The sequence below is a fragment of the Scleropages formosus genome, chromosome 15 (genome assembly GCF_900964775.1).
Source record: "Scleropages formosus chromosome 15, fSclFor1.1, whole genome shotgun sequence".
NCBI classification, from domain to species: Eukaryota; Metazoa; Chordata; class Actinopteri; order Osteoglossiformes; family Osteoglossidae; genus Scleropages; species Scleropages formosus.
In genome coordinates this window covers 13721051-13835550 of record NC_041820.1, presented here as the reverse complement: position 1 = coordinate 13835550, position 114500 = coordinate 13721051, and the positions used below count along the sequence as shown (strand labels likewise).

The 114500-nt window shown below is 43.4% G+C and overlaps 10 protein-coding genes across 13 annotated transcripts; 6 read left to right on the top strand and 4 right to left on the bottom strand.

Moving 5' to 3' along the window:
- The first annotated feature begins 3498 nt into the window (after positions 1-3498).
- Positions 3499-10764, top strand: plek2 (pleckstrin 2). Its single transcript, XM_018727334.1, has 9 exons — positions 3499-3843; positions 4837-5001; positions 5818-6005; positions 6813-6904; positions 7073-7260; positions 7383-7484; positions 7579-7662; positions 7756-7834; positions 7960-10764. The coding sequence occupies exons 1-9, from the start codon at positions 3790-3792 to the stop codon at positions 8085-8087; spliced, it is 1080 nt and encodes a 359-aa protein (XP_018582850.1). The 5' UTR covers positions 3499-3789; the 3' UTR covers positions 8088-10764.
- An 889-nt stretch (positions 10765-11653) lies between these two features.
- LOC108919603 (galectin-related protein A) lies at positions 11654-16847 on the bottom strand. The gene is made up of 4 exons (XM_018727718.1): positions 16751-16847; positions 16136-16224; positions 12217-12394; positions 11654-12131 (listed from the first exon to the last, which is right to left on the bottom strand). Exons 1-4 carry the CDS (start codon positions 16775-16777, stop codon positions 11988-11990), a joined length of 438 nt encoding a protein of 145 aa, XP_018583234.1. The 5' UTR covers positions 16778-16847; the 3' UTR covers positions 11654-11987.
- A 1203-nt stretch (positions 16848-18050) lies between these two features.
- zfyve26 (zinc finger, FYVE domain containing 26) lies at positions 18051-38100 on the top strand. The gene is made up of 41 exons (XM_018727712.2): positions 18051-18287; positions 19120-19386; positions 19533-19608; positions 19743-19826; positions 20058-20532; positions 21105-21229; positions 21448-21612; positions 21735-21823; positions 21933-22084; positions 22173-22382; positions 22522-23169; positions 23340-23501; positions 23729-23880; positions 23977-24190; positions 24279-24542; positions 24684-24803; positions 25336-25506; positions 25588-25824; positions 25898-26003; positions 26183-27042; positions 27338-27537; positions 27774-27878; positions 28004-28126; positions 29007-29183; positions 29547-29796; positions 30103-30198; positions 30342-30499; positions 31376-31512; positions 31629-31654; positions 31738-31874; positions 32426-32646; positions 33382-33529; positions 33852-34061; positions 34519-34734; positions 34973-35170; positions 35259-35464; positions 35658-35823; positions 35905-35964; positions 36143-36325; positions 36561-36611; positions 36867-38100. Exons 2-41 carry the CDS (start codon positions 19187-19189, stop codon positions 37077-37079), a joined length of 7791 nt encoding a protein of 2596 aa, XP_018583228.1. The 5' UTR covers positions 18051-18287; positions 19120-19186; the 3' UTR covers positions 37080-38100.
- A 1143-nt stretch (positions 38101-39243) lies between these two features.
- On the bottom strand, positions 39244-44404 carry rdh12 (retinol dehydrogenase 12). The gene is made up of 7 exons (XM_018727302.2): positions 44196-44404; positions 43094-43212; positions 42617-42772; positions 42122-42226; positions 41765-41974; positions 40250-40439; positions 39244-39781 (listed from the first exon to the last, which is right to left on the bottom strand). Exons 1-7 carry the CDS (start codon positions 44267-44269, stop codon positions 39679-39681), a joined length of 957 nt encoding a protein of 318 aa, XP_018582818.1. The 5' UTR covers positions 44270-44404; the 3' UTR covers positions 39244-39678.
- Positions 44405-44898: 494 nt separating this feature from the next.
- On the top strand, positions 44899-48444 carry vti1b (vesicle transport through interaction with t-SNAREs 1B). The gene is made up of 7 exons (XM_018727303.1): positions 44899-44983; positions 45212-45344; positions 45634-45692; positions 46287-46472; positions 47383-47556; positions 47996-48057; positions 48174-48444. Exons 2-7 carry the CDS (start codon positions 45248-45250, stop codon positions 48265-48267), a joined length of 672 nt encoding a protein of 223 aa, XP_018582819.1. The 5' UTR covers positions 44899-44983; positions 45212-45247; the 3' UTR covers positions 48268-48444.
- A 3892-nt stretch (positions 48445-52336) lies between these two features.
- Positions 52337-58923, bottom strand: arg2 (arginase 2). Its single transcript, XM_018727270.2, has 8 exons — positions 58492-58923; positions 58278-58350; positions 54543-54717; positions 54249-54408; positions 54014-54108; positions 53734-53838; positions 53338-53474; positions 52337-53047 (listed from the first exon to the last, which is right to left on the bottom strand). The coding sequence occupies exons 1-8, from the start codon at positions 58609-58611 to the stop codon at positions 52857-52859; spliced, it is 1056 nt and encodes a 351-aa protein (XP_018582786.2). The 5' UTR covers positions 58612-58923; the 3' UTR covers positions 52337-52856.
- A 3900-nt stretch (positions 58924-62823) lies between these two features.
- On the top strand, positions 62824-75122 carry rbm25a (RNA binding motif protein 25a). 3 transcript variants are annotated; one of them, XM_018727689.2, is made up of 19 exons: positions 62824-62970; positions 63468-63533; positions 64315-64436; positions 64642-64691; positions 65003-65173; positions 65910-65982; positions 66455-66615; positions 66753-66944; positions 67143-67226; positions 70324-70598; positions 70681-70792; positions 70915-71004; positions 71090-71163; positions 71836-71986; positions 72059-72461; positions 72608-72912; positions 73238-73336; positions 73647-73694; positions 73798-75122. In XM_018727689.2, exons 3-19 carry the CDS (start codon positions 64331-64333, stop codon positions 73888-73890), a joined length of 2487 nt encoding a protein of 828 aa, XP_018583205.1. In that variant the 5' UTR covers positions 62824-62970; positions 63468-63533; positions 64315-64330; the 3' UTR covers positions 73891-75122. The 3 variants fall into 3 exon arrangements, with proteins under 3 accessions (XP_018583205.1, XP_018583206.1, XP_018583204.1); XM_018727690.2 differs by lacking the exon at positions 63468-63533 and having other exon boundaries at positions 65910-65967; positions 73798-75121; XM_018727688.2 differs by lacking the exon at positions 63468-63533 and having other exon boundaries at positions 73798-75121.
- A 915-nt stretch (positions 75123-76037) lies between these two features.
- On the top strand, positions 76038-84846 carry slc39a9 (solute carrier family 39 member 9). 2 transcript variants are annotated; one of them, XM_029258780.1, is made up of 8 exons: positions 76038-76248; positions 76471-76671; positions 78102-78210; positions 78474-78677; positions 79178-79246; positions 79602-79687; positions 81357-81491; positions 82067-84846. In XM_029258780.1, the coding sequence occupies exons 2-8, from the start codon at positions 76576-76578 to the stop codon at positions 82298-82300; spliced, it is 933 nt and encodes a 310-aa protein (XP_029114613.1). In that variant the 5' UTR covers positions 76038-76248; positions 76471-76575; the 3' UTR covers positions 82301-84846. The 2 variants fall into 2 exon arrangements, with proteins under 2 accessions (XP_029114613.1, XP_018582816.1); XM_018727300.2 differs by having other exon boundaries at positions 76038-76671.
- A 1157-nt stretch (positions 84847-86003) lies between these two features.
- Positions 86004-93940, top strand: plekhd1 (pleckstrin homology domain containing, family D (with coiled-coil domains) member 1). Its single transcript, XM_018727505.2, has 13 exons — positions 86004-86155; positions 86682-86775; positions 87341-87430; positions 87685-87761; positions 87931-88022; positions 88294-88346; positions 88676-88770; positions 89258-89351; positions 89439-89617; positions 91735-91867; positions 92116-92260; positions 93239-93388; positions 93616-93940. Exons 1-13 carry the CDS (start codon positions 86004-86006, stop codon positions 93768-93770), a joined length of 1509 nt encoding a protein of 502 aa, XP_018583021.1. The 3' UTR covers positions 93771-93940.
- Positions 93941-94971: 1031 nt separating this feature from the next.
- ccdc177 (coiled-coil domain containing 177) lies at positions 94972-100905 on the bottom strand. Its single transcript, XM_018727488.2, has 3 exons — positions 100770-100905; positions 96967-100237; positions 94972-95433 (listed from the first exon to the last, which is right to left on the bottom strand). The coding sequence occupies exon 2, from the start codon at positions 100229-100231 to the stop codon at positions 97778-97780; it is 2454 nt and encodes an 817-aa protein (XP_018583004.1). The 5' UTR covers positions 100232-100237; positions 100770-100905; the 3' UTR covers positions 94972-95433; positions 96967-97777.
- Between the last annotated feature and the right edge of the window lie 13595 nt (positions 100906-114500).

The window sequence follows — 114500 nt, the reverse complement described above, 5'->3', positions numbered from 1 at the left end:
CACCCAGTTGAACACGTCACCCTAGTTTAACTGCAGCTTCTTTTGCTGCCCCCCCACATGGAGAATTTTACAATATCCAGAGACATCAAGTCAAAGGCAATCAATTCATCAAAAGCAAGCTTTGGAGACTTATGTCAAGATGTTTTAAGAAATCACTATTATCTTCCAAAACCACAAACATAAAAAGCTAAAGGGGTGACCGGACTTGGCAAGTGTGAAACATTTTATCATAATTTATTAACACTCAAGTCAACAGAATCCCAGAGGATTCACTTAGTGAGACGATGTATTTTCCAGAAGGGCAAAGCAATTAAATCAGGCTCATTGCACAGGTACAGATGCACATATGTGCATCAAAATACCTCTTGAGATACTGCAAGGAAAAAAATTTGTTCAATGCCATTATACCAAACAAACATACTTTTGCAGTCTTCCTTAAACTGCAGCCTCCCTGTCATGTGGTTTTCCATCTTCTGGGCAGCCTTAGACAGCATGCTTGTAGTCTGTCTGCACAGTTTGCACCCCTCCCTGGAGTCCCTTTGTGACAAGCTCACCTCTGCATTGGGCACAGCTGTTACACAGTAACATTTGTCTCCCTGAGTCTTTTTTTTTTTTTAATCAAAAGGAGATCAATGCACCCCCAGGTATCATGTGTCCAGGATCTGCATTCCTCTCCTGTTCTCTAAAGTAATAGCGAAAACAATGCAGAACAGTGTACATATGAGGTATTTTGCCGACATCACTTGCACCCTTCCTTCTGTGTACCTTTCATTACCTCGTTTCCTGTTTGTGATCGCCACATATTGTGGATTTCAGCAGAGCGCGGTTCAGTGGGTGCAAGCAAATGACTTGTTTCCATATTGTCAGACTTTCCAGGAGAAAAGCACTGTGGTCATTAGTGCTACATTTTAACTAGACAAAAGCTCAGGTCATGTGTTGCATCAGCAAAAAAAAAAAAAAAAAAAAAAAAAAAAAGCCATTGCTTTACACATTTCAGGCAGAGAGCAGTTTCATTTAACTGAATTACAGCTTTTTTTTTTTTTTTAAAAATTTCAGCTTTATTCTTTATAAATCTCAAAATCTAATACCCACAACTGATTTGGAGTTTTTATTTTAACATGGTTTAAAGTTACCAAAGCAATTCATCAGGACCAACCCCCAATTTAAAATTCAGGTATTTTGTTAGTCACAAAGTCTGCCCCTCAAGATATGAGGTCCACACAGGTGCAGCAAACACCTTGTGCTTGTTTTCACTCTGCAGGCACTTGGCTTCTAACAAGTTTGGGGGTAGAGCTCTGGTCACCAGATTTTATCCAACACTCATGTAGGCGCCTGACTGATATGAAGTGTCACTACAAGAAATGAAGGCAGGAGCACAGCAGTCCAGCAATGTTATTCTCTCCAAAGAACACAGGCCACTTTGTGCTCCCTGGGTTCTCTCACCACACACTTCTGCTGCTGCACAGCAGAGACTCGAACCCAGATTCCCTGTACAGGGCACAGGGAAATGTAATGAAAGCATAACTGCTGAGTGCATGTGCGCATGTTATTAACAAGGCTCTGTTTTAAAGAACTATGTCTGCATTGTGATGTTTTTGTACTGTAGGTTACACTGTTCCAACAGCTACACAGTCTGACCAACAGAATTCTTTTGCCAGAGCGCCCCCTACTGACAAAGATATTTTTAATATGGTGAAAGTGAAATTTAGTTACAAATGTCCACCAGAAGATGGCAGCATCGCAACAGGTTTGAGCCCTTACTGGGCCCACTAGTGTTTCGTTTTTTTGTCTTCAGAAAAACATTATTCCTATAGTTTTCTATCCGTTCATTGTTATATTAGCAGACTATAATATTTCGTATTGTGACAATATTTTGCTTTCTTAAACACGCATAAGAATCTCATCTCCATGATGCTGGTGTTAAAGATTTAATTGCCAGGGAAAAAAGATAGACAGCTTTAAGATTCCATATATATGATTGCTTCTAAACTGGCTCAGTATAGGGCGAAGTTTAAAGAGTTCAGCGTACACTGCCTCCTCAACATTCAAACAGGTGACTAGAAACCTGCCAGTTTTATTACGCAGTCACAATCCATAAAAGGCTTACAGATGTCCCTAAATTTACTCACTGCTAGACTAAAAATCTCATAATACTGGAGTCTTTTTCAGTTTTAAGCTGCAAAAACTGAACTGACTTTAAACGGAATAAAAATATGAAATACGCGCTCTCAACTCCTGTTCAATTCTGGTAGTTGATCATCTCAAAACCACGTGCAAAGTTTGACATTGTGACCGATTCTTGCTCAGATCATCCCACAGTCCTGCTCCGTTAGGCTGCGTTTAGCGACACCTACAGGCAAGGCGCGTCAAAACACGTATCCTCGGAAATCCGTTACCTGACCGGTCCCAATATACCTCATTATATTAGATACCTAAAGATATCCTTAAAAGCATATTTCAGTGTTTGAACCAGTCCACACTTTATTCTGAAAAGTGATTTTATACACCTTATTCCTTACGGGATGTAAGCCACACACACACACGAAGATCCAAAACATTTCCCCCCCCCCCCAGTTTATTTTAATTGGTTCTTCACTTAGTCTTGCTTTTTTGTTGTTGCCGAGAGCAAGCAAACAGTATTGACTTTGTCAGCCAATAGCTGACAGTCAAACCTGATGAAGCAGAACAGGCCTGTGGGAACAGATTAACTGAACTGGCTTCCACAGTCTCTACAGGTCCCTTGTGGTATGTGGTGCCTCATCTGTGAGAAAATGAGAAATGTTGCACGAGCCAAACCTGTAAATAATATAAGGGAGGTCTTTACTACTGAGACTGTAGCTAAAGAACAGGAGGTGGCAGAAGATGTTTGCATTATATTAACATAATGAACTGGTCAGTAATCAGGACTAAAGGGGAGGCTGAGAATATTTTAAGTTTAAAATTTTAACAATTCTAAGTTTAAAGAAAAAAAAAAAAAAAAAAAAAAGTCAGTCATTGTTTTGACAGACTTTTACAGAACCTAAGTCAGGAACAGCTATATTCTAGGGTTTGTTTTACTGATTGTTAAACATCATGACTTTGAATTCATGCAACATGTCATTTACAATGATTTCCATAAATGTTTTGGATTTCTCTTTTTTGAAAGAGTTTACAAGACTGAAAGTTGAAAATGAATCCAATACATAGTGATGAGTACAATGAGTAACCCTTATTGTGAAGGGCCTTGCTGTGAACTCCAGTCTCCTTACAACACGGGACTTAAACATGAAATTAAGTAAGTCAATGTTACACCTGTAATAACACAATGAGTCTCCCTCAGCACTTTCCAAATATCGTAATATTTAGCAGGTGTGGCCAATGTGCATTGATTGAGACGGCTAAATACGGGCTGTTTCAAAACAAGACCAGTATTGTCCAGCTCCGGATCACTCAGGTATGAGTAGATCATTACTCACTTCATACTAACCACCCACGCACGGGCTGCCCCTAATTTTTGTGGAAACAAAAAAAAAAATCCAAAGTTACTATTAATCTTGTTGGTGGATCATCTTTTGCCATCGCGTCAGCAGCTAGCTATTCCCTAGCTCTGTGAAATGTACCCGGATGTCACGGATCACACGCTGAAGGAATGAAGGTTCGGCAACCTGGAGCCCCGGGCTACGGAAGGAGGGAAGGTGGAGACGCGCGCGGCTTCGGGTGTCGCTGACGCACACACACAGGCTCCGGCTTTTCGCCCTCCTACAAATAGGAGATGGAGCGGCTTTTGGGCACCATAGGGTTCTGAGCGCCATGGAGAAGCAGCAGGATACGGCTATCATAAAGGAGGGCTTCCTCGTCAAGCGGGTGAGTAAACTTTACGTGGCGCGTTCAAGCCCACGGCTTCTCACACACACACTCGCGGTCACGCGCTTTGCGAGCGCTTGCGTTTAGCTGGACGAAGCTTCTTCCCAAGGAGGACCAGTATTATTATTGTAGCGCGATGGGCTCCGGGTCGGATGGATGCGGTGAAGAAGAAACTTCTTCCGTTTAGAATACGCGTACACGAGAGATGCGTTTTCCTTCATTCTACGGATTATTACCAGCCGCCCGCCCAAAAGGTGTCTGGGTCCACACGCTCTCCAACTCGACAGATAGGAAGTTCCTCCATTTCCGAGGAGGAAAATCCTTTACTCAATAGACTAAGCTGTCATGCCAATAATAAAATCTAAAACAAAAATTAAGACCACGTACTATAAAGACTGCATGACAAACCCTTTAAAACACACACAAAAAAAACCCCAAGGCTTAACCACAAATAATTTTTTAAAAAAAAAAAACACTTACAGGCAACTTCGAAAAGTCTCCTTGGACGTGAATATACGGCACTCAACCCGAGGACGTTTCTTACTGCCTACCACTGTCACCCCCTTATATTCCCTGTGAGTCCCCACAGCGGTTGAACACAATTCCATTTTACCCACAATTCAGCTGTTTACAATAAACCGATTTTTCCCGCTCAAACTCCCAGTAACGCGGGTCGTTACATTATTAATAACATTATTAAGCAGACGACTTCCTTATCCGTGCGCACTGTGGTCCCTCGTGCATTTGTGGAGCTGGGTATTTTACTGTAGTAACTGACTAGGAGTAACTTGATCAAGGATGTTACTTACAGCAATAATGGGATTGAAGCAGCAATCCTCTGGCTGTGAGGCAGCAGCTCCAAGCAGCGCACTACCTGTTGTAGCTGCTCTGGTTATCCTGGTTATTAGCATGATATGAATAAGTACTATTGTTCATATTATATTCACATGTTGTTATTGCTCGTGTAACGGTCTGCGGGCTGTTTCCACGCAGGGTCATGTGGTGCACAACTGGAAGGCCCGCTGGTTTGTGCTCCAGGCAGACAAACTGCTCTACTACAAGTACGAGGGCAGCAAGAAGGAGTCGAGCCAGCGAGGGGTGGTGGAGCTGAGCGGCAGCGTGGTCACCTGTCCCTACCTGGAGTACGAGAACAGACCTGTGAGTGACGCTCAGGGCTCCGTACTGTGCTCCTCCGTGTGCTCACCTTAGTACTACTACTACTAAAATGTGCTTTAACACCCCATGAGCGCTAGGCAACTGGACACTGCAGAATCTCCCTGTAATTGTACTTATCGTCTGTCTGCGAATGGCAGTCGAATATTTCAGTTAATGTATGCACAGCCCCGCATGATAGTGCGTGAACCCTACAGGAATGGTCATTTTATTAGTGTATAAAATATTTAAATAAACATTATAAGTCTAAATTTTAAACTTATAAAATGAATATATGGTTATGATTTACACACATTCTACTTGCCTAGTTCGCTTATTCACTTATTTTTGCACCTGCACTACTTCTGTTTTTCTAGTACGCGCACGAGTTCCGCTAAATTAACATGTGGAATTGGTCATTACACACCTGTTGTGTCACGTGAGAAAGACGGGTCTTGTTGAATAACCATTTTGTGGTAAAACTAAGGGACACATGTGGTATACATACTTTCAAGCAGCACTGCAGATCATAATTGATTATGCTGAGATTTTTTTTTGTTCTGCTGTTTGGATAAGAATGACTGCAGTGTGTGCTGGGTGTGTCGCTCCAGCTCTGTTCAGACAAGTCAGACATGAGTAGTTGCATTCTGAGCTCATAACTTACACATACATATGCCATACCCCCCCAGCCCCACCTCTGTTGTTGAGGACTGCCTATAAATTAGGTATCGTTTGCAGGCCTCGTGATGCTCTGTCTTGTCACTCTGCTCTGGGTTTGTACTTGATGGTGAGGCTGCCTGTGTCTTGTGTGCCACTTCTCAGCTGGTGCTGAAGCTGCAGACTCAGAACTCTGCTGAGTACTTCCTGGAGGCTTGCTCTCGAGAGGAGCGTGACGAGTGGGCTGCCGCCATTGCTGCTGCTGCGAAGGCGCTGGGTCCAGCTGATGCTCTAAACTCTACCGTCAGGTCCAGCGCCCCCAAGTCGCTGCAGCTCCACAATGTCAGCCTGAAGTGAGTGGTGGTCATTTCACATAATTCTCTGCATGGAATCACATGTGGTTTTCGCACTGTACCGATCCAAGGCCATCAGCAGGAAGAATTGTGTCCTTTTAGTGCAGAAATGGTACCGCCAGGCCTGTGTTTGGGAGCTCATGTTTGTCTACCGCTAACGTAACAACCAACAACCATGGGGTTCAGCAATGATTTCAACATCCTCGATAAGCATTTTCTTCTTTATATCATAACATATCCATTCAGATCCCCTGTCACCACAGTGGAATGCCCAAGAGGGTTGGGGAGCTACTGGTGCTAGCAACCCCGTGGCTTTATTTTCCACCCCTTGTTTGCAGTTGGGAGGTCTTTTGTTTTCCCTTCCTCAGCTGCCTGCTGGCATATTCAGATAGTAATGTTTGCCATCATAGAAAATGAACATCTGTATTGTACAATTCCTTTGTCTATTGTACCGCTCCTTGGAACTGTTTTCACTGCTCTGTGTCACACTGGTGAGAAGAGTGCTCTTTAAAAATATATTGGATTGAGTATTCTAGTGGTATTTCCCATTTTTGCTCCATAGAACAAAAGAGAATGATAGGTGATAATTTTTCTCTTTGTCAGTTATAAATATCATATTTCGTATTTATTGGAGGAACAACTGGAGGAACAAATTTGATCGTAAGGTGGTATTGTAATGTACCCCGGGAATTATGTATGGGCTATAGCACACCAGGTCTAATGGCATGTTAAGGCTCGGTCTACACTTTGCAAATCGGTCTGTGTTGCTGTGTATGTTATGCTGACTCTCTGGTATGGTCTTACCAGTCAGGTGGTGGACTCCATGTACGATGTTCACAATGGCATCAAGCTGACCACCCATTTGGAGCAGGGCAACTCCTACACGAATTGTTTTTCAGGTACCTTTTCCCATATTTTTTTTTTTTTTTGAGACTAGTGGAGTACATGCATTTATACGTTCAGGGTTTAAGATTACAAAGCAGACTATGAAGTGATGCAAATGTGAAGGTTATAAACCAGAGTGATGGCGATAACAATGGGTATGGTGGTGCGGGTGGGGTTTCCAGGTGCGGCAGTAGTGGACTGGCTGGTGTCCATGCAGCTAGTTCTGACTCGGGTGGAGGCAGTGACGCTGGCATCCGCGCTGCTGGAAGAGGGCTTCCTGCACCCGAGGGGTGTAAAGAGTGTGGAGGCTGTGCGCAGTGCAGGGCTTAGTGAGCAGTTTCTGGATGACTCTACTGCTCTCTACAGCTTTGTGAGTCTGCATGCGCTTCTGGTCCAGTTGGACGCTTCTTTTTTTTTTTTTTAACAAATAGAACTGAACAATGCTAAAGTTACACTCTTTTGACAATTTGCATTTGACATCCCTATCTGAAGGCAGAGATGTTTAAGAAGAGGGGCAGTGTGAAGAGAGAGACCTCCCTGTCTGCAGTAGAGATGAGTGGCAAGGTGCTGAAAAGGGGCTTCCTGCTTAAACAGGTGGGTTTGAGACCCTCTTTATCTTTGCTTCTCTGATATCGCCCTGCTCTGGTCTCCTTCATTCTGTATGGCTGCCTGTGTTCTGCACCTGCAGGGACACAAGAGGAAGAACTGGAAGGTGCGGCTGTTTGTACTTCGCTCTGATCCGCATTACCTGCACTACTACGATCCCAGCAGGGTAAGAGCCATGTCTCATGAAATTCCTCCCACGCTGCCTGCTACACTTGCGCCAGACCGTTCCACTTCCTGTCTGACCTCACATGTGTTGCAGGATGATATCAGCCCCGTGGGTGGTTTCTCCCTGCGTGGCTGCCTGGTGTCTGCGCTGGACGATAATGGCATTCCCTCAGGTGAGTCATGTCTGTGACTCAGGTGTCACCGCTGAATGTGCTTGCCCAGGAACAACAACAGGCTTAGTTAGGCTTATTTCAGGAACCAGAGGTTAACAATGTTTACAATTCCGCTTCTTCTCCAGGAGTGAAGGGAAAGGTGCAAGGCAACCTCTTCAAGATCATCACTCAAGAAGACACACACTATTTCATCCAGGCTCCAACTCGGCAGGAGAAGATGGAATGGATTGAGGCCATAAAGAGACTTACCTAATAGAAGATCAATGGATAGCAGTGATAGACCAGTTGAAGTGCAAGTGGCAGGAAGTGTGAGGACTAAAGGAGTAAATTAACAAGTACATGCATGTATCTTTTTAACGTGTTTACTAGGACATCTAGAGGCTAATCGGTTTCATTTACCAGTCTTTTCCATGCTGAGAATCACACTTTACTCGGTAATCCAGAAAAACTGAAAATCATTTATTTGGAATACCATTGTTATTGGAATTGGAATGCTTCGATACCCACACCTAACTAACCAAGGTCTTGGATAAGCAGTGTTTGCATTATACATTCTGTGAATGTATCTTTCAGAATTACAGATAAGTGAGAAATGTTGTCATGCAGTTTTTTTCTGTACTTAAAATGAGTTTCTATGCATTTCTAAGTTGGAGCTCAGTCCATAGAAGGATTTTTTGATTAGATGTGAAACCAAGACAGGACATCTTTTAGGTGCAAACATGCAGGTCTTCAGGGGAAGACAATCCACCATAAGCCCAGGCATGCCTCTTCCCAGCAAGCAGGGGAAGTGTACAGTGAGCCAGGATCAGTTAGAGATTATTGCTCTGAACTGCACTAGGCTAGAAAGGAGAAAATTTTATTATAAATTAATACTAACAACCTTATTTGTCCCTGCAGATCTGAAATACTTGCATATCTTTGATCTGAAAGTATTTATGCATGCTTCACTGTAAAGTGACATTATGTTGTTTATATTTTTTTCTTTTTAAGGCATTATTAATAAAGTGTATCTCGTAAAGCAGATTTCAGGGACATGTGAATCTATGTTGTTTTGCACAGACTGGAACTTGCAGATTTTGTACTTCTGACGTACGTGCCCAGGTACAGAGTTCTAATATCTTGTGAGAACATGAACATTATCAGTCAACCAAATTCTGGGGAACACAGTTTTGAAATATTTATTACCATTATTAAAACACCCTTTGCTTAGTGTTGTGCCCAATTCTTACAAGAGTGCACACGTACAAAACAGTAAAAACTTGAAAAAGAGAAGAGGGGAAAAGGGACATTTATTATTTCATGCACTAATGCTGGTGCCTGAGTTACTGGCTCAGTCTACAGGAGCAGGATAGAGGAAGGCAGCTGGCAGTGAGAACTGGGTGAACAGATCTAAGCTCCCACAATGCTTTGGGTCAGATTCTGCCTTTGACGGTACCCTGTTCAGATGGTGAACTTTCAAATATTTTTGGAAGTTTGAAAGCTTGCAAAATGGGTTCTGAGTTATAAAATACTAGAGAGTATTATCAAACAGTACCCAGAACAGGATGTAAACTGCATACTAATATGCATACTAATAATCACATTTCTAATAATGTGTATACTAATAACAACATTACCAGGTTTTACCTTTAGTTACCCTTTAACCCTATCTCATACAGCATGAAAATTTGCACAGAGATATGTGTCTCTGAGCACTTGGGTTTGCGAATATAAATAGGGCACATAGCAAAGCTACACGGACATTCTCTGAGTCTGCTTTACATTAATAGCCCAAAAACTCGTACCTTCCATTAGTTCCCACTTCTGTTTACCCCATGCTTTCTTCCTTCAGTAATTATAGTCGAGTGCAAAACTTTGGGCGCCCCTGGACAAGTTATGATTTGTTCATTTTCTAAGTGAAAAGTTAACCGCTGAAGGGAACGAACTACATATTTCTGCAACATTTAATGCACAGTTCTTATTTATTTGCTGAATTTAATAAAGTGGAGAAAAAAACACTGCGGCATATGCAAAAGTATGGGCACCCTATCAGTCTGTACTTAGCAACATGCTCTTTGGCAGAAATCACAGCCTTCGATCATTTCTTGTAGTTGTCTTAACAGTCTAACTATTCGTGCTTTAGGAATTTTCCCCTAATATTTTCTGTGCCACTGGCTGCCCCAGAACCTGAAAGCACAACAGATGAAACCCTGTGCTTAACAGGTGGCAAGGTGTTCTTTTCTTCAAGTGCTTCTTCTCTTTTCTCCAAACATACCTTTAGTGACTGTAACCAAAGAGTTAAATTTTTGTTTCATCATCAAAACACCTCTGATTTATCTTAGTGTTGTTATGCATGAGGTGACAGGGAAGGTTTCCTTCTAATGACTTTTCCATGAAATCATGAAATCATGTTTGTGCAAGCATCACTGCAGTGTTCTGATGCAACACTACTCTCATGCTGGATAAACCTTCCTGCAGGTCCTTTGCACTGACCCACGCATTTTGTTCCGCATACCTGATCAGTCTACGAGCAGTTCGATGAAAACATTTTCTGGTCTTCCAGATCTGACTAAAACAGTTTTCCTTAGCTTCCATTTTTTAATGACATTTCAGACAGTGGAAATAGAAGGCAGTAAGCATTTCGATATCTTTTTATCGCTTTTGTCTGCTTTGTAAGAATTAGGTATCTTTAATTAATCTTTATTTTCAGATTCAGAGTGAGCTGCTTTGAGGAGCCCATGGCTGTTGAGAGTAAACACAACACTCGGGACTTAGTCAGAGAATAGTCAGAGAATTTGTTACACTCTGGAATTGTCTTCACTTGACTTAGATTAAGGCCTAATGAGTCAATTAAGTTGTGAGACCTTATAAAAAATAACGGTGATGGATCAGCCGGAACAGTGCCCAAACTTTTGCATATGCCACATTTTCTGTTTTATTTTTCCAATCTGTTAAATTCAGGGTGCGGTGGCGCAGTGGCGCAGTGGGTTGGACCACAGTCCTCCTCTCCAGTGGGTCTGGGGTTCGAGTCCCGCTTGGGGTGCCTTGTGACGGACTGGCGTCCCGTCCTGGGTGTGTCCCCTCCCCCTCCGGCCTTACGCCCTGTGTTGCCGGGTTGGGCTCCGGTTCCCCGTGACCCCGTATGGGACAAGCGGTTCTGAAAATGTGTGTGTGTGTGTGTGTGTGTGTTAAATTCAGCAAATAATTAGTGATTGCACATTAAATCTGCAGAAATGTGTCACGTTTTAGTTTGTCCCCCGCAGAGATTGTCTTTTGATTTAAAAATTCAACGAAAAACATGATTTGGTCAGGGTTGCTCAAATTTTTGAGTACGACTGTGTGCCTAATTCTTGGGTGTCTGCACCCTCTCCCAGGAAGCATCAGTGGTACTGTACATACAATCTCTTAACAGAATTTCAGTGCCATTTTACAGTCATTTTTTTCACCATAGACCAAACAGTACCATGCAGAACAGTTAGGAATGGAGCATCGCTCACTGTAGGCAACTGTTATTGACTGACAAATCCATGTGAGATGTCAAAATACCAGCGATTCTGACTGAATTTACGTGGAGTTCCACACAGAAACAGAAATATGAATAGTATATGTTAAAATCTTATTTGCTCAACCAATGTTGAGAAATGGAACATATAAAAGAAAGTCTAACATGCATGGAAATACAATTTTGATTCTGTCAGATGGGTATATAATCATTAAAACCTAAAAACATTCCAGAAGATACCCAATATTTGTTATTGTAGCCAAAGATAGAAAATCTGTCATCTGTATTCTGGATTACTGTTCTGCAAATGTTAAGTTTATGCAAGAAAGGCAGTGCAAGCTGCCAAAGTTCTTGTGTAGGCAGAACAAGCAGTTTGTGATTAGAAATTCCCAGTACTAGATATATTTGGCAATACAGATTGATGGTACCCTGTTCTTTGTATTGTTTTCACAACTGTGATCTAACCCTCTACAAAACACAACTCTACTAAAGAAGGCACTTCACACCGTCAGATCAAAAAGCTGGAGTACCTAGAGCAACCAAAGTAAAAAAATGAACAGACTGGCAGGAACTCAGTAAAAAAGGATCATCTACTGTCAGATCCAGGAACCTGAAAAGCATCCATGAGAAATGTTGACTTGTCTTCAGCTAAACTTTTTAAAACTCTGCTTTTCAGGCCACCTTGGTCAACTGAAGGTCCCCACAGATACGCAGAGCAGTGAGAGATGCAAGCTGGAGCAGACGGTGAGTAAAGCCACAAAGGGGTTGACCGTCCACTAGGATTCGGAACTGCTGGTGCTCACAGACGATCTCCATCTGACACAGAGCAAGGAATGGTCACCATTGGAACAAAGGCAGGAGTAAAGACAGACCGCAGACATTTGCACATGCTTAAGAATACCTTGAAGGGCTCCCCAGCAGCAAAGGGGAAGTAGGACAAGGCATTTTCTGATGGGCCCCACTGTCCTGCCAGGCGCGCATTTCTTAAGACAGCTCGGTCTGGGAAACTCACAGTCACCTGCAAGCCGACGTCACCTTCAGCATCGTCCTGTGGTTGACAGCTCAGGGACACAACCATACTGCGGGAGAAAAGGAGAGGTCAGAAGAGCAAAAATATAATGCAGGAGGATCAAGTAAGAATTACTTGTAGTGCTAATGTTATTGTGTTGCTATCAAAATTAAGCATAGTTTTATTTATTCATGCATCAGGATATTTTGCTGAAATGATTTCTGTTAAGCAGTCCTACCAAGCATACACAAAACCTGAATCCCCCTTCTACTTGAACTGTCAGCCATGGTGGACCATATCAGTTTGGATAAACAAGGCCATAACCCTGAGTCTTGAATGTACAGCGCCTCACAAAAGACCCTTGACTGCTTCTCTGATGTTACTCTATCACAAAAAAGACATGGAAATTTTGTTCCCTCTGACATTTTGCTTCAAAACTCAACATTTAGTTTAAGATGACATTGTTTAAAAATGTTTTTAAGAAAAAACAAATATGCTGTATAGACATTCAATTCACACACAGTAATACTTGGTAGAGCAACTTTTGCTGCAATAACAGCTTTAAGTTTTTGTGGTAGGTATATACCAGCTTTGCACGGTATTCAGGAGTAATTTTGGCCCATTCTTAACAGATTTGCTTTTTCTTCAGGTTACTTGAATGACCTATGTGGACTGTAGTTTTTAAAAAGTGCCACAGATTCTTGATGAGATTGAGATCAGAACTTTGACTGGGCCCCTGTAGAACATTTGCCTTTTTGTTCTTGAGCAATTTCAATGTTGCTTTGGCTTTATGCTTCGGAATATTGCCCTAGTTAAGAGTAAACTTTCTCCCAGCCTTCAGTTTTTCAGCAGACTGAACCAGGTTCTCTTCCAGTATTTGTATACTAATATGCCCATTCATTCTTCCTTCTAGTTTTACAAGAGTCCCAGTCTATAGTGACGAAAAGCAGGTCCACTGCATGGTGCTGCCACCACCATACTTCTCTCTGGGGATGTTGTTTCTTGATGCATCAGCAGTGTTAAGTTTGAAGCTAAAAAACTCGATTTTGGTCTCATCTGGCAATAAAACCTTTTCCTACATCGCAGCAGGGTCACTCACGTGCTTTCTAACAAACTACACATGTGCTTTAAGACAGTACTTCGTCCCACCCTCCTATAGAGGCCAGTCTTATAAAAAGCTCTTTATATGGTTGATCGGTGCCCCTTCACTCCACTCAGCTACTGAACTCTTTAGCTCCTCTACAGTGATTGTTGGCCTCTCTGTGACTTTCTCACAAATCGCCTCCTTGTTTACTCAATGAGGCTGTGCGGCGTAATGTACCAAAGTTTTCACTTCCTCAGAACTAAGCCAATAATGCCCACTGTGATATTGAAGCACATATTGTCTGAACTGCTTGTCCCATACAGGGTCACGGGGAGCCAGAGCCTAACCTAGCAACACAGGGCATAAGGCTGGAGGGGGAGGGAACACAGCTAGGACTGGACGCCAGTCTGTCACAAGGCACCCCAAGTGGGACTCGAACCCCAGACCCCCCAGAGAGCAGGACCCAATTCAACCCACTGCACCCCCCAATATTGAAACACACACACACACACACACACACACACACACACACACACACACACACACACACACACACACACACACAGAACCGCTTGTCCCATACGGGGTCGCGGGGAACCAGAGCCTAACCCTGCAACACAGGGCGCAAGGGACACACCCAGGATGGGATGCCAGTCCATCGCAAGGCACCCCAAGCGGGACTCGAACCCCAGACCCACTGGAGAGCAGGACTGTGGTCCAACCCACTGCACCACCGCACCCCCATAATATTGAAACACTTGTATACAATTTTGTACCCTCTTACTGCTCTGTATTTGTAGTCTTGAACCCATCCATACATTAATTTTCTGAAAGTGCTTATCTTGAGAGGGTCATAGCAATCTCTTACCAAATTACATTTTTCTCTTTTCTCCCCTCTGCTCATAACACACACACACACACACACACACACACACACACACACACACACACACACACACACACACACATTTTCAGAACCGCTTGTCCCTTACGGGGTCACGGGGAACCGGAGCCTACCCGGCAACACAGGGCGTAAGGCCGGAGGGGGAGGGGACACACCCAGGACGGGACGCCAGTCCGTCGCAAGGCACCCCAAGTGGGACTCGAACCCCAGACCCACCGGACAGCAGGACTGCGGTCCAACCCACTGCGCCACCGCACCCCCTCCTGCTCATAACATTTAAAATCTTCCTGTGATTTGTAATGATAAAGTATGATAAATAAAATTAAAGAAAGTCAAATTTGCTTTTTCTAAACAAATTTTAAATTTATTCATGTAGAAGACAGTTTCCTCCAAAGTAGGTAATGAAGTAACTGGCATTTAGCTGACACCTCTGTTCAATGTGAAATCTGCTGCACCAAACTACCCGCAATCATTCACCCCTTTATACAGCAGCGCAACGTATCACACGCGCAGTGAGGGTAATTTTGAGTCATCAATTTATCTGAAACACGTATGTTTGGACTGTGGGAGGAAACCTATGTAAACACAGGGAGCACATGCAAACTCCACACAGAATGAGGCAAATTCAAACCCACCTTCAAACACACCACCCAGTAAGTGTGAGACACCAACACTACCCCCTGGGCATAGTGCTGCCCATCAAAGCCATTTACTGGGGTACAGGGGGTTAAAGCACATTGCACAGCCATGATTACACACCCGCTGCTCTTTGTTCATGCACAAGTACAACCGGCCTTGAATCTAGAAAACGACATTTCCACTATTACATAAAATCCTTAAAATCATTTACGTTTAATAATAATTTGGTTCGCAAGTGACATCATTAACATGGCAAAAAGTATAGTGAACTAATATTAATTACTAAAGCTGCATGTTTGAATGAGCATCAGTCTGACCTTATTAAAGAGGTATTCTCTAAAACGTACAGGAGTGAGATTTTTACAGAAACACATTCATCGTGGGCCCTCGACGGAACGCGTGAAAGCGCAGCTCAGCATTTCCTTGCGGAAAAAACACATGCGCAGCCAGGGAAGCGCTTGACAGGAGCGGTCTTCCAGCGAGCGCTATCTCCCGCCGCAGGACAAGTGCAGGACGAGAAGCAGGGCGCCGGGTGATGAGCTCTCAACAACATCCTTCAAAACAGCGCTTCTAAAATGTGTACACAGCCCTGTTTCACCAGCATCCCATACATGCGATGAACCTTATTTTGATCATTTGCGCTTCACCCATTCCGGACTCACGTAAACGCAGCAGACAATGGATGGGATGGGAATGGCCCGGGAAATACGGTGCCGTCTCAGTGTGTATCGTTCACAGTTTGAACACCGCCGGCGTTCAAAACGCCCTGAAAACAGAACAAGAACTTTGCACGAATAATACGTGATTAAAACTGGCGGTGATTATAACGCACGCATGTTTATTTTATTTCCGCTGACTGCTGTAGTCGATCATGTTCATATTGCCGTGCGGATTCTCACGCGGGTGAATAAAATACGAAGGAGACTGCGTGATTGCCGTGCGATATCTGGTGGTACGGGAGGGAACAAAGATGTCAAGACCGCTATCCATCCGAAGCACAGCATCTCTGAAAGAAAAGGGCCATCATGTGGTAAAGAACCCGACGATCATTCTGCCTGAAGATGCTCGGTCGGAGCTCGAAGCATGATTCAGCCGGCCCGGGTGAGACACAACAACCGCTCCCGGTACACAGTGAGCTCCAGTCCCGGGTGGGGTGAAGATGAAGCCCACAGGTGCCAACTCACCTCCTGGGCTGCTTCTTGAAAATACCCATGACGACCAGTCTCATTGTCGGCTTCAGTCCGCCTTTGATCTCCCCAACATACAGCTCTTCCTACACACAGGATCATCTGGATTAGTGCGTTTATTATCCCCGATACAATATATTCCATATTAAATCCGAAGTGAACTGTTAATATACCTTGTAATGAATAGAAAAGTATTGTCTTTGTCTGAATAATTTCAATAATTTAAGGTAGAAATTCGGACTGTAGGAAAATGTAGGCGGATCCTTAACCGTATTCTTTTATCAAAACGTACAGGGATTTTTTTTTTTTTTTTTGTTCCCAGCCCAGTTTAAATCTTGGAAGCCGCCTGTTGTTCATAGTGCCTGGCCTCCGCTCTATTTCTTTCAGCCAGATACGTTTTTATAAGCATACCTTTATATTATATCAGGGTTGCTATTAATATTTGATTGAAAATAACATATTAATATAAATACAATTTATCTATTTTCTCAAAATGAAACCATATCTGAAAGACGATGCCAGCGCAAATAAAGAAATAAATTACCATATTTAGTAATTCATGATTCAGCTGGGAGAAAATCAACAGAGAAGGCTGTAACATAAAACACTTACATTTAGAATCTTGTCGTTTTTTGCCATCTTCCTCTCTGGCACAGCTGTTTCTGGTATTAGGGGGTTTTGTGCCGCAGTAACAATGATAAAGCTTGGGAAAGCCTTTATCATCATTAGACACGAGTGGAGAAAGGACCAAACCCCGCCCCCGCAGCCTCGCCACACTAGTAACCATGGCAACAACGTACCGCACCGAGCCATCCCTTGTTTTTAGTACAGTTGGCGGTGCTGAACAATCAACGTACTCATTAAAACCCTTATACGGTAATGCATTTTTATGACTCTTATACGTATAATAGCAGGTAAACCGTTGTTTTAAATTCCCAGAGGGCTGTGTGTTACAGAGGCTACGGATTTAAATTTACACAACACTTCCTGTGGACCGTTAGCTGTTCTGCATAACTCCTCTGTCTCAGAAGAAACATGTTATGTATTTTACTGGTTTATTAAGAATATAATATAATATAATATAATATAATATAATAGGTTATTGTATTCCTACTATTTTTTAATTATTTCTTTCTTGTTAAAACTTTTTTTTGTGAATTCCATCTGGGAGAATTTAAACAATGAAAGCAGGGCAATAACTGGTGTTTAAGGGTATGGATTTGTAATCTGCAGATTGTTGGTTCAAGTCCTGGAAAGAATAAACATTCTGAGTGCTAAATAATGTACCTGCAGTTAAGGACAGCAAATCTGCAATCGAGCTGTTACTCTAAAATGTATTTTATGTACTTATTATTATGTACTTAGCATTTATTTAAAAGCTGAGAAATAACCGAGGGAGTTGTTGTCATTAAGATTACGCGGGGGTGGAGTGATTTTAACCAAAAGAGGACTTATGGACGAAGGACTTCACGGGTAGGGGATATAATATCGAAGTTCAGAACATCTCCTTATATGTGTAGGCCCACTGGCAATATAACAATAAAGGAAATAATCAGTTTCTTCTGGCCGCTGTGTCTGGTTTTAGAGTCTCAGGGGAAAGTAAATTTTAAGTCACCAAATTAGGAAAGACTCAGAATCCACAATTTGTGGAAACTCAAACTAATTATAACTGTGTGTGCCAAATACGTTCGGCGTCAAGAATCATTCGTAAATAAAGCACACGCCACTATCATTAAACACGCAGCCTGCTTCCTTCGATCATTTTAAACGTCATAAAACCCACAATAAACAAGAAACACTTCGGCATCCTCCGCTGCCACCAATGCAGCGCATTCCTCGTGACAACGCGACCTTTGACCTTCCTCCTGGCCGGTCAGCTGACCTGGTCACATGATCGCTCCGGCATGGCCAAACATGGGCGATAACAATTCGGAAGCGGAACGGAGCGCAGCGCCGCGGAGGGAGACAGGCAGCAAGAGACCGCACTCAGACCGAGGAGTGGAGTCGGCTGTACGTCCACCCGCTGCTGTTATTAGCACTCTATTAACACGAGTTCTCTAGAAGTGTCTCCCTAGGAAGACTTCTTGTCGGAACTGGTCTCTGGAGCTGACAGTAGGAAACCCTTAGAGTCTGGAACTGAACCGAACGGGTGTGATTTTCGTTTCGTTTCGCTTCGCTCCGCTCCGCTCCGCTCGGGCGGCGGTCGTTGTAATAATAATTGTAAATATGTAGCACTTTTTTTGGGCACCTTTTCTGTGCTTGTTGTTTACTGGAGCCATTGTGTTTGTACATGCCGGTGAACAGACTCCTCCCTGTCATTTGAAGGAAGTGTGGCAAGAGCAGTATTGATCTGGTAAACTAGTGCTTACTTGTGCTGTCTACACACACACACACACACACACACACACACACTTTCTGAACCGCTTGTCCCATACGAGGTCGCAGGGAACCAGAGCCTACCCGGCAACCCAGAGGGGGAGGGGACACACCCAGGACGGGACGCCAGTCCATTGCAAGGCACCCCAAGCGGAACTCGAACCCCAGACCCACCAGAGAGCAAGACCTGGTCTAACCCACTGCGCCACCGCGCCCCCTGTGTGCTGTCTAGATGGTTGCTATTATAATAATTATAATATGTTGATGCTTGCTTTGCTTTGAAAGTTAGGCTTGTTCACTAAGCTGTGCACAGTGATTTACCCTAATTATACAGTTGGGTACATGAGTGCTAGCTCCGCGAGCCGGGATTCTACACATCTTGCTCCACAGCTCTTGTCGGTCATGGTGCTGTAGTGTTGGGTCATGTCTTTCGTTTTACATGATGGCTGCACCTAAAAGATTATAACTCTCTTTTACTGCATATTTGTCCGCCCCAGTGCTTTCATACAGTGAGATTTTTGTTTGTTTTGTACTGTAATGTGATACTCTCTCCTCCTTATTGCTGTGCAGAATTAAATAATGGCATCGCTCATCTCCCGTTACAGGTTAATCATGTTAGGTGGCCTCCCCTCCATACCCCCAAACTGAAGCATTGAGCTCCGGTGAGCCGGGATGGATCGGCGGCTGGAAGCGATCGTGCACCCGTTTGGCCGTGAGGAGGAGAGCTCCGTGGAGCAGCTCTTCCGCTTCTTCGCTCTGTGTCTGCGGTGTGGAGAGTGGGAGCTGGCTCGCGCCTGCGTCCCTCAGCTCTGCCACACCCCAGGCCTGCAGAACATCCTGAAGGCCTTGGTCACCTGTCCATATGTGCTCAAGTGAGTTGGTGTTGTGAGAAAAGATGACTTGATGGTGTTCCAAATCTAAAATCAGCTTTGGCTGTTTGATTGATGATGATGATTATCATTATTTCATTATTATTATGATGATGATATATAGTTCTGAGGTCTGGTTCATGCTGTAGGTGGGAGACTGTAGGCAGCCCTCACCGGCTGGCCTGGCTGTGGCTGAAGGTTTCGGAGAGATGGGCCCATGAGGAGGTACAGGTCTGACACACGACTAATAACACGCGTGACATGTTTTCTTGTCTCTGTTTGCGCGACATACTTGCGTCCGCATTAACATACCCGCCTTGTCAGTTTAACGCGTCTTTGGCTCTCGCGCTCTTCTGCAGGTTGCCGCATCAGTCAAAGAACAGCTGGAGTTCTTCTTGCTTCTGGAAGAGCTGAGTGGAGAAGTTCCCGAAGCAGTGCTTAAGGTTTTTAAATTGTATTTTGAAACAAATGCATTTCTTGTGTTGGAATTTTTTTTTTTAAAGTAAAAATGAGGAAACCGTTAACAGTTATCCGTTTCCCGGTTCGTGCGGTTCATTGTTCTTTACAGTTCTCCATCTTTGAGTTTACAAAACCTTTTTGCACGTTTCATTGAACCGTGTGTTGTTTCGACCGGTTTGCGACTTCGTCGACTGTAAAGGGTCGTCTTTGTTCAGGAATTCCACCAGGCCGTCGTGGAGAGGAGGGGGTCCGCCTTGAGCCTGAGTGCACGTGCAGAGTTCTGCCTCAGAACCCTGCTGGAGAGCAGCAGGCCCAGACTAGCTCAAGCCCTGGCGCGCTTCCTGCAGGGCCGCCGATCTAGTGACGGCACGGGCGAGAGGGACCGTGTGCTGCAGGACATCTTCACCCGCTTTCTGCTGGAGAAACTGGCTCGGTCGCCGAGGCAGGAGGCCTGTGCGGAAACGCTGTACTCCGTCCTGGCCCTGATGCCTTGGGGGTCTGAGCTAGCTGGTGGGCAGGTGAACGACCTGTGCAAGGCCCTCTGGGGCGCCTGTGGAGGCATGCTGTGCGAGGAGCGGGTGCTGAGCTGCCTTATGCGACCCCGCTGCCATGCCCTCCTCTCTCTCTACTGCTCTATGGCCATACAGCTCCACAGAGACCAGCTGTTGAGGGATATACCAACATCGCAAGGTTAGACTCTGAAAATCACACACGTTACGCTGTAGATTTTACACATATTATCCTCAAATCCGTCCTGGTCTGTCCTCCTGTATACACCAACTTGGATATGGTCTTCTATACCAACGTAGATACCCTCTAAACATATACAGTACCTCTAATAGAGATTATAATGTAGACATGGGCATATGTAAAGTACACCATTGCGAGCAGTTTTATTAGTTGGTGGATCTTTAGTAAACTGTAACCGCATTGTTTCTCTCAGTATTTACTCCTGTAAGGTTTAGTCAGTGGTATTGCAAGTGTGCGTGTCTCTGAGCAGCATCTGTCTCTTTACACTTCTGCTTATGTGGTTGCTATCACTTCATCTTGTAGCTTGTCAGGAAATTTACATGTCAGCTGAGCCTCGCCACATTTAACGATGACAGAGCTTCATGCTTTTGGTGTGGTATTGATCGGTGCGATGGACACTTGTGTTTAGGTGTACAACCCGTTTTCCCTAAACGAATTCTCTTCCGGAAGTTTATATTATGTCCTCTTACTTCTTTCTCTGAGCTTGTAATTGTCAACGTACTCTGGTCCAGGGGACCTGTCTGAGGCAGGGAAGCTGATACCTGGGCTGTGTTGCCACCGCAATCGTGCATCAGCGTGGAAGGCGATCTTTTTCGAGTGTCTGAGCAGCGGCAGGCATTTCTTGGAGCAGGTCCTGGTAAGTGTTTGTGGTTGTAGAAGTGTACATTTCACCACTTAATGACACATTGTCATGATTTTGAGAAGAAGAAGAAGTGAGGGGGGGGAAAAATCCCTTGTCATCTGTTCCCTGTGACAAATGAAGTGGTGGCCTAATATTGTTTTTACTTTCATTTCAGGGAGGAACCTGTATGACTTATTTTTGTGTTTATCCCCCCCCCGTTCACCTTCATCTAGGTGACAGCGCTGGACCTGATTAGGAGGGAGGAGTTCTCCAGGCTGAAGGATCTGCTGACAGGAGAGTTTCAACCCTTGTCCCGCCTACTTCTCCTCCTAGGATGGACGCACTGCCAGAGTTTGGACTCGGCTCAAAAGCTGCTGGAGATACTTCACCATAGCCAGGTAACCTCCATCCCTTCACACAGACTCCACTCCCACAACTATGAGACCCATGATACTGTGTTCTCTGGTATCTTCTTTGACTTGGCAGTACCCCTCAGTGTTTAACTGTTTTTCCCCCCCAGGCTCTTGCCAATGACTCAGTCCTTAAAGAATCTGGAGACAATTTGTCTTCCCAATTAGGAGTGCTGGAATGGTGTGCAAAGACTAACCCGTGAGTAGGTTATCTTGCATAAATTTGTGCCCTTATACTTCCCAGTGTTACCATCTGTACACATTGTGACACCAACTCTATACTGTATGGTGTGTGTCTGTGCACATAGAGGGATCTCCACTGAAGCGATCCTGGGGCAGTTGCACACACTGGACAGTCATTCTGCCCTCTTCATCCTGCAGTCCCTTATGCCCTTAGCCCGGTTGAATGAAAGGAAAGTGCTGGACCTGCTGCTTGGCCTGGACCACTTGGCTCAGCCAGGTTAGATGTATACCTTCTCCTTGTTTGCCCTGCCTTCTGGAGGTGTTTGTACTTTGCTGTCCCAGTAATGAAAGTCCTTGTGTTCTAGGGGAAGCGGATGATACTGACACACCTAACCTGTCCGTGCGGAGGAATGTGGTTCTTTTCCAGGGTTTTTGTGCTATGAAGTACGCCTTGTATGCAATTTGTGTCAATGTCCACAAGTACTCTGCGTGCAAGGACTGTTCAGCCATAAAAAACTGCCAGGAGGCCCAGCTGAAGGTGTTGGACCAAGACCAGACTTCAACAACATCAGAAGGTATCTCTGCACATGATTCCTCTGTATCTCCATATCCTCCCTTTTAGCTGTTCTGCAATAAGTAGGTGAAGACTGCAGTGTACTCCTAGCCTCCTGTGAATAATTTCCCCATCCATTCTCTTGACCTTTTTTTCCCCAGGGTGCACTGCACTTTTCCAGCATTACCTGTCCGAGTGCCAGCTTTACCTGGAAGCTGTGCCGGTCTTATTTCGGCTGGAGCTCCTGGAGAACATATTCTCACTCCTCTTTTTGTCCAGTTCTGACTTTGTCCTCCAGGAAGTGGAAGCAGGGGAGGGAGGACCACTAGAGAAGGAATCACCAGTTGGGGGTAGTTTAGAGAAATGGGACAATGTTTCTATGCGACAGAAGAAGAAAGACTCTGAAGAAAGAATACAGGGAGCTAAAACTGAAGTGCACCATGCTGGGGAAAGGACCCAGCCACAACAACAGCCCAGAAAATACATGCCACCAGACCATAACAAAGATTACAAATGCGTGGACCTGGGACACTTTATCCAGGGGTTTAGAGGTTTCCTAGTGGACACAGTGGTCATGGAGGGCTTCCTGAAGCTTCTGAGGGAGAGCCTTGAGGGGATGTGTGTGGTGGGCCCGCGGACAGGGCAGGAGGATGGGAGAGCGTTGCCTGGGGAGGAGGAAATGGCTGAAAACCTTGGCTGCTCGGTGACGGTGGAGGCCTTCGGTGCACGCCTGCAAAGGCTCTCCAAGCGGATTGCCGAGGCACAGTGGAGGCTGCAGATCATCACCAGCAATTTTGGTAATAGCAGCGGTGAGTGATTGGTTTTCACTGAGAAAGTGCACATGTGGCTCATGAAGCTGAGACACAGGATGTTGTTTGTGTGTGTATGCTCATTCAAAAATATTTTGCAGCGATTTATTTTATGAATGTGGTTTGACAATAATATATGACACAGGATTTGTTGGCGATTTATGTCACAGGTGCAGATTGGCAAACCCGGCCCACAAAGGTGGCCAACCCAGTTCTGCCGCTGAAACGCAGCAGCAGTGGAAGGGTGAAGAGGAAGAAGACTAGGCGACATCGTACCGAGCGCCTCGTCTCAGCAGAGCAGCAGAATGGTGAAGTCAGCGCCAGCACGTCTGGTATGTGGGTTCCAAGGTGCCATTCTTGAGGTTTCCTCAGTGCTGGATGTAGATGCAGTGACTGCTCTGGGTCAGGTTCACCCAGGCTCATAATCTGTTGTACTGGCGTGGAGCTCCTGTGAACTGAAATGGTTTCTGAGATGTTTTGTTTGTTAAGCTGTGGTGTCTGCAGATATTGATGTGTTGAGACTATGGCCATTGTTTGTAATTGAATGCAATTGTGACAGATGGAGGGGGTGGAGCAGTGATCACCCCTGTAGATCAGGAGCAGAGCCCTTGTGGTGATCCTCACTGCTGGCTGGTGCCTGCCATGCTCTCACCCCCGGAGTCCCTGCTAATATCCTGTGTGCGGCGGGGGAACTTCCTGGAGGCTCACCAGGTAAGTGACTCTGCACGGGGCCTGTGGATGCAAAGGGTGGATCCATGACTCTTCAGTATTTTTCTTTCCTGAGCTGATGGCCTCCTCCCTCCTCAGGTATCCGTGATGTTTGGGCTGGAGGGCTCAGCCTGCTGTGGGGAGCTTGTGTTTATGGAGCGCTACCAGGAGGTACTGGAGGAGCTGAGCCGAGTAGAGCAAAAGATGGAGAACCAGACATCAGAAGGGTCCAGCACACCAAGCGTTGGGCGGAGGCGGCTGGGCAGCAGCGGGCGCTCAACGTTGCAGGCCATCGGGAGCGCTGCTGCAGCAGGTATTATGCCTCCCTGCCCATCTGCTGTGGACACCTACACGAAAAGAAACCCAATGCTCGAACATCTTGCCTGTCCTCTTATGTGCAGGTGTGGCCTTCTACTCCATCTCGGATGTGGCGGACAGGCTCCTCAGCACCCCTGGGCACCCGGTCCCCTCGCTGGAGGAGGACTACTGGTTGAACTTCAGGGTCCCAGATCCCTCTGGCCTGCTGCGTCCCCTGCTCGAGGAGTTGAGCCCCCCAGCCATGGCTACTTTTGACTTGGCTTGCTGCAACTGTCAGCTGTGGAAGACCTCACGGCAGCTGTTGGAGACTGCAGACCGCAGGCTGAACAGCACATTGGAAGGGCGAGGTGGCGTACAGATCTTGAATCTACTGTAACTGTCCTGTCTGCTTCTGTGTTTGACTTTAAAGTGTTCTGTTTGGGTTTGTCTTGTTCATTAGGGTATACCTGTGTCTGGCAGTTAAAGGCTTTTCTATGTTTCTCTTCCAGGAGTAAAAGTAGACTTCAAGTTGCCCCGTTCTGAAGGGATCAGGGGGTTCCCTGCAGTACTGCAGCACATCAGCAAGATCCTGAACCACACGGTCAACGCAAAGGGAGCAGCCAAGATGGGTAAATCTAGAACTGGCCTAAACTGTTGCCTCAGCACAATGAGTAGACCTGTTGAGCTCAGTAATTAAATCTCAATTTACAGACTAACTAAATAATATCTTCCAAACCATAAACGAATCACTAAATTTGTTGACTGTAATGATCAGTTTTATATAGTCTTATGGTGGACAGCTGGTAGCGTAGTGGTTAGTGCTACTGCCTTTGGACCTGAAGGTCGCAAGTTCAATTCCCCCACCTCCCGCTGTAGTATCCTTGAGCAAGGTACTTACCCTAAATTGCTCCAGTAAAAAATCACCCAGCTGTATAAATGGGTAAATGGTTGTAAGCATGTAATAATTCTGACCTTAACGTTGTAATTCACTTTGGAGAAAAGTGTCAGTTAAATGAATAAATGTGTAGTGGTGTAACTTAATACTACAGGTCTTAAGTTTTGGCAGCTGGAAGATTGGCTTTACAGACTGACCGCTTGTCAAACCTGAGAGAAATCAGAGGCAGGTGCCACAAAGCAGAGATACTATCTGTCTGCCTGCAGAGACAGCAAGTGAGGAGTGTGTGGATTCCAGCCCCTTTGGCTGCAGCGCTCAGGAAGTGCTGCTCTGCACCCATCCGACACTCGGCGAAGAAGCCATTGCCACACGGCTCAGCCTGGCCCAGCACTTGGAGCTCACCCTGCAAGTCCTGAGCTCCTCCACTGAGTCGGCAGGTCAGAAAGAGGCCATAGAAAGGGATGTGACTGAAGGGTGTGTGTAAGTGCTCTTCATCTAACGCACTTTCCCTGCTGCAGTGGACAGACGTGCCGGTGTGGGGCTTTTGGCAGCCCTGGTGGAACAGGCAAGTCTTCGGCCGTCTGAGCTGGACTCTCACCCTGTGCGCTCCCAGATGAAGCAGCTGCTCCGCTCTCTGGATCAGCTGTGTCCCTCTCAAGCTGGCGATGACCCTTCCAGGCCCGATTACATGCGCAGCTTCTTGGATTACATCAACACTTTTGCTGCGGTCCTGGTTCGAAGCCTGAGCTCAGAAGGTGAAGTACCCTTTTACAGACACTGGTGGTCTTCCCTGTCTGTGGACAGTACTGACCCTCTATGTCCCCACAGAACATGCAGGTGAAGTCAAACTGGGGAATCCTCTTCTGGTTTTACTGCAGCCTCCATCTCAACTGCTCTCTCATCTGCTCTTTGATCGCCAGGTGTCTCCTGTAAGGTATGCTGTACCCTCACCACTTGTACACCATTTACTGCCCATACTGTTATTCTGTGTTGTGTACATTTTTCTCTTCGTTTCCTGTCTTTAGTTCCTTTTGAAATCATCACATCTCTTCCTAACTATGTGCTGATTAGTCTGGATTATGTTCTCATCCTCCTTGTGCCTTTTCCCTGTAGGGTGTCATCTTTGTTGAAGCAGGAGGGTTTGGCACTGAATGTCCAGCAGGTGATCATCCAGCGTTGCTGCGAGGCACTCCCGGTGTGGAACACTGGCCAGGGTGTGCCAGCTGCATCTGGGACAAGGGTGGGGGGTCTCCTTGGGTTGAGTGGCATTGCAGATCTGCTACAGCAGTATGCCCAGGAGCACGCTCTCATGCTGGGCCTGCCGGGCTTGGGTACACAGATCCACTCTGACTCCGAGGTGTCCCCGGAGGAAATAACCACTCCAAGCTCGCTGACCACCTCTCCATCGTCTTCACCCCCATCATCATCCTCCTCATCCTCCAGTTCCAGCTCCTCCAGCTCTCTCCTCCTTACTCCCTCAGCCCTGTCCTTCCTCAAGTCCCGTTCCCCCTTGCTGGCCTCTCTGGCCTGCCTGAGTGCCTGCCGAGGCGGAGTGGCGAGGACCTCCATGGCTTGGCCTGGCCTCCCCTCCTATTTCCGTGGGGGGCGGAAGGAGGGGGTCCTGGATGTTGAGCAGCTCACCCGGGAGACGGAAGCCTTGCTGAAGGAGCTGCCTGTCTTGCAGGCCTATCTCCAGGCCATGGCCCAGCCTATTCTGGGGCCTTCGGGCAGTCTGGAGGAAAGTGGTGGGACGTCAACACTAAGTGCTGCCCTGTGCGGGAAGCTGCTGGCTGGCCTTCTGCTCTCTGGACTTCACCGAAGCGCTGCTCGAGCTGTGGTCACTGACGCCTTCCAACAGGCGCTGGCCACCCAAGATCTGGAACGTGCATTGAGCCTGCTGGAGCTGTATGGGCAGAACTGCAGCCAGGAGTGGGTGCTGCGGGACCAACTGCTGGCAAGTGCAGCCCTGGAAGGTTAGAAGGTGTTCTGTGCATTCCACTACCAAAGAATGGGTTTTCAGTAAAAGCCAGAGGCCTTGAAGTGTTAGCTTTTGTTTTTGTTGTAGTTAGTCTTTGTATTTAGTTTTGTCTTATTCAGACAGTAGGAGACACATCTGTTGGTCAAGCCACGGTCATCTACCGCTATTAGTTTAGCAGACTTAAACAATTGTGTACAAGTACAGGCAGCCACGGGGTCATTGCTACAAAGACTGACAACTGAAACACCCACGTATGTCTTTCCCCACTGTGACCTTTTGCTCTTACCCAGAAGGCAGAGGGAATTTGGAGCAGCTTTTCCGTTTGCGGGATGCCGATTTGCGAGCGCGTATGGCTCTCCGGGGCTTGGAGCTGTGGCCGCTTCCCTCCTGTCTTGAGCTTCTGCAGTTCTGTCTCAGTGATGGCAACACTGAGGAGTCCCTGAAGAGGGAGCTAGAGCTTAAGAAACAGGAGCTTCATATCTACCACAGAGTAAGCACTGCAATAGACTAACATAGTGTCCATGATGTACCCCTGCCTTATTTACTTTGCTTCCTGGTGTTGACTGACCCATAACGGATAAGCAGTTGTTGGATATAGATATGGTTCGTCATATCTCAAAGTCTCAAACTTCGGTGAATATTTGGTAGATTATTTCTTTTGGTTTATGGATTTGTTCTGAGTTATTCTTCACCCCCCCATTCTCTTATGGTTTGGGGTTTTGACAGATGCTGAATTTGCCACCACCGTTGCCATGGTCAACGTGGCAGGAGCTGAAGGTGGAATCTAGACGTGAGCCTGAGACAGTGTTCTACATGATGCTGGAGGCCAATGTGAGTTACATCAGTAGTCACCCTACCCCAGGCCTGATCTCCTTGGGCATCTGATCGTGATTCCCCGTAATAAGTAGTGCACAATGACATCTTTGTCTAATACTCTGGGTTTTCCTCTCGGACAGGAGTTTGAGCTGTGTGGGCAGTGGGTCCAGTTGTATCCTGTTTCTACAAAGCTGAGCCTGCAGCTGCAGACAAAACACTTGCTTTACCTGCTTGAAAGGGGGCAGATGGATGAGGCCTTCCAGGTGCTCAGTCTTTTTGTTTCTCACCTTGATAAACACACAGTCCTGTCTCACTTTGTGAGAGGGGAGTGGGTCAAGTCTGCAAAGGTAGCTCAGCTGTTTGTTAGCACCTCCTGTAAACATACTAGACAGTCATGAGTGTCTAGGTGTTCATTTTTGAAGATCTTCCAGTTGAAACTAGACTGTCTGATTCAACACCACATTATACAATATTTGAGTGTACACTGGTTTTTGTTACAGCCAAGTTACGCATTCTTAAAGATAACAAATTTCTTGTATTTAACCGTTTCCTTGCTTATCTGTTTTCTAAGATTTAGCTGTACCATCCAAGTGTACTCAGTTTGCATGTGTCAGTAAAACACTTTGAAACAAAATAGGAGTGTGGAACCGCCTTGATTCAACTCACCTCCACAGTGTTTATAGCATATGTTTTGACGTTCACGTATTCCAGTGATCAGTAACAAGATGATGAGCACTGGTTTTTGGGATGAATAAACAATATAATGAATGTCAGCAATTGGCATCAAATACCAGTTTTCCAAGACAGCACTGCTATTTTCAGTCATTTTAATTATGTGAAGGTATCCTGCTGTTATATTAAAATGTTACCGTGAATTTAATGTATTACGTCTGTCAGACTTTAACAATCTGATCTAACCAGAAAATTAAATAAGGAATAACTGTATTAAGCTTTTATTGATTGTCACGAGACAGGAATTTGTGTGCACTGCCAAGCTTTCCTGTTATTTCGAGAGATTTCACAGTTTGTGAAACATTTAAAAATAAATTCAGGTACTATGGTTAGAAAAAACAACACATACTCAAAACACTGAGCAATTTCCTTTCTTATGTTTGTGCTTTAGTGATAACTCTGTTTCCTCAGTTGCTGGAGAGCCTTGCGGGCTCTACTCTGGGCCTGGAGGTTTGTGAGCATGCATTGGACTGCCAGCCTGGACTGGCTGCCTGTCACTTTCTGGCCGATTACCTTACCCTGCACTTCGAAAGCCGTATGTCCCCTGCTCGGAGACGTCATATTCATGATCTCCATCTGGGCTCCAAGGTCAGAGGACACGGGTGATTGAGTTGTGGGTATGAACTTAGTCTTGGCTGAGGTGTAGATGGTGTACTGCCATATTTTCATGTGGTCACATGGAAAAACTTAGTTTAGCATAAGTCTCCCCCCCCCCCCCCCTTGAGTTTTTGCCTCCCCTTGGTTCTTTTACAACACCTGTGGTTGGACACAGTCTTGTTTCAGACCCAGCATGTAGTCATATGCCAGAACTGTAGTAGAGAAACTGGTATAGCCCAGATCCTGCTATTAGTTTACTTAATTTATCAACTGCTGTAAACTGCCACTGGCTTTGTTAGTACCGCCGAGCTCTCTCCATATATAAATATCTGTGAAATTGGCCCGCTCCTTCAGGTGCTTCTGACCCTCCCTCCAGCGGCTCGGGACGACTACTTCCCTCTGCTGTCAAACCCACTGCTAATGCTGGAGCAGATGCTGATGAACTTGAAGGTGGACTGGGCGGCGGTGGCAGTGCAGACACTGCGGGGCCTGCTGCTTGGCCAGGACTGCAGCTTTAGCCCTGCTGACATCGACGTGCTGCTGGCCAGCTATGCACGCAAAGCCTTGGATTTCCCCTACGCACCAAGGGAGAGAACTCGCTCTGGTATCAAACAGGGCCCCTAGCAACCTCAACAAAGCTCTGTAAAACATTTCTAGTGACTGTTAAAATCCAGACAGATGGAAATGTTTATTAATATAGTTTATTGTTAATATGCAGTTTATTCTTTTTTCCAAAGCAAAGTACATTTTTATTCCATTGTGCTTTTTTATTTGGAGCAGTTTAAAATACATGCTTTGGTTAAGAACCAGCAAGGTAGATCTTGAAGTCCTTACATTCTGCTTACCTGGTTTTATGAGGATATCTGTAAATGACAAGTGAAGTGACATTTTTCACCCTGATTCTCCATAGATTCTGTCATCAGCCTTCAGGATGCCCTCATGCAGTGTCCTGCCCAAGAGAGCTGCCCCCCCTCACCCAGAGCAGAGACCCCACCACCCACTACAGGTAAGATGGCACACACAGTGAGAACTCTCAGCTGCTGCAGACGGTATAACAGTATCACTACCTCAGCATGTTAGTATTTCTGTTATTTAACTTGCTGCTACATGTTGCTCTCATGCTACGACTGTGTATTCATAAAATTTAAGGCAGCACGCCTGTGCACACACCTTCAACTCAGAGTGGTCGCAAAGCCAGGACCTCTACCCAGTTCATACCTCCAGAGAAACCCCCAAGTCGAAAAGAGTGGATTCCAGACCACCATAAATCTGCCTGCATGGTCTGCCTTCGGGAAAGGTTCACCATGGTAAGACTCGGAATGTGGCTGAAGGAGAGACAGGGTGCATGTGAGACAGAAGTGTCAAATGACATAGTTGACATGCTGATACAGTACTGTGCAAAAGTCTTAGGCACAGTAGTGTATCACAAAAAATGTTATGGTTGGTGATGATGGTTATTTAATGTCTTCTGCATTAGTGTCAATGGGGAAAGAGCATATTTTAGATTTCCAAGCATTCCTTTTGCAAAAAGTTACAGTAAGGGTTTTGTATGTCAGTGGTGGAGCGGGTTTGGCCTGTACCGCTCTCTGGTGGGTCTGGGGTTTGAGTCCCGAGTGGGGTGCCTTGTGATGGACTGGCGTCCCATCCTGGGTGTGTCTCCTCCTCCTCCAGCCTTGCGCCCTATGTTGCCGGGTTAGGCTCTGGTTCGCCATGACCCCGTATGGGACAAGCGGTTCAGATGGTGTTTGTGTGTGTGTTTTGTGTGTCATTAAAGAAAGCACGCACAGACACACACTCTGAAACTGCTTATCCCAAGCAGGGTCGTGGTGAACCAGCCTAACCTGGCAACACAGGGCGCAAGGCTGGAGGGGGAGGGGACACACCCAGGACAGGATGCCAGTCCATCACAAGGCACCCCAAGCGGGACTCGACCCCCAGACCCGCCAGAGAGCGGGACCCGGCCAAGGCCACCGCATCCCCGCTCAGGACAAGCGGGTTGTTGACGATGGATGATTACTAAGCTTTGTAGGAAGTTTATTAATAAAGAGCGTTATTTTTGGAAGCATTCTCACTTTACAGCTTTTTTCCTCCAAGTGCCTAAAAATTTTGCACAGTACTGTAAGTCAGGGCACTGATGATATCATTCAGATGCTCACTATGGCTCCGTCTGTCCAAATCCCCAGTTCAACCGGCGACACCACTGCCGGCGCTGCGGGCGTCTTGTTTGTCAAGCGTGTTCCAGCCGGCGTATGCCAGTCGAGGGCTTCATGGAAGAGACCTCACGTATTTGTGACCAGTGCTACAGCTTTTTCCACCCAGTGTAAGACTGCCTCATGCTGATGTACCGTTACTCTTTGTTTGTTTTGTTTTTATGGCTGATCTTCAGGTTCTTTATTTAACTCGGTGATAATCAGCTTACTTTGCTTGTTTTTGCAGCAGTGAAGACCTGGAGCAAGCAGAAGGTAAGGATAGTGGTGCTCAAAGCTCTGGATCTCAGTGAGATGCGAGACCATCGTTGCTAACAATACCATCTTTGTTTCTCAAGTGGCTGGCAGTCCTGTGGCAAACGAGGGAGCTATAGATGGAGTCCTCCACATTCCTGAGGTCCCCGAGCGTCAGTTCCACCTCTCCCTGAACCCTGCTGATAACCAGCAGCTACAAAGCGAGTTCTACTATGAGCAGGTCCTTTCCTCTTTCCCTGCTAGAAAGTGTACTTCTGCTGCTCATTATTTCTGTGATCATTGTTCATAATACAGGTGTCCATCAATTTACAAAACTAGTCTGTTCCAGAAAACGGTGCTAAGAGTCTGATCCTGAGAGTCTTATTTTCCATAATCTTAAATGTGAAAAAGAATGTGTTCCGAGCCTATTCGAACACCCCACAATAGTTTCCCCAACTATCACCAACAGGCTGTAAAACAGTCTAGGCAGTAAGTTTGGACACTTTGCGTTTTGCTTGTAGACAGCAACAAATATGGAGCCAACTACAGTACGTTACTGCACTTCTTGACTCGCATGACACTTAGCTTTTAAATATTCTTTTGGGCAGACTTCGGATAAATTTTTTTATATTGACGCCTTTATATAAAACAAAATAATGCCTGGAATGAACAGAATAAAGCAGTGCCCAGCTTCAGTCTCTTTGATCAATCTAGCATTTAATGCATTTGACCTTAAGGGCTGCATGTTGGGGTAGAACTGAGTAAATGCGTGGCCTTCTCCCTTGTTCCCAGGCCCCCAGTGCATCCCTGTGCATCGCCATCCTGTCCCTGCACAGTGACCATGTGGCTTGTGGGCAACAGCTCATCACCCACTGCCGCTCCCTCTCCCGTGGGCTCACCAACCCAGAGGTGGATGCCCGCCTCCTCACTGACATCATGCGCCAACTTCTCTTCAGTGCCAAGCTCATGTTTGTCAAGGCTGGCCGGAACCAGGACCTTGCGCTGTGTGACAGGTAAGCAGTGGGTGGAGCTGGGGGGGGTCAGTCTTTTCAGTGTGAAAAGCAGAATCTGCCTGATATCTGAAAGTATGAAATGACACAGCACATCAGTGGTACAGCAGGTGCTGCATTGTTCCCCTGTTTTTCTTTTAGGTATGTAAGGTAAGTGCTTTTGAGTTGAGTTCAATGCGTGGTATCCACTCCCTTGGTTTTCATTGTAAGGGAGTATATGGCAGTGTTTTGATCGTCTGTTTGATCGTCTTCAATTGTTGTATTCAAGTATCTTGAATTGCTCTTATGAAATATCCATATGTTTAAATGGGCAGAAATCACTGTAGGTCCCCCCCCCAAAAAAAAGCAGTTGTAATTACTGTTCAGGTGCCTAAAGAATCTTTTGTCCAAAATTGGTTTTTCTCCTTACGTTACAGTTGCCTGCTTGAGAAATCTTTTCTTTCTAAAAGTCACTCTGTGTGTGTGTGTGTGTGTGTGTGTGTGTGTGTGTGTGTGTGTGTGTGTATTCCACTGATGTATGAATGAGTGACCTATTGTAAATGGTGTATCTAGCAGTGTAAGTCACCTTAGGTCAGTAAGGTGTGGGCTGCTACATACACATGAACAATGAACTATAGTGTTCATCTGAAGTCGCTTTTGAGAAAAGTGTCTGCTAAATGAATACATATAAACACAAAATTGGAAGCACATATTTCACTTGTGTTATACTTTGTCCCTCACTCATTCCATTATCTCCAGCTACATCAGCAAAGTGGATGTGCTCAAGATTCTGGTAACAGCCAACTACAAATACATTCCATGTCTGGATGATATTTTGGAATCTGCCGCTGTCACACGTCTTCGCAACCAGTTGCTGGAGGCAGAATATTACCAACTGGCAGTGGAGGTGAGATCTAGCTGATGGTACCTGTCAGTATCTGTCAAGGATTGACATCAAGACACATAGAATCCATAAGTACACCATATTCAGGAAAACCAGTCTAGATGTTCAGACTATGAAACAAGGAGATCTTGCTAGCGGATACTTCGTCCTTAAAATCTATATGGCCACTGTTTTGTTACCACAGAAAACACCCACCTTAAATGTTCTGTGTGTATGGAATGTGTTTAATTTCTCTTTGGCTGAGTTAGAGGGAAGAAGTACTCAAGTGTCACATGGCACTGAAAGGAATTTGTACTCTTTGTGGGTCTCCCCTCTGTCTCTTCAGGTGTCCACCAAGAGTGCCTTGGACCCCGGTGGTGTTTGGCAGGCCTGGGGCATGGCTGCCCTGAAGGCAGGCAACCTGACTGTGGCACGGGAGAAGTTTGCTCGCTGTCTGAAAGCACCGGTGGACCTCAATCAACTGAGCCAGGGGCCCCGGCTGCTGCAGGAGATCATTCAGTACCTGGAGGTCTTCACCAGGCCCACGCATGCTCAGGTACCACCCTGGATGCTCTGCTGTTACCTTAAAATTCATCGTATATCAACCAGTATTTTTTGTTCCAAGTTCAGCAGGGTACTAACATAGTTTGTATCTAGTATCTAGGCTCCTGATTATAGGTGGATGACTTCAGAGGTTTTCAATCAGACTGTTTGTTTGTTAAAGGCTTTAATTGCAATGTGTCTTACTTCTCAGACTCTGCCTTGGGTTTTGGGTACTTTTACTGTCTGCTTGAACTTAGCCCTGCAGTGTCCTGTTGTTGCTTTTATAGAGAACTATTTAGTTTGTTATCCATGTACACAGCTGGATATTTGACTACAGTGATGCAGGTTAAGCAACTTGCTCTTGGATACTGCAGCAGGGACTATAACTATGAACCTGGGCCCTCATGCAATATGCTTCTATCTGCACTGAACTACCTGCATGTGTACTAACACTGGGGTTCATCCCTCAGCATGTTGAGGAAGACATCTTGGCATCCCTGAGGGAGCTGGAGGAGGCACTGTCTGAACCATGTCCTGTGGAGAGGCCCGAGGGCCGAGGCCAACAAAGCATTTACCACCAGGAGTGCCTACACTACCTGCACAACTACGGCACTCACCTGGCCATAGTGAGCTTCTATATGAGACACGATGGCATGAAGGAAGCCCTTGTGTACCTCCTGAACAAGGTGAACCTGAGCATGCTGGCTTTAACCACATCAGAAATTTTCCACAACTGAGTTTTCACTTGTAGATTAGCACACGGTTTCTTAGCATTTATCCTGATGGCATATGCTGCATACGCCGATTTTCATTTCACTTGATTTCTCCATTCGTCAGGGTTGTATCAATTGTTTATTGAATAGATGGTTGCTGTCAAAGTGCTGCTTTTAAAGGTGACATGGAGATTCTTATGTCTGGTTACAGGACTGTCCAGAGGAAGTCTTTTTGGAGGGTGTCCTTCAGTGCAGCCTGGAGCAGGGCCGCCTGGGAGCATTGCAAGGCCTGCTTGAAGCACTGGACCCAGGCCTGGAGGGCTGGAGCCGATACCTAATTGCCTCTTGCCACCTGCTACAGCGCCGAAGGCATTTCCACACCCTGTACCAACTGCAGCAATTCATGACGGTCAGCTGGCCTTCCTCTGGTGTCTCCTCTCCCTTTTCTTTCTTTTGGGTGGTTGGTTCCTGCTCTCAACTACACTCCTCCTCCACAGGACCATGTGCGAGCGGCCATGACCTGCATCCATTTCTTCACTCACGGCGCCCAGTCATACCTGCAGCTGGGGGAGCAGCAGCGCTGGCTCGTGAGGGCCAAGGAGCACCTGAGGGCCTACCTGCAGGAACATCAGGGCCGCGGTGCTGTGCGCAGGAAGTCTCCAAGCTCCTTTCGCAAGAAGATGTCCTCCAATGATGTGTCCCGGTGAGCGAAAGTGGGAGTGTACATTTTCCAGTCTTTTCACTATAGAAAAAAATGTAAGGTTTAAACTAAACTGTGAATATGTGATGACATCTGGGCAATATCATATAAGGATATGGATATTTTGGAAATGTGAAGACACCTGGCCCATTGTATTGTGTTAAATGCACGCTTTGTTTGCTGTGTTTTCTTCCAGACACATGAACACCATCGAGTTGCAGCTGGAAGTCACACGTTTCTTGCACCGCTGCGAAAGCTCCTCACCCACCCATACAGCTGCTACAGAGCCCCTGAATGTCAGCATTAACCCACCCCCAACGCTGTTCGGGGGCAATCAAATGAAAATTGACGTGGCTTGCAAGGTGGGTGATGGATGGCTTTAGAGATTTTATGTGGAAGTAAATCATATAGTATGAGTTTCTCACTCTAATCTCTTATTCCAGGTACTCCTGGGAGGGAAAAATATTGAAGAAGGATTTGGCATTGCATATAGAGTAATACAGGTAAAAAGGAATATTATTGTTTATTTAGGTTATTTAGAGTTATGTTTTTACCTGTTTGTGGAGCTAGGCATCTTTACTGGCACAGCTACAGAATAGCTTTGATCAACACTCTGCAGCAGAACCCCTGCTGGGACTTGATCGGTGACTGTTGTCATTGCTGTTGCCCTTCTTTCTCCAGGATTTCCAGTTGGATGCCCTAGCAGTATATGTGCGGACAGGCCAGCGGCTTGTGCGACAGCGCCAGTATGCAGCTGTAAAACAGCTGCTGCGGTGCGTTGGTGAATCGGGGGCTTCCACCAAGAGTGACTGCGACAACATCATTCTCGGCTGCATCTCTCTTGCCGACAAGGGCCCAGCTGATGTGAGTCCGCGAACCACGCACCTGTCTTTGGAAGTCATAGCACAGTGGGCGAGTCTTTGTTACGGCTTTGTTGAATCCACATTGTAAGGTGGTTTAGAATTACTGTAACGGTGCAGCATTGTGAAATGGACAGAGACCATGTTTAGTTTATGTAGTATGCAGGTCAGACTTAACGTATGACATGAGTCGTATGTTGCAAAGTCCTGTTCCTTGCTTTTTAATTCTTTTCCTTTAGGCCAAGGAGCTGGAGAGTCTAATTCTGGAGACTAAAAGCCCAGAAAACAAGGTGAGGGGTGTCTGTTTTACATTTTCTGTCTCTTCTCATTTTTGTTGAAATATGACCTGTGAAGGTTTTTTTTTTTTTTATAAAACCCATTTATACTTGCTAAATCCAGTTTAATTAACTTTATATATGAAATTTATTTATAACCTTCTGGTTGTAAATCAGTATCTTTTTAACACCTATGATTACCTGCTGCTGTGACAAATAGTAGAGAGCAAGTATTGGTCCTGCAGTTCTCACACGTTTTCCTCTGCCCAGATTAAGGCCTACCTGCAGTGCAGCAAACTACGAGCTGCGTACTTGTTGGCAGTGAAGCTGGAGGGAAGCCAGGCACGGCCCCTTGTGCAGGAGGTGATGCAAGCGGCTGAGAACGCCAGAGACTCCACCATGCAGGATATCTGTCACCAGTGGCTCACCGAACACCAGGACAGGCCATCACGACAACAGCAGGGTCGTAGCAATATCAGATAGTGCAAGGGAGGGCACAACACCGGACCGTGTGCGTGCCGTGCGCTGCTCCTCTCGGTGTGGAGTATACACCGCAGTTCCACGTTTCTTACCTAGATGCACAAGCGTCGCACTGTGACAAGTTTTCCTCTGTGTAGAGCTTGGATCGGAAAAACTGAATCTAATGGTTGTGTGATTGATTGTTTGTTTGTTTGTAAATGTGTAATTAAAAATTTAGTTTGACTTTAACTTTGTACTTCTATAGAAAGGGAGTGTACCACAAAAACTAATTTAAAAAAAAAAAATAAATCACTGTACTGTTAATGTAATTGTATATCACTGACTTCTCACCCCCCATCCCTCCCCTAAGTTACTTTGCCTTCAAGCTTGTTTTTGTTTCGAGAATTGCAGGTCATGGGGCAAACCATGAGAATGTGACCCAGTTAGAAGTATTGACTGCATCATTTACAAATGGAATATTTTTGGGCCAGTTTGTTTCCTTTCTTTTTTTTTTTTTTGTCTTGAGGCATTTGTAGTCTGATTCATCTGTGGTTTTGCCCTAGAAACAAACAGCAGAGACTGAGGGTTTAGGATATGAGTAATTGACCTCATTTTGGAGAGTATGTATGTTTGTTAAAAGTATTAAAGGTATGGTGTAACTTGTATGTTGTTCCATATATTGTCTTACTACAGTGTTAGTATTAATTAATATTTGCATCACCTGCCTTATTCCTCTTACTGTGTTCATTTGTCTTCAGTGTTTGGGCTTTCAGACAGAAACTGGACACTGTGGCACAAAGTATATTTGAGAGCAATTGTTATTGTCAGCAACTCAAAAAAAACTGGATTTTAAAAGGGATATGGGCTCTGACTTAAAAATTACTGAATAATTCAAATTGAAATCAAACCACATGCAATTTTAAATTCTTTATATTAATTTATTGCACGCAAGTTGTCACAGCATATTAAGTTGTACTGTACCTGGGGCAGACAGGTGATAGATAACCCTAGCAAAACTGATATGACCTACTAACCTATTTTTTTTTTTTTTTTGTTGTGCATTTCATTTCTCACTATGGTTTGTGTGTTTTGGCTTGTTGATAGTGTGTGTGTGTGTGTGTGTGTGTGTGTGTGTGTGTGTGTGTGTGTGTGTGTGTGTGTGTGGACTATCCTGTGTGCTGGAGTGAAATACTCTCCCTTAAATGAAGATGTTTACTTGTAAATATCAAATGTGATAGTGATCAGTTGTGCACAGGAATTCCAAAGGGATTTGATTACTCATTTTAACAAATGTGTTATCATACTCTATGCATTTGAATACCTAGTAGTAACAGAACTTAAATTACATATTTAATAAGATGCATAACATCTGATAACCCAAGTGTTGTTACTTAATAAGAAAATTATTAGTAGATCTGGGACATATCAGATTGTACTGCTAGATTTCAAATAACTTGGATCACTTTACTTCCAGGGCTACAATTTCAGTGCCAGTTTCAGTTTCTACAGAGTACTTTGTTTTATGTGGAATTGATATAGCAGTTTTTTGTTTGTGAATAGACATCATGCTCTGTTTAACATTTCTCTAATCCATTGATGGTCACCCCTGATCCTTGAGGATCACAGTGTATACTGGTTTTCAGCAATTATTTGCTTTATCATACCTAATATCTCAACCCTCCCTTGTGTTTGAGTAAATGAGGCACTAAATATTCTCTAAGACCTACTGGAATGTGGTCCTCTAGTACCAGTGCTAGCCACCCATCCTCTAAATATTGTGACCCTGTGTAGAACCACTACTGTTTCCTTTAGTGCACATCCTGTATTATGGACAGTGCTGCACTTTACCCACTCAGTCTGGGCAAAGGGAAAGAAAGCCCTTTCTATGGGTAGCAAACTGAAGGGAGTTTCAGTGCAGGAACTTGTCTTTCAACCTAGTGTGCCTTATATTAACTTTTTATATGATTCTAAATGTCTGCTATAATAACTGTTTGTATAATCCTAGACCTTCATATATGGATGGCATTCATACTTGTAAGGAGCGTTTTAACATACTGACCATATAAAAATTAAATTTTTTTTTAAATGCATAAAAATGTCTAATTGTGGTGTGCTGTGTACAGGTTGTGAAGTATAGGGCTAAACATTCCTAGAAGTCTTTATGAGATATCAAAAACAACCCATAGTATGACCACATGGTGCCATTTAATGTACAAGAAAGTATACTCACTTCTTCCATTTAACAGGTTCCACTCTAATCATTAAGACAAATGTAGTAAAAGACAACTGTACCTCAGTACATGAGGTACATTAAAGGCAAGTTTACACGTTATGAATGCTGAATGTAAACTGTTAATGTCTCAGATGCTTTAAAAAAAAAAAAAAAAGCTTAAAAAGGTCCATGAATGAACAAGGAAAGATAGGGCCTTAGAAGTACGTAGTTCCACAAATAATTTGCCAACATAATTTGTATGTAATCCCCCCCCTTTACACTTCTTATTGACCATTATACAAAAAGCAGTGTAATGGTATCTTGGTGACTGACAGGAGAAAGCTGCAAGAGATGAGAGCGCCTCTAAAAACGGTGCATAGGGCAGGGTGGCTGTAGAGATGGCACAGTGGATCAGTCCCACTCAATGCCTAGAAGCTCACAGCTGACATTCCACAGTTGGCGAGCTGTCTTAACACTCCTTCCCTGGGGTGCAACAAATGCAGGGGTGCAGTCACTGCACAAAAAAAAAAGAAAAAAATTACAGAACCAGTCAAAAGTTTGAGTACACTTGGGCAACCTGGGCAATACTTTTATGAGATGAAATAGACACAAACGTCCTAAATCTCTGGAAACTGCTGCAGAACAGTTGGAAAGATAGTCAGCTCATTTTCTCATCAAACCTGTTAACTCAATATCCTGTTAAAAAAAAAAAAAAAAACTCGGAAAGTCCTCCCACTCACGACTAAATTTAGTATATTAATTTCAGTAAACTTTCCAGCCCTGAAGTGGGACCCCTCGCTCTGATCTTCTACCTTGTTTTATCAAATTTGAGTAGTAGTCTGGATCAGCACTTTTGAACTTGAACTTCTGATTTAGTACAACAGAATTTGAGTGGATATTATGAGAAGGTTACAAATATTATATTATCAAGTATGATTTGTCACAAAAGAGGGTATCTGCCAAACCACCCCACACCTCCCACCTGAAATGCTTCCCGCTGACAGAATGGAGCTCCTCAGCCACAGCACAGTATACTGACGTTTGTGCCCCCTCCTCTGGTGTCTTCAGGAGAAATGAGAATAATGTGAAGAGCAAGGACATGACTGTGGAGTGTCGGACCAGCTCTGAGCGCACCGTGCCTGGATGCACAGAGTTCACCGTCACACCCGATCCTGTGAACAAGTGGAGGAGCAAGTCAGCAGCAGATGTGGCTCTGAAGGGGGTTCCGGTCAACCACCAAGGAGTGAGGTCACAGTACTTCACTTCATCCTGAGCTATTGACTTAGAAGATACTCATTCACATTAGTTATAAGATGCTTTAAGTGATACAACTAAGATTAACCACTGTAGATAATTTTAGTATTTGAGTATTCACCAAGCATATGCTCGTAAAGATTCTTAGGGAGAAGTTATCTTAGATATGATTGAAAGAAAATTAGCAAAAAGGAAAAGAAATCTGACGGGTTCTTGTTACAGTACACCTAAAGGCAATTTCTCAAAATGAATGGATCAATAGCTGGATAAAATTTGTATATTGAAATAACCCCAAAATTAAACAAAGAGATTGAAGAATTTGAGTATTTTTGAAAAAATTAAGTGCTTTCTTCCAGCCAAACTGGCATAGCTGACATAATCCACACATGCAGTCATTTCAGTACAGGTCAGTTATATAATGTTACTGTAAGATAATTCTATGCTGCTTTGACTTAGAGCGTAATACAACTTTGCAATATGTTATTTACAGAATGGAATATAACCATAACAGTAGCACTGGTATCACACAGTGCTTGGGCTGCAGTGGGTTTGAATCCAGCTGTCCGTGTGGAGCTTGTAAAGTCTCCCCATGTTCGCATGGATTTCCTCTGGGTGCATGAGGTAAACAATTAAGGTACTTTAACATAGTATATCTACCATCACGCTGTAAGTCGCCTTGGACAAAAGCTACGTTTACATTTATTCATTTAGCAGACGCTTTCCTCCAAAGCGACGTACATCTCACAAAAAATACAATGTGTGCATTACATCAGCAGAGAGACTTAAATGCAGTCGTGTGAGCCCAAAGCCCAGTTAGTTTGATATTTTCCACTGCATGAACCAATGTACACCACTCGAGTAGCTGCATAAAGGTTCATTCAAATACCTGACAACTCCTAATCACATTCATAATTAATTTTTTTAACATTTACATTACATGAGTAGCTGCGTGAACATTTGTTATTCAACAGTTATGATCTCAAAGTTATAGAAAAATTAGTATTAATAAGAATAAATATCAGATAATGATATTAAAATAGTAATACTATCATTTTGGATATTTGTATCCTGTCTTCCAAGTTTCCTAGGGTCCAGTTCAATAACTGCAGGATCCCACTCATATTCAGCTGTGGACTGGTTATAAGTTCAGTCTACACTGAAGCTACTAGGTAAGGTTCAGGGGCTGAAGGAAATACGACATGGCTCCCCCACCCATCCTCACCTTCCACGCCCCCTTGCCTACCTTCGAGTCTGCGTGCCAGTTCTCGAACAAACAGCACATTGGCCAGCTTGCTTTGGCAGTAGGCGAGGCCACTGTTGTAGCTGCCTTGGCTGTGCAGATCATGGAAACGGATCCAGCCAAAGTTGTGCGCCAGGGAGGACACAACAACAATGCGAGATGGGGCACTGCGCTTCAGTAGACCAATGAGCAGGTATGTCAATAGGAAGTGGCCTGCAAAACATAGACAACAGGCAAAAAAAATGATGACACTATACCAGAAACAACTCCTGCAGACACTGTATTTTCACATTAGGATTAAAAAAAAAAAAACTTTCGAAAATTTGAACATTGTGGCACAACTCTGAAAATCTCTCTTACCTAGATGGTTAACACCTAAGTGCATTTCAAAACCATCTGCAGTCTTTGTGTAGGGACACATCATTACACCAGCATTGCTGATCAAAATATGAAGATGGCTCACCTCTAAAGAAAGGAAAAAAAGGGAATAAAACTCAAAATGAATTGATTTATTTCTTTCTGTTCAGAATTTAATTATGAATAACATGTTTCCATTTAAACTCCTTGTAAAAAATGGCAATATAATCCTCTTCTAAATGTCTGAGTAAACCAGGAAAGAAGCATTCTTACAAATTTTCCCTCAATTACTAATGAATTCTTTAAGACCTGGCTGTGAGCAGATATTCCATGCCTATCAGGTTTTTGAGGGGAGAAGACATGTGATCCTCCAGTCCATGGCTGAACTGCAGTATGAGGTGCACCCACCCAAACCTGCACTCAGCAACAGAACTTTGTCACAGCTTGATTTACTAGCGAGGATATGTTGGAAGTCTTGTCTCACTGAAGTGACATTACCTTTAAGGAACTGCTGTGCAAAGGCTCGTATGGAGCAGGTGTCAGCCAGATCAAGCTCTCGCACCTCCACCTGGGCTCCAGACACTTTGGAGCGGATCTCAGCAGCTGCTGCTTCTCCTTTCTCTACACTTCGACATGCAAGGATCACCCTGGCGCCTAAGAGATGAGAGAAGTACTCACCTTTGGCTAAGTTCTCCATCCTTTTTAAAACACACTGAATGGATTATAACTGATTTCGTTTTTACTACTTTTGCATGAATGGCAAATGTTGAATACTTTGAAAAAGACATTAATAGAGTAAAAGTAACAGCTTTGACTATGGATTTTTTCACATTTCATTATGTGTATGCTGACAGTATGATGGCTTTTATTGGCTTTCATTAAAAGCATAGAATTCACTGGACCACAGAAGTGTTTTCTATGGCAGAGCACACTATGCTTTATTTACACGGGATCCTTATGGTCTGTGTACGCTACCTCGTGCTGCGAGATTCCGCGCCGTCTCCTTCCCAATCCCCGTATTTCCCCCGGTAATGAGCACAATCTTCCCGCTTAGCCGAGCCTGAGACAAACACACACCACCAGCCACATATTTCCTGCAAGGGAGAAACCCCACCTGGGCTCAGAAGTCACCACAGCTTGTTGAAACTACACCCCAAGGCCCAAAGATGCTCATGAGTAAACTCACACACATTTCAGTCTTTATCACATTTAACCGCAGTTAAACTGCTTTGTTTTGTACATCTAGATGAATACTCATGAATGCACATTAAAGAGTTCATACGGTAATTCTAGACAGACAGACAAATGTTGATCCTGGGGGCTGCCAGCATTTGAACTTGAATATGCTGCGCAGGGACAAGTCAGAAGTTAAGTGTGTGTGGTGGATTTGCTGGTCCAACCTGTGTGGATAAAGGACAAGAGGCGCGTGTTGCTGTCAAAGATGCAAAGCTCTATGAATTACTGAGTTATTATGCATTTCCATTGGTACCATCAGCGGTAGACCTTAATTTAAATATCTGAGGCTAAAACAGTAAGGGAACGGACATCACATTACCACACGCACAGCTTTAGACACAGAAACGACATTTGTACAGCACGCGCGACAAGAATTTTAGTATGAGGTCATGGGACGTAGAACCCAGCGTAGCCAATCAAGTGCGTCGCACGTAGCTCCGCCCATGGACAGATAGCCCCATTGCTACATCACATGAGTGGGCGCAGCATGTAACAGTTAACACCTCGGAATTTGTTTTTTTTTTTCTGAACATGTACAGTAAATAAGAACATAATGCTAAACACAAAATTTTACGCAAAATGCGTTTTTAAAAAGACTTTTTTCAAAAAATTCCACTGTTGTGCATATATACAAGATAATATCGCAATGAGAAAATGTCACTCTGACTGAGTCTGACTGAATACGAGTGGCTACTTAAAAGAAGGCCATGTATTATTAAGTTAGCAGAGCGACCTGTATTGTCATTAAAAGGAATGCAGCATTTAGACACAATAATGAATATGTACGTGTCCAGTTGTTAAGTGAGACTGTACCAACCTGGCAGAAACGTTCTCTACATACCTGATGTAAGGAGCCATTAAAACTGACAGAAGAACAACCACTGAAAAGACTATGATCAGTATTAATAAATACATGACGAGTTTTTCCTGGTGGTAATCGCGTAGAATTCAACAGAACAGACTTGTACGCTGCAGCACGACAACGTGTGGCTGTGTTATCATTCACCCTGACGAACCGCAACGCATGGAATTCTGGGATTGTAGTTTTCCCGTGCCTTTCATTACACATTAAGTTACCATACAGGGTGTATTCTGTTCAAACCCCTGGAATACAGTTTTCGTGTTGAAATGAGTCATTCCTTTCAACCAAACTAAGTCCCGGTCAATGTTTTCACCGAAAACGGTATTGGACGCTTCTTTTATGACAGATCGTTATGACGGTAAAAGCACGAAAATGCACTCCCGCCCACATCTTTCGATTTGGAGCACAATCTAGTTTTACTGAACTGGCTCCTCTTACAATGGAGAAATCAGTTGTTTGCATTTCAGAATTATGTTTTATTAAACTTGAGTTACATTAATAAGATTCAGCGCATAAAAGCAAAGAAATAGGCAAAATTATTATTATTAAAAGAAACACACAGAACCCAAGCGTGGTAACGACACGACTTTAGCTGTTAAAGTTCAATCATGTGGTTCTTATCACGAGGTGCTGGAAACGCAAACCTACAGGGACCATGAATCATGATGCACCACCAGTTTGAATGAAATTTTTAATTATGCCCAAATAATATTATTTCAAAATGTAACGTAAAATTGTTTGTAGAAATGTAGCCGTTCAAGACAAAGGTATCATTTTAAGTATTCACTTTTCCTGTGATGTGATGAGGATTAATGTTACCAGTGTTTGTTGCCTGCAACAGCAATTGTCGCGTGTCGGGATCCTTGTCTCGTGAAACTTATTAACATTTTTATCACAAAGCTGCCTCAGGGAACACGATCCGTTACGCTGCACTGTATGTGGAGGAATGACAGCAAAAGGAGAAATGCAAAAGTAACACAAGTGATTATATGCAGGCAGGGCTGTGTTTTTAAACGAGACCGCGACAAAAAATGCCACAGGAAGAGTTCGAAAAGTTGCATGAGATGTTTCAGTCTCTGCATGAGGAGATGAAGCGGATGCTCCAGCGAGCTCCTCTTTGCTATGGAGGTAGGTTCCCCTAACCGTTCTCAGCGCGCGCTATCCTTCTTTTATTTTATTTTTGCCTTTGTTCCAGAATTCGGCTGTACAGTACTGGTTTTAAAACAGTGTTTTTACTAAAAAACTGCATAATTTGATTAGTCAAAGTATAGGTAAGCTGATCAAGACAAATCGCGTCGTATCGCATTCATTTGAAATATTACCACTGTGCTGACACAGGTACATATATATGAACTAATGATCCGTCGCAGCAGAGTTTTATTCCTTGTTCTGTCCGTCTTTTTCCGTTGCTCCAAAGAGGAGAAGAAGCGGTTGATGAAAGACTTCAGTGGCAGATACAGGGAGGCCGAAGAGATGGTGTGTACACACTACACCACACTACAGTACAGTATTCTGTGTTTGAGTGCTCTTCAGACACTTTTTACCAACGTGGGGGTTCGATGAACTTTGCCTATTTGACTTGTGGGCATAGTGTAATTTCATTTTCCTAACACCAGAGAGCGTTCATTGTCAAATGTAGGTGGTTCACTTTTGTGGAGCTACGGCCGCGGCTACCAGCTCGAATAAGAAACTAAGCGATACTGAAGCGCTCTGGGTTCGGATGGGGTGAAGAAGGACACCTTTCGTTATGAAGGTTTATTAGAGCATCGGCACACAGCAGGAGGTATAGACACGAAGAATGTTCAGGAGTCGAGTACTATCTTTTGCTGAAGGTTCTGCCCTCCTCTCCTCACAGTACCCAACAGACACTCACTCCCTTATATTCCTTATGAGTCCCCACCATGGTTGAACAGCAAGTTCACACTTTACCCACAATTCTCAACTATTTACAATAAACCCATGTTCCCACTCAAACATGACATCCAAAATGGACTTCATTGTATCTATTCTTTTGTTGAGAGTATGTATGAGTATGACTGTAACAACGCTGCCACTGAAATGATTCCCTAGTTACGAGAGATGGACGAGGCGCTGCTGGATGTCCCTGCTGCCTTCCGGAACCCAATGTCCTCCAAGCTGCGCTGCTACCGCAGAGACATAATCAAACTGCAGAGGGACATGAAGAGTTATGATCTCAGCTCAGGGTTCTCGGGCTGGCTCAAGGAAGGCCAGCATGGGGCCTACACGTCCCACAGAGTGAGCCCTTTACACCAAGTTGCAGACTCACAGCAGTCGACATTCAGCTTATATACAGAGTACTATCAAAATGTCATACAGAGAACTTAGCTAAGAGAAACTGAATATTGAAAGATACTGTTGGGAAAAGGCTTTCCGCAGCACTCGCACTTGGGAGTAACTACAGTGTCAAACTGTAATATGGGTGGTCCTCAATTTACAATGAGGTTCCTTTCCAGCAATCTCATTCTGAGATGAAAATCTTCTTATATGAACTGTAAAAGGTATATTAGCAGTTAATGTACATGAATGCGTCATCATACGTGTTCTTACATCTTTTCACTAGTCACACATTATTCAGGTTAAAATAGTACAGATATAGAATAATATACGCTGTTACAATTATATTTTTAGGCTGCATTAATATTTACATTTGCATTTTTAAATCTATTTTCTTTAACTTTGTTTTAGCACCAACAGAACACTCGGTTTTCTACTTGCCAGCCATTTTAATTACAATGTAACATGAGAGGAATGACAAGCCAGAAGTTTTGTAAACAAAATTCAATCACTGCTAGTCTCACCCACACACTGACACCTAAACAGTAACAGATATGGTACCTTGTGCCATTCAGTCATACTTCTGATGCAGCAGTGGCTGTTAGATGTTATGACTAATGTCGAGACTCGAAATTTATATTGTAAGGAAACCGGGTGGCCATTTTAAGTCTGGGTGGTTGTAAGTCACATAAGTTGTGACTTGAGGACCACTTGTACTATTTAGTCAAGCATCACAAAGGGAGATAGGAAAATAGAAAATATTCTTAGTGTTATATGTCAGCAGAGTAATATATCTTTCTTTTTTGAGCTAAAAACTACAGTGGGTTTAATGTTATTTGTTTTCTGGGTCTTTTTGGGTTCATCTGTAAAGACACAGTTACAGTCCCAGAGGGTATTACTTCTCCTGGGGACGGAGTCCCTGCACCACGCAACACAAAGCATCAAACGCAGCCAGCATATTGCTGCAGAGAGTGAGCACATTGGCAGCGACATCGTTGAGGAATTAGGAGAACAGAGAGAGCAGCTGGACCGTACGCGGGACCGGGTGAGAGACACATGTGGAAACAATGGGAGGATAGCTGACATATTTACTTGTGGTTGGGCAGGTGTAGTTAATTAGAGTTGCAGCAGGTAAGATTGTGGTTAAATCTGTTCCCTTGGACCAAGAAGCTGCAGGTTCAAGTCCTACACCCCTTGTAGTACCCTTGAGCAAGGTACTTACCCTGTGTTGCTCTAGTATATCAGCGGTAAATAATTGCAGCTTGACATCGTAAATCTCTTTGGAGAAGATTGTCAGCTAAATGAATAAATGTGCAGTACAAGCCTAACATTTATATTGATTTGAAGAAAGGTGTAAGCAAAATGAATGATAAATAGTGAATAACCACTGCACAAAGCAAACTGTATAATGAGATAAGGTGTCGTGGCCATAACTGAGTGGTCAGTACTGCAGTACTGAGAAACATCCTTTCTGTATTATGTAGCTCATTCAGACTGGAGAAGACCTCAGCAGAAGCCGTCGGATCATGCGATCAATTTCTCGCCGGTGAGTTCTCCCACTCAGTGTGTACTAGCCCCTGCAGTATTTCTTGCAGGAAACCAATTAGAACTTTTTAGTCATCCTTTTCTTTAAGTTATATGTGTTTTGTCTGTCCCGTGTAGAGTGATGACAAATAAAATGCTACTGTCTCTCATCATCCTAATGGAAATTGGCATCCTGGGTGCGGTCGTCTACTTGAAGTTTTTTCACAAGTAGGACAAGTACAAGATAATTGCAGTTCCAGCCTCACTTCACTAACACCCCAAGCTCTTGAATTCACCAGCGCATATCTCTGAGAATCCTGACTAGAATCTCTAAACAAGGCTACAAACTCACATTTCCTACACATTAACAAAAATTGTCTGACATAGGTCTTTAGCTACATACATTTGTCCCACGTACAAAGACTAAATTGTATTTTTCCAGTGTAGATACTGGTACGCTGTCTAGAAGAAATGAATTGTGCAGTACTGATCTGTGTTAACCATGAGTTTTTAATGGTGTTTTGAGCTTGCATTAAGCACTACCTCTCTGTGTTCTGTTTACTCAATATAGGTTGTATTAAGTAAATATAGACTCCCTTTAAAAATGAAAAATGTACTGAATACAATCATCCTCTAAGTTACACTCATTCAGGTTACTAGAATTCAACTTTACAAGGAGTTTCGTTTAATACCCCTACATTGTCGTAGGAGGCATTTCTTTGCAATTACAAGGATTAATCCTTGACAGCAGCAAAAATAATTTGCATTTATATTTATTCATTTAGCCGGCACATTTCTCCAGAGCAACTTATGATGAATATTAACTAGTATTTAACTGACACCTTTATCCATGGAGACTTACAGTACTGAGTACACTGCACTAAATGCCATACAGTCATCACCAGTTTGAGCAGCAGAACAATTTAACAGGCATACAAAGGACAGTTGATTTTGGTGTTGGCAGCAGAGCGGTGTAACACATACACATTCACACACTGCAGGCAATTTAGATTTGCTAGTCCACCTGTAGCTCAAAATAAGGGTACCCGGAAAAAACCCATGCTTTCTTAAGTGTGCAGTACGCAGTGGCTATAAAAAAATAGAACGGGGGCAGGTAGACAGCCATACAGTATTATAGAGTATTTAATGAAGGGAAACTGCTTTCTTTTGTTGTGTTATAATAACTGGACTGCTGGTAGCATAGTGGTTAGAGCTACTGCCTTTAGCTCCACAGGTTTGAGCCCTGCCTCTGGCTGTAGTACCCTTGAGCAAGGTACTTACCCTAAATTGCTCCATTAAAATTACACAGCTTTATAAATGCATAAATAATTGGAAGTGACTTTGGAGAAAAGCATCAGGTAAATGTAAACTGATCTTTAAGTAATTATGTCAATTTTAATAGGACCTGTTGATTTTTTTTTTTTTTTAAGCGTAAATGGGTGTCAGTTTTGGAGCTCAGGATTACATAGAATGTTTACCATTGAAACTACAAGCAGTCCCCGGATTACGATCGAGTTCCATTCCTAAGTCTGTCTTTAAGTCAGATTTGTACGTAAATTGGAACAGTTAGGTAAGGTTTGTGTCTGTCAGTTATTCAAATGTTTGTCTTAGTATATAGTATATCTTGTACCTTTCTATGTATAAAAAAAACATTAAAGAAACACCTCCAGATACACTAAAAATCTTTAATATAATACAGTAATAATAATAGTAGTACAATGTAATGATGACGATAATAAATGTAACGACAGTATTTATAATAGAGAGAGAAAGGTAATAAATGTTACTGCAGTATTTATAATAGAGAGAGAGGGGAGGAGGAGAGAGAATGTGTGTGTATACGTACATATAAAAAACATTAAAGAAACTTTAATGTTCACTTTTCCAATGTTTGTTGGCATTTCATGTTTTTCCGATAGCTTTATTACTTCCACTTTAGTTTCAATTGTGATTGTTTTCCTTTTCTTTGATGCATCACCATCACTTGCATCACGTTCACGCTTGGTTCCATTGTCACGGGGGTAAAAACAAAAAGAAAAAATTAAAGCCAAATACAGTAACACAAGGTCTTGGGGAGAATCCTGTGTCGTAGTCGAGGAGGTGATGTAAGTGTTGGGAGTCGTGGGCATCAGGGGCGGGAACGAGGGAATGAAGAGTTGGAGGACTTGGAGGGCCGGGTAGGTTGTCGTGGGTTCACTTGAAAGCGCTGGAGAGACGAGTTTCTCAAACGAGATTCCACAACCAGGGTGTGCAGGTGTGGTTTCTTTATACCCCGTTGCTCTGATTTTGGAGCAGGTGTAGACGTTCGGGGTGAAGTCGTGGGCGTGACAGTTGTACTTAAAGAACGAAGTCTTTCTCCTGCCTTGGGCTCACATGCCAATATGCCAACGAACCGCTGTAAACACAGTGTTTTGATGCACATCGCAAAAGTAGTGCCCGTTTGTTCTTATGAATCATTGTATGTACAGTAACTTGAATTTTTAATATAATAGGCTTTACGGGGGTGGTTTGTAAGTACGGGTTGTACCTAAGTCAGACGTTCATAACACGGAGACTGCCTGTAATCGTAATTATGTATTTGACTTATGAAAATTCACCTTATGAAAGGTTTTTCAGTAATGCGTTCCCTTCATAAGATGAGCGAAGACTATTCATTGATAGGACATTTCTGAACTAAATAATTTTTTAAACACAAAGTTGACACAAAGTTGCACTTTTCTGGTGATGTTTCCTCGTCTTGACGACACCGGTTTTTGTCTTGGAGCCTTGGAACCCATCTCAAAACAATGGTTGCGTAGCTACTGACACCAGCCTTTCCAAACAAGAGCCTTCATGCTGCGGTGACTTATTCACTGCTTGTGAAGGGGAAGAGGGTGTGCAGGGAGATAATGGATGAAAAAATGTACCTGTTACTAATGCACCAAAAAATGTACACAGCTGCATTGTGAGGGTTACATTACTGACAGTAAGACATTCCTGACTTCTTACAGATTAAGCATACTATGACTGAACTGAAAAGATAATACATATTACAGTGTCTGATGTTCAAGACTGATCATGTAGCGCCACTGAAATAAAAAAAAATCCTCCGTAATTGTCACTTCCTTTCAACTCGGGCACAAACGTGTCTGTTCAGACTTTTTGCTCTCGTGTTCACATGCTGCGTTTATCCCCCACCTCTCTGCGACATACATGTGCACCACTCCTATTTTGTGTCATCTCAGCTAACTGCACTTTTTACTCTGAATTCAGTCTGACACATCTTCACATGCCATTTTGCTGCCTTTAGGTCTGTCATTATTTATATAGAGCAACTGTTGCCTTTGTCTAAACTGGGTTACAGTGATGGGTTTATACAAGTCCATAAAGGTAAAACAGTGTTACCGGGAAACAGTGACAGTTCAGGATATCCTTCACTAACTTTAGCTTTCCTGTTTTCCTTTAGTGCTTTTTTGCTCTAGTGCCTTCCGATTTCTGCCCTTTGGTCCTCTCTATTTCCCCAAGATGTCTTTATATTTAAAGCCTTGCAGCAAAATGGTCTTCCAGCAAACATCACAACTGTACCATCCCTTACGGCCTAACGGCTCCGTTTGCTGGGGTATTGCTTAGCCTCTTCTGTAGTATCGTGGGTTATTTTGTTGCCTCACTAAGTTTATAGCCAACATGTTAAAGTTATTCCAGGACCCTGATTAAATGCCTAGAACTGTGATGCATTATTATTTATTCTGAATTTCCCCAAGACATCTTAAAAGTAAGAAATGAAAAGACTTCACATATATAGGACTGCATAAAGGGACATTATTACACATGCCATACCTTTCCTTTTCTGCATTTCTCAATCATCAGTATTCCACACTGCTGTATTTAAAGTGTTCGTAGGGCACTAGACAGATCACAAATGATAAACCAGAAGGTCACAACCGTCTTTAACGTGCACCATTTTCAGTTCTCCTGGTACACTCCAACTTACTTTTATTTAATTGGGTGACATTTGAATGACAGACTCATTAAATCAAGTTTTAAGATGGAGGTGAAAACAACTGTGCAGGACCTGTCAAGCATGAAATGGATTATAGGTGCGGGTGGGAGAAGATACATTGATCTTTGACCGGGCAAGAGCTTTGTATGAAAGGATGATTATTGTTCTGTGGTTTGCAAAACAAAAGCAAATGACAGTCAGAAAACTACCCCCATTCCAAAGACAGAGTGTAGTAAGGAAAGGTAGTATCCACAGAGAGTACCCAAGATAGGTATTATTTTAAGATACCCTGAATAAGTAAAATGTCTAAGAAAACAGCAAATATTAGCAAAAATGTGGTTTATTTTTCCCCACTCAGTGAAGCAGATTTTGACAAAGTCAAAGATTCCTCTTTATGATCAGACTACTTTAAAATCACTCAGTTAATAAAAGTTCTCAATCATTTAAATTACTATACAAAAACATTAACATTCCAGAAATCACATTAAACCACAGCTGGCCCAAAGTGCAAATGCCTGTCACTGAAAAAAAACCTGAAGTGGTACCAGCATGCTGTTGAAATATCTTGGCCTTGAGCAAACCTGGACCGAACTCAAGTACATAGTTTGAAGATGACTAAATGGTGCATCTCTTCCCCTTAGTGAATATTCTCTCAGTTTTTAATTGGTGCACAGTAAAATTTCAAATTGGTGGATCAAGTTTAAGGTTCAGTCAAAGTTCTAAATACTGTTTAGACAATCTGGTGCCTGTGCAAGCTCTTCTCAAAGAAGAGAGTGTGGAATGCAAAGTTGTAAGATATGGACAGTCCTTGGTTTCTGCAAGCTCTGCCTGAAGCTCTACTTCTAGAGGCGTAATTGTTCTGTATCGGCTGTTGGGGATGGGATCTCCTGGAAGGCTACATGTGCACCCTCCCTTGTCTGTCCCAAGGACGATGCAATCACATCAACTGCCAGTCCTGCGGTTGCCTCCACAGCTTCACGATTTGACCCCAGAGCAGGATTTACCTCCACTAGATCCATAACTGACAGGAGCCCTGCAGCAAAACACTTCTTTTAGGCCCATAAACAAGAACTTGTGCCATTAATAATTTAAAGCACTACTTGGAATTTTGTGGAAATTTCCAATGGCATGGTACACATTTAAATGCTCTAAAAATATGTATTTATGAGAAATGAGTATACAATCAAGCATTAGAGCATATGAGCAAAATTCATATGGAACATAAAGCATTACACAACTGAAGAAATATCTAGATGATTTCAAGTGTCAAATCTGAAAATATTGTGTGTTCTAATGATTAACAAACTTTCAGTTGCTCATTACCTGTGTTATGAATCTCTTCTGTAATGTAGATTCCCTCCCTGTATGTGAGTCCCCCATTTACAGGGGTCCCAGTAGCAGGGGCCAGAGAAGGATCAAAGGCATCAATATCAAAGCTTAGGTGGATTGGTCGTTGTTTCCTATGAGACATTGAACAACACACAGGTTTTATGTGAACTGAAAATTGTGAGAGAGAGAAGAGAAGAAGGGAGGGGGGAAAAAAAAAATTCTACATTTTCCTGACAGTGGTTCAGAACTTATAACCAGTATGTAAATGTTTTGCACAAATCAAAGAATTTTCAAAATGGAGAAAAGTACAATTAAACCACTTTTGCACAAACCCATTTTGGACATGTACGTACATTTTAAAAACTTAAAAAAAAAAATTCTGCTATCTACCTGGCCAAAAGGTGGTCAAAGGTAACCTCCATGACTCTGTGGATCCCCAACCTATCTATGTCTCTCATGGTGAAGTACTGGATCCCCAGGTTCTTCAATATGTAACTGTGGGACACGGGACAGTTTTGTTTGGCACAGTATTATTCACAACATTGATTACTTGTACAACATTACTAGGGTTAAATGTTTACAAAGATGTTATACCAAGTCCTGACACAGGTATAGCAAGCTGAGTATCACCTATTTAAGGATCAAGTGTCGATGATAGGACTACACTTACTGTTCGCCAGGATCAACATCCCGCAGGCCGATGTACACCAAGTCCGTGGATGACAGGAAGGGTTTCATCCAGGAGAACCCAGGAATGTCAGGCATCTATAGGGCAGAATACAGAAACCAGTAACATTAGAAGACCGGTACAGTCATTTGCTGAATTTCATGAGTCATGGGTTAAACTGGAATAAAGCCTCTTAAAGGTTTTTCTATGACACAGGGCTGTTAAGCCTGCCACTTACCTTGTCCCTGAGCTCTTTAAGCAGGAAGGCAACAGACTGGCCATGGAGGTTGCCCGAGGGTGAGGTAAGGGGAGTATTAATATCAGCATGGGCATCCACCCAGATGAGACACAGGTTTGGGCATTGTTGGGCATGGCCTTCCACAGAGCCAATAGCTAGACTGAAGAAAAACATAATAATATAATGTATTTAACCATAACATGTTTATTTAATTTTTCCAGTTGCATTATGTGCTTTTGTGAACGATTTAGTTTTACACTAATGCCTAGATGGACAATAGTGTAAATTTCTTACCTGTGGTCACCCCCTAGCATGACACAGGTATGCCCAGCACCCACAGCCCTGCTGACTGCACTGGACAGCAGTTGATTGGCACGACCAACAGTACGGGGGAAGGGCACATGCATAAAGTGCTCATCTTTGTCCAGGTCTTGGAAGTTCAGGTCTCCAAAGTCATGAACTGGATAGTCTGTGAGGAAACAAAGATAAGACCCAAACCTTGATCAGCAAAGGGTGGTCTCTGGGACATGGAAAGCATCTCATTGGTCGTGTCCCTCCTCAGTGTCTGACTGAAGAAGGATGTTGACCACACTATTTAAGAGATGTATTCTAGTTTCCAAGACTAGTCACTTAAGTTTCATCTAAAAATCAAGAGTGGACAATTCAAGATATGGCATGAAGTAAACAAGTAATCAGATCCACAGTATGGAGTCGAAAACATAGCAGTTAATAAGGTGTTGGGTTTCTGTGTAGATCCATAGGGAGTAATGCAACACTTCTTTTGGACTTGTCAACAGATTGATTTGAACAGCACTGCAAGCTTCCACTTACATTTATTCCTTTAGCAGACACTTTTCTCCAGAGTGACATACATCTCATAGGAAATACAATGTGTGCATTACATCAACAGAAAGACTTAAATGCAGACATGTGATTCACTTAAACTGTAGCAAGTCTTATAGATATGAAAGCTTCTTTTTAAAGTCTCAAGTGTCTGGAAAATTTAGGGTTTTCTTTTTTCTTTACCCCCCAATCTTTTACATTTAAAATGTTCTCTCATTGTTCTGTATTTTGCATGTTGTCGTCATTGACGACATGATGCATTACAAACACCAACTAACAGAAACATCAACTAAATATAAATGTTTAATATGTTGACTGCCTTACAGACTCATCTCTCCAGTAGATGCACTCACTTGGATCCAGAGAAATAGAGAACTTAATTCAGTAGATAGCAACCATCACTGTAAGAAGTATTACCAACAAGCCACCAACGTCAACAACTGCTTGTCCCAAGCGGGGTCACGGTGAGCCAGAGCCTTACCCGGCAACACAGGGTGCAAGGTTGAAGGTGGAGGGAAACACCGAGGATGGGATACCAGCCCGTTGCAAGTCACCCCAAGCGGGGCTTGAATTTGAGACCTGCCACACCGTGGACACCGGCCAAACCCACCATGCCCCTCTAGTAGTATTACTATATAAGAAATAAATGTGTTACTTAAGGCCATGTGCAATAATTTAAGAGAACACACGGGTCTGCAATATTAAATGACTTTGCAGAGTTGTGACGTTAATGCACTGTGTGTATATATACACACACACTTCACGTTCTGTGCTGCTTTAATATATTCAAATGTATTAATTGGTAGGCTATTAATATTTTTTCAAAATTATTTTATCTAAAACCAATTAACTGTAGATACTCATTTTTGAGTATGCTAATATACAGCAGTGGAGTACAGTATAAGTATCATAGTAAACTATATACAGCAGAGTGAAATTTGAACTGGCAGACCTAAAGAATGTATGGCTATTCTCAAGTTTTTTTTAATGGACTGATTTTGCCTCTAAACATGTCTTTTTTTGGGTAATTATTTCTTTTCAATCTGGACACTAGTGTCCAGTATAATTCTAGATGCATCTTATTTTAGCCACAGCACAATAATATTTCATGTTATGAAATGATGGTGGTGACCTAGGAAGCACTTGCTTCATACAAAATTAACACTAATTCAATCAATGTAGATAAAGTTGTAAGCTGGGGGAAAAAAAAAAAAAAAAAAAATGTCTCCCTATCACGATCTTGGATGATCATTTTTTTGTAAAAGCAAAATCAGACCTAAATAGGCTCAGCTGGAAGAAGGAACAGCAAGCATCCAAGAACATGATGAGGGACAAAAGGTGATTCACTATTTTTAGGTAACACACTCAACACGTCTTTTCCACAAACTCGGAATTTAACGACTCACGAGCAGTAACACTTCTACTAAATGAAGCTCCTATGAATTAAATATTGAAACCCATAAGTTAACTTCTCTGCCCAAGTGGCACATGATGAAAGAGAATCAGAACATGATGGAACGAGGCTCGCGGACGCCTGACACGCGACTAAACTAAGTCACTTCAAAGACTGCGTTCGCCTGCACCGCAATATTAATCGCGCGACTAGAAGTGTGGCGAACGACAAACACCTATAAAATTAGCAGTCTTCGTAAGTTAATGGGTGTGTGAGATCACATCCCCGCACTCAGCACGTCTATAATGGACGGTGTGCTGAGCTCGCGGGTCACCGGCGTCGCGTGAAGTTTACGCTTACTTTCCACGTCACTCAAACATCATAAACTTAAGCGCTGTCCGAACACATCACACCTGTGTAAATCACCGTTAATGATCAACTCGGCGCCTGTGAATGCTTTAAAAGTCCCAACTACCACAAAGGATGTTTATTGTTCCGAAAAAAATATATAAAGCAATGTTCTTGCTAAGCAGCGCGTCATCTCTTCTGCATTTCCAGTTTTCCCGTTATTTCCACTTTTATCTGGTGTAAGGAGATGTTTATACTGCGGGCGCTTTCTGATTCACGGGCAGCACCGACACTGAACTCTTGGTCAACATCGGTTGGTTCCCAGCTGCCAGCGCCAGAAAAATCCAGTCTATACATAGAGCTCTCATGTTACGGGAGCCAATCCCAGTTACACAATCTCCCCCCGACCGGCCGAGCCGATCCGACCCACACAGCGGGCTGTTTACCTCATGTTTTCCTCAGCAGCAGGTGAGAGCGCGAGCGAGCGAGCGAGCGACGCAACTCGGACTCGTGTCACTCGGAATGACTTGCAAATTTCAGAGGTCGGTTTGGGAGCATCTATTTCGAGGCTCTTCGAAGCTGACGTTTTATAGAAAGAACTACTTCATATGAATTATATCAGTAGATGGGAAAAGTTATCACACGTTCCGAATCTTTCCTTTTCTGAATTTCTCAGTCACAGTAATCCACACTCATTATCCTTTAAATAAAGTGTTTGGTCACTAAGAACATCGCGAATGACAACCAACTGGTTTGAACGCTCGCTGCTTAAGCAATTCTGACACACGACTACATGATAATGTACCTTCATTACTTCAGCCCCCCGGGCTCTCAAACAATCATTACTATTATAATCTAATAATGTTGAGTTAATTCGAAACTCGTAAATCCTTATCCCAAATTACTGAACTGTCATTTTAATTATTATTTATTTATTTTTTTTAAAAAGAAAAAAAAAAAAAAGGAAAGGGGAAGAGACATTTTCACAGCCCGCTTTCCAGTCAGCCTCGCCCAACGAGAGCGAGACTCCCCACCCCCGTGCACAGCGTCGCGCGCTCAATGACATCAGTTCCCCATCACTTAAGTTGTTCCTGGCCGAGGCGCTTTTCGCCCCTTGCCAGCGCAGCGCTCGCCGAAACGTGAACGATTCTCCCTGTGATACTTTGCGAGTTAAACACAGCGATCATGCAGTGTTTCTCAGACGGCTTGTTTAAAAATGATGCATTTTAAAAAGGAAAACGTTAGTTATACACACAGTTCATTGCAAACCAGGTACTTTTGTACTAGAAGCCCGTTCGCTACAAATGTCTCACTCAGGCTTTGTGCCGGGTAGGTAAAGGCTTTAGAAAGAAAATACTAGAACAATTGAATTGAATTAAGCGGACCTGCTGTGCCTTGTAATACGAGCATATCACGCGCACGCAACACTTCTCATGATTAATTACCTAAACTGGAGAGCCTCCCGACCAAACCAGCATCCCTGATGGCCTTCGGTCCATGTTCCACTCCTCTTCTTTTCTAAAACAAAATATGGAGTATGACAAAATTATTCAAACTCAACTACCTGCAATTTAGTGCTACTAAATCAATTTAGACTGAATTTTTAAAAGTATTTTACAAAGGCTGATTGATTGCTAATTACCATTAGGTTTTAAATACCTGTCCTTTGAAGAAAGGAGCACCCAAAATAGCCACAGACTGCGCACGATGCTGCTGCTGGCGGCAAGCGATAGTGAGCTGGGTTCTGAAAAGAGGAGCCAGGGTCCTCCGTAGAGCCATTACGAAAGTTTATGTCTATAAACACAAAAAGAGAGTAATATAGTACAGTAAGAATCGCGGTGTTGCTAAACAATACACTAACGCCGTATCTCAGGCGGATGCACACTGTCTTTCACGGGAGGTTCGTCTTATTCTCCTCGACCTAATTCATATTCATGAGGCGACCTCTATGGCTCACCAATCTAACAAAATCCTCGATTTTTTTATCGCTACTTATGTAGTCAATAATAGACAGACTCGAAATTTATTGACTCAGACTGGTTTAAAATGAGAAAAAAAAAACACTTAATAGCACCCATTCCCCATGGTGTTCAGGGACTGCCCTCTTTACGTCACGTAGTGACACACCTTAGTATGAGCCAATGAGAAAAGCGGAAAAAATAGGCTCGCTCTTAAGGGGGCGTGTTCCAAAAAACATCACTGGTGACCTTTTTCACCTCACCGCAGCAGCGGAAATTTCCACATGAGGTCAGATGGCCTAGAATCGAAAACATGTTTTTGGATTGTATGGACGACGGATGAGTTTTGTAGACTTCTATATTTAGGAAACATTACGAAGCCAGAGGAACGGGAGACCCTGAGGTCCTGCGTAAACATTTTAAATCAGCTGGTGTCACAGCAATCATTAAGTAAGGGTCCCATCACTTCCGGAGCAGAAACTATGTATAACCCTTAGGCAGATTATTTGGTTCCTCTTTCAGTTGTATTGATGATGATGATTATTATTATTATTATTATCAACCTTTATCTGAGCTGTCTCTGAGGCAACTTGCAGTTATAGATGTGAGAAATAACTGGCTCTCGTGTCTCTTCTCTACCTTGACCTCTCTGACCCCTCTGTCCTCCCTGTTCTTCTGGTTTGTGTCAGACCTGTCAAGAATGTGAGTGAATGTTGGAGTTCTTGTTTTAACTTCTCTCTCTTTGTTTAAGGTAAAAGGGCCAATCATATATCCTCTCTATATGTATAACCAATCACAGTGCTCTGTTGTTTAACATTACCTTTTGTGGTTTTGTCCCTAGACCCCGACTCACTTTTTAAACCAATGAAAACTTATTTCTTCGTTCTGCAAAATAGTATATAATCTATGTGAACACACAATAAACTTGAGGCTTTGGAATGAAACACGCTGCTTGTTCTCGTGTCCTAATCCTCCCAGTGATCACTGGTCTCAGGTGTCCGGATGGCTCTGAGGTGGCAGAAGGCTGAGACAGAAATTAAGATAATTTCTAATCTAACAATAGATAATCAAATTTATATACTAAGAGGCTCTTGGAACTGTAAAAGTGTTGCACACATTTAATTCTTATCTAATCTCACAGTAATTTGAAAAATGCACATTTCATTATTTACCATCCTGTCCTACTCCTGTCTTATCCTACTCTAATTTCAAACTATATTAAAAATAAAAATTGCTTATCCATTTTTCATTTTTTGGAAATTTTAATCTCCTCATCCTTCCATTTGATATCATTGACCTTACACAAGCATCACCAGTGTTGGTAACCTTCAGACTCCTTTCTTAATTTCTTTATCTGTACAATCAAAAAAATCTTAAAAGATATGAGTCCTTCAATTGCTTCACTAGGTAGGTTTTGTAAAAATCTTGGCTATAGCTACAGCAAATAGAAATACTTTCTTAGACATTTAATATTTTTAAAAAATTTGAGCTACTTTGTGCTGTATATACTGTAAGTGAATTGAATGATGGCAACCTGCTCTACACTCACCCATTATAGGGTCTCAGGTTCTTCACGTATCTTGTCCAAAATTATTAATATCACTTATCATTGATCTGATTGAAGTTTCATTTATCTGGTGAGATCAGGGCCACAACATCTGGTCCAGCACAATAAACTGAGAGTGCATTTGACAGTTGCACCAAAGGACTGTTAAGTGGCAGACTGTAAGATGCACTGCATTCTAAAAATGTGATACCCACACTCTCAATGATGTTCTGGCGCTCTACAGAACTTTGGCACGTATATATTTTTGTCTGAGTCCTCTGTTTTCTACCGTTGTGCCTTAATTTTCATAATAATTCATTAATTTTAAAGTGATATGTAGCCTTTATCTTTCTCAAGCCAGTCCACACCATGATCAGCATTGCAAAGAAAATGCTGTTTGACACAGGAACCCAGCTTGTTCAGACAGGGCTAGACTGGGACATCTAGGGTATATCTTAGAAAAGTTGGGCTGACCTTCTGTTCAGGATGGAGAGAAATATATAATAGGTTCTTTGGAAGCCAAGAAAAGCTAGAAAGGGAAGCAGGTAGGACAGTTTTTATAGCTGCTATCTTTGGAACCTCAAGGTTGTAGGTTCAAACTCTACCTGCTGTCAAGTAGTGGTGGGATACAGAAATTAAGATTATTTTCCCAGTTGGCCCCAGGACACCCTACCCAACAGCACTTACTCAGTATAGGTCTAACAGTAGCCAACCAGGGGAGATTTTCATAACATCTCCAAACAGTCTTAACTGAATCCGCTTGGTCTGGAGGAACAGCAACTCAGAACTATTCCTAAAACCACCAAATTCTTCATCTGTAATGGAGAATGAGCCCAGCTAACCTGTGAGGACATACATTTTGGCTCCTGGTATCCGTGATCTTGCTCTTTCACTCACTCCCCAAAGCTTTTTAAAACATTAGTTTTATGAATAGCACAGGGTCAGGGTGACAGAGAGACAGTACACCAAGAAATTGCAAATATGTCCATCCTGACCCAAAGCTTATAACCACAGAGCCATCTTGTGAGCTCACCATCTGCAAGGTGAAGGGTAGGCATCAGGATACAAAGAGAATGATTAAGTGAATGAACAAATAAGTCATCCTTTATTTAAAATAAAGGGCTTTTTAAATATAACTTACTTAATCAATACAAATATGTAAGTGATGTATGACAGTTAAGTATGTGTTCCATTGGTTTTAATTCCAGTTAATGCTGTACCATTCCTGTTAATTTTGCACTTGTAATTTATTTATATTTAACTTATTTATGTACCTTGACATGAGTCTTTGTTCTATGTGCTTGTGTAGCATCTAAAGGTCTCTGTATTGGCTGCTGAATACTTTATCTATCTATCTATCTAGAGCAATGTACAATGAGTATGATGTATTATTTAACTGAGTGAAAGTGTTAGATACACTACACTGAACTCATGAAAAATGTACAAACTCCACACAGACTAAGCAGGAATCAAACTCATGTCAAACTGCACAGGCCAGTCATCATGAGTCAGCAGCACTGTCAATTGTACCACCATGTTCATCATTATTATCAATAATTTATTGAAATGTAGAAGTAACATAGCATTTATCATTATGTTTACTTAGTGACAAGGCACTAAAAAGACCCATCCTTTTGTTAAATTCTTAAAAAGGAGGTTGAACTGTTGTTCTTATGTCAGAAAAGGCCTTTGGACAACAAAGACAATAATGAAATACCATCCTTTTTTATATGAACATTTTAATATGACTTTCACTGGCAAAATTTTAATTTCAAAAGTGTCTTTGTAGGTACAGCTGGTAGTCTAGTGTTAGTGCTGCTACCTTTTGGACCAACAGGTTACAGGTTCAAACCTCACCAGGGGCTGTAAGACCCTTGAGCAAGGTGCTTGCCCTAAATTGGTCCAGTAAAAATTACCCAGCTGTATAATAAATGGGTAAACAATTGTTGGTGGAATAACATCATAAATTACTTTGGAGAAAAGTGTCAGCTAAATGAATAAATATAAATGGCTCACTGTGAACAAGTAAGACAAGTGATGGAAGAAAGCATAAAAACCAAGGTAAACTTACTTCTGCACTGCAATTTTCCATATGCTGTAATTTTGTAAGAAACAGTGCTGTGCTTATATATCTTAATTTCCACATGTCTAATTCAGTTGTTACTTGTGTTTTAACAATTGAGATTGACCTTTCGAGGGGAAAGAATTATAAACAGCACTTCGCACCCCACAATGGAATAATCTACAACACGACAAGACCTTCTTGCAAGATACATAAATAATCATAGCAGGGAGAGTTTTCCAAATGAGCAATTCTTTGTAGTAGACTGTTCACTAGTACGCGTCCAATGCAAATACGGAAAGGTACAAGGGTCAGTCCATCTTATGTGAACGTTCTGTTATTCAGTGGCGCCCCTAGTGTCAGATGAGTCACATTACTGGTTAAGGACGTAGGAACCTCCGAGAAAGTGCTCCCATCCCATATTGCATTTCGGCATTACGGCGGAAACGCGCACTGATCCTGCAGCTCTATTGTTTGTATAGGAGGTTGTGTAAAAGCCGTAGGCGTTGGAAACCCATACGAAATCACAGGAAAACGAAAGTCATACTTTACCGTAAACCGCCTGGTGTCGGGTAGGTAAATGCTTTAGTAATATGGCTAGTATATAGCATATGTTATTCCGTAACGCATTGTGATAGAAAATGGCTAAATTTAATAACAGTTGAAAGAGCCGCGTTCGTTCGAGGACGACAAAAAACCTCGCCGCCATATTTAATTTTTACTGCGCGTTACGAAAGACCCACCAAGTATGAAATAATTTACTTACCGTAGTAGCTGAAGGTTTCTTTGTGATTAGTGTAATGTGAAAATAGTTATTGCTGGGAATTAGTTTAAAAAACCGGCTGAGTGGCCAGGCAGACATCGTGTGGGAGAGGGAGGATTGATTGCGGGCGACGGCGTCACCTGACAAAATCGGCTCTGCCGGGTCGTCGTAACCCGTGCTGCGTTTTGTTCAGATTTATGACCGAACGGAAAGTCGTCAAGTGTATCATTTTATGTCGCCATGAGTTCAGAGAACTGTTTGTGACTAACTTATGTATTCAAGTTTCCCCTCTTTTGTTGGTCTAAGCTGCTGGGCGGTGTAGGCCTCGCGACTCCCGCATTGATGGGCCTGGGGCCGCGTGCTGCGCGCAAGGTATCAGCGCGCGCCGGAGCCCTTGCCGCCGCCGCCGCATCCCCGCGTTAGTTACAGCGCTAGCTGCCGCCGGGTTAGCTACCGGCAGGCCACACACACAAGGGGCTGTACGGCTGTGAACCTTCAAATGTTGCAAATACTTGACTGCGCGACTGCTCGAAAGTCCGAATAATAATAATAAGGCGCAGTACGACGAGGCAAACTGATCACTTCGTTGAGCAAAAAGCGACGTTACGCTTGACACACGCGCGGCCCGGTCGGGACCTCGTGATGTTTGTATTTCTTTCGTCTCTTGAAGCAAGTATCTTACCGCTTCATAGCAGTGACTTGCAGTGGCAGTCAGGTACCTCTTTTTCAACTGTTATGTGACAGACAGACAGCCATCCAGTTCTAGGTTTTTAGCTGTATGTGCGTCTTTGTAAACATTGTTACTTGTTGCTATGGTTGTTTCCTGTTAAACGCGCCAACGTTTTTGTAATTAAACGAAATACGCAGAATTGTCCGACTCCGTGTTCAATTTACTTGCATAGTACTAGTAGCCAGTGAGTTGGGGCCAACTAAGTCTTACATTTAAACTATCCGATGATTTGCAAGATCTATTGTCTCTCCTAGAGTATCTTACTGTCAGCAATTCAGAAATATCCTTATTACATACGGTTGCATATATACAATGTTTCAATCATTGGCTTGATTCCCGTTGAAAGTAATTGTAGAGGGTATACCTATGGATGTGTGGTTGCTTTACGGTGATTCTTTGATCTTTTCTCTTCATTACGGGCAGGTCGGTGATACTCAAGATGTCTTACCCTCCTCACCTCAATCGGCAACAAATTGGGATTCCTCAGCTGCCACCTGGAATCCCTCCTCCCCAGTTTACTGGGTTTCCCCCTGCAGTGCCACCAGGTAAGTGTACAAATCTGTCTCATCAGTTTTTGTCTGTTGCTATGGTTGGATATCTCGTGATCAGAGATGTTTGACTGGATTTTCCCTTGTAACGGTAGAAATTCTATCTATGGGGTACATATATATACTCTAAATGATTGTTTTATAAGTATCCGAAAAGTCATTTTACTCACTGTAGTTTGATAAGTGGTTGCATTTTTTCTAGGAACTCCTATGATTCCTGTCCACATGGGCCTTATGACCCCTGCACCCACGGTAAAAATAAAGCTACTGCATCCAAAATTATTACACTGTATTCATTTTATTAAACCAGATATTTTAGAAGTTTTAAACAGGTTTACTATGCTTATGTGTAAACATGACTTAAAATGTAATTGGTACTACCTTTTGGGTCCCATTATTTATGTTACTTTCAGACTTTCAGTTTGTGGATACTGTGTAAATTATATTTTAAATATTTTATTTTGTCATGATGAATTGGTGACTCTCACTTGTGCTTGTATTTCTTGTGGACCTTTAGTAGTTCTTTATCCCATCTCACCAAAATAAATTGTTTTGGGCTTCAGGTTCTTGTTCCCACCACAGTGTCAATGGTTGGGAAGCCTGTAGGTCCTCGTAAGGAGGTCACCGGCACTCGAACCAAGGATGCAGAAGAGAGCGGCGGCCCTACCACCACCGTTTTTGTGGGAAATATCTCAGAGAAGGCATCTGACATGCTGGTCCGGCAGCTGCTGGCGGTGAGACTGCATACAGCATGCACGTTATGGAGAATGCTACTTTACATTTATTCATTTAGCTGGTGCTTTTCTCCAAAGTGACTTCCAATGTTAAGCCACTTATCGTTTATACAGCTGGGTAATTTTACTGGAGCAATTGAGGATGCTACACTAGAGGTGGGAATTGAACCTGTGACCTTTGGTGCCAAAGGCAGTAATTCTAACCACCTGTACTACCAGGAGCAGCTGGTAGCGTAGTGGTTAGAGCTGCTGCCTTTGTGTAGCATGCAAGTTTTCCCCCAAACGTTTCAGTCTCTGCATTGGATTTCTGTTGGAACTACTTGTATCTTGAAAGATGACTTTAATATTGGTGAGAAGTGATGGAACTACCTCCTTTTCTAGATTTTTGAAGCTCGTACATAACTACTTTCTTTGTAAAGCCAAAATTTTTAAAACTACTTAAGAAAAATTGAGGAAATAGGAAACTACGCAGACAAAACAACACGCATGTGTGTTAGATACAAGTCTTAAGTTTTGCTCTTATTTTTCAGTTGTCATTCATTTGTATCAAGGCAGGTCATTTTTAGTGTAATATTGATCATCCTGGATTTTTCCTCCCCATTTTTATGGGATTGTCAGGTAAGTGAATAAGTCAATGTTAAAAACTAAAGGTTTCAGGATTTAAGACAGGGAGTGAACATCTGAAGAACTCTCCTCTTGGTGCCATGATGCAGTATTTCTCCCCCTACCCCTTCAGAAATGTGGCTTGGTCTTGAGCTGGAAGAGGGTTCAGGGAGCCTCTGGAAAACTTCAAGGTAAAAATAAAACAGGTACAACCCTTCTAGAATACCTTCTTTTCTCTAAGTATATCGCCATATTGATGATGACATATTTCACCCCCTGTTTTTATTCGTCTTAGCTAACTTTCTTGACATCTGACAGTGTGGAAACTGGCATGGTTTAATTCTGTTCTGTACTAAGTTGATTTTTGATGCTCAGTGGTATGGCTTATGTAAAAATAACTTTTCTGATAAATGGCCCTGTCTATCAATGGGTACATGCTTGTTCTAAACTTTCAGTAATTTTTAAATGTCTCAGGGCTGTTGGCTTGTTACACTACAATCTAGCATATTAAGTTTACCTAGGGTGTTGGCTTGTAAGCTACGAATGAGCCTTTCTGTATTTTGATGCAAAAACTACGATTGAGAAATAATTCTTCTGTTTCATCATCTTCAAGGTATCGCTCATTAGTTTTGCCTTAGTGATTCAGAAATGATAATGTGTCACTGGTCTGTCTTCAAGCTTTTGGGTTCTGTGAATACAAGGAGCCAGAGTCCACGCTGCGTGCACTGCGACTCCTGCATGAGCTTCAGATAGGTGATAAGAAGCTGCTTGTTAAGGTGGATGCAAAGACCAAGGCCCAACTGGATGAGTGGAAAGCCAAGAAGAAGAGTGCTAATGGGGTGTGTATGCTGTCTTGGCCCATACATGTCAAGAACAAGTAGTGTTTTTAGAGGAAAGCATTATTTTTTTGGCAGCTTCCCTTCTAATAAAACAATTGGAGAGGCACTCTTGGGCACTGAAGTGTGTTTTTCCCCAGACAGCAAAGGTGGAGGATGGAGACAAGGGTGAAGAGGAAGAAGAGGTGCTGGATGAGGAGATGAAGCGGCGGGACCAGATAGTGAAAGGGGCAATTGAGGGCCTCATAAGGGAGTATTCCAGCGAACTCAATGCCCCATCACAGGATGCAGATACCCACCACCGTAAGAAAAGGAAAGAGAAGAAGGAGGAAGTAAGTTGTCTCTCCTCTAAGATGGAGTTTTCAAGAGCCGTCTTTGTTTGCATCAGTTGTCACCGGTGTTTTGTCTTCTAGTATTGAATCATTTGTTTTGAGTGGTTGAGAGCTTTACTGTAAACATCATCATATAGCCACTTTTACATATTTCTATTCATTTTGCCATATGTAACTAAGTGATACTGTTTTTTGCAGGAGGACATAAATGCAATTGAGATGGAGGAAGACAAGAGAGATTTGATTTCCAGAGAGATCAGTAAATTTCGGGATACTCACAAGGTAAAATGCAAGCCTGTTTTTGTCACTTAGGCCAAGCTTTGGAAGCTATCTAGAGTATGCAGGTTATTTCCCAGCGTCTCAAAATTGAGTCATTGCCAGTATTATTATCTTTAGAGAAGATTTGCTTCGTGCTCTTTGGAGTTGCCATTCCAAAACGGACATAAATTTCTCAGTTCCTGAGAAACTACCTCACTTGTGAACAGTTTATGCCGTTGTTGTGAATTTAGGTAACGCAACTTAACACTGGTATAAATAGCAGCCTAGTTTTGAGCCTGCTTGATTTTAGGACAGGTTTCCTTCGATAAAATGAATTCCCTACCAGTGGAGCTGTAGAATTGCGTTTCCTTGATCGGAGAAATATGGGGGAGAAATATAGAACAGGACAGGGCTCATTCACCACACATTAAATGCATGGACATAATGTAAAATTCCCTTAAAGCTAATCTATTCATTAAACCCCACCATTATGATAGAGATCATATGGTGACTAAAGCAAGATGAATCTCAGAGCTTTGGAAAAAGTTACATGGATAGGATGTAAGTATGAGCTTTCATTTCCTCTTTAAACATTTTGGGCGCCCCCTTCTGGAGGGCCTGCAATGGGGCAACCGGCTCTGAGGCATGTACCTAACTAATGGTAACTGGAGTGCTGGAATCACTAATCGTTCAGGTATTCTCAAATACCCTATGTGACGGCTTGAGTGTCGTCTATATGTTAAGCACTTGAGAAATGTTAGTGCCCAAATGCCTGAAGAGCTCAGTGAACCACTGTGAGTCCTTCGATGTAAATGGACAATGTGAAAAACAAGACCAGCAATAACCACTGCAGCGATTTTGGCTGCAGCCTGTACTGTAGCAGGGGGCGCCCCTCCACAGCACGCTGCGCTCTGAAGACTTACCAGGTAAGACATCTGTGTTCCTGTCCCATTTGGGCTCTTTCTTGCTTTTTCTATTCTGTCTCTTCAGTTTTCCATTTTCAGTGCTTATTGCATTATCAGCACTACCTTTTATGTTTTGCACCTTATCTTACATACCTTTCATTAAATATTTAGTTAGGTTTCAGTGCTTTTTGTACTACTTCAGGCTTTTTCTTGAACTTTAAGCTGAGCTGTGGTTTGGCTCCTCGTTGCTCCCCCATAATACACACAAGAATGGGAGATGGAATTGGAGGGGAAAAGGTTACTAAAACTTTCATGGATTTAAAGTTGTTTGTACAAAAGAAATGCCCCATGAGCCTCTCATATACCTGTCATTGCATTTAGAGTAGAACGGGGTATTTAACTCACTGGTTATGGGGAGGATTACAATAACCATTAAGGTATATGTAGATATTTATGACGTAGACACTGCTTTGCTTTGTTTTACAATTTTTAACGCTTGAGAATTGATGGCAGTTGTCTTCATATGTTGGATAACTAGCTAAATTGAGCAGACTACATAGTCACAGGAATGGATTTAAGTATGAAATAAGCTTCTCTAAACAGTTGAATACAACATTTAACCACTGACATCTAAAGCATTCAAACTTCCAGTGTGCATATGAGTTACTTAGTTGAGGTAAGTTGTATAGGAAACAGGTACAAAGTAGTTTGACTCAGCAGTAACCTTGAAATGCAGGGAATTTCTCCCCTCCTCTTGTTCTTTTCCATGGCTGACATGTCTCCTTTTTCCCTTTTTATTTTCCTAATTTCTCTCTTTTTTTTCCTATCCTGTTTTCCTTCCATAGTATGACACCCACAATGTACTTCTGCTGTGGTTTGGGTCAAACCATTTAGTTTCTTATGTGGCTTACCTGTTACTTTAAGTTTTAGAACAGTTGGACAACTTTTTCAGGGACTTGCTGATAGTCCAGGTGTATGAATCTCTGACACATGGTGGGTGCCATGCTGTGTTGTAGGAATATTGTCATTATTGCTTGATGGGTATAACAAGCCTTGGGAAGGCCGTCAGAAGACTGCACCTTGGTAAGATGGCTTCTATGATTTAATATTTTGCCAAACCTGATCCTACAGTGCCTCATGAAATGTTTTCATGTTGTGCTTTCGATTTAGGAATTACTTGCAATGTTTTCTTTCCTGTGTGCGTGTGTGGATAATTTTCATAAAATTGGAAAACTGCCACTAGGGTTCAGAATTTTTTTCCCCACTTTAATTTTCCATTTTATGTCTATGAACCGTTTACCTGCTTTTCCTCCCAGGCCTAGCTTATAGGCTTGTAGGGGCAGTGAAGCGCTGAATCCATAGTTCAACACCTGTAAGTCACAAACAACTAGTTTCCACAAGGATGAATCTTTGTTTGTGAGAAAAAAATATTCACCTGTTCTGCGCTGAAATGGAATTCCAAGGATGTTGTGTAGTTGAAGTATAAAGGAAGATCTTTAAAATTGCTAACTTTAAAAATTGAAATTTGTAGTGTTTGAAGTGCTGAATAGGTCATTGTATATTTATTACAAAAAAGTGGTTTCCAGCATCTCTGTTTGATTGGCCTATCTGTCATTCGAGTGCAGGAGGCAAACTCCGGGGCATTCTCCCATCTGATTCAGGGCAACTGCTTAGTACTAGTACTACTGTTATCTAGAATTTGAACCAAAAATTTTTTTGCATTCCCCCCCCCTACACAGTTTACTTTGGTATCACTGTTGAATTTCAGACACCCTGTTAAACAAAACAGTATTTTCTAAGGATAAGACAGAAGCAGCCTTGCATTGTATCTGTCCACTTTGATTTGTCAGGTAGAAAAGGATCAGAGTTTAGGCATCTGTAGTTGGGGCAGAGTTGGTTAATCTTGGTTTATTGCGATGAATAAGGGACCCATCTGTGAGAAGTATTGCAAAGGCCTGTGAGGATGCCTCCAAGATGCATAATGTACTTCATGGGTGTGTCTTACTGAAGAGCTGCTTCCTGGAGAAGCAGAGATGAGTTCCGTGTAGTGTCTGTGGCCCAGGGACTGTAAACCACTTGACATTTTTATTTACACTTTTGCACGTATTTAGAATTGTGTCATTTCCATCTTATTTGCCACTTTTTGCAATGCTGTTCATTATCAGATGTAGTTAACATTTTGTATTTCCTTCTTTTTCACCCTCATGGGTTTTCAGAAACTCGAAGAAGAGAAGGGGAAGAAGGAGAAAGAACGACAGGAGATTGAGAGGGAGAGAAGGGAGAGAGACAAGGAGCGAGAGCGGGAGAGGGAGCGACGAGAGCGGGAGAGGGAGAAGGAGCGGGAGAGAGAGAGAGAGAAAGAGAGGGAGAAGGAGCGCGAGAGGGAGCGTGACCGAGATCGAGAAAGAACAAAGGACAAGGAGCGGGAGAGAGAGAGAGAGCGGGAAAAGGAGAGGAGTCGTGACCGCAGCAAGGACCGCAGCAGGTCAAGGTGAGCGTTGAACTACAGTACAATCACATCCAGACATGAAAACATGAGCAAGAATGTCAATTTACACAAGTTTTTCATACAGGGAGAAGAACAGAGATGATAAGAAGCGTGACCGTGAGGAAGACGAAGAGGAAGCCTATGAGCGCAGGAAACTGGAGCGGAAGCTGAGGGAGAAGGAAGCAGCTTATCAGGAAGTGAGTACGGATAAAAGGGCAGCAGACATTTTTAAATTCATCTGTTTAACAAAGTTGTCAGTGAAGCTGTGCAGCTTTATGGATTTTAAATGGTGTGTTTTGTTTCCTTTTTCGCTTCAAAGCGTCTGAAAAACTGGGAAATTCGTGAGCGGAAAAAAGCTCGGGAGTATGCTAAGGAGTTGGAAAGGGAAGAGGAGCGGCGTAGAGAAATGGTACCGAGTACTAAAAATGCATGTAAGTCAGTTGTTTGAAGTGTTCGCTGTGAAGCACGGGTCTAAAATTTCTGCGGTTCTTTAGGCAAAAGAAGCCAAACGACTAAAAGAGTTCTTGGAAGACTATGATGATGACAGAGATGACCCGAAATACTATAGGTGAGGATATTTTGAAGACTTCTTCTGTGTCCTTAATTTGCTGTGAAATTTGTAGAGATCTCCTGGTTTTGAAAACAAAAACTTTCTGGCTGGACTAGGTTGCCATTCTGAAAGTCTTGCCAAAAATAGGCATGCAATCAATGCCATTTTGAGTATTCAGGACTAGTCCTATTTGATATGTGTAGCTTTTTAGTCATTGAACACAAAATTATTACTTTGGTTCCTTAATTTTAATATTTTCATTTTTGTACCATTATTAACTAATATGAAATAATGATACATTTCCTAGTAGACCAACGTTACAACCATTGTTGCATTATATTCTACTTAGGAAAACTGGAAAATGTTATTTTGCAATTGGAACATATTGCAATTAAATGTTCTTAATGAGCACACATAAATGGTTTTTCTAACCAGTACCTTTTTGTTTTGTAAATTATGGCTTAAAATTGTACTTCAAGCAATATTTGCAGTTTGTTTAGCATCTGACAGTTCCTGAGTCCTTTCTTAAAGATAAAAATTATATTTTCCTAGTATAGACTTGGCACTATAGGTACATAAGACAGACAGTTATAGTGAGTCTGGTATGTTTAGTATTTTAAGACCTGCCTGGCAGCACTAGTCATGATGCTGTTCATTGGATTACTTCTTGTTTATCACCCTGCATTACAGAGGTAGTGCCCTGCAAAAACGCCTCAGGGACAGAGAGAAGGAGATGGAGGTGGACGAAAGGGACCGGAAAAGAGAAAAGGAGGAGCTAGAGGAGATACGGCAGAGGCTGCTGGCTGAGGGCCATCCAGACCCTGATGCAGAGCTGCAGCGGGTGAGTGTGCAATGGAGCATGCTGGGCTGCTGGCTCCATTTGAGCACAGCTAACTGTGTATCTGTCCGCCAGATGGAGCAGGAGGCAGAGCGCCGCCGTCAGCCACCAGTGAAGCAAGAACCAGAGTCGGAAGAGGAAACGGAGGACAAGATGCAGAAGGATGAACGGGATAAGAGGGGTGGAGGCACAGCAGGAGGAGAGACCCTGGAGCCAGATCCTCATTCAGAGGACGAGGTGGAGGATGAAGAAGATGTGGATGAGGCAGATGATGAGGTGCCCGAGCCGAAGCCCTGTATGAAACCCACCCTGCGGCCCATCACAGCAGCTCCTTCAGTGTCCTCTGCCAGTGGCAATGCCTCACCCAACACCCCTGGTGACGAGTCTCCATGTGGAATCATCATCCCCCATGAGAATTCTCCTGAGGCTCCACCTCCTGAAGAGCACCGCCCCAAAATTGGTCTTAGCCTTAGACTTGGTGAGATTGAATATGGCTTAAAAGGAATTTGGTTCTCTTGGCCAGATTGTTAGTGTTGTTATAGATCCATTGCAAGGTCACGTAAAATGGCTGTCAATATTTCCCTTGGCTCCATACCGTTCTCATCCTTTCTCTATCCCAACCAGGCTCAGTAAGCAGTCCAGGCCAACCAAATGCAGTGAAGCGCAAGAAGCTAGCTGTGGACAGTGTCTTCAACAAATTTGATGATGAGGAGGCAGATGAGCTGCCCCGCAAGAGGAAGCTGGTGCCACTAGACTATGGTGAAGATGAAAAGGGGGGTCTAGGCTTGGATGGGGCAGAGGTTGCTGGCACCAAAGGCAGCGTGAACACAGAGGAAAAACGTAAACACATCAAGAGTCTGATCGAGAAGATTCCCACTGCTAAGCCTGAGCTCTTCTCCTACCCACTGGATTGGGCCATTGTTGACTCGGTGAGGGATGTATAACACTGAAGTCCTTGAAATAATAGTCTTTGTTGAACCCATGTAACGGCCCTTTTGAGCAATAATAGTGTATCTCGTAGACATGTTCTGATGGGGTGCTTGCTGCAAATAACTACCAGACATTGTTTAAACGCATTTAGACCTCCAAGTCATCAAGGCTAGAAATTCAATGAGGTTGTCAATGAGCAAAGCTTTACCATTTCTTAACATGCAAAATATAAATCTACTAATTTTCCACTGTTAAATGTTCATTTAAAGTTTAACTATGTTCTAAGTGTTGTGGAGACTAATGCTTTCAACTGACTCCTCTCAGACTCTAATGGAGCGTCGAATCCGACCATGGATCAATAAGAAGATTATTGAGTACATTGGTGAAGAGGAGGCCACTTTAGTTGACTTTGTGTGTTCAAAGGTATGTTTGCATGTGTTTGAGATCAAAGTCTCTTGTAGAATGTTTAAAGTCATCTCAACCACTTTGATTTTTACACATGCACTCCAGTTCACATAATAAATTTAGCTTTTGGCCAAAAAAAGCGAGACACCCCAGACATAAGTGCTGCTAATTTACGTAGTGCGATCTGCTTAACTGGTATTTTTTACACTCATGATGGTCCTCATTTAAGTTATGAAAACTGACTAATTGAAGTTTGTCTGCATTCCTATTTTTTTTTTTGTTGTATATGTGAAGTTTTTTGTACTTAATACCTGCCATTTAACTACAGGTGATGGCGCACAGCACACCGCAGGGCATCCTTGATGATGTTGCCATGGTAAGTATCCTCACATGCCTATGGTCTGTTGCTCTCCCCATGTAATAAGGAGTAATGCCACTTTTTGGGGAATTAATGTATTTTTGTTTTTGCTTTCTTGCAGGTACTGGATGAAGAGGCTGAGGTCTTCATTGTAAAAATGTGGAGGTTATTGATATATGAAACTGAAGCTAAGAAGATTGGTCTTGTGAAATAATCAGACTTTTGCTTTTGTCTTTTTTGACTTTCTCACCATTGTTACCAACCATTCTGTACCCCTTCATTACTTAAACAGTAGCCCAAGAAAAAAGAACTCTGGGGTATACTTTTTAAGCAAAAGCTGTAAAGATGAGGACTTTCCCACCACCTGCTAAAGAGACTTTTACATCTGGTAGAACTGCAACTCCTTTGTGTCTGAAAGCGAGAGAGATTGAGATTGCATGTTTGTACATGGTGATGTAAGTGCACTACTGTCAAAGTGCCCATATGGCTAACTGCATGGCCAGATGTTATTTTTTCTGATCTCTGTTGCCCTATAGTTCAGAATAGAAGAGTGGGACTGAGGATAGGTGATGGAACCTGGTGTACTTCACCATCTTGTTGGCACTTGGTAAAAGATTGCTTTTGTGCCCGTCAGTCTTGTCAATTTCAATTCAGTTTTTGTTTGGGGGGGGGGGGACAGTGCTCTTGAACTGTGGAAAGATTATTTTTGCTTTTGTCCAGTTAACATCAATGCACCATCCAATAGTTTTTTTTTTTTTTTATATTATTAAATGTTTACCTAATCTCATGGCTTGCCGGACTTAATATGGTTAGGTACTGGTCTGTCTGTTTTCTTGGGTTTCCAGGAAATGTTTTGGCACACTGAAAGGACTCAACTGAAATGTTCTTGCTGCTCAAAGTCATTCTGTTGCAGCTTTGTCCCCTTGATTGTCTTGTAGAATTTGAACAATTAAAATGATTTTTTAAAAAAAATATTTTGTATGAATTGCAGTTGTATGATATGGAGAGAACTTTAGTGAAGGAGGTTGCTAGTCACAGGCACTGATGTCAGGAAAGGTAAATGTAAATACAGAAGTTATATTCAGTATGAATAACTGAAGTAAATTAAGCTATCTGGTTAAGCCTAACTTCTGCTCATGTTTCATATCTTGCTAATTAGAGCCTTACTTTCTCTCTGGAGTACAGGGTTTTCCCAATCCCGACCTCACGTGTCTGCTGTTCATGCTGCTTTTTTGATTTGGATTGTCTTAAATTTTGCCTTTTTATAATTTTTGTGCCTTGACCATTTGAACATTTTATTCATACTCATTACTTGTAATGTGAAACTGGAACTAGTTCTAAGCAGTTAAACTGACTTAATAACAATTGGGTCAGATTCTGCTGAAGTTTCTGGACCTTAATTTTAGTTAAGATGCATACTGATTTGTACTGTTAGGAGCGCTTATGTAGCTGTAACACTTTAAAGAACTCTTACAATGTTATTGCTAATAAATTACATTTTTCTAATAGTCCAGTCAGTTCTTGTCCTACGTTTTCTGTGATAGCTTTATGCATTTGGGTTCTGGATTGGGAATCTCTACCGTAACAACACTTGTACAGCTTGGTGCAGAGTTGGTGTGATGCTGTCATGTTTGTGCAGGTAAATACCGTATATGCCCAAATAACGTACAATGCATCAAAGTGCGACTAAGAATCATTTTCCACACTAATTCTATGGCAGAGACATTAGAGGCCGTGCTTATTACCGTTAAGCCTTATATGCCCATAAAAAGTGATACTTTTTACACAGTACAAATGTTTTAGTTTGGTTATTTACCGTCAATCTCGTAAAAGGGAAAGCTGACAACGTCTCCCAGAACTGATAAGCCTGGCTGTTCCAAAATGTTTACGGTGATTTTTAGGCAAAATAAGTGCTTTTCAGAGGTATGTCAAATTGTGGCCTATGCACCTCACACTAATTGCAACTAAGTTTATCCTGCAAAATGACACAGCAAGCGGAGTGATGACACTAAAAAATTTTTAGATTTTTTTTTTTTGGTGTCGAATTAGCTTGATCTCCCGAATGTACAGGATTCCATTGCAGTGTTAGTATTGCTGAAGCATCGTGAAAGTTTTTAAGCGCTCATTTGTTGCTATGCGACATCACGTATTCGTTCCCAGTGTAAGAACGATGATTTGGCGTTTATGAACGAAGCCGGTCTGTGACGGCCGCGTTCAGGCGGTACGTACTTACGTACTCTGACACATCTGTATGCGAAAGGTAAGGTTGTGACACGTGCACCATGCGAACAACGTGGCAGCTTTGGTTATTAGGGCTAACCGGAAGTGGCTGTTTTAACCCGGAAACTGTCGCATTGCCGTGGCTGTTTAGCGCTGTCGCTGAGTGGTTATGCTGCATAATAGCGATGCACAAAACAAGTATACGCTTAAACTAATTAACGAATTTTAATATGATATGGAACAGTAACGATCAGTAAACCGTTACGCGACAAGACAGAGAGACGCAGTACATATCGCTTCACTTTTCTGATTCTAGTAACAGCAATTTCTGTTGCTCAGTCTGGATATGCAGGTATTCATCCTGAACCGGACGTCAACATAAATTACATAAACACTTTTTTTTTTTTTAAATAAATTTTACATGAATTGTTGTTGCTATTTGGACCCCAGCTCTCACGGTAGCATTTGGTTTATGCATGTGTTTCGTTTCGTTTATAATCTTGCTGATTAGCTGATTGCTGGTGTTGACAACTAGCAGCTAGCTAACTGTTGTTAGCCACGTCGCCCTGTCTAGCTAGCAGAGGTGTTAAACGAGTGCCGCTGAATTTCGCCTTCGAACGAGCACTTCACCTTCACCATCAGTAACCCTGCTACAAAGGTCTTGCCGTGGACGGCAAAAATGGACGATTTCACGTCGATCAGCCTGCTGTCGCTGGCCATGCTAGTGGGCTGTTATGTGGCAGGAACAGTCCCCCTGGCCGTCAACTTGTCCGAGGTGAGTCGAGGAAGCCGACGGCTTGCAAGTTAGTTTCTCTGCCTTGTCGTCAACAAGTCTTCTGTGCTCTGTTAGCAAAATCGGCTCGTTTTTTTCAATGGGTCAAACGATGTTTTTAAAAGAAAAACTTCTAAAATAATAGGCCTGGCGGCAGACAGAGACACAGCCCCAGGCTGTGCTGTGTACACGAGCCGGAGATACCGGCGGTAGGTATCTGTTGCTTTCTAATGACATTTAATTAAGTTTGCCTTCCTGAAGGATCTGATTTTCTTTTAAAATACTTCCTTGGTATTCTTAGTATAGGGTTGGAGTTAAAATGAGTCATGTAGTCTAAACTGTGACATTTTTAATTTCAGCACCATCACGATTGCCATACCGTTTTTTTTGTAAAGCTTTCGTACTTGTTTACAATATATTCAGTAATGTGCATGTGTATTGTTTCAATTTGAAATCACCGTCACTGCAGTTATGATTTGGCAATTGAAACTTGCAGAAATCTGTTCAGTGAATAGGGCTTCCAAGTGTGGCGTAGTGGTTAGAGCTGTTCCCTGCAGTCGAAAGTTTCCAAGCCAGGGTACCACTGAAGTGCCCCAGTACAACTCCGCTAGTCCTGAATTGTGCCATTAACACTGCCCAGCTGTATTTTCAGCTAAATTTATAAATAATATGATAACATTTGTTTGCAAGATATGCTCCTTCAGATTACTGTAGCGTCTCCCCACGGAGCTACTAGAAACCAGCTCGACAGACGGGGTAAAAGAAATGTGCTCTTTATTAGAAACATATGTGTCTCCCAGCAGCAGTCTTAACAAAGATGCTTCAGACAGTACAAGACACAGAACACTTCAGAATCCCCCTGGGTTACTCCCAGCCCCCCTGCTGCACCCCATGGTTACGGGGTTCCCCCCGGGACTCCCCAGAATCCCACTCTCGAACACTGAACATAAATAGGACGACAACCAATCAGAAACCACACACAACTGTGTACACGCACATAAACACTAATGCCAACTATTTACACATTTACTCCCCTCAGCACTGTTACATTACTTTTTGCATTGGTCTAGCATAGCATTTGTATATTCACTTTTTCGATGATGATGTCTTTTCTTTTGCTGACATTGTAATCCAGAAAATGCTTTACGAGTTTACTACCAGTAATAATATACAGTCTGTGTTAAGTACATTTACTGAAGTTTACGACAGGACACCTCCTGGGACTAATAACAAGTAACTGGTTGCTAAGTCTACGTCTCTCTCCACCATGTTACACTTTTAGTTTTTAAATTTTTCTCAACATTTCATCCTTGCTGTATTCATTGCAGTTAAAATTCTGCAGGTTATAGCAACACAGTTGGACTTTAATGGCAGTGGTTACAGATATTTTGTCAGTATAAAGAGAAGGTTTGCCCTGCACTATTTCCTTCCAGGAGAAGCTCAAGTTGGTTACAGTGCTTGGGGCAGGGCTGCTATGTGGAACTGCTCTTGCTGTCATTATTCCGGAAGGGGTCCATGCATTGTATGAAGAAGTTCTGGAGGGTAAGCACATGTGTGGAATAGACATGTATAAATGCATATCCATATGTTTTTTGTTAGTGAGTTTGCGTACATCAGGATATGTGATTATGTCCTCATGTAACTGACATCTCGAGGGAGTTAAAAAGATCAATTACATTTAATTAGAATTGTGCTGTATACTGTGAAATAAAAACCTGAACATTGCTCTGAAGGACTCTTCATATCTAGCCCCAGTTTGTACTGTGAGTAATAAAGACAGAAATGATTGGTTTCCTCCCACGCAGCTGGGCACCATGCTCACGGACAGGCTGATGACACCGGGGGCGTGGAGCAGAAGGCTCCTGCAAGTGGATCTGTAGGCACTGGTGGCAACCACCTGCAGAGTCATGAGCAGCTGCACGCCTATATTGGGGTGTCACTTGTGCTGGGGTTTGTTTTCATGCTGCTTGTCGACCAGATTGGCAGTTCCCATGTGCACAATGCAGACGGTCAGTCCTTGTTTGCTTCTCTTGTTGTTAATGGTGTTATTTTTCTCTGCTAGCCTCCATTTAAAAATTGTTTTATTATAAAACATTCCCAAAATGTTTCAAAACTCAAAAGTGTGGAAATCAGATGAAAATTTAGGCAACTTCATAAACTGATGATGTTTAGGCATATGAATTCAAGGAAAATCACAGGTTGTGATATTAATGTTTACGATTTTTTTTTTGATGTTCATGCAAGTTACTGGTATAACTAAAAAAATGTTAATGAATGAGAAATTTCAAAATTGATGTTTTTAGCTATACCTAGGCTGAATTTACTGCTGTGCACTTGGTGGGGATTACAGTGGTTATTGTATCCGATTTGTTGTCTAATTAAGTTGTTTTGTCAGCAACATATTCTTTCATTTTACATTTCATATCACATTGTCAGTAGGTAATTTTAAGTTTTGTCAAAGTCTGTTCTTGGACACCCTCTTGAATAAATGTTGGGTTTTCATTTTCAGATTTGGAATCTGGAAGACCTGCAAACTCAAAGATCACCACAACTCTGGGTCTAGTGGTCCATGCTGCAGGTAAAAAAAAAAAAAAGTTTTGTAATCAAGGGTGTTCCAGGAGTGAATGACAGCGTACACTGCAGTGCTTAACAGGAGACATTAGCAGTTATCTTTGCATACCAGTTTTTGCTCTCACGTCATTATTTGTAAACTGTGACATGTTTATGGAGGGATTTACTGATGGGAAAACTTTTTCCATGTTATCATACCACTTAATTTTTGTGCTAAGTAAATTACATAATTCAGTAGTTCTGACAAAGGGTCCACTGTTTTAGTTATGTGAGATTTTCTGCTGGTAAAGGTACAAGGGTTGCAGGGTACAGGTAAACTGAAGAAGAAAGAATTTATCATGCTTTGTGCTTTGTGTCACCAGCTGATGGTGTTGCCCTTGGGGCTGCTGCGTCCACATCGCAGACTAGCGTCCAGCTCATTGTCTTTGTGGCAATTATGCTTCACAAGGTACAGGAATTCAAATTCAAAATGATTGTCTACACATTATTTCTTTTTACCTTGGTGCCCCTTTTTATTTTTGACTTGCCTCTTATTCTCATGAAGCTGTCTTTCCGTTTTGACTGTGAGTTTCAGTAATGATTTAACAATGAGAAGGCTTTTTTTTTTTTTAAAAACTTCATTTATTCTTTATAGTGGTTCATCCTAAAAATATTGATTATATGTACTTGTTCCCTGTTACAGTTATGATTTTTTGAACATATAAACATTTTAAAGTTTATTTTAAATTATATTGTCTTCACCACTGTTTTTAAATTTTCAAAAATGTCTGTTGCTGAGCCAAAATGAACGGCATTAGTTGACAGCCATATGCATGGAGAAAGAGTAATAACACAGTAGGGGCCATTCCAGTGTTCCACTGTCCAGAGTTTTCATGTATAGCTAGAGTCTGGTATTGCCCAGTATTGGTGGTGAATATAAGAAACATTGCAGATGTTTATAGAATTGATCAGACAAAAATTGGGGCAGGTGGTAGCGTAGTGGTTAGAGCTACTACCTTTGGATTCAAAGCTGGCAGGTTTGATCCCCACCTTCGCCTTTGTACCCTTGAGCAAGGTCCTTACCCTAAACTGCTCCAGTAAAATTACAGGTAATTGTAACCTCAACATTGTAAGTTGCTTTGAAGAAAAGGGTCAGCAAAATGAATAAATGTAAATTGGCAGTTGGTTTGGTTCAGTTGAGATTTTTTGTAGAGTACGTTTTTTCTTATTTTCAGTAATTGAAAATAAATTTTAATGGAAGTTAATAAAAATTATAATTGGAAAGTAGTGTTTTTGCTCGTTATTATGTCCATTTTTTTATTTAACAGCATAGGGTTACAACATCATAGAGGTGGAGAGAGCCTCTGTCATTATCCACATGAAAGATTTTTACATAACAGTATCTGTAAAGAAATGGAAGGACGGCTGTTTTTTTTTTTTAAAGCTTTTATTGATTGTGTACAGTCAATTAAAAAAAAGTGTCCAGAAGTTGATGAATGTTGACATGCTTGTGTTCTAAATTGGTCAGTGGTGTTGAATGGGGTACTGGGGAGATGACTTTTACAGTCATTTTAAATGAGTTTTAATTAGTTGTAGTTTGGAGTAATGCAAGTAGTGTGAAACTAATAAAAAGCAACACAATAAGTGAGGATAAGGATAGATTCTGGATATTGCGCTGGACACGTGGTAATGGATAATGGGTGAATGGAACTGTTAGAGTATCTTTTTTTATATTCATTATTACTTTCAAAGGTTTGTTACAGAACCTAACTCATTAAAAGGTGGATGTATGTATATATTATTCACATTTAAATGATTACAATGTGGTATTAGCAACTTCGGAGTTAGAAACAAATCAAGTTATGGACAGACTTCTTCCATTTTGTAAATTGAGGACCCAGTGTAATCATAAAGGAAGAAATTGTTCTAAGAATAAGGTCTGATGGATTGGTGATATTTTTGCAGGCTGTGGAAAGGAATTGACATTAATAATTACTCTGATGGGAAAAAGTTTAGAAGTTATAGCTCTTTTCTTTTATTGTTAGATTCAAGTTTTATTCAGTAGAACTTGTCTGCCATTAAGTCAATCTGGTTATTTAAAAACCTTCTGTCCTGTCACCCTAATCCCTGTTTGTCAGGCTCCAGCAGCATTTGGCTTGGTGTCCTTCCTGATGCATGCAGGGCTGGAGAGGAACCGAATCCGCAAACACCTGCTGGTGTTCGCCTTGGCAGCTCCTGTTCTTGCCATGCTTACTTTCCTAGGCCTAAGCCAGGTATTTTCCTCAATCCTGCAATCATCCTGCATTTGATGCTCCAAAGTGATGTACAGCTGAAGGCAAACAGGTGTATTTTGCGACAGACAGAGTGCTACAAACATAGTTATTAAAGCAGAACATTAGGACCTTACTGAGAACCGATGGGTTTTTGTTTTTTTTTTTTTTTTTGGGATCACTCGTGAGTGGTATACTCTGATGAGTGGTGTAGTGGGCTTATACTGGTGGTAATATTTCTAGTATTTGTAATTTGAGAGTAATATTTTCATTATGCAGGTGTGAATTGACCATTTACACTGTTCCCCCACATGAAGTTGGCTGACTGAAAAAGCTTCAGAACAGGAGTTGTTTGGTTTAAAAACCAGAAGTAGCTTTCTCCTGGAATGACAAGTCATGTATATTTTGCAACTTTAATTAATATGAAGCATTACAATACATGCAAAAGACTAACATGATTGTAGAAATGATAAAATAGGTTTTTGGTTGCTGATAGAAATGTGATAACACTGATGTGAGAATTTCTCCTCTCACTCCCTGTCTTCTCTCACCACCTCTGTTTTTCTTCCTCCTTTCAGAGCAGCAAGGAGGCCCTGTCAGAGGTCAATGCCACAGGAGTTGCCATGCTTTTTTCAGCTGGGACCTTCTTGTATGTGGCCACTGTCCATGTTCTGCCAGAGGTGGGGGGTACAGGACATAGTCACGCCCCAAACGGAGGCACTGGAGGAAAAGGACTCAGCAAGGTGGAGGTCGGGTCACTGGTGCTGGGCTGCCTCATTCCTCTTGTCCTCTCCATTGGACACCAGCACTAAAGGGTAGAGCTGAGCCCGAGGAGATGGGAGCACTTGGGGTTCTGGGATGGTGGCCAAACAAACTATACTGATAGAAACTTTCTTATTCCTCAGTAGAGAGGCTTGATTTTCCGATGGTCTCGGGTGGCTGAGACCGTGATTTTGAGGGGAGGTGGCATCCCCTTTCCCTGCAGAGGAGAACAGAGTGGGTGTGTAGCCTTGTGTCCGTTTGGAATGCACCACCTCCAAGTGTGTTTCTCTTTAAGAGGCTAGAGACTAACAGCCTCTTTTTATTCTGAATTTAACATGTTTTATGGGAGCCTGGGATATTCAAGAGTTGGGTTGCTGTAATATTACTGTACTGATCATGTTTCTGTTAAGTTCCATGGTATTGGTTGTATCAGTGCATTTTCAGATGTCAAACTAGGTGTTGTGGCCAACAGTGTACTGAATTTAAAGGTAAACGGTAATGAAAATGAGGTGCTGCACAACTGTCAGAAGACATCTTTATTTGGCAGTTCTAGTGAATGACTCTTTGGTGGAATAGAGCTTCACTTAGTCTTCATCATGGAAAAATTATTTTCATAAAAAATGCATTTATTAGAGCAATGTGCATAATTTTAATGTTCATGGTTTGACCCTATATCGAGCTCTACATGTATTCATAAAGTTTTTTTTTTTTCAATTGTAAAACGGTAGAGCAGCACTTCTTTTCTTGGACTATAAGCCAGAAATGCAGGGATCCAAAATCCAGCTGTTTTGTCTCTAAGTCTGCTTCTGCATATGAACTGATTGAAGCTCTGTCTCACAAATTTCTGGGCTCCTTTTGCAAGCTATATTTTCCCCAGCAAACTGAGTGCTAATGTGAATAATCTTCCTTGTAAGTGGCTGTTCCCTGTTGCAGCCAAGATACACATCCAGTCAGATTTTACAAATGAATGCTTTTCTTACCTTTGTTTCACAAGACTACACATTAGCTAATTCATTTATTTACACGGTTTTTTTTTTTTTTAAAATTTAAAAAAAAAAAAAAAAAATTGTGCTCTTTTGTACCATATCATACATCACTCACACAGTGCTCCTCTGGATAGGCTTGATCATTTGTGTTGTCCAGCTGCATCATCAAACAGCACAAGTCACACACTGAGAGGTGAGGTTCTTGTTTCCTGTTATCTTTTTCTAAGATGCCATTTTTCTAGCCAAAAGCAGATAATGTATAAACAAAAGGAAATAGTCTGTTGTAATAAGTTTGAAATTTGAAATTGTAGTATTTTTTCTGTTTTCTGGTGTATGTGTAATGGAAAAAGGGGAATAAGGTTAAATCCTTGAATTTTTATTATGTTGAGGGGCTAGATCTGGTCAGTCTGACAGATGGCGTGATTAGGTCTGCAGAGAACTGGAAAGCTGGATCCTTTCCTCTAGTGACTCTGGATGTTACACGCAGATTTCTTCCGATGCCCTGGAAGAGAAGGAAAAAGATGCTGTGTGGACAGCGAGTTGGCGTGTCCCAAAATAGTCTTTTAAGAAATACTGGGTTTATGTCATTAATTGTTGGTGTCTGCATTAGTTGCCAGCAAATTCATTCAGCTCTTTCAGGCCAAGTATTCTCTTGATCTAGAAATGAATCTTCCTGTTTGCTTTGTAGATGTGAACGTCTCCATTTGTTGTTCACATTTGTTCTGGTGATTGTCAGTTTGAAGAGGCCTGCTGAAAGCAGAGCTGTTTGTTTATATATATTGTATGATAGCAGCTCTGTCTGCTCAAGGTCTTTATTCATGAATTATTCCCTCATTAGGTACCTGAGGATTTATACTTGTTCTCAAGTAGATTCTTCGGAGTAGTAAATTTAGTTAAAAGGGTAATAGTGACAGGTTACCTTGTTAATGTCACATGAGAGAGGTTACCAAATATGTGAACTAGGGCTTAAGAGCTCATGTGGACAAGTCAGTTCCCACTGATGATCTGTTTTCTACACCTGTAACCTAAAACTCTTTATTTCCTCTCATTTCTACGGTTTCCATTAAAGGAGTTCCTGCTGTCCTGATTCAGTTATGATCATCATCTTGAATTTCCCTTAGCGGAGCCAGTGAGGCGTACATCCCGCTCCTGCAATCAGAGTTGTTCTATTTGCTGTATGGATAGCACTCTATCTTAATAGAGGTCATGAAGGAAGAAAAGTTAATAGCATTAAACAGTGTTGCTTTTGAGGTGAGTCTTAAGAGTGCTGAGACAACATTGGCCAAACAAGGGGTCTCTAATGTAGAGTCATGCTGCTCCTTTTTGATTTTACTGAACTGTATAACACACACTACCCTCCTACACCTGGACCACTGGTATTGGTCGTCATTTGCCAGCTACTTTGCCTTCAACGAAAAGGTTTGCAGACGAGGATGAAACCTGGGGATAGGGGCTGAGGCTGGACTGTCACTCATCGCTTTTAATTTACATTCCAAGGAAGTCTGCCTTATCTCATTCTCTTGATTGTGAAATCTTAACAGTTGTTGCAAAACTGTGTTTTATGATGATTTCAATAAAGTTTTTATTTAATAGGTACAGTCGGAACAAAGTGTGGGGTGAATTCTTACGATTGTGCTGTGTTTTACCTTCATTGATAAATCTCTTAATTATCACAGTCCCTTGTTACCTATTATATACTTTTATGGAGGTCCCCTAAAACTCTATGTGCTCAATGGCTTACATCTGTAGAGTGTGAAACATTAAAAGATGAGGACTTCTGTCAGAGCCCATTCTTATCATTTTTTTAATTTTAAATTTGCACTAAACCAACAGTGATTGGCAGCGTTTAGGACAATGTCCTTTATCTCCCATTTAAAAAAGGATTTAAACTAGTAGATGTTTGTGTCTTAACTTTGTTAGCGAGTCAGTGTTCTAATTTTTAATTTACAATTTCTAGTACAAGACTCTGTTGCTTGTTAAATGGGGGGTTTTATGGTTTCTACTAGTTCCATTGATTCATAGTACCTCAAGTGTCCATCTGATGTTATAGCTTTTGAGGAGTTCCCCCCGCCTCGTCTCTCTGGGATTTTCTACACTGATCTCCCAGTCTGGATGCTTTGAGGTAAGTGTTTGTAAGCTTTAATCCTCTGGCATCAACCTACTAAATGTTTTTTTTCTATGTAAAGCTGAGCACATACTGGAGCAAATGGGAGATGACATGCCTATGGGATACCCAGACCATATTCTCATCTTACGTTGAATTCAGTCCCAGGTGGTCAGCTGTGTTTCTGACATTTTTACCAAGCGCTGTTTATAGCTGTCTTCAGATGAAACCCAGTTTTTTAAAGTGTGAATTTTTTTTTTTTTTTTTAAAAGGTTTCTAAGTAAGATGAAGTGTGTAATTCACAAGATGAACTCTGCCAGTGAATGTCCTTGTTCTTCACTTTGACTGACCGCTTAAAACATTCCATCTGTGGCAAGCAGGGTCATCTGAACAGCTTATAATGTTCGCGTGTTTTTTTTTTTGTTATATGAACAGGAAGTACAGCTCGGATATTGACCGTTACTGTAATATTTAGCGACTCTCACTCCCTCCCCTTTCCTCCCCTTGCAGGATCTGCTCTGTCTGCCTCCAGCTGATGGTGTTATTGGCAACCCGATCATTCTGCCTCACTAGCTTATTGGGCGTTGTTCTTTTTTTTGTATTTGTCCGTGTGTCTATTTTTACCCCAGCTGAATTGTTCTGAAGCTGGGAGGTATAAATTCCATGTTCTCCAAGTCTGGGTCATTCTTAAGCAAGCCAGTGATGGAGCAGACACAGGCAGACCTGGATGTTCTGGACATCAGCACCAAGGTGCAGCTGCATGGCGTGCTGTGGAAGAGGCCATTCGGACGTCCGTCCGCCAAGTGGTCGCGCAGGTAGGTGACCCCTGGTGCAAATCAATATGGAGCAATAGAGAAATGCTGCAGTTTTTTTACAACACAGTCACATATCTAAGGCAGTTTGTGCAGTGTAGTCTTGCCTTAGTAGTGTACTAAAGGACATGATAAGCATTAACATGATAAGTGAGACCAATACTGTACCACGTGTTTTATTATACAGTGATATCTATACATGTGAGATATTTTACTCGAGTGTGCATTCAAGTTTAACAAAACTATAACAAGAGAAGCTTTAGATTATATAATTGTGTAATAAAATAAATAGTTTTCTCTTTGGTGCACATTCCGCTGTTAGATAAACAGGAGTTCTGTGGATATTAAGGTTCCTGCAAACCAAGCAGTGATGAAGTATAGTGAGTCTGGATTTAAACATGCTGACAGCTGTGAAAAAGGATTTAAAAGCAGTATGCTGTTTATTGCTACAGTGTAAAACAGGCTACCAAACATCACCAAGCACATGGAATAATTCATTTGTGTGTGTGTGTGTATGCCACTTTCTTAGATTCTTCATTATTAAAGACAGTTTCCTGCTCTATTATGCGGAGAATGAGAAGAAGAACTTTGAGACGAACCGATACTTCAACATCCATCCCAAAGTTAGTATTAGATGTTTCTTTAATGTGTCTTGTGATAGGTGGAACAGCACTTTGAAACGAAACGAGCTAGTACTGTATACAGTAAGTGATCATAGCCTAACTCTGAACTTTGTTTATGGTGTCATAAAACATGTGGCAGTATAATAATTTGGAGCAACATTTGTAATGAATGAAGAGGAAATGTGTTGCACTCTGCCTTGTCTTTCGTGTTTAAACTTGTGAAACTATAAGGAGGGAGTAAGCATATGGAGCACAGAAATGGGAGTGTAATATCGATTGTACATTAAAAAAAAAATCCATATGACATCCAGAACTGTTTATTATATTATGAACTGCAAATTACAAGTTGTTGTTCTTAACACTTATTGTGCATTAGCTGTTTTTGCTGTGTACAGCAATGGTCAAGCTCACAAAGGATTACAAACACACTCACTGAACGCTAACATTAATGACTACTGTGACCCTAAATGGGCTGTGGGTGAAAAGATTAATGGAAATCTGCTCCGTTTGCCCTCAAAGGTGAATCAGCACCAGTTCTGTGTTCTTCCTTGCACTTTGTGTTCAGGGAGTGATTCCACTGGGAGGGTGTGTCGTGTCTCCAAAGGAGGAGCCAGGAATGCCATTCGCTTTGACCATCACCCATGAGGACTTCACTGTAAGTCCTCTACAAAGTCATCCATACGACAATAACGATTATTATAGACTTCAGACAAACTCCAGGGTTGGTGGTTGAATTGTCAGAAGGGGACCTGCTGCAGAAGGTTCTTATTCCGAGTTAATCCGGTGGAGCATGCAGTTGTATAAATGGGCAATATTTGTGAACCACTTTAGATGCAAATTCTGGGATGCAAAATTATAAATTAGGGAGGTATGCTCCTACTCTGTCCTTTCTTTCCGCACCGGCTCTAGGGCAACATTGTCCTGGCGGCTGAATCAGAGCTGGAGCAGTGCCAGTGGGTGGAGATGCTGCAGGAGTCTGGCAAAGTGTGAGTGTGTCTGGCTGATGTATGCTGCAGGGGAGTCCCACGACTGCAGTGGGGGGGGGGGGGGGGGTTCTAGAAGCTTTTCATTAAGTATGAGGGAAGTTATTAAGCAGAATTATTTCTCTCTTTGCATTTAAACCTTGTTTGTTTGTTTTTTTTCCCCCTCTGAAAGCACATGGAAGAATTCACAGCTGGGTGAGGCCATGATTGAGAGTTTGGAGGCACAGGGGCTGCAGCTGGCCAAGGAGAAGCAGGAATACGTGGGTGAGGAGGGACATTAACACCTATAGAAGTCCAGATAGGGCACCTGAGCAAGAATGTCATTCTGGACAAAATCTCCATGACATGCCAGGAGTATGGTCAGATGGTTAAACGGCTTTTAATAGAATTTTGATAATAAAGATGGCACAGAATAGTCAGCTTTTGGCACTTTTGAACAGAATAAACCCCTTTAGGTGCCTATGTAAAAAGAAAACCAGAATCACATAAACCACACTGCAAGAGCACTCTTTCTGCAATAAATTAAATTTTTCAGACAAACTGATGGAGGAGACAGAGGAACTGTGTCTTCAGAGAGAACAGAAGGAGGTTAGTCATGCCAATCATTGCACAGTCTATACTATACTATACTTTTGCAGTTAAAATTCTGTGATATATTTCTCATTCTTCATCATTACATCATTTTCTTGAAACTCATTTCTGAGTAATTCAGTTAAACAGCTGATTATTTTACTTACCTTGCTCATGGGTCCTATGACCTCTTTTACATCCTTCCAATTCAGTGTTCTTAACTGTTACAGTAGCTGCTGTTTTCTGTGCGAATTGTGTACATGAATAGTTTTTGTTAATATTTTCCTGCTCACCTTGGATCTCTCCACCTTATTGTCCACACGTGTTTGTTTTTGTGCGTGTCGCAGGAACTGGAGCGTTTGAACCAGGTGTTGGAGGAGGAGAAGCAGAAGTTTGAGGAGGTTGTAATGGAACTGAGGGTGGAACAGGAACAGATCAAACTGTAAGCTTAGTTTGAGAAACGTACTTCATATACACGCAATCTCAATTTGTTATACACTATATTCAGTCTTAAAAACCTGTGAGCTAAGCAATGCCAAGGTAGCATTTTTGTCTACCTGATACACTTTCTGGTGTTTGTGGTTTGCCTATAGACATGAACATTCACATGTAGTGGACTTTGAAAAATCTTGTGTTTATATTGTAATGAACATTTACATTTATTCCTTTAGCTGATGCATTTTTTTTCAGAGAGACTTACAGTGATTTACGCATTTATACAGCTGGGTAATTTTTACTGTTGCAATTTAGGGTAAGTGCCTGGCTCATGGGCACTACAGCAGTAGATGGGATTTGAACCGGGTACAGGTGTTACCTGCTCCTAGTATATGCTGTGTCTTATCGAGTAGATGCTGTATTAATGTAGACCTGACAAACATTTGTTGTCCTACACCTAATGTTTGTGTTTTTTTTTTTTGGTTTGTTTTCAGGGAGCTTGATGGCACAGCTTATTCGCTCAAAGGGGTGGAATCTGAGAAGAAAGAGCTCTATAGTCTGACTGCAGAGTTGCAGAAATCACTAGAGGTAAAAACAGGGAACCCCCTTCACACTCTTACTCGTTCATTCACGCAGCATATGCCTCCAGCAACATATCTCTTGGTGTGGTTGCAGGAGCTGTCGCAGGAAAAGCAACGCACCTTGGAACTGCTGCAACCGAAGGGGAGCAGTGGCCTGGAGGTGCGGGAGGTTGTCTCCCAGGATGCCTCTCCAGGCCTCTTGCAGGGAACCCTGCAGCACATTGAGGCGAGGATGAGGAGTCTGCAGAAGGAGAAAGAGCAGACAGAAGAAAGGTGAGAAGGACTGGCGCCAGCTCAGCCAGCTTTGTTCTGCTGTCCTGATATTTTCAGTAATGCCTTAGCCAGTCTTGACTGTAGTAGGTTGGGGCCTCTTGTAGAGGGTATAGGTCATATGTCAGGATTCAACCCCAAGGGGAAAGACAGTCCAAGCAACTGGTTATATAATACCCAACACTTTCTATGGTAGATTATAGTTTATCACAATTTTATCTCATCACTCTCAAGTCTTCAGCATTGAAAATAAGGATGTTTACAACAGAACAGAGCACAGATTTTTGAGTAAAAACAAGCTGTAATGCAAACAACCAAATACAGGTATGTGGTGCCCTTACAGACCAAAAAAATCCCGATAACTGGCATGGAATGTGTACACCTGGGAGAGAGTACACCAGATCTAAGTTTATAGTAATCGTTGTTTCAAAGAAAAGAGAGCTTGTTGGAAATATCACTAGAAAGATGGAGCGGACTGAGTGGAAATAGTAAATTTAAGAGTAGTGTTTCTGTTGTGGGGGGTGCGGTGGCGCAGTGGGTTGGACCACAGTCCTGCTCTCCGGTGGGTCTGGGGTTCGAGTCCCGCTTGGGGTGCCTTGCGGCGGACTGGCGTCCCGTCCTGGGTGTGTCCCCTCCCCCTCCGGCCTTACGCCCTGTGTTACCGGGTTGGGCTCCGGTTCCCCGTGACCCCATATGGGACAAGCGGTTCTGAAAATGTGTGTGTGTGTGTGTGTGTGTGTGTGTGTGTGTTTCTGTTGTGAATTTGTCTTTGCTCTGTGATGTGGAGCATAAGTACAGAGCGGGCACTGAATCGTGTGTGTCTGTCACATTCATCAGGCTGGCTCCTGTAATTTGATTGTCCTGGGTGTTGTTAGCTTAAAGTTTAGGTCCTTTCAGTCCAACAGCATATACATGTATGTGAGATGTACACTGTATACCGTCAGTGTGCAGTGCAGCTGCTTGCCCTGCGGTATGCAAAGCTTAATGGAGCTCTGGCGCCATTGAGTGTGTTAAAAGTGGAAACAAACATCGACCGTTCAGTGGGCCTCTGCATTGATCACAAATGAATGAACGCAACTGAACTCATAGGTAGCACCCAGAGGGTCCCTCTCTGTGGCAGTACGCTGGTTATAGATCCTGCAAGAGTTTGTTTTAGAGGGAGTCCTGCGTGACATCTGGCATTCAGAAGCAGGAACGTTGTCGGATGCATTGATCGACTGAGCCCGTTTACTGGGTGCATACGGATCAATCTCATGAAGCAATCATAACTGACATCTGTGACAATTTCAATTACGTACCCTTAAACAAGCTACTGGTCTTCAACAGTATTCTGAGAAACAATACATCAATGTTATGACCCTGCATGTTTCAGAGATATTCATTTAAGAAAATACATAATATCAGATACCCTTGCTGTTATACACGTGGGTTTAAATGACCTATAATTGAAAGCATTAGTTTTTTAAATAACTATTTTACAGCAACCAAAATTTACAATATTGTAAAAATGTCAAATAATGAGCAAATATTGTTGAAACTGTCAAATCTTTATAAACAATTAGAATATTAAATGTTGTTGCACAGACATGTTTCTCATTTCCACTGCATTTGTTCAGGTGCTTGTTAAAGTCACAGACAAGGTTTAAATCAACTTTGTTCCATGATGCTTCTTCAAGATGCTAAGATTAAAGATGAGTCGTACATTAAAAATGTCACTATTTTCTCTGTAACCCCTGTAACACTGTGGGTTCCCATTACTGTACCAGACTCTTGCTGAAAATCTTAAGTTAAAACAATTCACCTTAAAGGGCCAAAGAAGCAAAATTTTGCACAGTCATCATGGCTGCCACCAGTGTGAGCAAAGATGCTAACAGACAGTTTTTTCATCTGGTTTGGTTAAAAGCTCACGAGACTGACCCCCGAGGGACTGTGTGTTTCTTTAGGGGACACATATCAATCCCCCCAGCTGAGCTCCGCGGGCAGCGCGGTGCCCCTCCGAGACTCGCCTTTAGACTCGGCTCCGTTCCTCCTTTGGCCAGGGCGGGCCTCGCGGCCATGCGGGACTCTTGGCTGAACTGATCGAGTCCTGGTGAGAGCTGGCTCTGTGTCGCCCCCTGCAGGCTGAAGGAGAATGAGCAACGTGCACGTGTGCTGCAGGAGGAGCGGGAGTTCTACTGCTCCCAGGCTAAGGCTCTGCAGCAGTCCCTCGAGGAGCTCACTGCAGACAAGCAGCAGACAGAGGCAGAGCTGAAGGTCTGTGCTGAGTCTGTTTTTTTTCCCCAGAAGCCCTCACTGCTACTGGGTTGCAGCTGTGGTCCTTGATACACACTGGACTGTAGTATGCTGGTTTTTAGACATGTTTATTATGAGGATCTCTCTTTCATCATACTTGGCTGCTTCTTCTCCTTCCTTTCCTCCTTGGCTACATTATTCCTTCTTTTGTGCCTCCTCCCTCTATACCTGCATTTGTTCTGCTTTTTTTGCACTGTCCTGTTCCTCAGGCGGAGATACTGTCAAGGCTGGACCTGGAGCAGAGGCTGAAGCTGGCAGAAGAAGCATTACAGAGTCTGGAGCAGGGCTTGAATTCACGGGACCGTTCACGGGAGAAGGAGGAGAGGATGAAGGGAGATGTCAGCCAGCTTAGGAGTGAGCTTGGGCATACAGACATGACAATACACTTACACATACACACACATATATTGAAGCATGCATATACACATATGTGTGTGTGTGTGTGTGTGTGTGTGTGTGTGTGTGTGTGTGTGTATATATATATATATATATATATATATATATATATATATATACACACACACACATATATACAGAGAATGTCTATATATTATATATATATATATATATATATATATATATATATATATATATATGTATGTGTGTGTGTGTGTATATATAAATACAGACATTCTGTGAGTATAGAAATATTTGTATATAGATACATGTAAATAATGTGTATATCTAACTCTAATTGGGACAGCTGGTAGTGTAGGGATTAGAGCTGCTGCCTTTGGACCCAAAGGTCACAGGTTTGATCCTCACCTCCGGCTGTAGTACCCCTGAGTAAGGTACTTACCCTTAAGTTGCTCCAGTAAAATTACCCAGCTGTATAAATGGTAAATAAAGGTAAATAATTGTAGGTAGACAAACAGTGTAAGTTGCTTTGGAGAAAAGTGTCAGCTAAATGAATAAATGTAACTCACTCTCTCATTATCAATAATCACTTCGTTCATGGCGGTCCAGGTCTGTCCTGGAAGCACGGACGTGATATGTGTTATATATAGGTATATTAAATTGACTTGCTCTCTGGAAGTAATGATGGTAAATGTATAAATACATTGTAAAGTCACTTCCTTGTAACTTTAAAAAAAAGAAAATTTAATTTTGTCGTGGAGGTGTGGCACTGAATCCCTCCAGTAGAATATTAGGATGGTGGTAGGCTCCATAGCCCAGCATGTACAGGCCCACTCCCCTGTTAATAACCTTTATATCGGGGTGTACAATGTTTTGTTCACTGTCTGTATTTAGTTTTTTCTTATGTTTAGCAAGTAACTTAAAGTTATGTAAATTTAAGTGAAGTATGGGATAACCTGAGAGCTCTTTTACCAGAGTTCTTTGAAGAGTGCATCTGTGCTGCGGAGATTGAGGCCAAGCTGCCAGCGATCATGAAGAACGCTGTGTACATCCATAAGGCTGCAGCCCGACGCATAAAGAGCTGCCGCATTCAGAGGAAGACATCCAGGCAACGCTTGGGCCTGAGTGAGTTGAGAAGGCAGAGGGTGAATGTCCCTGCCCTTCCCACACCACCCCATTCACCATGCCCATTGCACAATCCTTGGAAATTTGCATCTAAATAAAAAATGTAATGTATAGGCCAAACTAATTCTGTCATGATGGAATTCTGCGGTAAATATAATTATTGATTGTAACTTTAATTGTCCTGTGTCATTGTGTCTCCACCTCTGTTCCCACCCTTGGATTGGCAGTGAAACACTCCCAGTCCTTTATCCTCCCATCCAGAGAGGACCTATCCTTGGAGGACCTAAAGGAAACTGCGCGTCAGCTCACTTTCGACAGCTCCTTCCGAGAAAGTCTGTACAAGTTCATCGCCGGCCGCGGTCAGCCCGAGACTCACAACTGAGGGTGAAACGGACCTAGTTGGTCCATCCTGATGAAATGATCCTCAATTCAGCGCTGTTTTACTGCATATTAGAATCGATAATTTTTAGATTTTATTCTTGTAGTTGTAATTAAATGGGTATGTGTGGAAACTAAATAGGGAATGAATGATTGATACAGTAAAAGTAGTCCCCCCCCCCCCCCCCCCCCCCCCGACCTCTTTCTTCTAGTTCAGTTGAAGCACATTAGCCAGATATGACTTCCCCTCACAACAAGAAGAGGAGGGCAGAGGTAGTGATACGTGCCTCTTCCAATGAGCAAGATGTGAGCTGGCTTCTTCTTGCTGCTCAGTGGGCTGCTAGCTTTGTCAGGCAAAGTAACTCACCTGGGGAGAGCATAATGGCCTCCGAGTGTTTCCGCAGCAGCCCCGTACATGTAGGCTGACCATAGCTTTTGTTGTAAGAAGCGGAAAGGAAAGGACTACACCCAGCTCATCAACACTCCTTGTATAATGTCAGCTATCTGCTTATCAAAGAAAATGAATTCAGATGAAATTGGAGGCAAGCAATGAAATCACTGACAATGTCAACTCGGTCAACATGTCCACCTTAAATGACCAAAAAAAGTTATTAACTAAATGAAGCATGTCAAGCAGTCCTGTCACTTGTCATTAGATACATCAGTGTGTTACACACTGTATTATGGCCTGCCACTTCTGTGTCTATTACATAACATCTGCTAGGCCTGGAACAGCGAGGAGTCGATGCCTGTTTCCTCTCTAACACACACACCTTAATGTGGCCCAGGAAGAGTTAGCAGAGGTATATGTTTGTATAAAAAATTCAATATTCAATTTTACCAATTACTAATGTTCTTAGAATTCAGCCATCTCATGAAACTGAAAATGTTAAAATGAATTTCTGCTGAACTGTGGTCAGTGTACTGCTAGAATTATTTTGTGAAAGGAATCCCAGAGCTAATAATCAACCAGTCATTAACCAGCTGTAGACTGACCTACAAGCCACTGATACTTTAGCACCTATAGTGTCAGTCTATCCTGGGTACAAAAACTCTGATAAGTGACAAAAAATCCAACCCAAAAGTAAGTTATACCAAGATGAATGTTACATGGAAAATATATTATCTGATGAAAAGAGCTTTATTTGTTTCCTGTTTATTGCATTAACAAATTAAATATCTTAAAAAAAAATATTCATGGGCATCAATATAGATGACAAACAATTGCATTCTGTATAGTTTCCCCCAGTCACTTTTGTATTAATTGGGAGGAAGCCACACGCTAAGATGTGTCAAAGAACACCTATCACACATCTCACATCACAGTATCAGCTGCATTTCCTTCAATCATCAATGGGGAATAAAAGCATTATGTGTAAATCATAATCTTCACAAAGCTTTACAAATGGAGTGGAACATTTTTAGCTTGATGTATTGGTCAAGGAGGCGAGCGAGAATGAGTGACAACACAATATTTATTCTACCCCACGCTTTAGTAAACAAATAGAAATGAAGGATCCATGGAAAGCTTTAGTTAACTCCAACAGAGCAGTTCGGTGGAGAGTCGTGGCAGAATTCACTTCGGAGCAACGCACACCGGAAACAAGTGGGTTCTGTACCCAGACTTCAACGTCCTTTCTTCTTTCCTCTGGTGAACACATGGCACACTGGAGGAGGAAGGGAAAACTTGGGTGAAAACGAAGGAAAAATGGTATTTTCTTTATTCTCGTGTCTCCTGGAGAAGTAGGAATGAAAGGCTGATTAAAATACTCATATTCATAAATAGCTGCCTCCCGTGCATCTGTTCTCAGATGAGCCACAGTCAGATTTCCTGTAGGACACTGGCGAACACGCCAGCATCAAAGGTACGGCAATGCCACCAGCCTGTTTACTTCAGCTTTCACTATTCTCTTGGTGCTTTTAAATGTAGGGCCAATTAAATGATTTTTTTTTTTTTTTTAGCAGCTCAGTGATTTTAAGATTTGCAATTAACTTCATATTCACAAAGACTGATATGGACATATGTACAGTGAGGTACCACCATTATTGGGTGTTCAGTATTTTGCACACTTTGACAGGAACAACTGTAGCAATATCCTGATCATATTGATAATATTTAATAAAACAATTGCAATTATATTTTTTTTTTACAAATTTAAAGATTTTGTTTGAAAGACATATTAGGCAGTATATTGCGATTTAACCGACATTTGTGGTAAAGAACCTGTAGTGACCATGTGAATCGGATGAACGTGCCAAGAATGGGAAATATTTGAATCCTGCGCTTTCAAAGTGCCTCTTTAAGGAACGGCATCTCGAAAATGATTCTACACCTAAAATCCTGTTGTGCATCAGCTGCCTGTTCGGCATGAGTTTGCATTTTACCTTAGCAAAGCCAAACGCGTTTGCAAGAACTGGATTCTGGAATCAAAGTCGAGCTCTGGCCCAGGAACTGCTACCAGTATGCTTTGCACCATTTTCCCAGGCTGCTTTGTGTTTGCAGCCCTGCCTGGGGTTCACACGGATTAACAACAGCGCCTTTGCTTATTTCCATGGCAACAACTGCATCGGCGGGCAAAGCCCCCCCCCTTTTTTTTTAATCAGGCAGATTGCAGGATTTGTAAAGAGAGCACTTTCTCTTCTAAATTCTTAAATCTCTCTGGATCTGTAATCTTTTTAACTGTACTTCTGGTATGTTTATCAACCAGTGTGTTGAGCTACTGGCATGCATTTCAAGTGTTCTGCTTCAAATACTAGAGAATCTAGTTTTTTTTTATTATTATTATTAATGAAGGTGGTAAATTTAGGAGTCTTTGCTTAGAACAAAGGCGTACACACCTCAACCACACACGCTATACCTTCTACCCCTTTACTTACTCATCCAAAAGACTATTGTGTGATTTGGAATTATGCAGTAATATTTTCAATGCAACCGGGGGGCGCGGTGGTACAGCGGGCTTGGCTAGGTCTTACTCTCTGGTGGGTCTGGGGTTCGAGTCCCACTTGCGGTGCCTTGTGACAGACTGGCGTCCCATCCTGGGTGTGTCCCCTCCCCCTACAGCCTTATGCCCTGTGTTGACGGGTTAGGCTCTGGCTCTCCGCGACCCCCGCTTGGGACAAGTGGTTTCTGTGTGTGTGTGTGTATTTTCAATGTAGCTCCTCAGTATGAAAGCAAAAATAACATTCAGAACAGCACATACCTGGGCTTAGCTTTCCGGACAGGCCAAGACTGCAGCTGCTGAGCTAAAAGTTGGCTTTTCGTTGTCACGAGTTTCCTTGATTTCTTCTGGCTGAAGCCCCCTGCAGAAGAGTGTGGACTGACATGGCGATGAGCTCCTGTGAACACTCTGCTGACACAGCTGGACTGTGTCACTCTGCTGGACATATTGACAGGAGCTCTTTTTCCAACTGCAGCTCAGCTCCTTCGGCTCATTTTTCATTCGCTTCTTTTTTCATCTGAAGACGAAAAGCCAGTAGAGTTGCCATGAACGTCCGTTTCCTTGGTGACAATGCACACTTTTCCTTTTGGAACGGCTTTGATGGACTGCGATGGTGAGCTCGCTGTCCACTGCTTGGCGGGGAGAATGAAAGGGTTTCAGAATTTGCAAAACCACTGACTACCACCAGCTGAGCACCACAAGAAGTTCATTCATCTTCTGCGGGCCAGCGCTAATCATTCCACTTCATGTACTTCAGAAGAGACTTTTGGGACGGGAACATCAATCCCACGTTTGCTACTCAGTAGCAAGACCACACTTCCCTGTTTGCATATCCTGAAATGTTCTGTTGGCTTCATCTGAACATGACTGACACATCCTAGCAGATATTATTGAAAAAGTAATATACGTAGCTCCAGAGTGATCCAATGAGATTTAAAAAACAAGATGAACTTGATGATACGTTGTAATCCTACATGGTTTGCAACTGTAGCTCGACTGTAAGGTCCCCGTGGAGCCCAAGCACAGCCGATTCCCAGCAGCGGCGGCGGGAGCGATGGCTGCTCAGCAGGGCTCACTTCTCGTCCAGGCTGGCCTTCAGCTTGGCTTCCAGGGCCATCTTGTCAAATGTACGCATGTTGGTCTCCTCCCGCACGCGGTCTCGCACGTGAAAAGAGGCACGCGCCATGGACCGAGCGCTCTCCAGCACGGCCCGCTTCTCCCGGAAGATTTGCTCGCTCTTCTCCAGCTTCCTCTCGATGGACTGCAGCAGTTCCAGCCGCCGCTGCTGCTCTTCCTCCTCCACGCGTTGCCGGTTCATGCGCTGCAGCTTCTCCTTCTCCTGCCGGCTCATCACGGCACGGAGGGCCTTCTCCTTGGCCCGCTCTTCTGCCACGATGGCTGCCTGCTGCGCCCGTCGCTCCGTTTCCTTCGCACGTACTTCCAGCTGTTCCTGCTGCTGTCGCTCCCGCTCCTCTGCTGCCCTCTTCGCTCTCTGGATTTGCTTCTCCTCACGCCTGGCCTTTTCCCGGAGTTCCTGTCCACGTCTCTCCATGATCTGCTCGTAGTTCCCGGAGGAACGACTCAACTTCTCCTCCAAGGCCTTCTTGGTCACTTCCCGCTCCTCTGCCTCACGGCGGGCGATCTCTCGAATCAGGGCGGTGTGCCGCCTCCTCTCGGCGCGGTTCAGCCCGCGTCGCTCCTCGTGAATCTGGTGCTCCCGCTCCTGCCTCTTCAGCTCTGCCATGGAGAGCTTCTCCTGCAGCAGGAGCTGATCCTGTTCCAACATGGCGGCCCGCTCCTCCTCCAGAGCTCGCAGGTTCTGCTCCTGCACTACTTTCTTCTGCTTCTCCTCGCGGGCCGCCTGCTGGAGCCTCTGCATGCGACTGCGCTCCTGCTGCTCTGCCATCTCACGCCACTTCTCCTCGTTCTCGGCCACCTGCCGCAGCTTGGCGGCGGTGGCCTCCTGCTCCTGCTGGGTGAGGCGTTGCTGTCGCGTGGACACCTGGGAGTGCCACGCTCGCTGGCACTGCTGCACGGCGCGCTGCTTCTCCCGCTCCTCACGTTCACGTCTCAGCTCCTCCAGCCGCCGCTCGCTGTCCCACTGCAGGTGCGCCACATAGCGGGTCTGGCTCATGATGTCCTCCTCCTGGTACTTGGCCAGCATCAGCGCCGCGATCTTGCGGTCCCGCTCAGGAACGGCTTTCAGTCCCCGCCGCTTGACCTCCTTTACGATACGTTCCACCTTCTGCGTGGTCTGGGGCGAGTGGCTGAGGTCACCGAGGCTGAGGCTGCGGCCCATCAGAGAGTTGAATGTGGCAAGGGTGCGGGCCCTTGGGCTGGACGCCTTAACCCACCGCTCTCGAGGCCCCTCCCAGCTGTAGGAGGACGAAGCACCTGACTCAGAGGAGGTGCGGGTAGTGGTTGAGGAACACGTCGGCTCCCGTCTCCGCTGTAAGGACTCAAGCGAATGGCTCTTCTCTTGCCTCTTTGGTTGAGATGAAGCAAAACCGTTGATCTCGGCAAAGGGAGCAGTTGAGAAGCCATTGCGAGACGGTGTCACACCGGTGACAGCGACGGGTGCTGTGGAGTTTGTCCCAGATGCTGACAGAGATGTGGAAGCCCTGGGGACGGATGAGGTAGCTCTGGGGGTTGATCTGGGAAAAGTGCTGGCAGATTTCACTATGGGACTTGTTCCTTTTTTAGTACTCGGCACTGATGAAACCGACTTAGAAAACGGAAGGGTCAATGAAGGGACGGTAGCTGAATGCTGCACAGAAGAAGAAGGTTTTGACTGCAAGGCTACAGGGACGGATTTTGAGATTTTGCCAGACCTTGAGGCAGCAGATTTAGAGGATGTAACTGAGTTACTTGAGGCAGGTTGAGGAGATTGTCCTGCCCCACTGACAACAGTTTTTGTGAGCTGACCGGTGGTAGTCTGCACAATTTTTGAAGGGTGACCCGAGCCAACACTGGCTGCGACCGGGGACCTGTCTACTGAAGCAGAAGCCGAGCTGCTATTGCTAGTGACGCTTGCTTGGAGCAGCCGTCTCCTCTCCTCCCTGATGATCCTCTCTCGTTCCTCCCGACACTGTTTTAGTTTTGCGTGCCTGTCCTTCTCGTAGGCCTCAAAGAGTCCTGTTGCCACGCGCATAGATCGGCCCGGCGCTTCTCGGGCGAAGTCCACAAGTGGCCTAGGCAGCAGCTCCACGGGTTTGACCCCACAGCGGGCGCAGGCCTCCAGGGAGTGCGGGCTGGTCAGCACGTAGCGGCTGCCCTCAGCGTCCGGGGAGTCGAAGTTGTACAGGTCCAGGTGAAGCTTGGGGGACGGGTCCCTCGTGCGATCTTGCTGCGGTCTGCTCTCGGAGGACGGCCCAGACTCCGTCGCGCCTTCCACAGCCCCCTCTGCCGACGCCGCTCCGCTCCCATTCTGCTCCGGCATGCGGGGGGCTTCCGAGGCCGTGGTCGGTGCCTCCGGCCCTGGACCTTTGCTCTTGCCCTGATCCTCCGCTTCGGACGGGTCGACCATGGCTAGCTAACGGCGAGGGTGCGAGGCGACGCATGACAAGAGTGGTCGGAGAGAAAGGGGACAGAATTTAATCAGAGGATTACATTGCGCTATCCAGAGCTTAAAACTGATGCAATCTGGGGCCAGCAATCTGGCACAGCTCAAAAATTCATGCATATTTTATGAACCGCCTGCTTGTTCTGGCTGTACGGCCTTTATCAGCTGGGGTTTGCACCATTATATAAGGTTAACATTTCATTCGCCTCATCGAAATGGTTAAGTATAAGACAAGCGGCGTTCCCCCCCCGTACTACGTCTCCGGCACACCTCAGTCTCCCCGGCTGGACTGCAAAACGCAAAATGCTGCACCGCATCGACTCCACGCGCATCCTCCGCTTGTTCCTGCGCTCGCATTCACCCCACAAGCCAGGCAACGACACTCCTCGGTGCTGTTCCACTGGTTCTCTTGACCATTTCGCATTTCCACTCATAAATCATGTGCTGCACGACACGCGTGCAAAACGCCGCAGCGCGCGGAATATCATGCGAAGCGACTGACCTTCCCGGCGTCCAGCGAGCGCTTTGTTCCGAGCCTGGCGCGGCGCGTCCCCGCGGGATCCCCGCATCTCAGCACCTCAGCGCCTCATCATCGCCTCTCCGCGGTCGCGACGCGGGGGGGGGACGAGCTGCTGGCGGCCGACGCGATGCAGCGCGAGTCTGTCTGGCGCGCGTCGAAAACGCTTCCGTCGCGCAGCGGCGGACGAGGATCGCAGCTCCACGCAGCGCGATCACGCTGCACGCGCACTGTCACACGCACACCGCCGGCGCATCGGCGATCGCGATCCTCCTCCACTCCCTGTGCCCTGCTGCTGGCTGCCGTCACAGCCTCCTCTCGCAGCGTCGCGCCCGCTCTCCTCCTCCTCCTCCTTTACCATCATTTACTCTATTGCCCTGACGTTTTTGGCCAAGGCTGCTAAAAGTGTTGGTTTTCCTCACTAAGAGACATGCGTGCAGTTGCTCGTGTACAGCATGGTATAATAATTATTTTACTGTGGCGATCATCGATTGAGGGCAACTACTTTGATCAAAGGAAGCAGGGAAGGAATTAATATTCAAGTAATACATTTTAATAGCAGTTAATTTATAATAAAGCATTGTCTTATTTTAGGAGCGAGATTTCAACCGGGAACGTAGCAGGTGTCAGACAGCAACTCCAAGCAGGACAGCAGCGGCTGCCCCCCCCCCCATGTTCGCACGTCTGTGCGCCGCGTTCATCAGCGCGCGCTTTCCGCTCTTTGTCTCATTAAGGGACCGCCACGTGCCCCCTCGTGCCTTCGCGCGTTAGGATACCGTGTTATGATATCTGCAGCTGAAATAAAATCCACTGTTTCGAGGGTTTCTTTACGTAACGGAAGCCTGCTAAAATACAAAATTGGACACATTGAAAGGTCTGTTTATGTAATGAAACAAAGCTGTATTCCTCAGTTTTTCCTTTGCTTTCGTACTGTCTGACTGAAGCGTCCCAATAATACTGAGCTGCGAATAGGTTAAGTTTGAGGAAAAAGTAATAAATTATAGTGCTGCATATTTTTAGACTTTGAATAAAGCGATCATTTCAAACAAGTAAGAAGGCTTCTTTATAAATACTAAATTACTCGGCTTTCGCTAATAAAACTGTTTGTTTTATTTCTTATAAGGAATTGTCCGTACATTTTTAAATATATATATTTTTTTTACACAATGTGTTCTACAAAATTTAGCACAGCACTGTTTAGAATTCAGTCCAGAAACACACGTGTAGCAAACATGAAAAACGACGCCCCCTACAGACAGGAGCGCAGCACTGACCCTGACCCTTGAAACTGCCCACATCTTCCACAACTCAAGGCTACATGATTTATTTAAATTTAAAGGTAATTATGTAGGAGGGGCACGGTGGCGTGGCGGGTTTGATGTTCAAGCCCTGCTTGGGGTGCCTTGTGATGGACTGGTATACCGTCCTGGGTGTCTCCCCTCCCCCTTCCGCCCTGTGTTGCCAGGTTAGGCTCCAGTTCGCCGCAACTCTGCTCATGACAGGCAGCTTCAGCCAGTGTGTGTGTGTGTATCTGATATCGGTGCTGGTCTCACACACACACACACACATTTTCTGAACCGCTTGTCCCATACGGGGTCGCGGGGAACCGGAGCCTACCTGGCAACTCAGGGCGTAAGGCCGGAGGGGGAGGGGACACACCCAGGACGGGACACCAGTCCTCTGCAAGGCACCCGAAGCGGGACTCAAACCCCAGACCCACCAGAGAGGAGGACCCAGTCCAACCCACTGCGCCACCGCACATCCCATGCTGGTCAAACACTTGCATAAATTGCATGCATTCACACAGTCATCTACTGAAGTATCTGGTATTCTAGAGCACATTTTATTATGATAAAATAGTGAATTTTCATGAGGCAAAAATATTTTTTTTAAAATCTGAATTCATCAAATTAACTTTATTAGCAGGTACTGAATTTAGTTGCACAAGTCAAACAATATGCACAACAAACTTTTTTTGAGCTGTTGAATGACCGATCATCGATAGGCTCTCAAGGATTGTATTTTCCTCATTTCTACATACATGCAAGACCAACTTGCAGCTGGATGTCTTAGAGACACATCCGTGTCTCCAGAATCACAGCCAGGCAAACTTCCCAAGATTACAGGTCAAAGCCGCCATCAAATGATCTCACTTGACGCAGCGCCACTTGGCATCGCCTGGCTGTCTGGACTCTGTACTCCATACAGAGGGCCCATCGCCGAAACAAGACCACATGAGAATGAACAGATTGTCGATAAAGGGCTTTCACCATATGTGTTCGTTTTTGTCCTGGAGTCAAGCAGGCTCCACCTGGTATCATGTGCACCTGTTGCCAACACCTAACTGTCACACTCAGGGTCTCAGGACCAGTGACAGCATTGGCTGCACACCACCGCTGGTCCCAGTATTCAATAGTTCATTTGTATATAGCACCTGGATGCAAATGTAATACATAATCTAGCTACCAAATTATACATTGTAAAATAATTGCTATGTTTTTAATATCCTCATAGGGTTGATTTATAGACTGCATATGTATGTGCATACTGGGTGCTCAATTTTCAAAGGCAGTTGGCAACAGAGTCTGTTTGTAACCTGTTCACAAATCTACCACACACACCATCTGAAACCAGTTGTCCCATATGGGGTCACAGGGAGCCAGAGCCTAACCCAGCAACACAGGGCATAAGGCTGGAGGGGCAGGGGACACCAGTCCATCACAAGGCACCCGAAGCAGGACTCAAACCCCAGACCTACTGGAGAGCAGGACCTGGTCTAACCCATTGCACCACCATGTCCCTGCAAATCCACCCGTACTTCATAATCAATGACACCTTAGTCATACAAACATCTCTTGATTTATGCGCTGGCTAGGTTCTGCAAGAACCTCAGATAATGCTGTAATGAGCAAAAATTTGCTCTCAGGTTTTTACGTATTTATTCCAGTTTCATCAACCACTTGTCCTATGCAGGGTTGCTTTGTTCCAGGGATAGCGAACACTGGATGGGACGCCAGTCTATTGTTACAGTACAGTATTTTATTTACCTAACCTCATATGTTTGATATTTGGCTTTGAAAGAAAAGATAAGGCATATGGCCAAGGGAATCTTGCAGAAATGCAATGTTGTACAGATCAGCACCACTGAAATGATTGTTCACAGCAGAAAACCATATGAAATGTCAGGATCATGGTGCAAGGTGGAAAAGACACAAGCGAAGCAAGGGATCCCAATCAACAGACCGGGGCCCTTTGTGACAGAAGATTGGAGGTCATAACCCCTTCAATATTTGTCCTCTTTTACCCACCACATATCACATCTACCTTTCTATAAATAGTTATGGTATGTACCGAGTTGAAGCTGACCCATAGCGACCACTTGCACGGTTTTCAAGGCAAGTCAAGGGAGGAAACAGAGGTGGGTTGCCAGGTCCTTCCTTTGCATGGCAGGGGAGGCAAACACAGGGAGAAAGACAGGGCCACTACACCCCAAGCAGGACTCGAACCCCAGACCTGCCACACAGCAAGGCACCAGCCAAACCTACCATGCCACCATGCCCCTATAAATAGTTAATCGTATTAAAACAAATAAAATGTGCCCTGTCAATGAATTCATAGTAATTCATAATTTTATTCTCAGCTCATAATAATTATGCATGTGCAATCTATCTTTTAAGAAATGCAGGCTTAGAGGATTAGCGTGGCCAACGTGCTGACAGTCCACTGAAAAAATAAGCCAAACGGGGGGTTCTATGAGAAGCAAGGATCACTGGTGGTTTTCTTTGCCACAGAAACCACATACTCTTAATTTGTCTCACAAAACAAGTGCCAGTTTCAGTCTTTCTGTACGTTACATTTACAAGATATTGTGTGTACCACGCTTTTCCATCGCTGTTTCCCCTTTTATTGTTCTTTCTCATTAAAGTGGACTTGGGGGGGGGGGGGGGGGGGGAGAGACAGGATATGAATTGACCGAACACGTCAGCTGCACCTGATTTTCTGCCAGGCATGGAAATGTGAAGCTGATACGGTACCAGAAATGGCTGGAACTGGGGTGAAAATTAAGGAGAAACAATAAGTAACAAACAGCAATGAAAATAGTCATAGAGTACAGCTGTAAATAACACCGACGAGGAAAACTAAATGCATGTAAATAAGGATAAGTGCACTAATTACTGTCAGTGTTGCCAGTTTGGAGCACTTTAAAGCCGAAATCCTCATTACAGGAGGGTCATGCCCGTATCTGAAGTCTGGTTGCCACAACAGATCCAAACAAATCGGCGAGTCTCAAACATTTGGCAGGCATCTGGATGAACAAAGGCAGCGGAGAATAATCACCTAAATTACCGTATGCCATTCGATTATGTCATGTTAACACGGTGGAATTTTATTGTGGGCTGAATTCTCCATTCAATCTCTGTGAATTGAAGTTTTGGAAATGCTCACGCTCGACAGTGCCGAGAGTCCTGGCCATAGCTATAAATTGTCCGGAGGGTCAAGAAGGTCAGAGCACACGCTGGTGCTGGGAGCACTCCTGTCCGCTACGGATGCTCAAGGTCCCAATCGTAACGTGAGCTACGTCAGTAGGGCATTTTTATGTGGCAAGGTCCACATTTAGGGTTGTGGTAGCCAAGATCTTGTACAACAAACCTGTAGTTTTAGTCTTTGCGGCTTCTTAAAGTTGTGAGCATTATAAAATCAATTGCAAAAATGGACATAACATTTTTCATCCCTTTGGAAACATTATAACTCATGTAGAGTATTTGACTGACTAACTTGGTGATCCCTGTTATTTATTTATTCATTCTACATTTGCTATCAAAGCTGTTCCACAGAAATTAATTTTTGAAAGCAAATGTTTTTGAGGATTTTGTGCTGATTGCTATTGATTCCCAGGAAATATGAAAGAAGGTCATAAAGTCATTTGTCTCTTTTTCCCCCAAAACTAGTTATACCAATTTCTGTCTTTTTTTATTCTAACCAAAACTTGATGTCCTTTATAGAAATCATTTGTTAAAATTCAGCTTAATCTTTTACAAATACTCACATTAATCATATCCAGTACATCCAGGTGTATGAGCAGGTATACTGTTCTGTAATAGTGTGAATTACCAAACAGAACAAGTCTTCACAGAATCACTTTATATGGCGTTTTCTGGAAAAAGCCTGTGCATCTTGCATGTATTTTGCCAGTTTTCACTGTGGGAGGGGGTTCTTCAGCCCTCTTCAAACCATCCCTGTGCAACCAAAGACACAGACCTCGGACCCCAGACATGCCTGTATTACCTGTATCACCTGTGTTACCTGTGTCACCTGAGTTACCTGTGTTACTTGTGCCACCTGTGTCACTTGTGTCACCTGAGTTACCTGTGGTGACGCACTGGTTCCATCCAAGCGCATCTTCTTCCAGATGAGCAGCTGCGATTCGTCCCAGCAGCTTCACTTTCCCGAGTTTTGATTCGCGACATCGTTCCAGGCATCGAAGTTCGCGCAAGTGTCAATGCAGAAGTACGACCAGCAGGTGGCACTGCGCGCCAGCAGAGTCTATCCGGCGGTCAACCTGAGCTCCTTTCGCGGCGCTGCGCGGACGCTTCAAAATGACTGCCGACTGCAGTCGCAGCGCCTACATTCACTGCATCGGCGTGATATTTCAGCAAAGCTCTCGAAATCGAACTGCAAGTGAGGGAAATCCAGTACTTTCAAAGAAGAGGGGCTGCTGCCTTTGGAGCCCGTGTGCGAATGGGGAATAGCTGTTAGTGTTAAGTACCGGCGACGTCGTGACGTGGAGAGAAGCGTCACTCAAGTCAGAAAAATGAATGAACGAAAGAAAGAGCCAAAAAGCAGCAATTCTCACTCTTCGCAACTTGTCAACGAGCAGGGGAATGTCTTAACAAAACCTTACTTCTCTTTTCCTGCGAGGTCCCGTTTCAAAATACATGTGTGGAGCTTTTCTTAGCGGAGCCGCCGTTCATAATTGCGGCGCCCTCGCTGTCCTTAGGCCCCCCGCAGTGCTTACAGTAAACACTCACTTTTCTCTTCTTCATTACATCTCGTTTGTAAGCTCACCAAGAATGACCGAGCGTTTCAAACAATGTGAAAAATTCCCAAATAATTTATAAAACAAATATTTTTTTTTTTTTCCCCCCGCCATGTTTACATGAAACAAAGATTCGTGAGCTTTTGGATTTCCGACAAAAGCGCTCAGAATACAGTCATTGTTCTGCCGAACAGGCAATTCAATAAACAATTTTGTACAAGAAACAGGAAAGAGATCTGACTTTCGTCCGACCTCAGATGATCAGAGATTAATATGACATGCGATGAAACCACTTTTGTAACCAGCGTGATGAGGTTCCATGCAAGATGACAGTTTGAGCAGAACAAAACCAAGCAGGTGATCAAACACGAAAGCAGATGGAAAGGTTCTGCTTGTCTTTCTCCAGGTTCGTCTTTTCCCCCACAATTCCCTTTTCCTTCATAGTTCTGTCCTTTCCTTCCTAAACACGACGCTTCAGCATCGTCTACCTACATGTATCAGTCTTTCACTGCACTACTATACCTCCCGTTATTATCTTACCCTCATACAGCCTTTACCTCCAACATAATTAACACAATACTAGCTAACATACGATACTGCATATTATGTATTTAATGCTCAAAATACATAAAATTACTCTTTTTGAGGGGAGTGCAGTGGGTTTGGCCTGTGCCTGCTCTCTGGTAGGTCTGAGGTTCAAGTCCTGCTTGGGGTGCCTTGCGATGGACTGGCGTCCAGTCCTGGGTGTGTCCCCTCCCCCTCCGGCCTTGTGCCCTGTATTGCCGGGTAGGTTCCACCTCGCCATGACCCTGCTTGGACAAGCGGTTTCAGACAGTGTGTGTGAGAGCCAGTATTTCATTATTCTAGTGTTTTGGCTGAGGGCGTAGGGTGCAGTGGGTTTGGCTGGTGCCTGCTGTGTGGTGGGTTCGAGTCCTGCTTGGGGTGCCTTGTGATAGACTGGCGTCCCGTCCTGGGTGCGTCCCCTCCCCCTCCAGTCTTACGCCCTGTGTTGCCGGGTCAAGCTCCGGCTCGACGGGACCCCACTTGGGCCAAGCGGTTGTAGATGTTGGTTGGGTTAGTATTTTGGCTTCCAAGACTGAAAACAACTGTGACAGGTTGGAAAAAACTGGTGTTTGCAGTCATTGTTGATTAGAAACTGAAAATGTGTCGCACTTGCAAAACTTAATCTTATTTGCTCATACGCACAACTCAAACACCTTGATAACTACGCTATGTCTACCTAACTTCTGCCTGATTTCTGTATTAATGAAAACTGTCATCAGGGTCTTGTTCCAATCCAAAGCCTGTCTCGTGTTCATTTGGCTTCCAAAAGAAATCACAGTTTAGTCCTCTGTGAGCTGTTCCAGTCTCTAATGAATGACTGGAGGAGACATTCTTAGTTCCAAACTCAAACTTTAAAAAAAAAATGTTTATTTAAAAACATTTCTTATTCAAAATATAAAAGAAAACATAATGACTTTGTAGCATTGGATTTTCTCCTTGACAACAGAAAAACAGCTATAAAACATTCATGTGTTCCAATTTTTTACCTCTGTGATATATAGAGCTATTAAGCTGATGCTTATTTGTTTGAAAAACATCTCTGAAAAGCAATACAACTGCAAGCTGCATCTGTGACTTTGATAAAATCAATAATTGCATCTCTAGTAATGGTCCCAGGACTTACAAATTTACAACTTGCAAAACTTGCCAGATTTGCAATTGTAACAGTGCCTGCAAAGCTAACAAAACTGCATTTAAAATCCAAGTAATTAATGAGATTTAATGTCCTGAAATGAAGTAATGTAAAATATCTTTTTTACATTTTGAGAGCAATAACCCACCACACCGATAAAGGCTCACTATTTGTTATTAAATCAAATTGACTCGGCATATTATGTGACTTGCATATTTTGTGTATTAAATTTATGATTTTATATCTTTCATTTTATAAATTAATTATGGTAAATGTTAACTAATTTTCCAGGGATCTTCTCATTGTACAGTTGAACTGATACCTAAATTGACTACCTAATATTTAAATTGACTAATATACAAAATATATAACTACATGTAAAAATATAGAGAATATATCGAGCATGTAACAACACATTTATATAGTTAAGAGTTTTATATATTTACTGTTTACATAGTTATATATTGCAATTGATCCAAAGATACATTGGGTATAAAAAATAGATGTATTCTTATGATCATTTCCACACAAGACAGTTTAGATTTTGATAGCTGTTCTAGATGGGATCGTGTACTGTCTTGCACTCTTGATGGGTCCAAAATTTGTCTTTAAGCAGAGGTGAATGTTAATATGAGCGAAGGGGAAGGGTCTTCCATTCCCTTCCTCAAGCACTTGCAAAGGGCCCCTTCATATAATATGTCAGAAATGCTCTGCTCCCCTTGACTTAAGGGAATACTTAAGACGTGCTTCTTTGTCAACCTGTGTTGACAGCCTCACCGAAAATTATTCTGATAGTTCCATCTATTCTTCCGGCAACAGTTTCAGCTTCCTTAAGGTAGCCTTTTCCACGCGCGATGCATTTTTGAAACAGTTTTAGCAGTTCTTATAACCATTTAAAAAATCCTTTTACAATGGACAAAACAAATACCAGAAAGCTTGAGAAAAAGCACACGCGTGCCGGTACTCGTATGTTTCCGTTTACGAATTTGCACTATGGAGAAGGATCTAATTCCACAAGAGAAGTTTAACTGACTTGCTGTTCGGGCAGATTGCGAAGGGAGGCGCACCGGCCTGCATTAGATAACCCAGATGGTGGAATTTGCAGTGCTGACCCCCTAAACTCTTGACCTGGTGTGGGGCAGTGCGAGATTAATTGGCCCCACCCGTATGCTGTATCGGAGGAGCGGGGGTAAAGTGACCAGAAGGAACGCGCTGTCTGGCCTGGGGAAAGGGGGCTAGCGCTCCGGGAAGAGGGACAAGGCCGCACAGTTCACTGGTGCAGGGCACGGGTTACGTTCCCTTACCCCAAGCTGGGGGTTCACAGAGAGGTGAGTCCAGCTGGTTCGCTGGGAAGCGCCCCCCTGGCGGCCTGTGCGGCTTGGAAGGTGCGCCACTGCCGAGTTTCCCCATCGCGCCTAGAGAGGGCCCACCTGGAAAGAGAAGCCAGGAGGGACCCCCAGACCTCAGGAATTCTGACACATGTGCAAACTTCGGTAGGGTTTCAGAGAACCATCGTCTGATCTCCGGGGCTTCGAAGGCCTCCGCGTGTTCCTTCACACTAGCGCTCGCTTGCGGAGCCCACAGGTGGAGGGGTAATTGTCAGGTGCGTTTTCGCTGTGAGTAAATCGGCGTATCTGCGCCCACGTGGCCTGCTAATTAATGTACAGGCAGGAGCTTCAGAGGCCCGGTGCCCATTAACCGGGTACAAGAGCTTCTTCGCTGTTCACGGGGTAATCTGATGATTTACTGTTTCAGTGACTGCAGCTGGCAGAGACCATGAAGTCCTGACTGTAGTACAGACCTTAATAGGGCCTAGTGGCCAAACACTCCTCTCCTGCCGCCTCCCTTTCGTCCAAACTGTCCTTTTCACAGACGTTCTGACGCTCTCGACCTTTCGTTCCACCGATTCATCCTGCCAAACACTTGAGACTACTAAAGCACCAGTACATCTAAACAGCACACTGCCGCTTGCCTACGGTTTTCGTTTCTGCATGCGCAATTAAACACGAAGCGCTTCCGTTTTCAGACGTTCGGGCACACTTTTCTGTTGTAAAAGCCGTTCCAACATTTTCCGCTTGCTGGGATTGCAGGTTTTAACTGCGCCCTTAAAAGGCGGGTGTTCGGAAGAACAGACCCAGCCTTCTGATAGCAGACCTGAAATTTTTCTCACCTTGTCACTTCCCTGCTGTATTTTTCGGAAAATGCAGCCAAACGAAACGAAAAGGCGGGTGGAAGATGGTAACTGTCGCGGAGCGCGGGGTGTTGGTCTGCGTGCTCATTACGGCCTTCTTGTGAGTTTGGGCCAGTCGTTCAGGTTGCCGGACAGACAGGCCGACCGACCGTCAGACAGACAGACGGAGAGTCTCTTCGGGTTTAGGACCGCGGGGCTCCTCCGCCCGCTCGTCTTGTGAAGACCAAGACCTTTCATTGCCCCCAGTTCACATTTCCAGCCTGCGTTTGCCAACAGAAAGGGCCACGTTTTCTTGACAGCTTCAACAACTCCCGCTCCCTGACCGTGTGCTTTTCTCTCCCCCCCGCTCCCCTCCTGGGCGATGGCACAAGGGTCCCAGGCTGCTGTGGCTAGTCCCCCCTCATTTAAGGGGAAAAGGTCCCCGAGACATAGCTGTTAATTCAATCAAGGGAGCTGTATGCTCAATTAGGCATCCATAAGGGCTCAGGATGGGTCCGGGGCCCTGTGGAGGGCAGGCCGCCCAGCCCCCGGGAAGCATTAATTGTGGATGACAGTGTGTAAACAGTGGGGTGAATAGGCAGCGCAGGTGCGGGACACCCAGGCCTGTCTCAATGGCTCTTTTCACACCAGTCTCACTCTCCTTTCCCTCTTTCATTGGCCCTCCCCCCCCTTATCCTTCACTCTCTTTTGCCATTTTTCATGCACTTCATTTTCAGGCACTTACATATTAAAGGCAGATGATAATGGGCTGTTGGTAGAGATTGCGGGATGGTGAGAGCAGTTGGGTTGGAGATCGTTGGTGTGTGTGTGTGTGTGTGTGTGTGTGTGTGTGCGCGCGCGCACAGTGTATGAGGGAATTGCAGAGGGGAGTGCAAGAGAAAAGTAACAAAAATCTGTGCATCCGCTGCTGTCCGGAGCGTTCGGCCAGCGCTAGAAGTGCGCGGCTTCTCAGATTCAGGATTGAGTGAAAATTGCAGCCAGTACATGTAAAGGATGTGGAATTTATCGAATGAAATCCAGATGAGGACTTTAAAGAGAGAGAGGGCTTTCTGTCTGACCTCACATTTTTCCGTTTGAAGTCCCCGTTCTGTCTGTCTTTCCGTCTCTCCTCCCACCCTCCTTGCTGATTTGTGCACTTCCTTCTGAAATGGGGACCTTGACGCTGACGGCAGGGAGAAGCCGGCGTGCTGCACGCCTGTGATGTTTCAGCAGCTGGAAGGACATTAGGAGAAGAAGACACCTGAATGGAAGGTGGCCTCTGTCACTCAAGCACCCCCCTTGAATACATAACCCCTCACCTACACATTCTCCCACATACCGAGATGCTGAAGCAAATCCCAGCTCAGCTCAGATTGTATAAATTTTTCTCTTTGTAGGGCCTCGGAGTTCTTCATCCGCATCCTCTACGTTTTCGTCAGGTCGAAAAGCGATCGAAAAGCTAAATGTCACAAACACTTTGTTTTGCGCAGTTCTCAAAAACGTACAATACAAGCGGCTTTGGACTGAAAGTACACTTTGCTTTATTTTCCTTTTTCGCATTCAAGAGCTAATATCCTTTCGATTACATAACTTGGCGTATCTCACTTTACTCCAGTCAGTAGCATGACTCTGTTTCCACTCCTACAATTTTCTATGAAAAAAAAGCACTTGAGGGAAACATGTTTAACACAAAAAATAAATCGGGTTGCTACATCCGGTTTCACTCTGGTCCAGGAGAGCAGCCTGGATGTGCACAGACACCTGCTAATTTTCTGCCTGATGCACAGGGACCGGTCACTGAGGATCTGTGAAAGACCGCCTGGTAATTGGGGAACGCATTTTCTTCTTTGTTCTACTGACCGCCATTTCATGTCCAGCCAAATGACAGCAAGAGTTTGTGTTAAGCAAGGCTTCCCAACAACACTTTTTACACCCCAGAAAAATCGGCCCCTTTGTTCACGTTGCGCACATAAAGCAACAAAAATAGAAAGCAGCGCATAAAGTGATCTCGTTAACATTCCATTAGCATCGCCCATCTTGTCCCCTGCGTCAACCCTTCACCCTCCAACCCAGAGCGGCTTCACAGACGGGGAACAGGGTGCGCTTGTTGGCACGCACCGCACGGGGAGCGGGTGGGGTCACACACCATCAGCATGGGACGGTACCCAGATGGGCCAGAACTCGGCGCAGCCACGCCGTGTGAAGGTGGCCCACGGGGGGGGCTCTGCGTGTCCGCTCCACGCGTTTAGATCTTCGTTCATCCTCTCCTTCCGCCTCGGCTCTGTTTGTGACAGAATAAGAAAAATGTATTTAGAAATGATTATGTTTTGTCTCTTTGCCTGCTCCTCTCCTTCTCCCTGCCCGACCAACACCTCCAAAATCCCCCGCTCCTCACTTGTGAAAAGGCTCCGCTGTTGAAACCGACACAGACAGAAATCATTAATTCTGACCCTAATTGTGCCAATTCGAAGTTCTCAATAGCTCTAATTACAAGCCTCTTCATTGCGGCATTCAAAAATTACAAAATTGTCACAGCAAACAAGTGTTTTTGAAGGCATCCAGTTCCTTCTTGTTTTTAGAAGGCAACATTAAACTCTTCTGGGTTCACATACAGCAGCTAAGATCCAACATTTTTAAAGGATATTTTGAGAAAATAGAGAGAAAATGCTGCTTTACACACTTTCCTTTAGAATTAAGTGCCTTTTTGAAGTACCTGTGTTATAAATATCATTCCCTTCCAAAAGCGTAATATAACTGATAATTTCTGGAATGTCTTTTTAATATGATGGAGAAATTTATCTGAAAGTGAAATCATTTTATTTACAGTTGTAACCCGTTTTAAAAACTGAGTGGTGTAACGAGTTTTGAGAGTGTTACGATCTCAAAATGTGAAATTAACCTTGGAGTTTTGGAACAGCATTAAATCATGGCCAAGATTTGGATCATTTGAATTCTTGCTTAAAATAATATAAAACTGCAAGAGGATAAAGACTGTGTGGAGGTCAGATGGCCCCGTTCAGTTCCATCATGCAGCGGCGCTTTGGGAGCATTTTGCTGCACGTTAATAGTTTGCGATGATTTTGTCACTGTAATCACTGTCTTCCACAGTATATTTCCTTCGCTGTCAGCTCAGTGGAGGGGTTTACAAAAGGACTCTTTTAAAAATGAATCTTCCTTCAAGCGATACATTTCACACACCACATTAAAACTGAGCGGTACATTTGTTACAAAAAATTATTTTCCCAAACCACCTGAAAATAACTGATGGAGAAACAAGATTTACATTATTTGGCTGAAACTTTACTCCAAAGCAACTTAGAGCCACATTACTTACAATTCTTTGCCCATTAATATAGCTAGGTAATTTTCTCTAGAGCAAATTTAGGATGTGTCCTGTTCAAGGGTAGCACAGCTGGAGGTGAGATGCAAACCTGCAACTTTTAGGTCCAAAGGCAGCAGCTCAAACCACTATCCTACCAGCTGCACTGAGACTGTATTTGTAGGTATTATTGGATTGTGAATCTGTCACTTTTGGAATGGATATATCATAAGGTTTTATACCATCTTTCATTATTTTGTTTTGAAATTTCAAGAAAAGAAAATTCCTCCTAAGTTCCGAGTTTGCTGGCTGTATAAATGAAATGGCAGGAAAGCAGGCAGACGTGAACATCTGCCCTGTGGACTTTGAATCTTTTCCCCTCGGTTGTGTCTCACAAATGCGCGCTGGTTCGGCCTGACTGTAGGGACGGGGGAGAAAGAAGTGTGAGAAGCTGAAAAGCGTAAGGGAGAGGGCATGAGGAGAGATGAAGGAAA

Coding starts and splice junctions, on each gene's coding strand:
- plek2 (XM_018727334.1), top strand. CDS start 3,790: ATGGAGAAGCAGCAGGATACGGCTATCATAAAGGAGGGCTTCCTCGTC. Junction 3,844..4,836: donor AGGGCTTCCTCGTCAAGCGG/GTGAGTAAACTT, acceptor GTTTCCACGCAG/GGTCATGTGGTGCACAACTG. Junction 6,006..6,812: donor CTCCACAATGTCAGCCTGAA/GTGAGTGGTGGT, acceptor TGGTCTTACCAG/TCAGGTGGTGGACTCCATGT.
- LOC108919603 (XM_018727718.1), bottom strand. CDS start 16,777: ATGGCAAAAAACGACAAGATTCTAAAT. Junction 16,225..16,750: donor AAAACGACAAGATTCTAAAT/GTAAGTGTTTTA, acceptor TCCTGTGTGTAG/GAAGAGCTGTATGTTGGGGA. Junction 12,395..16,135: donor TTCAAGAAGCAGCCCAGGAG/GTGAGTTGGCAC, acceptor TTTCTCCCGCAG/TATGGTTGTGTCCCTGAGCT.
- zfyve26 (XM_018727712.2), top strand. CDS start 19,187: ATGGATCGGCGGCTGGAAGCGATCGTGCACCCGTTTGGCCGTGAGGAG. Junction 22,383..22,521: donor GACTTCAACAACATCAGAAG/GTATCTCTGCAC, acceptor TTTTTTCCCCAG/GGTGCACTGCACTTTTCCAG. Junction 35,965..36,142: donor TTGCATATAGAGTAATACAG/GTAAAAAGGAAT, acceptor TTCTTTCTCCAG/GATTTCCAGTTGGATGCCCT.
- rdh12 (XM_018727302.2), bottom strand. CDS start 44,269: ATGTATTTATTAATACTGATCATAGTCTTTTCAGTGGTTGTTCTTCTG. Junction 40,440..41,764: donor ACTGGCACGCAGACTCGAAG/GTAGGCAAGGGG, acceptor ACTTGTTCACAG/GATCGGGTGTGACGGTGAAC. Junction 39,782..40,249: donor GTCAGCGGGAAGCATTTCAG/GTGGGAGGTGTG, acceptor TTTTTTGTGCAG/TGACTGCACCCCTGCATTTG.
- vti1b (XM_018727303.1), top strand. CDS start 45,248: ATGCCACAGGAAGAGTTCGAAAAGTTGCATGAGATGTTTCAGTCTCTG. Junction 45,345..45,633: donor AGCTCCTCTTTGCTATGGAG/GTAGGTTCCCCT, acceptor GTTGCTCCAAAG/AGGAGAAGAAGCGGTTGATG. Junction 48,058..48,173: donor ATGCGATCAATTTCTCGCCG/GTGAGTTCTCCC, acceptor TGTCCCGTGTAG/AGTGATGACAAATAAAATGC.
- arg2 (XM_018727270.2), bottom strand. CDS start 58,611: ATGGCTCTACGGAGGACCCTGGCTCCTCTTTTCAGAACCCAGCTCACT. Junction 54,718..58,277: donor CGGGAGGCTCTCCAGTTTAG/GTAATTAATCAT, acceptor GTTTCCTCACAG/ACTATCCAGTTCATGACTTT. Junction 54,109..54,248: donor TTAAAGAGCTCAGGGACAAG/GTAAGTGGCAGG, acceptor TCTGCCCTATAG/ATGCCTGACATTCCTGGGTT.
- rbm25a (XM_018727689.2), top strand. CDS start 64,331: ATGTCTTACCCTCCTCACCTCAATCGGCAACAAATTGGGATTCCTCAG. Junction 72,913..73,237: donor ATTGGGCCATTGTTGACTCG/GTGAGGGATGTA, acceptor GACTCCTCTCAG/ACTCTAATGGAGCGTCGAAT. Junction 73,695..73,797: donor TCCTTGATGATGTTGCCATG/GTAAGTATCCTC, acceptor GCTTTCTTGCAG/GTACTGGATGAAGAGGCTGA.
- slc39a9 (XM_029258780.1), top strand. CDS start 76,576: ATGGACGATTTCACGTCGATCAGCCTGCTGTCGCTGGCCATGCTAGTG. Junction 76,672..78,101: donor TGGCCGTCAACTTGTCCGAG/GTGAGTCGAGGA, acceptor ATTTCCTTCCAG/GAGAAGCTCAAGTTGGTTAC. Junction 81,492..82,066: donor CTTTCCTAGGCCTAAGCCAG/GTATTTTCCTCA, acceptor TCCTCCTTTCAG/AGCAGCAAGGAGGCCCTGTC.
- plekhd1 (XM_018727505.2), top strand. CDS start 86,004: ATGTTCTCCAAGTCTGGGTCATTCTTAAGCAAGCCAGTGATGGAGCAG. Junction 86,156..86,681: donor TCCGCCAAGTGGTCGCGCAG/GTAGGTGACCCC, acceptor CCACTTTCTTAG/ATTCTTCATTATTAAAGACA. Junction 88,023..88,293: donor GGAGAAGCAGGAATACGTGG/GTGAGGAGGGAC, acceptor TAAATTTTTCAG/ACAAACTGATGGAGGAGACA.
- ccdc177 (XM_018727488.2), bottom strand. CDS start 100,231: ATGGTCGACCCGTCCGAAGCGGAGGATCAGGGCAAGAGCAAAGGTCCA.